General features: G+C 40.2%; 2 protein-coding genes across 3 annotated transcripts; one reads left to right on the top strand and one right to left on the bottom strand.

Annotated features, from left to right (window-relative positions):
• Nucleotides 1-975: 975 nt before the first annotated feature.
• Nucleotides 976-58784, bottom strand: GLT1D1 (glycosyltransferase 1 domain containing 1). 2 transcript variants are annotated; one of them, XM_037375316.1, is made up of 13 exons: nucleotides 58618-58784; nucleotides 51240-51388; nucleotides 47644-47749; nucleotides 42283-42334; nucleotides 37390-37426; nucleotides 36180-36236; nucleotides 30287-30343; nucleotides 26428-26523; nucleotides 25369-25418; nucleotides 18270-18313; nucleotides 16639-16759; nucleotides 9352-9450; nucleotides 976-2453 (listed from the first exon to the last, which is right to left on the bottom strand). In XM_037375316.1, the coding sequence occupies exons 1-13, from the start codon at nucleotides 58683-58685 to the stop codon at nucleotides 2307-2309; spliced, it is 1083 nt and encodes a 360-aa protein (XP_037231213.1). In that variant the 5' UTR covers nucleotides 58686-58784; the 3' UTR covers nucleotides 976-2306. The 2 variants fall into 2 exon arrangements, with proteins under 2 accessions (XP_037231213.1, XP_037231214.1); XM_037375317.1 differs by lacking the exon at nucleotides 30287-30343 and having other exon boundaries at nucleotides 58618-58782.
• A 5003-nt stretch (nucleotides 58785-63787) lies between these two features.
• Nucleotides 63788-94521, top strand: SLC15A4 (solute carrier family 15 member 4). Its single transcript, XM_037375318.1, has 8 exons — nucleotides 63788-64462; nucleotides 72538-72833; nucleotides 73706-73874; nucleotides 74938-75015; nucleotides 79915-80083; nucleotides 84393-84548; nucleotides 89619-89777; nucleotides 93124-94521. Exons 1-8 carry the CDS (start codon nucleotides 63893-63895, stop codon nucleotides 93270-93272), a joined length of 1746 nt encoding a protein of 581 aa, XP_037231215.1. The 5' UTR covers nucleotides 63788-63892; the 3' UTR covers nucleotides 93273-94521.
• Nucleotides 94522-121032: the final 26511 nt, after the last annotated feature.

Consider the following 121032-nt stretch of genomic DNA (forward strand, 5'->3'; position numbering starts at 1 on the left):
ATGAGGCTGATCTCACTACTATTTTGGTTGTTCTTTTTTTTTCTTTTTCTTCTTAATGCATATACTGCAGAAGTGTTGTTTGTGCTTCTGGTATGGTTATCACATGCAAATGAGCATGCTGTTTCCCAGATGCAGATTTCATATATATAGATTAAATACAGCCTGAAAAATCATATGTTAATGACATGCTGCGGGTGTAGCAGAATTTCTCACTTGAACATGTTTTGTTTTGCTGGAAATAGAGGAAATTCCAGATCAGTGTATCTAGTTGCTTGAAGCTTGGCAATAAATGTATCAAGCTTTAGAAAAAGCTTTCTAGTCATTACCCATTAGCTCAATGCTTAGACCTCTATCCCATGTTATGTATTTGCTTGTTTTTAATAATCTGTATTTCTCAGAAGACAAACAATACTATAGGAAGGGGGTGAGGGAATGGCTAAGGATCAAAGCCAAACAAGCAGAGATACAGTGGCAGAGAAGATGTGAGATTTGAGAGGAACAGAACTCCCTGAAGCCAGCTCAGTTAGCTATAAATGGTCTATAAGGTGTCCCATACCACATATGTCATGCTGAAAATCCACGTTGTAAGTGTTCCTCCTTTAGCAGATTGCTTGCTGTGGCCAAGAGAGAGTGCAATGCCATGAGAGGCCTCACTGGTAACAGAGTTGTCCAAAGAAATATAGTTCCTCCTGAGACAGCAGGGAAAGAAAACCCAACAGGCTGATCTGGTTGCAGATGTAGAAACTGTTCAGCGGTAGATGTTGGCTGGTAGATGTAGATCTTTAAGCTGAGAATTAGCACAGATGTCAAAGGGCACGCCAGAAATATTTAGGAAAAATTTGCTCAAAAGGGAGTGTGGCAGGTCTTGGATTTCAGATCAGGCCAGTTTACCCTTGAGGACTGTGTTATCGAAGGCAATGCTGAGCAGAAGCCCATTACAATAAAAGGGGGGAAAATTCTGGAGAAGTCAAGATATGACATTCAAATTACTTTCTTGTTTACTGTCTCAACAGTTGCAAATCATCAAGAATAAAGAGGAAAGCTTAAAATACACAGTAAACTGCATTATTACAAAGAGAAGTCTGACGCAACAGCCATTCAAATCAATCGAAAACATCCACTGGTTTTCACTGGGGGCGGGATCAAGCCTATACAAAACAGACTTTCCTAATAAATAGTTAAAAATACAACCTTCTTTTTCTTCTATATAAGTCCTTTGATGACCAATTATGGATTCCAAGATAAGTCCATAATGACTGGGCTGGCAGGAATGATTAGCATGGACTTCCAGCACAGGTAACTCTCACTTTACAACAGCCTGCTGCAGTGTATTACAATATATCCTGAAAGCCACAAATTGAGGATGAACAGTAGCAAAATACATAGTAAATGGAAAATATCTTTTCCCTCTGCTTCGTCCCTTTTTACAGCTCTCATAAATCCTTTAGTAAACAAGTAAATCACTGAGGTACCAAAGAAACTGGCAAACTAAGAGGTAGTTTATGTAACAAAGCATCTGTGCCTGCAAGTGCATCTCACTGCTGCGGGCAGCACTGCGCGGTTCTGGACTCCGAAGCCATGCGGCGCCGTTGGTGCTGTGCCAACCTTCCTGCTCTAGCCCCAGGACCTAAGAGAAAACGCAGGCACAGGACTGTGCAGCCAGTTCAGGTACTCAGAGGGCAGGACAGAACACACCCTGTGCTCCTCACTTTCCCCAAACACCAACAGTCTGCTTTTTGGCCCCCTGATCATTACACACTCAATAGATAATTGATCTTTCATCAACTGATCTTAAGAAAACGTTCATCTTAATAATTTTATACTCTATGTAACTAATCTTGGCTTTATGAAGACATATGTGCATGTCGCATGCCTGATCACATTCAGACTGGTACAACTGGAAAGAAAACTGCTACTGCAGTTTGGTTATGATGCAACATGAGCTGAACATGATGTAAGCTCTGTGTGATGGAGGGCTCCGCTGCGTCCAAGAAATCATCCTCCCTCTGAGGCCTTGGAACAACAAACACTGTGTGTCTGCTCAAGTAGTGTATTTCTCCTGTGTGATCTTACAAAACGATACCAGTCTGTGATTAATTGGTACGCTAGAGACAGCGTGCTAAATTAGATAAATTTGATAGTTTGAAGTAGCAGGCAACCCCTGTGATGTTCGTATATTTGAATAGAATAATAATGTGTCTTACTATCTCTTCTAAAAAGGAACCAAGAGAAATCCAAATCTAATTACACATCCATCAGTGAAGTGCTCTACATAGACTGCTGGGTATCAGCTGTAGTCTTGCAATTCACTGGAGTCTCAGGACAAGATCCTGATAGGCTTTTCTTTCACTTTCCCATGAATGATGTTTCTTCACGTAGTCTTTGGCCCTTGTTGCAATTTCTCTTCCCATAATGGGGTCATTCATCAAACTCTTGGACAGCAGAACAAACTCCTAAAAAAAGATTAAGAAAAATAATATTAAAAGTTCCTTGAAGTTCTGACGATACTGAAATAGCTTGTACCCATATCTTGATTTCAGTAGAGCACTTCAACTGTGAGCCAATATATGAAGCTGTTCATTTTTCAAGGTCAAGTACCATAGTTATAAGGAACGATCAATAAATAATTATTTTACATATTTTGCACAGCCCACCAACTAAGACAATATCAAAGACAATTCCAAGAGCATTAAGACAAATATGAACAACAAACTTAATGACACAAAAATTGTTGGCCTACCCAACTGTTAGAAAACCAGGCTGGTTATAAATTAAATAATTCACCTTATCTCCTGCATGGAGGACAACTGGCATCAGATGTTTGAACTCAGCTCAGCGATACTTAGATTTCTTTGCTACTGTGACATCTTTAGTTAATTTTACGGTAAGACTAAAAAACTCACTACATACACATAGTCACGGTGTAAAGATACGAGCAGGCATGCAGCAAAAAGCTCTTCGGAGTTAACTGCGCCAGGGTGCTTACAGACAAGAGCCGTGTCAGCTCAGCAAGCTCTGTAGAAAAGTCATATATGAATTTCCTTTAACTTCACTGGGCAAAATACTAGACATCACAGGTTACAAGTATTCCTTTGCCGGTTCTTCTGCCACTCTAGTTCTAGGGAAGAGACACTGTGAAATTCAAACATGTGAAAGGAGATTCGATGTCTAAACTAATCTGTTCTGAGCAGCTGGTCTAATTTTCTACCAAGAGACAACTTCCAGTACTTCAGCTTGATTACGAATGTGTTCAGAGCTCTGAAAATAAGTGTCTTCGTTCAGTTCAGAAAAACAGATAGCTATTGCGTCAACGGAAAACTAAGATAACGCATTACTACCCAATTGGTAGTGGAGATCGGTGCAGAGGGACGTGGAGGAAAAAAGGATGCGAGGAGGAGATGTATTATTTACACACTCACAAAAGAAAATAGCACAAATAAGATCAGGGTTCATATCAACCTAGGTTAACTAGCAAACTATACTTGAAAACCTCAGTACACAATGTATATAAATACATACAGAGATATAAAAATCTTGGTTACCACAGAATCAGTGTTGCTGCTGTAACGCAAGTGATGGCTGTGCATAATGCGTAACTGTAACGTGACCCCGGGGAAACACCGATATGTGAAAACATCCTGAACATGTTATAATCGCTGCTTTGACTCTTGTTGACAAGACAAACTACCAATATACGCATCACTGATGTGAAATTTAAATACTCAAGAGACGCACATCAATTCCGCTGGAAAGGTTTGTAACAAGGATGATTTTCATACATGCATATTAACAATAACATCCTATTTTACAGAAAATCAGTACTGCTTGTAATCTTTGCTCTGTCCACACAGCACTGAGAGTGACATCTGGAACAGCCAAGATGGCCACCTGCTTTACATCCAGCCTGCCTTCCATCCACAACTACCTTGCATTCAGGTAGGTGCTGACTAGTGTATTCAGTGCCTGACTTGCAGCCACGGGGTCCAGGAGGGTGTTTTTCCAGCTGCTCTGAGACTGTCCCAAAAGAAGACGGTGAGGCTGGTCTAGAGAGTAAGCTGAGGCTGTGCCTACCAGGCACTGCAGACACTCCAGCTACTCCAGCTTCAGAGACACGTCCTTTTCCTTCCTCTGTATCCGCCAAGAATACAGAACAGGGAAGGTGGCGAAATCTTACATGACTTATGCTGGCTTCATCCAGTTGCCTGTATAATCACAGTAATAAATACTGTTCACACTGAACTACATTCCAACTTTAATTTTATGCTCCTGTGGAGGATTTTATTTAAAGTAATGTTTAAAAATAATTCATGTAAACTACCTAAGAACAGAAGCAGCAATGTAACATTTCTTGACAGGTAGTCCTATTAGCATTCTTTTAAAATGTGGATATAGAGGACAAAAACTTGGAAACACATAAATGATAGAAGAAATGAGATCCTTATTCACAGTTACAGTACTTAATGCTGGGGATGGTTTCAGGAAAAATGCCAAACTGAGTCCAAAGCGTAAAAGTTGAGAAACTGCAGGAGAGAGAAAAAGCAAATGGAAAAATACCAGGAGATGGAGAATAAGAACTTCTCAGCTCTATCCCTACACCTTCTACTCATCAAATGTGACCGCCTACAAGTCACCTGCACTGTGACTGGAGGCCAGTGGGAACATTCACTGTGACTTATCTGGGTTTTGCCTCGTACCCTGCAAGCAGCTGACTTAGCTTGTTTTCAGTTTTGGATGCTCAGCTTTAGATAGCGCTGACTTCATTTTTCAGGTGTCTCCCTTATCTACTACTGACTTGCATCTCAGTTGTAGTTTTGTGGTGTGTCTGGGGCTTGGGCTTCCACTTGCAGAATGCAGACACTCAGAACCCAGAGCTCTTTCAGAAAATCAAATATTTTTCTCTTCTAGAAGCCTATGATATACAAACTACTTAACGGTGTGATAACATGTCTCTTTATCAGCTGTTATGCTGCAAGTATTTGTGCACACTCATATTTTGCTGTAGATGTGAAGTAAGCTTCGCTTTTAGTGAAAGAGGGGCAAAATTCACAAAATACTTTCTGATTATCAAACATAAGGGTATGCATTTCAGCAGCCAAAGTGAAGGAGGTAATATGCATGCTAACCTACTACTTGGGGGACATCCATATTTCTAATAAGCCTTTTATTCACGTACAGGGAGGGCTATAATTACTATACATGTGACAGAAAAACACAGTGTAAAAGTTGAAACCTCAGCAGTCAGCCACAACTCAGCAAAAACAGGGGAGATCATCTTATGTACATCCAGAACTGATATCACACGTGCCCTCTTTACAGGCAGTACTTCACTTCAAACACCGGCATTTTTCAACAGCAACATCCATATTTTTCTCCTGGTAAACCGACTGATGATCTTTAAAGAAAATCTCAGCTTCTCTATATAGTACCTAAAAGAAATTCTGTATAATATTTTGCAGAGACCCAGAAATACAGCTATCTGGGAGATAAAGCTAGAAAATGAGTGCACCGAGTAAAAAGAATGAATACTCCTTTAATTACCACGAGAACTACACTGGTGCCACAGCTCACACATGATGAAAATAAGATGCATGGTTAACATATTATTTATATAATGCAAGTAAGGCTGCAATTAAAGCATCTTATACCAGCTTCAGCAGATAAAAGAACATGATTCTTAAGCAACACAGAATCACCCCAGGGAAGGCAAACACCAGAGGTAAATTCAGAACAGCGACAGATCTGCCCGGTGGCAGGCAAAGCTCAGGAGTTAGCTGGCCCATCTGTGTGCTTCGTAGGGCAGTGGGCCACTATTTCTAGGTGAGCATGAACAGTGATTGCTGGCACTGCCAAAAACTGCAAATGAGTCTATTTGGTGTCAAGGTTCAAAGCTCTAAAATCTTGGGTTATATTCTGGCTTGAAGCCCTGGTCAAAATGGCATTGGCCCATGTCTGGCAGAGGAGACAAATGTACCTTCAATGTACTGCTGCCTGTTACTCAGCTGAGCTGCGTCTCCCTCTCACCGCTGCAGAAGTTGTCTCTGCCAACTGTGGTCTCTCTAGGTCCGTCTCTCTCAAATGTTTAATAAAATAAAAATAAAATAAAAAAAACAACCCTCTGTTTATGCTCAGCCCCTCTCTTACTGGCTTTGAAGTTTTATTTACCTCCTCCTGTTTATTTAGCTCGTTCTGTGAGCTTTTCTAGATGCTGAACATATGATTTTGAAACTTAGAATGCTGAACAACTTTGTGTCTTCCCTTTCAACTGGTTTTGCATTATTTATTGCTCTATTCTTGTCTCTTACTTATTTTTTATTTCAGGTCCCATTAACTCGGTGTCAAATATTCCATAAACGTGCAAATTCAAGTAGTGGCAGGATCAAACCACGATTTAAAAGTAATGTGCACAGATGATGTAGCATCAAGGACAAAACGTTTCATAGCTTTCACTTTTACATTAACTATTTCCATCTGAGAATTGTCTCCAGCGATTGGCAAGGCTTTCACTATTTCCAGTCATGAAACCTCAGCCTACATAGAAATGGTTAGTTATGCACAAAATTTCCTACTTTCCACAAAAGCTCACCTCCAGCAAGAATAAAAGAAGCAAGCCAACAGCATTCACAATTTAAAACTGATCTCATTGTGTAACAATCAATTTATATCCCTCTAGTTTAACTTTCAGAAGATAAAGACAGTCCACAAACCAGACACAATTGCTCACATCTAAGCAAACTGTATTGTACAGCTTTCCCTCCCCGGATCAGTAACAACTTGAAAATAAGTATTGCTTCCTACTCTGGAGCTATGATACCATCTGCATCATCACAACCAGATAGGATCCACTGAGCAATGAAAACTTCTTTGACGTTTTCTAATCCTGGGTGGTCCAGATTCTTCAAGACAGAGACAGACTTTGCCAAGCACCCACAGACAGTACTAATCTCTCTGTATGATTAAAGGCATTTTCCCTAACTAACCTGATGCAACTGTGGTTACAGCAGAAAACAGTTTACCAGATACCTAAAATAGAAGCAATCAGAGTAACAAACCCCAGAAAACTTCTTACCAGAACATATGTTTTCCAATCCCTATTGTCAGACTGAATCTTCTCAGGCAGTGTTCAAAGTGGGCTGACTGTTCCTTCTTCCAACGAGCAAAATATGACATGTACTTCAAAACTGTAAGTGTTCTAACTTAACTGCATTGCTCTGACCTATTATAACTCTCAACCTCTGACAGGCTGTGTACAGGGGTTTAAAACTGATATTTGATACAGTTTGGGGAGATAAGGAATAAGAGTAAATGGTTAGTGTATCTTTAAAACCACGAGTGATGGCGGTTGGCATCCTGAGCTCAGCTCTGCAAGGAGAAAGTTCTTCAACAGCTCTGCAGTGTGATTAGACTATTACCCTGTAAACAAGTATTTTCCTGACCCATTTGCAAACTTTGATAGTTTATACATTATTTAACACCAATAAAAGTATAAAAAGGGCTTTAGTTAAATGAGTTACAACTGCTGTTTTACTGAGAAAGCAGGGATATTGCTTTCCTTTCTAAGACAGGGTAACTGCACAAACATTAGTGATTCCAGTATAAATATGACCGAGGAGTATGACAGCTGATACAGTAATGCAAGTTACTGTCTTTGCTTAAAAGATATTTTGAAAACTTCTAGAGAGAAAAAGCAAAAAGGGGGTCAACCGACAGCAGTAGAATAGGGAGGTTTCTGATCTGTGGCACAGCACATTGCAGAGAAGGGAGCTCGGATGGAAGGGGTTTATATCAGCTAAGATTAGAGCATTCTAGACGTATGCACAGCCTGCAACTCTAGTTCTGATAGAAAAGAAAGTCCTCAGCCATTTGTACAGAGTCACCGGGACTACTTCTGTGCTTCACTTGTGCTGTGTATTTCCTCACTCGCAGGGAAGCGCATTTTCAATCAATCTTGCATTCCAAATAAACACTTGGAATGTTGGATGCTTGGAGATCACAGAAGAGGCTTCTTACAGCGATCTATGACGAAGTTAATTGGGTCTGGTATGAATAACATATTTGAATTCCAAGCCAAAGGTAACCAGCATGTTGAGGGAAACAACGGAATGTATAAGGAGAGCCATCGGTCCGTGTTCAGCATTATCATATATCCTCAAAGTTTTGAAGAAGCGTGTGGAGGTCAATGGGCTTTTTGCAGGGAATACATGTGCAAAACCAGCTTTACATCTCAGCCTCCACTAGCCTGGAAGTACCCCATTTCCAAAGGATACTGCAAGAAGACAAAACACTTCCGCAACAAAATCAATTCCAGAAGTTAACAATTTTTTTTGTAGAAACCACTGGAAACATTAAATATTCCAGGAAAAAAAAAACCAAGACAAAACAAAACACAAACCATGAGCTACATGAACTTTTATATTAAAAAACCCTCCAAAACTAACCAAGACAATTTACTTTGCTGAAACACAACCTAATAGGATGCTTTAATCACATGCTCCCCAAATTAAATAAATATGGTACATTTTCTACTTTGCAAAATTATAAAATGGACTAATTGTAAGGGGTTTTTAATCTTGAGTTGGATAAAAACACTGAGGGAATCTGTGTCTGAAAGTCACCTTCCACAACATAAATGAATATATAACAGCAAAGCCATAGTGCAGGAAAATATACTCAAATGAAAATTTTTGGCATTTAAATATGGGCAGATTTAAATTAAATTTAAAATGAAAATTTCTGGCATTTAAATATTGGAATTAAATAAATTCCCTCTCTCCCCACGCTTACTTATCTTCACAGAAACTCCATTCTAACAATTTACTTAATTTTAGTCATCAATTATTTCCTGACTGATTAGTATCTTGGACCTACTAATGCTTTATATTAACACTTACTGCTAGAAATTATAGATAATGTATTATCTGAGACATCAGGCTCATAGTTGTCTTCTGGTTAGCTAGTGCTTGTCTAATGTGAGTGCGTACTTCAGTTAGTAGCGGAAGGGAAACAGGCCACGGGCACAGCACTTCTTCCAGAGTTTGCTTATGGAATCTTAAAAAAACCCTAAAAGTCAAGCAGCTGGTGAGCGCCAAGCCCCCCCAGCCCCACGGCAGTGCTAGGGCAGCCCCGGCCAGGCAAACGCTTGGCACGGCTGACACCTGGGAGAGGTTTAGAGAACTGCAAAATTCATGTGAGAACAGTGAAGCTTCAAGAAACCCAGTCTAACCCAGGTTTTTAGGAGAATCTGAGAAAAGCTGCTGAGAGGATAAGCCAAGTTTTTCGACAGACACAAACAGGTAAGGGAAAATGCACCTAACCTTCAGAAGGGAGAGGGCTAGGGGTTTGTTGTTTTCTTACCTGGGGGGTTGAAAATAGCAATCCTGTTTCCTTATGTTTTATTATTGCTGCATTCCCAGGAATGTTCCTTGCCAGCACTGGAATATCTAAATCCATTGCCTAGAGGAATATAAAAAAAAGGTAACAACAGTTGATTAGGATTCAGGGATTTTGAGATGTTAATGACGACAATTTTAAAACGTAAAGCAGAAACAACAAACCAAACTTCTCTCCCATCTCTCCAATTGTTTAGTTGAAAAATACCATGTCTAAGGTGATCTCCTCCATGGGACTTCTCTGAAATAGTCTGTTTATATTTCTGTTAGTCTTGTAACTTTTAACATATTATCAGAAGCAATCAATCCAGAAAGTCAGTGGATAGCTGCTTCATCCTTTATTCTTTTCCACCTCCAAGTACACAATTAGTTTCCCATTGGAAGCTTCTGACCTATGGCAGCCTCGAGGAGGAAAACGTTTATGTTCAGATCAACGGTTGTCACTGTAACTCCTACCGTTAGTGTGCACAGATGAGAAGATTAGTTCATAGCACAAAAAGACAGTTCTCCCCAACAAAGTATCTGTTCTCTTGTTCCATTAAAACACCTTTTTCACAGATTTTCTATAACACGTGCAGAACTGGAGAGATGTGGGCAGTTCAACGACAAGGAAGGTGACCGTGGAAATCATTTGGCTCTTTCTCCTCAGCTCTGATTCCTACGGGTCACATAGGGCTCTGGAAGGAGCTTTTCTTTTGACAGCATCTGTTACTATAGCCTGTCTTGGACTTTGGGTGTTCAGGGACTGCAGGGAAGTATGCAGTGATGCAGCTTCTGACTGAACTATACCAAGGAGAGGAGAGAAAAGGTTATGCTTTCAGAACACATTACACTTTCAAAACATATTATCTCCAAAGCTATTGGTATGGGACACCTCAGAGATGAATGAATAAACCTGAAGTAGAATTTGATTCCACTTAAATGATGGGCTGGTTGCTTGATGTATTTATTCATTTATTTGTATGTATATGTATGTGTGCGTGTATGTATACACATAAAAAAAGGAAGGGAAGTGTGGGCTCTCACAATGGCAGTAATTCAGGTTGCCTGCAGAATCAGGAGCAGAGACACAGCACAGCATCTGTTCAAAGCTAGTAAACCATTTCCAAGAGACCTAACACCTGGTAACTTTAAAGAATACGGCTTAGATTTTGGAGTAACTAGCACGCAAACCCTGGCTACTCAGCTCTGTTACTCATGCATATCCTGATCTGAAACTTCAGTTCCTATTGATGAATTCAGAAGCCTTGAGATGCACTGCCTGTAAAGCCTGAAAAACTCATATTGTACAATTGTTACAATGTCAAATGAGAAAGAAACTCACCCCCCCCAAATCTTCAGTCTGTTTCATACTGATTCCCTGTCACTTGAGAGCAAATGTAAGAAAGCAAAACTTCAAGGACAAAACCATGCTTTTTTAAAGTTGGGACAAAACTGAAGACAAAAATACTCTGGCTGATAACATACAGCACCAGTTCTGTTTTGAACAGTGAGAGACTGCTGTGACCTAGCAACATGTCTTAACAGCTTAAAATATCCAAGAGAAACACTGTTTATATCACCCACTGCGGGTGAATTTACTCTGGACATAGAAATTCTATAGTCCTCCTGGCATGGACATCTGCTTTACAGCAGTTAGCTCTAAAAATAATAATAACCCTCAATGAAATAACCTGTTCTACACTTTGTATCACAAACTGCTGAATCAGCTGGAGGTAATTCAGACAAATAGATTAATGAAGTGAACACAAACCAGAATAAATAAATGAGAAATATAAAAACTACAGACCAGATTTCTGAATTTATCCAAGTGTCTAAAGCTGCTGAGATAACAGCTGTTTTTAAAATTAAAAGAAGTCATTTTGCTGAGAGGAAATACAGGTTTTGGTCATCCACAAATTATTTTGTTATTTGCTCTGAATTCAGTATTAAACAAAACAAATGTTTTCTAAAGGTAGATTTACAAAACCACGGCAGTATCTACTTACCAGTACAGCAAAGCTCATAGAACTGCAAAGTTGACCCAGGGAATGGGAGCTACAGGTGCCCCACTCTGCCTGATGGGCTTGACCCTGCAGGATAAGGAAGCTGCTTTGGGCTCTAATTACCCAGCTACGGACCTCACGTGGGGCCCCACGCAAGCAGCAACGTCTCCAACAGACAGAATTTCTGCTTCAGCTCTTTTTCAGCCCTTCCGACTGACAGGCTTAGGTGCCCGTGTGCAGTCTGCTGGCTGCTGACCTCATTCAAACCTGCTCCATGGACAGGGAATGAAGATACTTTACTTGAAATTCTGAACTGAAAATCAAGAGCTTGACAAGAGGCAATGAAGTGTGTCAGCATGCACCGCCACCTGCCTAAGGCCTTCTCCTCTCCTCTCTGTATTTCTCTTTTTAAAAAAAACACCTTGTAGGAGTATCTCAGGTCTGGCTACTTTCCAAACAAGAAATTGTCCATTCAAGGGAAAGATTGTCCATGCACCAACCATTCAAAAGAAACAAACAAAACAAAACAAGACAGAATGAATGAATAAAACACACAAAACACAGCACAACCACCCAAGGACTCATGGTTTGAAGTGTCACTGTCCCCACAAAAAATCCAGATGCCAGACGCAGTGAACATTGTGCCGCTGGGCTGCACATCGGTGGCGATCATCAGAGGTGTGGGTGGCCTGTGGCAGCTCTGTGTTGGACGGCACCTAATGGTGTGGTCGCATAGGCTGGCACGGTATTGCTGTGCTGCAGTTCATATTGGACTGTCATGCACATTTAAAAAAAAATAAACTGTCTCTAGATATATTCATTCACTTCTATCCCTGAATGCCACATAGTTGATGATGCATTGAAGTTGATCACGGAGTTTGTAATTTTCTGTAATTTCTGAATTCTAAAGGGAAGGACATTTGTTCTGTCTCATAGAGTTGGAGGGTTGTAACTGCTACAAGAAAACTTTTAGGTCCCCGAACACATAGGTACCAATGAATTATAGCTACTGAAAGACAGAACAGATGGACAAATACATAAGATGAGGGGCTGCCTTTATACGAGCTAGCCTTAAACAAAAGGATTGAGCTGTAAATAATTACTGCATGAAGTGGCTTAGGATTTAATTCAGATACTTAGTCTATTTTTAAGCAGTAAGAAGAATCATTTGCATCGTTGAAAATATGTATAATTTACTGACCTAGGTTCCACAAATAATAGCATAAAATAACATTTTAGTCAATTGGCCATCTGTTTTGTTCCATTATTCTGACTGAAAATGTGGTCTAATGCTATTTCAGAAGGATGCAGGGTGTAAATTTCAGCTGCAGAAGCATGTTACCCAGTAAGCATTTCTAATCAGCAGTGTAAGGCTTTTAGAGTAAATACAGGTTTTATTTACTGTTTTGTCTTCTGGCTTATCCCTCATTTTCTTCCTCCTAGCCTATGCATCTTTTTGTGGGTCCCTCTTCAGTTTTACTGCTCTACAACATCCCTTCATTTTGATGTCTTTAGTTTTATAGTTTGCTGTGGCTTATATTCTGAACTACCAGGCCTGCACTTCACATGTTGTCTAAGGCTGGATTTTGCCCTAGAGCAGAACAGAGTCTGGCCATCTGCCTTTTCTATGACATTTTTTAATGGGCTTTTTTTTATTTAAGCATAACAATCTAATGATTTTTACAACAGTTGGAATACTCTTGAAAGCACAGAAAAAGTACTCCAATGAAATGGTGCTGCAGTCAAAACCCTTTTCTTACCAACTATATAAAGAACACATACACTTCTCCAGTAGCAGTGCCTTTCTCAGCATCACATGCCCAGGAACATGAAGAACTCTTGAGCTTTTCGAGGAAGACATGTATTTTAAATGCTTGTTATAATGCTTGTTTTCTTTTCTTCAAATGCCAAAGAGAAAATAGATCAGTTATGGCAAAATCTCTGAGCTCTCACTAGTGGACGACAAAGTAATTAGTTATGGCTTCTAGTTCTTTCATACCTTAAGGCGGGTTGAAATAGATATGATTATATATTTATCTATCATATATTTATCTCATACTCAAATACTGTTTACAGATTTATGACCCTGTTAAGTGCTGAACCTTCCAGAGAAGGAAAGCTGCATTTTCAAATTCAAGCAAGTTGTCATCTCCAGCCCTGGACCAAAAGATTTTTATACCTGGTTTTCTGCCTCATTAATTTAACAAGATCTTAACAGATGGCCCTTCCTACTGCTGGCCATCTGAAGCAGGGATTTGACTTTATTAGATGGACAGTTCCTCTGAGACAGAGATCTTACAGTAGGATGTTTTTTAAGCTTGTCATCAAATCCCACTGTACAACTGTCTAGTAAACAGACACACAATGCCAAACCCCTTATAAATTTAGAAGAAGAATTCAAACAGGTCTGATTATGAAGAAGGGCAGGCTTCAGGTAGTTTCTCAAGAAATAACTACAGACCTAATTCTGCTTGTAGAAAATCCTGACTCAGCTGGAACCAGAGCTGTTGTGCCACACCACCTGTGCCATGTGCACCGGACTTCACCTCCTACAATGCAAGATTTCCGTTCACACCAGTAATCTGTAACCAATATGCACCTGAACTAGCACGCTCAGGCTTCTGAACGCATGCCAGCTCTTCTCATCCCTTTTACGTGACTTCCATGATAAACTCCAAGTTATGAGCTACCGGGTCAGAGATGAGGCTGTCTTTCCTCCACTAGCCAACAACAAGGCAGTACAGGACTGAGGCTGCTGGAAAGAAGTGGGTTACACCGGTGGTTACAGATTTTCCAGGAGGAAATATTCCATTTCGGAATATTTGAAATTGCATTTTATCTTCAACAACTGATTATGCATCAACACAAACCAAACCTGACTATTAGGTTTGACGTTATTCCAACAATGTAATAACAGAATCTTTTCTTTTTATGAAAAAGTTATCACGTGTAAAGAAATAGTTAACAGCCTACTATAGGTCAAGTCTTGCAATTAGAATTTAATTTTTCTGCTATGGTCAACTGCCACTTTATTTCAGCATGTTTAGTGGTTAAACTCAGATTAAGACTTAAAGGTAGATTAAATGTTGATTAACTTTGTTTTTAGTAAAAGTAGCATCTTCAGTAGAATTAAATGTATCAACCATAAGCCTAGCCTAGGACATGATGTGCACAGCTACATGTAAAAAGCAATACTAACTGACCTACCATAAATGTATTTATAAATATGTATGTATTTTTATAAGTCCAGCATGAAAAATGAAAAGTAATACTTCTTGATGATTCATCCTAAGAAATATTTTTTCTGATGTAAGAAAAACATCAAAATGGAGAAAATAACGTTGCAACTCTATAGAAAGAAATCTTGCATAGAATGCTCTTTTGCCAGAATAGTTTTGTAATTCTTAAAGAAAGAAGAAAATATAACAGGAAGCATCTACTATTTTGTGTTTGTAGTAATTTTCAGTGAGAACAGTTGTTGGAGGGAGGTGGCTTTTTTTTCTTTCCTTGTTTTTTTTTATTCCCCCTTTTTTTTCTTTTTGTTCCTTCTTTTTTGTTTGTTTGTTTGACAGGTCTGGGTATGAATTGGGAATAAATTACTCAACAAAACTGTGTCATAGAAACTCCCAGGAGCAGCTTTCCACTAGGGGTGGTGTTGGACTGTTTAACAGCCCTGACAGCATATAGCTGAATAGTTCAGCCACACAGAGAAGAGCTCAAGTAAAAACTTTCCTTGTTGATTCAATGTTATAGTTACCAGATTGAAAACTTGCCAGAACTGTAACTTCAGAGCAGGAGAGCAAAAACCACAATTCCTGAAGCAGCCTCAACACTACCTCTGAAGTAAACTGGCATTATCTTTTTGCTTTGAGCTACCACATACTTGTTAAGACACTGAATTTACAAGATTGCTCCCTCTCCTGATAAAAGCTAAGGAAAAGTGCCTTTTAACTATTCAAAGCTGACAGGAAAATTCTGGGGAAAACTATACCAATTGTCCTGTCAGCCATGAGTTTGCATGACAATTTGTATCAGGCCAAGCACACTCGCACTTCTGTTGCAGATGCTGCATCTCTTAAGTCTCTGATTTGCTTCCCCCAGCTTTTTTTCCTCCCTCCTTAACTCACTGACACTCTCAGGAAATAAATTAGATTGGTATTTGATCAGCTGTTATGTGAGTAGCCCTGAAGGGAACATGTAAGTGGTGAGGAGGAGGCGACAGTTACTTCTCTGAGTCAGTGACTTAGCTGTGGCTGTGCACTGTGTTGCTACACGCCCGATTCAACATCTGAACATACAAGATTGCCTAGCCTGCCACACTGATTTAAGTGTGGAAATGACACAGGCTGTAGTCGTCGTTTACAGAGTACTGCTGCTGTGAAACAGCATCTACTCCCACCTCTGAGCACGGGCGTATTAGAAAGGAAATACACACTCGCTATCTTACCATCATCTAAATTTCATAATTCTTACAATGTTCACTTAGCCCTTACTTATGAGGACTTCCAGATGTGTGGAAGAAAAGCATGCTGGAAATGCAATATGTGATTACTTGTTGGAAACAGAAATAGGAGATACATTAATACGAATCATATAATAGTTTCTGTGATCTTCTGAGATCATCATGAACCAACATTCGGTAGTCACCAAAAAAAAGGGAATAGTAAAAGGTGTCTGCCCTTTACACTTTACTAAAGTGTAAGTGAACTTACACTTTAAGTAAATTTATTTTTTTATTAGAAGGCATTTGATGCTAAGCAGCACTCTACTTTGACAGGTATGAAATAAACCTGGTTATTAATTTTCAATACTGATGGCAAAAAAATTAACTAAGCGTGTCATTTATTCATTGATCATTTCAGAATTAAATAACCAAATACAGCTCTTAGATTGGTTTTTGAAAGAATGTAAAAAAAAATAAAGGTCTATTCTAGCAACATTATAAGGAGGTGGGATATTGAACCAAGAGCAGTAACAACCCCAGTAAATCAGAATGATTCTTATATCTCACATTTGTATTGTTATTTTAACAGGATTGATAAAATTGCATTCTGTCCTTTAAAAAATAAATAGACAAAGCATACAAACCTATCAGTTCAAGGAAGAAAACCTTAATTACTAACACCCGCAAAAAGGAATATTTTAGTTTTGTCTTCACTAGCTTTGAAATGTGGACATAAAACATTGACACACATTTTCAGTGATAAAAGGCGATTTCAGATTCACTGTAACCTCACTGAAGAACTTTACCACTAAGATGCAATTACCTCCAGAATTGCTGCAGACATCCCCTCTGAAACGGAACTGTTCACCACAGCAAAGCACCTTTTCATAGCAGCATGAAGATCGTCCTGTGGCACCTCCTGTAATAAATGCACTCCAGGTGCCCTAGAAATAAAACACAAACAGGACACCTCCTCAGAACATGCTTTAACAACTCTTCATAAAACTTAGGGTAATGATGGAAAGGTGGTCAGAGCAATTCAGGCACGTTCTGATGTTAACAATTGCTTGCTCACGGGCAAGCCACCTTACCATGTTTTGGTTAACTTTCTGTTTATAAATGCAGTTATAAACTCCATACAGTATACACTGCTGTCTGCCACTTCATTGTCTGCTCTTCTGGAGTTGTACAGTCCATCACTTAACACCACGCTCTGTTAACCACAATCAGTCTCATAAATGAAGGAGCTGAGTTAATGGATAGGAGTGCCATTTTCCCCTCAAAAAAAATGTGTAATATAGGGAGGATGCATGCACAATTTAAAATAAACGTGGTTTAAATACTTAGGAAAACGGAGTGCGATCATCAGAATGGTCAGCTGCAGGAGATGCTGACTTTTCAGATGCTGGCTTTTGGGGATGGAATGTGGTTGTGCAAGATCTCCTCTGATTCCTCTTTTGCTGTAAGTGCTCTTCTGTTCTGAATGGTTACATTTCTACTGACCTCATCTTTCTCAGGTTAATCAAGGCCAATTGAATCAAGGATGAAGGGTGGAAAAATAGGGTAATTAGGTGTTCAGTATCAGATGAAGTGAATGAGATTTTTAAGACTGGTGATCATTATTGAAAAGCCAGCATCTCCTCTGCTTGCTGAGCCTGCTCCTGCCTCTTTAACCTCAACATCAGATCACCAAGCCAGACAGAAACACAAGTGCATTTGACAGTAAGACCAGCTCCCTGTCAACTAGACTTTGTTAAGCATTGCTTTTCTGATTGTGCAGTAACATCCAGCCTCCGTAGAGATAAACAACTATATCAACCGGAGTATAAATATATGATTACAGGTGCCATGTTTCCTATTAATAACCTGATAGAAAACAAAAAACTTTATATTTTGCTCCAAAAATGGAATTGCAAAACATATTTTATGCAAATTTTATTATCAGATATCAATCAGAGATAGCATGGTTGTTCTGTTCAAGACAGACAGTTCTAGATTCTGTAGACACACACATAGAAAAATCTAATTTCTCTAACATTTATATCCTTCAGTCAGGAAGCATATAAACTAGGGACAGAAAAAAGTTATACAGGGTTATCTTGTCCATCTACTCACTTACCCACCACCAACAAGCATACAAAAGCTTGCAGAAGCCAGGATGAAAAAATGAAAAGCCCCAAAAGAACAATAAATATAAATCACACTAAATCAGATATGATCCAACGCAAAACATGAAACAATCTACTGGTTATTCTAAAATTTAAGATGTGTAGAATACTTACTCTGAGAATGTTACATCCCAAGTAATCAGAACACATCTGTTAGTCATACAGAGGGTTGTGCATCTATGTTCATTAGTATATACAAAAGAGCAGTTACGCACACTAGTTAAAAAAACAGACAGCCAGGTGCTTCCATTTGGAGCAGACAGAAGGCTTACTGTTAACTTCTTACCTTTTAACTTTTTCCTTAACTTCACTTGTAAAAAGTGGATCAACCTAGAAAGGAATACACACACACGACACTACTTCAGTGCTATAGCATGTTCTGAAATACCCAGAAAAGAAAAATGAATCATGGCATATTTTTAACTGAAATATTTAAATACATGAATGTGCTGAGCTTTAAAATCATACCACAGATCTGTAGCTTGGTGGCCACATTTGACTCTTCAGCCAAATGCTCTTGTGAGTGATTGACACTTAGAATACCCTGCTCGGGGGGTGGGTGCACAGTATAGCAGAGCACGAATTGCCTACTCCACTCTAAACCTTTGAGTGACTCCTCCAACGCAGCGTAGCTTTGGGCTGCTGTCAGAAGGGGAGGTTCTGTTTCTTCTCCCCTGACATCCCTCTGGCTGCAGGTTCTAATTAGAGCTAGATCTGTTTAACATGAATGAATGTTTTCAGCTGATTCTGCTAAGTCTAACATGATTCAAATGACCGATTTGACAACTTACTGTCTAAGTGAGGAACAACACACTCGTGTGCCAAGCAATTGTCTGTCCTTCTACGTATGCAGTGAGTAATGTGAGGAAGGAAAGGAACTTTTCAGGCTTTAGTTAACAAGAGGGAGCAATCTGCCTGTAAACTGAGACAGTCAGATAGATGTTTTGCAGTGCCAGAAACATTTTTGAAAACTAATAAACACAAAATTCTAAAATAGAGTCTAACATGAAGGCATGCTCGCGTTATTAGAACATTGCCTAAGCTGGACAATTAACTTCAGCAGGTTTATTTACAAAGCTTAACTACATCTGCTATTGCCATTTAACATGATTAAGCCAAATAAACAGAACTTGGAAATCCTTAACTAAACATGAAGAAAAAACCTAGACTATTTTTATTACGGCTGACTATGTTAGATTAATTCATGATAGCTTGCACAGTGTGCAGCAGTTGTAAATATTGGGAACAACATGGCTTATTTTTTTTAAAATGCGTGTTAATATTTTCATTTTCTTTGGTTTTTTTTCTTTTTCACAAGAGACAGATAACACTCACAAAGCATTTGAGAAAGCTTTTGGAAAAAACCCTCAGAATGTATTTTATAACTATGATTGTTTACTTTGAACATATGATGTTCATATGTTCATGTTTCATAAAAACAGTTTCACAAGTTAAAAGAGTCAAATGAATCACTCTTGCACTAAGGAATGAATTCCCACTGAATGCAAGAAATAAAAGGCTTGCATAACTCCTTAAGAAAGTATTTTTGGTAACAGGAGGGGGAAAATCAAGTGCCCTTTCCTGAAGCACTACCTGATCCTGGTAACAAAGTATGATAGAGATCCACACACTAAACCAGTATGTCATGTCACAGGTTCCTTGGATATTTCATACTGAACTTCACAATTGCTATTTCTATATAAATATCTTTTCAGCTTTTTCCCCAAAGTACTACTTTGATGCTGAGTTCCTCTCATGAGGAACTATACTCTGTTTCCATTAAAATCAATGGAGTACTTGCAAGTGATTTAATGAGCAGTACGATACGGTCTTTTGCTCTTCTACCTTTAGAAGGATGAGAAAAACTACAGCTTGTGAAGTGATCCATAAAATTTGTAAGGTACTAATTTCTATCCCATCTACTTCAGTGGAAGACAAGAGACTGCCATCTGCCTCATGACCAGAATAACCCTTCAAGCTGCACTCTTCTATTGGTAAATATTGCAAGAAGCCTGGCCTCAGTATGGTGATTCAGTTACAATACTACTTTCAGGATGGGTGTAGCAATGACTTAGCTAAGTGATCCCCCCGAGCTACATTTAGGAACTCGAGGAGGCACAGTTATCTAACCACAGGTTCAATATAACAGAAATTAGATACAACATAACCTGTTTAGTAAGTTGGAAATGCACTTAAAAGATGTGAACGTTTCCAGAGCCAACTGACTATGGCAGGATGCCTAGGAACTTGGCACAGTCTCACAAAAAGCTACTGAAAAGAAGGTTAGTTTCACCCAAAATGTCTCCATGATCCAGTTCTACAGGTAGCTTGTTTGTCGCCACATTTTATTTTGTTACCTATCAACATAACAGGCAAGTATGATCATCAGTTATCATCTTTTGTTCAAAAAAATTATCCATCCAGAGGAAGAACCTTCAGAGAGATGCAAATTTCACCAATTTAGCAGAGATCAGAAGAAAGCACCTTACTTTGTACGAAGAGTTTCTATCAAACAGCTGTGATAATATGACATATGGAAAGTGGAGTAGGGACATAGCAAGGACCCGTGCCTAACAGGACCAGATAGGCTATTAAGGAGGTTCTACTCTGCTGACAGGCAAAGAAACATCTGAGACATGTTTGACAGGACAGAAAATCATAGAATAAATGCTGCATGAAGATGAAGGTGCCTCTTAAGCACAGAGCCTACCATGATCCACCATCAAAATCTAGGAAATCTTCAATAAACACATTATATTAAACTGCTGCCATATAAAAAGTAACTCAGAAGCAATGGTCCAGAAACATCTTCATGATAATGCTGGGACTACTGTGTCCCTCCAGACTTTGCAGGGAAAAACGGGTCTTAGTACATTTAAAGTACTAGCAGAATATCATGCAGAGTACTAACGCACGAAAAGCTGTAGCTGAGAGCATGTTCAATACAGCTAGGAGGAATCTGCTCGATTGCTTGGGTTTGTGAGGGTTTGACAGCATCACTGTGAAAGGAACCAGCTTTACTCGCAGCAGCAGGTGACCCCACATTACAACTTCCACCTGATGAATTGTTGAATAGGCTCAGCAAGACCAAGGCTCCCCTACAACTGAAAACACAACTGTTGTCTTCAAGGCAACACTATCTGCCTGCAGCAAATGCACCAGAAATTAAGACCCTTGTGCTCGGACATTCTGCATCATCTCTTCCATAGATTAAATGCTTAAGGAAATTCAGTGTTTTCTGGCTCAGCATGTAGCTCTACTACTGCAACTTGGGACAATCAACAACTTATAAAAAAAAATAGTTTTAATTCAGCTGAAACAATTTGGCAACTAGAATCTAAATTAACAAAACTTCAGGTCTAAAAGAAAAATATAGAACCTTGTGAAGAAATAGGCAGCAAGTTTTTATATGGGTGCAAATGTTACCATTTCTAACAAAAGTTTCATTTTCAGGGAATTCTTGAACAAGCAAACAAAGGGTTAGAAGAGTTGTCAGCTTAATAGCAACACTAGCTCTTATCTTTTAAAAAATGTCTTAGTGAGTAGGATATTTATTCAAGATATAGCTGGCAGATTTTCATATTCCTCAGCAGGCTAAAGAATTTGAAATTGCATCTTTGTCTTCTATGTGATTTTCCTAATTACTGTGCTCTAGGATATTCTGGAGCAGGTTATTAGACTTCTTCTAGTTGCTCACTTTAGTTGTGTCAACGGCTGTTCCATTTTAGACCCAGCCCTGAAAACACAGGGTAGGTAACAGCCGTCCCTTACCAAGAGATGGGCTGCACAACCTGATCGGTCTCTCCATCTGTGAAGGCAGTTACTCAACTGAAACCGTCTTGCTGGGCATGGAAAGACATTGGACAGAGGAAAAATAGCTGTCAGCGGAAGACAGGATCATTACAAACACAGCAATATTCTGTACTGTCTACAAGAATGGTTAAGAATTACGCAGAGAGTACAAAGTGGGCTTCAGGGTTACCCAACAGCTGAATGTGGCCTTAACTTGCCTAATATTTCATAAGCTTCTATTCTCGGAATATAGAGCTGCTGAAAATATAGAGCTATTGTTTCAAATTTCTTTACAAAAATGAACAAAAGGAGAACTGGAAGAGGTGATAAATGCTAAAAAAAAAATTTACATTATACAGGACCCAGTGCTGCAACATTACTTAGATTGCACCACTTGAGAAAATCATGCATATCAAATGCAGGGAAAAGGTTATAATCTTATGAAAGCAAAGCAGAAAATCGTGTGTGGGCCTTTGTTCTTTATATTTAATATAATCTTAATGTGTGTGGGTTTTTAATATTCACAATAAACATTACTTGCTTCACAGATAATGGCACTGATTTTCTTAAGGTTTTATGATTTGAGAAGTAACATGAATAAGAAAAGTACAGCTAAATACCAATAGAGCTGAGAGATATTTTCATCCTTCAGCAATATTTTAGTACTATGGGAGAAATACATTTTTAAATGGTTTAAGGAGGTTCAGTCCTTGATCCTGCCTATGCACTGCTGCAAGGTTATTTCTGGTAGCTTACTGTAAAGACGTTAGCTTATGAAAAAGCGAAGCAAATTTTAAAAGACCACTAACATGTTTAAAATCCTCTCTGGAGGCAGCAAGTACATCTTTTGATTCTAAAGCACACCTTCATTATACCCGCTATAGATTTGCTTTCCACACCAGTTCACTTCCAAATCATTTTGTGTATTAGTGTGGAAAAAAAATGCACATAAAATACAAAAGTAAAAACAGCTCTTAAAAACAAAATGCTAAGTCCCAAAATTTACAAAGAACTAAACTGAACGCGAAAATAGAAAAATAGTCCTTATTTGCCCATTCAGATTCTATTTATTTTCTCATGAATCAGACTGCCTACAAGTTTTCAGGCTCATGTGAAGATGAATCAGAGATAAGACTTACAGAAGGAAACAAACACATCACCCAGATGAAACAGTGGAGCTTTTAGTAACCTTTTAGTATCAGCAAGAGTTTGCTTCATATGACACAGCTGCCTACTCACACCTATCCACTGGTGTAGATTAAGGCTATAGGCTGCCTTTTCAAGACTTCTGCTGCTATGGAGATCCATGTAACACAACTGATTTCTTTCTCAAAAGTCCTGCAATTAGTTTTGTTAGTTTGATGTAAAGTACGTCTCCCTGAGGTAGGCACACACTAGAAGCAGAAGCAGCAGAACACTCCCTGCAGCCCCACCTGGTCCCTGTGCAGGGCTGTGGGAAGCTGTGGGAATGAACCTCACTTTGCACAGAGTTAGGCGCAGCGCTTTGGTGGCTCAGAGGCATCCTTCCCCCTCTCCCCATTTAACAGTGCAGTTGCTACTGTGAGGATCTGGCCCAGAGCAGACACTGTGCTAGCAAATATTTGGGTAGGGCACTGGTTAGACCGAGATGTGGGAAATATTCATCTTTCTCTCAGGGTTCTGAAAACAACCACCCATTTTGTAGTTTTGCATTTTCTCAGCACTGTACTTAACAGATATCATAAAAACATTTAGATGTTCATGGGTGGTTCGTTTCTAAAGGCCCCAGTTTCTGCAGGTGAAATCAGACAGATCTCTCAGTGGAAATAACTGGAAACACAGTAGATGCTCAAAGCTTTAAGAGACCATTAGAAAAGAAAGGACTGCCAGATAATTTATGCAACACTTTACTTCCTTTTAAGCACCCAGAACAGAGGACTTGGCTGCAGTGGGGAATGCTTCCCTCTTCAGAGAAGTTCAATCTTGTTATTTCCTCAAAAATCACGCTACTTGATTTAAAAATGATGGGGTGCAGTTGGGACTGTTCAATAGGTTTTTTTGCTTATATTCATGGTTCATGAGCCCACATTTTCAAAGCTTTCTCTACAACTAGAAGAATATTTCATAATAGCAATTGTGATAGTTTTGGTTTTAAACTCTGTCAGGAGCTGGTGCTTCATGAAAAGCAAACCATTGCTGAGAAACTCATGACAACATTTTGAGATGGCAGCCCAATGTTTTATCAAAAAGAGAGTCAGCAATCACAGAAGAGCTGCCATTTAACTGACTGACCCTGCTGTGAAAAGAAGAGAATCTGAAGTTGTAACTTCCAATTTGATATACAGGATCTTTATGACTTAGCAGGGACAAAGTGAAATCTCACAATATTGGCTAGCACTTTTACAGAAATACATGTAATTAGTTTGGAAGGAATGATAACTGTAAGCTTTATCTGAGATGTGAACATGTAAGAACAACTCAGTTTCTGATTTTATTTATTTCAGTCAACACCACCCTCCTTCTCAGATGTCTGTATCCCAGGCTTTAGCGCACTCAGATTCTAAAAGTGAAACAGGCTTCACCCATTTTATTTGTCAGCTCAAGCTCTGTCCTTGCTGCCTGGTGTCAGACAGAAACCTAACACCATTTTGCACCTACTGGCAACTGTTAATTGTGTATAAATTGAGACTACCAGAAATAGCATCAAAATCTAAATGGAATGGAACAAAGACTCAATCCTCCACGTGAACATAACACATAAAAACAGGGATAACGAGCATCTCATATCACCTTCACAGTATTAAAAATCCTCATTAGCAATACCTGCTACAAATTCTCCTAGATGGCAACTGTTGCCTTTCAAAATATTTGATAGGCTCATTTATAAATTATTCATATTGAAATAGGCATTTCTAATATTTGATTTGTAGGAGTTTTAGAACTTTCTGATTCTCTACAAAATTTTGTACTATCCCACAGGTATAAAACCAGAAGCCAATATTAGAATCCAAATATTCTGATACTTACTACCTTCAAAAGTTCTTTCAGTAGTCAAATGAAACACTAAATGCGTTGTTCTAAGAGACATAATAGATTAATAGCATTATCAAGACAGAAAATTATAGTAATACAGCTTCAGATGCCCTTTATAAAACCAGCCCAAGCCTTCTAAAGAAAAAAAAAAATCAGTATATGCAAAACCAATCTACAGTGGCAGTAAACTATTTTACTGCTATTGATAAGTCTGCATTAATAACAACCTAACTGGATAGAGATGGGCTACCTCAGTGCAGATCCTCTTAGAAAAACTCTTTGAGCTGCTTTCCCTTTGGCAAGGCAAAAGCAGAGCACATGCTGAGCGAGGCGGCCTTTTAGCTGATAGCAGGACCCTGAACGGTGGAAGCCTGAGCACTGGAATATCTTCCACTTCCACAGTTTAGACCTGTTGCAAACAGCCTTTACAATGGCCAGGTTTGTACCTTCTTATCGCTGCAACAGTTAGAAGTCCTCTGAGTTAGGTTCAGTAAGGGAAAGAATTATTGCGGTATCTCAGGTGCAAGTAAATGGAAGTATTTAGGAATAAACATACAAATAAAACTAAAACACTGACTTACTGCAGGTCCCATTATGCCCAGATGGACACTAGGATCCTTTCTGTGCCAATCTAAAACAAAAGAGGAACATATTTTTTATTAACAAAAAATATTAATTTTTAATTTATTTTTCTCTGAAATCAGTGTAAATAGCTGTATGAATAAAGATTAGGCAAATATTGTATTACTACTTAATAGACTGAATCTGTACCAGATTACACGCTCAGCCCTCGCATTACTCCTCAGAAGTTAAATGATTAGCATATCTGAAAGTTAGTATTTAGCATTTCTGCTTCACGCAGATTCAAGGGTTATTTAACTAAGCTCAGATGTTAATTTTGAATCATCTCAAAAGAACAATGCTCTATATCACCCAGTGACTCTGGCCACTAAAGACAAAATTATTTGAATTTTTTCGTATGTAAAGGAACATGTGGAAGTAACTGCAACCATTGCAGTTAATACTTTAGTTACATGAACAAGAGAAAACTGCTGATCTCTCAATACCAGAATAGAACAACACCAGTTACTTGACTTTAATAAACTACATTTGTTACTAAGTGTCACAAGAAATACCTGAAACTTTTACAGACACAAGCAGAACCTGCCAAAACATTCACATCTGGGAGGAGGAGAAAATTTCAGCCTTGTTTACAGTGTTGAGCCATAAGGGTGGGTGGCAAAATTTGCTGGTATCTTCAACGATATTAATTAGCACACATGCAAATCAGTGTAACAGCCTCAGGACAGTAAGATAAAAAAGCTATTTTGAAGTAGGTGAACTCTTCTTTTGTCTTCCATTAATATTGTATGTAATAGTAGAACAGGTTTTCCAGCAAGTAAAATAAATGCTGCTTTGATTTTAATGCTCTGTTATTCCCAGCAGACCGGAAAAGATGCAGTACCGAAGTAATGCATTGAACAGATCAGTGGTTACATAAGCATCTCCTTTTTTAAATGTAGATATATTATGAAGTTTTCTGCAGTGAATGAAACAGCTTATGCCAAACTTACAAGCATCAAAAGAAAGGCATCTGAATCCAGTGACAAAACAAGGGTATTCAAACAGCTGGTACTCACCTGAAAACACATCTACTAAATACAGAGGGTCTTTGACTCTTCGAAGCCCGCATACCAAAAGAAACACATGTAAACTGCCTGTGTCTGTAGGAATGCCTGTAACACATAATTTTAAAAGTCTGAATGCAGATAAAAAAGCTGAACATGCCAAACTGTGTCATGAAAGAGCACATACAGTGGTAAAAGCAGCAATAGGGTGGATTCTGAAAAATTCTCATTATTGTCCCCTCTGTTTCTTGCTCTCGCATCAATCCTCAAACCAACACAGTGGAGAACATAACCGTGCACATCATTTAACGGGGCACAGGAGGTTACTTCCCGAGGCAGTGGCTGTACAGGATTTGGAGAAAAATCTGGTGGCCTGCATTCTTGAGCACCAGAAGTCAGCTTTGACTACTAGGCAACTACGCAAATCAGGGTGTTTCTCAGTATTTCCACCCATTAGAATAAATTTGCACCCACGCAATAACTCAACACCTATTTCAAGAATATCGTGAAGTTTAGTTAATCGATGGCTGTATGGATTAGAGCTCTTGATCTGACACTTTCTGTTATACAAGATCAGGTAAACATCCCATGGTTATCTATCCCTAATATGTCAGCAATGCTACAGAAGAGTTAACTAGAAGCTCAATTATTGCAAAGCATTTATTTTAACCTTATTGCTAAGCAACACAAATGAAAATTAAAAAAAAATTGGGAAAAAATCTCAACATGGGAGTTTTTAACATTGAAAATCTCTCTTGCAAATACACAGCAACAACCCATAAAACTAATTTTGTAGGCTACCTTAGAAAAAGAAGATCTGATGTATGACACTGCAGTTGCCATTGGCTTCTATGACAGCGCAGTTAATTCAGAATGTCGTTCTGGAGAAGGGTCACTATGTGACGTACTTTGGTAAAATGTGTTTATGATAAACCAACATAATTCACAAATTGCTGAATGAACACACATAACAACATAATTTAATAAACACTAGAGGAGTTGAAATGCTCTTACTTGATTTACTGTACTGAAAAATCTGTTTGCTGTCCTTCACCTATTTGTTGAGCTCATGGCAAGGGTGGATGACATGTATTAGCTGACGCTAGGCAGTTCAACAAGGAACAGCAGGCTCTTCAGCAGCAGCTGTCTGTGGGACATTAACGCACGGGTCCTGCACTGAGACTATGTCCCACAGCTACCAGGAGGGCCATGCCACACAGTCAGAATGACTCGGTGGGATTTATGACTGACAGAGGAAGGCAGGACAGTTGTGGTGGCACAGTGACCTGCTGCTGCTGAGCTCCCTTCTCTGAAGCTGCCTCCTCCTCCTTTTCCCTTCCACTCTCCAACACTTGCAGAAACAACTCAGCTGCTTATACAGCATCACTGAATTGCTGCAATTCGTAATTTCAGATCACTCAAACTAGGGACCAGCTTACGTTCACTCATGGCGTTGTATAACTTCAATATAACCCTTATAACAGGGTCTGCTCCAAGCCCTGGAAGAAATATGCCAGGAATAACTCCCCTCATGTCAAGGAACTGGATTAACATGAGCTCTGTATCCAACCTCTCTTTTGTGGGAGGGCGAGAATCAAAAAGAGTGGTCATTCACTACATACTCAAGCACTATTGCTTTTAAAATAAAATCCACTTCAGGGACTTTTAAATGCTCCCTGTCACAGGGTTCATTATTGTTAGTTTCACTTAACCTAAACAGCTCAAGTTGTCAAGAGTAGCTGCAGCAGACACGATAAGTAACATTTTACTGGTTACTGAATGAAGAAATAATTTATAATTTGTAATACACAAACATTTGGACTGAAAAAGCCATTATTCTGGTGCAATGGGCCATTAATACTGTTTGTTTTTAAGACATGCAGCAGTTGTTTCAATTCATGACAAACTCACACAAAACAAATTACTAGAAGACATCAGCAAAATTCAGATTGCGCATTTTAACTATTCATGTAGCACAAATGTTCATTTTAAATTATGAACTCCCACCTATCGATGTTCAGCTCTGGGCACTTTGGAACACACCTGAAGCTACCGCTGATCAGTCAGACAGCAGTGAGAAACCAGGTCTGCTGTCACTGAGGTAGAATTATTGCACTCTTGATGTGACAGTACCCTAACCAACATTAACTGTGCTTGAAATAACTGCTTTGTTTTACTTCTTAACATCTTTTTGTTTCTGTCTTACAGCTTTCTGTCTTTTCGTTTGATTTGATAAGGGTTTAGGGCGCTCCAAGGAACAGCCCCGTTCTGTGCGGTCCCGACTGCCGTTCTGCTCCCTGTCCAAAGGCCTTAACTCGAAAGAGAAATAAGCAACTGGCCACAGAGACAGTAATTCTGCTTTGTAATTTGCCATTCAGTTCCTGTGGCGTTTGAGTTTCTCTGGTCTTGAGTCTGAGACTCAACTGGTCTTGAGTTTCTCTCAAGAAACTTATCGATAATCATCTAATTATTTCACTACTGAGATTATGTAAAAAAATATCAATAGCCCACTTATTTGACCTTTATTATATGGAAAAGACATTCACAACCTTGATTTCTCACTGCAGACTATCCCCTCCATGCAATATTACAAAGCCCTACTTGTCTACCATGAAATTTTATGCACTTTTCTCTGAAACAGCAGATAATGGGGCACACTGGTCTACAGACTGGATCCTACATGGCATTTCGAAAAACTCATAGAAGGGCTAACCGAAAAAGGATTTGCCTCTGCCATTTGATTTAGTGAAGTGAGAATCAACTGCAGTTTTATTTTATTTTATGCTGTTGATCTTAGCCTCACCTAATCCATTTTTACAGGCAGACTTCTCCCACGGAATCCAATTAGAAGCATATAAAGACATTCCTGAGAAGACTGCATTACTGGCACATCACTGCCACTCTTTAGTGCTAGGGGCTTACTCATTGGCTGTCTACTTCAGATCAAATTTCAGCAACACTTGTGTATCTTTTTAGCTTTCTGATCATTCACTGAAAAAGGTTAAATCCACACATCAAGATAATGCCTGCATCAGTGTTTTCGCACTTGTTGCTTTCTCAAGCCTTGCCAGCACTCCTGCTGTGGAAAAAAACCCCACAGAACAGTAGCCATTTGTACAAGAAAGCAATCATTTTAGTATGCTTTATACTCACAAGAACACTGAAAAGGGGGAACATATCAAAAAGATAACTGCAATAGCTGTCTTTACTGGCTACTACCATCAGCTGGGTGAAACCTGGTATTTGAAAGAAGACTTTTTTTTTTTCCTTGAGCTTAAACAAGACTTGCATTATGTGAACGTTTGCTATCATTCTGTCTTTCCCAGATAGGCTACTTAATCTGTAATAAGATGCTCCCACCTCATGTGATTCAGTTCTGAAATGGAAATACACCAGTATGGCACAATCAACTGATTTGCTCTTTTGATACATTCATTGTGTCACTATCTTGTTTGAATGACATGCAAACACCCAGATAACAAAAAAATACTTGTGCTTGTTTCCCCCCATTCTTGTTAGTGTTACAAAAGCAAAGATTTGAAACAGCACACTGTGCTTCATTATCTCTTAGCTCATGCATCCTCCTGTTTGCTTCACAAAGAAAAGAGAGAATGGAAAGATTTGTACCTAATCACTGGCAATAAAAAAAACCCAAAACAACCAACACCACAACAAACCAGTCTGCACGGTATATGTTTTCCAGCCATTCTTCAGAACCACTATAACCTAAATGCAAGTCAAGTCTTCCCACTGTAACCGATGTCGCCTTCAGTGTCAAAAACTATTGCTCAATGTCAGTAAGATGCTCCTTTAAGCATGCTTTGTCAGTATTTGTCTGCAGCTGCAGTCTGATCTGTTACATCGGCTTTACCTATAACACCAGCCGCGCACCGGCCACAGCCGCTCCTGAGCCTGCTTAGCAGGTCACCTGTGGAGCAAGATGTGAGAGGTCAGAACAAGAACAGTGGTTGATAGGATTAGGAAAACTCATTCCCCTCATCAGCTAGATGGCATGCTGTCCTGGTACGCCACACAGGACCATGGGGACCACAGATGAACTGCAGGTGAACAGAAATGAGACAGACACAGTGAAGATTAAGCTTGCCATGGAACTCCCCCAGTCATGCAACTCCTTTTTGATGAGGGAGCAGAGGCAGTATTATGCTGCTCAAAATTTAAACGCAGCAAAGCACTAGCACTTAAAATGTCAGAGTGGAATGGCATGATCAAAAGGGTATCCAACTGCTGTGCCAGTGTGTTTGTTGATAGCACTGGAACCTAGCACATAACGTACTGGCTAATAGATGAAATGTGATTAATACTGAGGATTCATGTTCTGCAGCTGGCTATGATTCCAAGTCATAGCATGGCCTAGAGGAAGTGAGACAAATTACACTTCCATCTAGACTTACCCATCCATCTGCAAGCAGGTTTAATAATTGCTTGATATGAAGCAATAGCACTGGGTTTAACTCCTGGTAAACTGTTTGGAGATCTTCAGTTGCAAGACAGAATGAAAGAATGGAGTGGAAAATATTTTCATAATGCAGCACTGGAAATAAGCAGGTTATTATTTAAGATTTCATTGGCTCCTAGTTTGTTCTATACCTGAAACTGTATAACTGTCACATCAACTCTTTTACTATTATGACACACTACAATAGTTCACACTTCGGCCTTTATAAAAATCTGTACTTAGATGCGAGGATAGCAAAACATGAAGAGAGGCAGCTAACACAAAATCCTACATCATTCCTGAAACATTAGTAAAGACATTGTTTTTCTAAGAAAGGCAAGAATAAGTAGAAGTGTTATCTAAACAGATTTGGAAAGAGCAGATTTATTTAGCTCCATCCCTCTAGGTACTAGCAGGAAAAAAATGTAATGATCATTGATGTACAGTAAAGATAAATACATTACTGCAAATCTTTAATCTTACTGAAAAGTTGCTGGCCTCTAAGTGAATGAGTAATATCAAGCATTAGCTTGCTGAGAGGTAAAGAAGCCATTTGAGAACATCTGAAGTAAGCAATTTTCTCACCACTTGTTCAAAAAAAGAAAATAAAAATACTATTCTTATTTAGAATTCTTTACTGTGCTTTTATAAGGTGTTTTCGAAATCTCTGGAGAGGAGAAAAATATAAAAAGGGAAAATGTGATTTTTTTTATTCAAAGTTATCATTTTGGCCCTGAACCAACAATCTCACAAAGCCTAAGTTCTTAAAATGTGTTCACTCCTTTACGACTTAAAATCCAATTTGTACTAGAAATTAAATATATTTTATCAAGTATATAAATATTGGACTTCGAGTTTATAATGTAGGATACAAAGATTGCCCAGTAATATAAAAAAAACAGTCCACAGTCGAAACATTTCTTATTATTATTAGGTCAAGGATGATAAAATATTTTAAGATTAATTTTCCAACCCCTGAACAGACCTTTAGAGAACAATACTAAGTCCGTATTATTTGGGCTTAGTCATCCATTTTTGGTGTTGTTCAGAAACAAAATCTAAGCCATGACAAGATGGTGAGGGTGGGTAACCTTTCCGATCTTCCTTCCAGTCCACTTTGAACCACAGCAGGTCTTTCACTCCTCTTGAAAATTATTCATCTATCCATCTCCTATGCTCCTGAAAACATGAACTGATCTCTTACAAAAGGAAATCCATAGGACTGCAAAGAGATTTCAGTCTTTAAAATGGTTATTTTATTTTCTTGAGTTTGAAACGTTAGACAAATATTTCCAACTCTGGCATTTAGTTTTGATACACTAAATCCTGCAATTTGTAGTTACTCAGTACATTCCCCTCCCTACACACAGCAGAAATACCATACATTAGCTCTTTTAGTCTCTTAGCACCAAGAGTTTGATTTTGTGTCTTTCACAAGTCAACTATTAAACACAAACTGCTCAGACCAGCCAAGTTTTCCTGTTTGTGTGACATGGTGGTGTCCTACTGCAGCACAGCTTCAACATGCCATCCTTCTTTATCCTGACTCTGCAGTTCCTTTCACTGAAGTCATTGGTGACACCAAAATTTGGCAATTATTAGCCCAACTAGGTCTTATTTCAGCAACATACTTAACAACCTGCAGATGTCAAATATTTATTACTGGTTAATGAAGTTGAGCTTTTATTTTACAAAGCGATTTGTTTCTTCGAAATTAAGGGGAACTGGAGTTAAGAACTGTATTCAAAGTGTTTATACTGCTATTCACATTCAATAGTGAATAATTGCTGGAGTTGCTGATATGCTTGTGAAGACAACACAAGTTAAACGAACTTGTAACTTCCAAGGACAGGCTACTAATCCAGAAAAATTGGGATGCTAAATTCTCCAGCAATGCTCTTTTCCCCTGTTTCTCATTATTCCTAACAGATCAGACAACAAAAATGCTCTATGCTTTCAGATCTGTTGGGGAACACAGAACTGCTGCTATTGTATCGTTATTTCTACAGTCACCTGCACAAACTTTTACTATTTAATTTTTCTTATGTGGGTCTTTTTTTCCAGCATAGCTTCAGCAAAATAGAATGCCTCTGTAAACCCTGTCTGTGTCATGACAGGTTATGTAAACTTTTCAAGCTCTGAAAATAGCCATGCTATGAAGCAGAAATTATCTGAGAGTAAAAAAAAATCAAAATACAAAAGTACATTGCATATATTTTTTGATAGTGCAAGAAGAATCTGATCCTATGATTTGATGTCACCTTCCAGGAAAGCAGTTTTTAGTCTTATCTGTTGGGTAAATGAGCTTTCTCAGGTCGTTAGTATAGACTCAGTTATCTACATCTTCTAATCACATGATGTCTATGTGTTTATTAGGATCTACATCTTCAAAGCTTCAGCCACTTTCCACTGAAATCAAAAGGAGCCTTTCATCATGGTATGATGACATCAAGTTTGTCTGTGATCTTAAGTAGCTATGCTCCACCCTTGAGCTAAATCGTTAGAGATCAGTCTCAGTTTTTGCATTTACTTAGACTGTCTTGTGATTTCCTGTCAAGCAATTTACAGCAAAAGCTTGAACTTCCAGGGTCTCTCCCAAGTCTATAGATAGGCATCTAATATTGATAAAAACCCTGATTATGTTGTATATAGATTCCTGTACTATAAGGTCAGGGAATGACATTTTGATCATCTGGTCTGACCTCCAGACTGACACTGGCTGTAATACTCTCCTAAACAGTCTGAGTTACTAAATATACCGAAAGCATTGTCTTCTTGAAGTCTGTGTGGAAATCTCCACTTGGTTCAGGTTTCTTGTTTAACTACTGTTACTTACAGTCTGTCATCCTACATAAGACAAACTGTGAAGCTGACTGTTCACCAGAATGCAAATTAACTTTAAAAAGTTCTTTTTTTGGTAGATTTAGCCAATAAATGTTTTAACAGCCAGCCACTGAAAATACTGCAGCTAGGACCTAGCACACTAACACTACACAAATATCACCTCTGCAACTCTCAATTTTGCTGCTAAGACTATGAAAAAAATTCTAATTCCATGATTTTTGTACTGAGATTGTATTGCACCCATAATAACAACAACAAAAGACCTTTTACAGCACTTCTTCAGTTTGTATTAGGCAACTGCTGCTTATGGACAGATGGCTGGATGGATGCCCCATCCCTGGAAGGGTTCAAGGCCAGATCCTGGTCTAGTGGAAGGTGTCCCTTGGCAGGGGGGTTGGAACTTTCAGGTCCCTTCCAACTCAAACCGTTCTGTGAGTCTATGTTAGCAACCCAAACTATCAAATGAAATGCACAAACGAAAGGTACAAAAAGGTGGGATTCTTCAGCTTTTGGTTTAGTACCATTCACATTTCGGGGCTGGGGTGGGTGGAAGTCTCCCACAGTAAAATGTATTCCATGAATTCTGCCACTCACTTAAATCTACAATTAAATTATTTTTGCAGCTATTATACTACTTGAAGAGAATGTACTGGTGTTATATTAAACAAAAGTCAAATGTTAAGGCTTTTCTATAACTGACAAAAAATCAGTTCAAAGAATATTCATAAGAAGTCTGTTCCATGAAAAAAAGTCTTGAAATATTCTGAAGAGCCTATTTCATTTTAAAGAATAACTTGACAACGTATGGCCTGATCACCAAGGATGTTTAACACTGATGCCTCAAATGTATTATAATCTGCATTGCAGGGCACGTGCTGTTTCTTTACATTCAGTCCTGGGAATCCTGAATTTGACAAACGTTCAAGGATACTGAAACAGATGCAAGCAAGAGTTATCCGGAGAAATACTTGCCACAAAGATATGCTTTTAGATATAACATAGAACTTCATGAAAAAAGTCCTTGAATTAAAAAGAAAGATCATAAATGCTATGAGGTGAACAAGATTGGACAGCTTTATCTGCATAAAAGCTAGAGATCCTTTAAAGTGCACTTCATTGTGCAAGCCTATACTATCAAAATCATATTCTTCTGAGCAAAACTGCCTTCTGTTTTTGATAGTTTTCTACTAATTGCTCCACGTTTAGTAGAATTTTAAATGCTGTGAAACTGCAAATCCCCAGAAAAGCGATTCAGTGGGAACTCCTAATTAGTCTGTGGTAAGTGCAAAGGTATGGCCAAAAAACCCGCCTCCATGTGCAGTATTAAAAAAGTGGAAATTGTAGGCTGCCACCAGAGATGGACACAGAGACAAAACTGATAAGATAAATGAGATGAAACAGTCATAAAAACCAATACTGAATAATCTGATGCCAGCTTTCAAGTTATTATTTAAAAGGCACAGATGTTAGAGTCACATTTTAGTTTGCTGTTCATGTACATACTGAATTATTTTGCACTTTTGCATTAGTACACATTAGGCAAAAAACTGTCTCTAATATATTAGATGAAATGCACTTTAGGGGGAGCTTTCCCCCCTTCAATCTGTTGACTGCTCTTTTAATCATAAAACGCTTGGGCATGAGATCCAATCAACACTAAGGCTGCGCTAGCAAGTGACAAATCATCTCACTTCAGAAAATTATTAATCTTAGTGGCGCTGTGCTTGTGTGCTGTGATTTACTGAGAACAAAATAACCTCACAATGCTCAATTTAAAATTGGATACCAGTTTTGAATAATGGCACACATTTACTGATGTGATAAAGCAATTGACTAGTGAGGATTCATTTGTTACAGGGGAAAAGCTGTACTATCAGAGATCAGATTGATGAATATAATATTGAAATATTTTTAGCACAGTAAAATGCCTACAAATTCTTCTTTTGGGGAAAGGCAGCTGGAGCAATTAAATCCTTGCCAAGATCAGGTGACTTTAAATTAGGTCATCTGCCTTACATGCCATTACTTTACCAAAAACAGTGACAGGCTCTATATCAAGGCCAAATAATAAAACATCAACACATTATTTCCCTTCTTCACCTCACCTGCTTTCCTGCAAAAGATGTCCATGGTTTCTATTGCACAGCTGTAAAGCACAGCATGCTCGGGTATTGCTGCTTCAGCCTAACCTACCCTCTAAGGGACACCGACCCACATGTCACAACCATTTTATCTTTTGGTGAAATTCAGCCCTGGACAGACCAGAAGTCTGGAGGCAGCCTGCGTAGTTACTAACCAGACTAATCTGATCTATATTCTGCCTGAATCTAATATTACAGTTTTCCATTTTTCATATAATTAATTGTATTACATAATAAGTTATAATCTTTACATTATAAATTTCTCTCATCATTGACATCTACTAAGAATAAGCGTAGTGAATACAGAAAAAAGTGAGTTTTACCTGCATTCTGTAGAAATCTATACCAGTCAAATGTTTCACTGGGTGTAGTCTTAATTCCTGTGTTGAAAAGAAAGAGAAACATAACACATTTGATTCATCCCATATTTGATTGCCCTAAGAAAAGAGTATTTTTGTCAAGCACACTGAATTCATATACAGCTGTTCCCATCTCAAGCTCTTCTCGTCCCAACCATATCAGGTTGTCTGCACAATCCTTCCACACCCATCAGATTGAAATTCAATTGAAAGTTCTGCACAATCACACGGTGTGTGAACTTCGTTAGCAACCCTGGGAATTCAGATCAGTTACACCATGCTGAAATTGGCCTTTTAAAATCTACACACGAGGTAATATTATCTGAGCAAGCACATTTTTCCAAAACAGATACAAGTCAGCTAAGACTCAATCCTTAATGTAAAAGAAAGTAAATGCAATTTATATCAAAATTAAACATTAATCTAAACTGAATATAAATTTATTTGTTTTCCCTTATGTTAAAGACTAATTATTTTACTAATGGAACTATTTTATTAATGTATTTAATCTCTTAGTTAACTATTACCTCACAAAGGGCTTAAATATACACTAAATATGGGCTAAATAAACCTCACAATGAATTACTTCAACATAGCAGTTTTGAAAATAATTTTACTTCCTTTGAAAGTGAAATACATGCAACAGAATGAGGTTTGGAGTCTGCAGAGAGTTATTTTTAGATAAATAAAATCAGGAGCTGTAGCTTAAGTAATCACATCTAAAATGCTGAGGTTGGCATTCCCTAGACTACTCACTTAAGTAATACACTTTGGATTAGATACTTGTTGGATGTCATTAATCTGGGAAGTCAAAGCATTTAAAGGAATTTGGAGTGTCAGAGAATAATCAGTCAGCATCAAAATTTCCATTTTGCATTGAAAGCTCAGTGTTTCCATAGGTGTTACCTTACCTTTCAGGTTCCTACTGTAACATCTGCAAAAACTTTTTTTAAAAGCACAAAATGAGTTGAAAATTTAGGCTAAGAGACTGAAGTACTGCCTCAATTAATGTCAACAGCAAAAAACTCAGTTTCTGTGGAGCCAAGACTTCAAACCCCATAGCCATTTAAGCAAAGTATTACTGGGTCAAAGAAGGTAGATACATAAACACACAAGTACTAAACACATGATTCAAATAAACTGAATGCCTTAATGGATATTTCAAAACTCTCACCTTGAGTTTGGACATATATTTTCTTTCTTGCATCTGGCTTTAAAGAAAAGGAGAAGAAAAGTAACTTTCGTGGTTCACCATAAAAGACCTGTTCAATCATAAAAAAACCCCAGACAATATAATAAAATGCACATTGGCATGATTTTGACTATTAAAAAATCAAAATGGACTATTAGAAAGATGCATTTAAGTAACATCAAAACCCGACAGCATGGTAAATTACATTCACTATGAGCACGTACTGCATCAATGAATTTTGCATTGTCAGTTTTGCAATTAACACTATTACCAAGTTAGTACAAATGTATTTTTTAGTTTATGTATGTATTCTTTGTTACAATCATTAACTTGTTTATTGCATAGAGAAAATATTTTCCTCGAATAGAAAGATTTTCCCCTACAGAACAGCCCTTGTGCCCAAAAAATTTTAGTCCTGAAAGAAAAATCATAGCTGGTTTCGAAACCACATTCTAAATTTATGTATAATAGAATTGTTACACACATCAGGCATGAAACAAACACCATTTACCTCTAACCTTTTAAAAAACTGCTGTCAAATACATCTAGACTTGTCCATACAGGAAAACTGGCCAGTAGTAGTAATTGCAGAATATTCTCAAATAAAAATTGCACAAGAAATTATTTTAAAATAGCTATAGTATAAAAGATAATTACTACACTACCAAAGTTATTCCTGAAGTGCTACTATGCTAATTATTTAATTTAGGCTAGTAAATAAGCAAGTTGCTATTTAAATATCTTTCTATAACTCCAACAATGAATTTGTGAAACACATTTTTTTCACAAAAACATCAAAATATTCGTGGAATCTTTCCACACTGAACAAAACCCAAACCCAACACTCCTGCAAACAGAGTTTCTTGAGCTCAAAGTATTTGCAAAGCTTTGTGTTCAGCCAGTCCCTACCTGTTCTAAAAGCACTGGTTGCAATGCCTGTAGAGTCAGGTAAGGAAGGTGTTACTCAACTGGTGTAATCTCCAAGAGATTTGCTCAATATAACCATAAATGTTTCAGTTTGAAATTACATTCTTTCAAGAACTTCAGCTAATGCTATTGCTTAATTTAACATCATAGCATCAGGAAACTAACAACCTTCTTTAGAGCACCAGCCTTTGCTATCTTGAGCATAAATCCTGCCTCCTTTTGGGTGCCAATTTCATTGTGTAGGCACAGGCATAGCAGGCTGCAGCTCTCCCAATCACTGACTATTTGCCTGCCATGGCTCTTTCTAAAGTGCAGATGGAAAAAGGACTATGAGGTTGCCCCTCCAACCATTCCACTTTCAAATGGTGGAATATACTGGTGATACACCACTGAACTCATCAAGCTAAACACTGGTATACACGTTTGCCTCTTAATGTGGAAAGTTGCTGGAATAACATAGCCAGAGTTAACCAAGGCAGAGCATCGCGCATGGCAGTGCATCATGTCAAGCTGCACTTTAGTCCTCCCTTCTCCTCTCCCACCCCACGCCATCCTTAACAGATTCACCTGCAGGGCAATGACTTGAAGGCACGAAGAGAACTTGTATTAGAAGACCAAGAATTAATGTAGAAACAAACTATTAAGCAATCAATTCCTGAACCAGTCAGCTCAGGAAATAAGAAGCCAAGGAACCAATTTTTTTTTTTTTTTAACTTGCAAACATTTTGGTTTTCCCCTATCGCTCCTATGTGATTGCCCTTCCAGTCCACTGCCCAGTCATAAGTATTTTAGTTATTAAAAATGAACTGGTAAAATAAATGGACAGAAAAGAGGTCATAAGAAAAGTGAATAGTCATCAACAACATCCCTGCTGTTCACAGATGGGAAGGAGGCGGTTTCTGAGAATCAAGCGTGAATTAACTAAGTCACAAAAACTATGTGAACAAGCAGTAAATCCACACATAAACTCAGAGACAACTAAGAATATTCTATGGACTTTATCTTCCAAAAGCTATATGAACCTTTGTGTTCAAAGCATTTAAAAATAAGAAAAAAATGGTTGAATAGGTTATTTTATTACTTACCTTTTCTTGATCCTTCTCTTACCTATGAATAAGTAGCATTTTAAATTATATTGGATCTTCCAATCCTTAAAAAAGCCTTGCAAACAATGGAGACAGCATTGCAAGCTGGAGGCCAACCTTAGAATTTAAATTTTCAGTACAAGTAGGATAGCTGAAATTCATTGCTAGGACTTGGACGCAGCAAAACATAAGGTGGAAAAAAGCAGATGGGGCAGAAAGCAGCTTAAGCCAGCCTTGCCTCCCCCGCTGAGATGCTGCACAGCTCTGCCTCAGACTCTGGTGGGTGAAGATAGGCTTTTAGTTCCCTAAACCCCCTAAGTTTCAAAAATAAGCTCAAGTTAGGTATCTGGTTTCATGCTCTGCTGCATCTCTAATGGCTTATGGTGAGTAAAGATAATCCTGCCAGGGCTTGGATCATCAAGGAGAAAGTAGCAGAAATACAATGTAACAGAGCATACAGATGTATTCACATTTTATAGATCAATTTTCCTGTTATGTTCTTTATTTTAAAGAGAGAGTCTTCAGGAGAATGGAAGAATAAAATTGAATGTTAATAAAACGATCTTAGGTAATTCTTATGCACCAGTTTTACACTACTGAAGTAAAACACTGACTGTACGCACAAGATCTTTTACAGCACTTCAAACTCACTTGGAATACAGATGATTACAAATGCTGTATTATGTATTTCATAATTAAAGATAATTTATCCAATGTAATAGAAAATACTTTTGCCGGAACACACAGCCCTTGAGCACAGTGCAATTGCTTACATGGTCATAATTTAAATTCTTAATTGACTGTAACTAATAAAGCACACAGAGGAATAATGACTTTCACATTACTGTGAGTTAATATGTACAAAGCGTTAATATTCTGTGACCTAGGTATGGAAAGATGTATCTATATTCTTCACTGTTTGAACATGAATGTGTGGCATTTGCTCTCACCCTTTACATGAAGATACATCTAGAAAAAGAACTCAAACCCCCAGCATCTAAGATACAGGTCAGCAGGTGGTATTTCAGTTTAGGACTTGACAGACTTGCCTCCAACTCCCTGTCTGCCCTAGACCTTCTCCAAAACACCAAGTGAGTCTCATAGGCCTGAAGCACAATGGTGTTTATGCAAAATCAATCAAAGTTCAGTACTAAAAAACATTTGAAGTGCTGATTTCAAAAGGATTTCAAAGTTCAAGTTTGTTTCTCCTCCTTATACTCTATTACTTTTGCATTTTTCTTGCATAAGATCTATTACAGGAGCTGTGCCCTCTCATGTTTACTACAATGAACTTCATTATGGGTAGCTATTAAAAACAAGTTATATTTGTAATGTAAAATCCAGATCCTATGTCTGCTCATGTATCCTTTTAATGCAAATAGATTAAAAAAAAAAAATCAATTCATGCTGAAACAAAGTATTGAATATTAAATTGTTCTGTTGTGCAAGCTCCATTCTGATTTTTTTTTTCTTAGGTGAGGGTGTATTAATGATTATATTATAATGCAAATCAAAACTGGAAAGATACAAAGCAGTTTCTACTTTTTGCATTTACTGTTCAGCTTCAGCTGATGTTTTACAAGATGAGGTGAGTGAAGCTAACAGCTCGCTGCAGCTGGAAGAGGGTGGTCCTGCCTTGCTCCTTCTGTCCCAGTGTGTTGCTCCTTACTGTCAGCCAAATTGTTCCTGCTTCCCCTTCACTGGATCTGGTGCTCACTGCAGTTCTCTATGATCCAGTACAAGTCCTTTTCCAGCTAACTTGTTAAGTAGCTAACCTTGCACAGAAAATCAGCTGTACTAACGAACTAGATTGGCGAGCCCTGCTACCTGGTGTGGAGTGTTTCACAGATCACCAGTGCCGCCTGACACCATCCAAAAGCATTCCTTGTAGTCAAATGACTTGGCAGCTCTTCATGGTCTTCGGAAACCAGGATTGAGCATTGTTTACTTCAAGGATTTGTCTCAATTTTCTCCACTGGGAGTCTGCCATCAACTCAACCATGTAAGGGTGAAAACATTGACCCAGTCTATTTTCAAACAGGAGCATCAGATACTAAAAATAATTGCACTGAAGGTCTGAACTAGACTTGCAATACAGCAGATGCAAGGTACCTACTAAATGAAGAGAAAGAGAGCGAACCGTTATTGCTCTCATTTCTTTGCTGGCTAAATGGTCTCCTTCAAATACATTGCCAAATGTATTTAAACACCATACCGTTGGAGGAAAATAATTTTATTCGGTATTTTTCCATATATCATTCAGCACAGTGTGTTTTGTTTTGTTTTGAGAAGGAGATATGAGCTTAAAGTAAAGTAAGTGCTACTTGTGTGCTACATATCCCTCAAGGCCTGGTCAACATGGCTGTGTATCATATATTGCTGGGCTTAGCATAACTTCAATTTTACCTCTGCAGTTCACCTTAAGAAGTTCATTCTATTTCCAGTGTTGACAAAACAAGTATTTTCAAATTATTCTTCCAAATACTTTACTGTAAGCAAAGATGTTTAGTGGAATTTTGGCAACATGAAGTTTTTTAAACGATGCAAAAGAAACAATACATGCATATGGCATCAGAAGAGACTTGATAACAGCAGCAATGATTAATTTTAAATGTTACAGAGAAGCACTTCCTAAATGGCTGTATACTCTTTTCAAATATTAAACAGCTTCTAAATGTTACATCTATTTGACCTGTTCAAGTACATAAATATGAAATTATTTCTCTGAAAGTAAAACAAGGAATAGAGAATACGAAGATTATTGCAATTCTCTAGCGTTATTTATAGCGTTACTTAGAAAACATTTCAGGAGAATGCATAGTTGCTGATACTTTTAAGTGTCACCGTATTAATACAAACATACCCACTCCGCTGCTGCCAGTTCCTTCATTTTCACCGTGAAAGCCACTGCAAACCTAGTTAAACAGACAAAAATAGTTGGGATCATCTGCTAAAAGTGTTTAAACATAAACCTGGAAAAGTACTTCAGAAAAAACATTTCTAAAAACAAAGAGCAGAGGCTTATAAAAATGATTATGGATGGAAAGACAGAAAGCAGGTTTTCTATTTGTTTTGCCAGAAAATACTGGTTAAACAAACGGTATCTCTTCGGGCTTTACAGCTGGAGGCTCTTGGGGAGTTAAAGCGAGGACTTCTTACCAATTAATGGGAACATCTCCCAGTTTATCTCGATTAATATGTACTGCTGCAGTAGTGAGTGAGCATTGCTGTTTCTAGATCACTGCAAGCTGCAACAGCCCTCCTCACAACCAGAAAGGTGGGTAAGAAAGGGCCTCAAGCCCAGTTAGTTTCATACCATTGTTGTTTGACAATACACAGTCCCACTGTTTGCAACTCATTGCAACAGAGTTTAATTCAGACAAGCAGATGGATTTTTCTAAACCTTTCCCCAATGTTCTGTGTTTATTTCTAAGTAGCAAAAGCTTTCAATGAGTAACAAACATCTGAGAGACCAAAACATTATTCTTCAGGAAAAATATCAGAATTAAGTACACTAAAAAAAAGAAGAAAGATGACCCAGTGACTAGGCTTTGACTCTGGAATGTCACAGACCTGGGACGCTCAGCTCCATAGCTCTGAATGTTAGGCACATGCAGTGGAGATGAAATCAGCAATGCTGAGTTGAGACACCTGATATTCCTTTATAATAAATGGTGAAGGTGCCCAGAAATGAGATTTACCACAGCCATCGTTTCAGGCAGAGACTGTTACACTAGCCAGACTTAATACTGACAGAAGCGCATTTTGATTGTTGTCTGGTTCAGACTTTTCTTTGTTAGCAGAAGGGAGTTTAAATGAAAGAACTGTAGAATAGCATACGAACACCATCTACTCCTCCTCTGTGAAGTATATAAATCATAATGCCAAAGTAAGCAAACAAAAGTGTATTTGAATAATGTAATGGTTAGGATTTTCATCTGGGAGGTAGAAGACAACTAACTCTATTCCCAAGTCTCTTCCCGCTTTTTCCCTTAAGGCTGTTTATAATGGCTCATCAGGACTTGTACTTCCACATAACAGGAAAGTTACGTCAGAGACCATTTAAAAGCAGCATTGATACAAACAGTTCTCATTTTTGGGTGTCCCATCACAAGAGGGACTTCAGCCACAGAAGTCTGATTTCTAAACATACTAGATAAACAAGTTATTCTTACTGGGCACTTGGTGTAATACCAAGAAGTCACATGAGATATTTTTATGGGGTCAGAGTTAATAAAGAATCCCTTTTCAGAAGAGGTCTTAAAAACATGCTGGGCTTTAATGTAGCATTTAAGTTGTGATGAAATATAAGCACATGCTTTTGACTTTCTTAAATGGAACGTTCGTGTTAACTGGAACCACAAACGGGATCATTTCTTAAGTCCATCAGTCCTTTGGCATAGAAATGTTTGAACATCTCCCTCATATGGGACATAATGTGTCTGCTCAGCAAAATTCCCTTTTTTTAATTGCTTTTAGAGATACTGAATGTAAAACAGAGGTTATCACATTACACATATGATTTGGTGGGGGTTTTATAATAGAATTAATGTAATCTTTCTGCCCTGAGCCAACCCTATGACATCTCAATGGTTAGAGATGAAGCACATTGCTAAGTCACAACCAGAACAGTGGTTTTCCACTAGAGACGTTATGTTATAATTTGAGGAGATGAAATCACAATCATTCATTAGAAGTCACATAAATGCTGAATTACAACTCCTACTTGAAACCTTATTCCCACACATTTGTTTTGTAGTATCTGCTTTATGGTACTACAATGAATTTCACATACACAACTTGACAGGTTTAAGGTTATTAAAGCCTTTGCAAATGCTTGTTTTGTCAAGTTGCACATGCTCCCTTTCCAGTTTTTGCAATTATACTTCCAATACATCACATTAACAAGCAGAAAAAACAGTTGCTCCTAAGTCTACAAAATACTGTTTAATAGAAAAAAATACCCTAGAGGAGTACAACCACCATTTAGAGGTATTTGATTAAAAATGAAACACTCATTATAAAGACAGACAGTGTTCAATACTTTGTTTTATGGAATGTGGTGGTATATTGTACTGGACTAGTAATCTACAATTCATGATACTTTCTGCCTAGAACCCTGAAATCAATAAAGGAAAAAAAATAATCAATGTTTCTTTTAATAACTATGCAATGAATAATACTAGTGATAATACTGGAGAAAAAATCCATTCAGAATAACTTCTAGAAAACTGAATTGCTTTTTCTGTAGCAGAGAAAATACTATGAACTGCAAAAGGGTGCAGCAATATATTTTGAAATATCATAGGAAATCCAAGCTACTAAACTATATTTCAAGTTACTAACTTAATTATCATCAAAAAAACATTCAATAAAGCTGGTTTTGCATAACCAATACTAGCTATATTTGTGACAGATCATATTTTAAATATAAAACTGGATCAAATGGGCAGTCAGATTCTGGGTTTTATATACTTTGCATTTTGCACAGTGCTGAAATTTAGCTAACATATTGGATACCTTTCCTCCCTTTCTTCAGAGCTGTTTAAAAAGTAACTTCTGATTATTTGATAACAAAAGTAAACAAGTATATAAATTTTGTTTTGAATGGGTCCTGAAGTTGCTTTTCAACTACAAATCACACTAAGATGTAAGAACATGCCCTAATGATTTTTCAATGAGTGTGATTAAGTGCTGTCTTTAAAATCTGTTTACCTACCACATTTTATAGGGCACTATAGACAGAACAGCCTATCTATGCCAGTGTTGTTAGCTAATGATAGCTAGAACATGCAGTGGTATTAGCAAAGATAAAACTACAAGATACAAGCCTGCTGCAGATTCTGTATGCGTTTCCTCATTGCTAACATCAGCCAAACTCCATACCGCCGTATCTGGACCACTGCAGTTATCTGCCTTAGCTAGAACGCTGTGATGGATGAGCAGAGATAGTATCCTCAGCAAGCTCTGTTCAGCAAGGTATTTAAGCTCTCCTAGAGTAAGTATGCAAACAGTAGCACTGGATTTGATAAGATGTTCCAGATGCTTAATCTTTATTTATGGAGAGCTCGGTTCTGGAGTGATGACTCTTCAGAGTACTCAAATCACCAGCTCAGGCACAGTATAGCTCCATGAGGCTGAGTGACCTGCTGTAGCAACTTACTGCCACCAAAAAACCCTCTTTCTCCTATCCTTCCACAAGCTGACTTTTCTTACTGAAGGCGTAGAAAATTAACTTGGGGAAGGGAAAAAAAAAAAAAAAACAGGCTAATTTTACACCATTTAGTGAGTTAAACCTGCTCAGCAAGCAGTCCAATGGTGGCACTGGATGGATGGATCACAGCCACAAACAAGAGAAAGGAGAGGGAGGGGAAGAGAGGTAGCAGTGGAGCCATCCCTGCTGTCAGTGAGCTATTACGCTATCTTGGTAAGCTTTAAACTATTGATTAAAATTAATTTCACCCATCGGAAGCTTTACACACATAAAATGCTTTCATTTCCAATAAGAAAAGGGCTTACTGGCCCACCATGGATGTGATCAAATGCTGCTGAAGACAACAGACCTTTGGATCAAGCAGAAAGAAACTTCTCTTCTGGGGATGTTAAAACAATGAGAAAAGCTGCAAAAACCTTTTTGATTTTCAGTCATTTTCTCCAATTTCTGATCAGTTCTTGAACTACATTTGATGGTTACATTGACATGTCACTAGAGCTTTTCCAGACTTTAAAACACCCTGAAAATACTCTCTTGTTAATTCACTTCAAACGCTGAGCAAATTCACTGAAAGATTTTTTTCTCTGCTTTTCAGCAGCCTCTGCTTCTTTGTTCATGTATCTAGAGAAAGGATCACATTAGCAGGAAACAAAGAACAAAAGCTCTTTATACTTGAGTCTTCTGGTTTTCAGTCAAGCACTCTGTCCACAAGCTAAATGTGAGGCCTCTGACAACAGGTTTGATTCTTTGATGCAACCGGACAAGGTTTGATTCTTTGATGCAACTGGACAAATGACAGTTACTTTTATTTGTTGTCTCACTTAAGTCCAACTGCTGGGCACCTTGGTCTGTATGTGCAGATAGCACTTAATGCATAAAGTGTGTCAGTTCCAATACAGAATATTTTATGTGTTTGAATGTATGTTACATAAACTAGAATTCACTAAGAAACAGATGTTTAAAAAAACCAACAAAACAAACCACAACAACTTGGAGCAAAATCTAGCACTTCCAGCACACAGCCTTGGCAAATGGGGTCCAACCTTGTTTACGCTAATAATATTACCACAGTAAGATTTAATGAGAATATTCAAACCTTCACCACTAACAAAGATTTGCTATTTAAATAATCATATCTCCACCACTAACTCACCATTAACCACCTCTACTACTAAAGAGTCCCTATTTAAATACCAAATACCAGTTATTTCAGGGACAGGATAGTTCTGTACAAATGAGAACTGTATCGATATTGTTGGAGATACTTAGATGTGCGTTTCTTTACCTAAACCTCTGCAGACATAAACAGTCTAAAATAATTTTGATAAGAAATTAAAACTCGATTGCATAAAACTGTATCCATTACAAACACATCAGCTAAACCACAGTCAAGTTGCTACAGTCCACAGTTTTACCAGCCATCAAAGGCTGTCTTTAGAATGTCTACCTGTAAAGTAGATCATTCTACAAAGCAACATCCTGCCAAATCCCAGGTTAAGTATTCTTGCTATTATTCTTCTCATTACTTTTACCTGCCTTAGAATTTTATATCCTCATCACATGCATAGTTCTATTACTCAAGAAAAGAGTTATGATTCAGTAGACAAAGGACAGGATCAGTTAGCAAAAGCACAGATTTCATTAGCTTTTCCTGGGGTTTGAGTCTTTCTGAAACTTCACAGCCCAAGAGACCAAGTTTCAGCACAACCTCTGCCAACTATTCCACGGACAAGTACGATGAAATGATTGTAACAAAGGAAATATAAAATTAATAGACTGCACACAGACTATATTTTATGAAGAAACTGTCCTACTTCCATCACTGAATCATAAAACAACATGTAAAGATCATAGGGATTTCAAGTAGCCTATCCTTTGTCTACTGGCCTACACATTTCCCAGTTATTCCAAGCACTTATGAACAGTTTGTAAAAGATCTGCCATTACAAAAAATGAAATGATAAAATATAACATATAAATGAAAAATAGATCTTTCACACATGCTTTTACCTGGCTTCTCCTAGCACTGCTCCCATTACCCGATGTTTCTCTTCACATTTGATATCTTCATTTACATCTGTCCCACCAAAGATGATCCCAAAAGGAATTCTGCTACCTGCAAAGCAATGACTACAATGAGAAGCTGACCAACATGTAAAGGTAATGACTAGAAGGCGACATTAAGAGTGAAAAAGTATATCAATAACGCTGTACCACGATGTAAGCAAAAGCCTTTGAAACAGAAACCTGGAGAAACTTTAATTTTTACGGTTTTGGCACTGAAAAAACTCATGCAATAACTATGCACTTTAACAGCATGTCAGTGCTGTGTAGCTATGAGCTTTTCTTTGCCTTTTCATGCTTAGTAAAAAAAAAAAAAGATCAATTATTTTCTACATTTGGCAGCCAACCAAACAGCATATATATTTTAAATGTTACTCAAATTTTAATCAGATTGCAAAATTTGGTCCCAGGTATCTAGCCTCAGTCACTCATTCACTGCCCCCTCAAACATTCCAATACAGTGGTTTGGGTAACCATCCTGCAGAGCTGGTTATTGAAATTATTTACTTATTTTAAATACTGACTTCTGAAGCCGATTTTACTGCTACAAAAAAATGTAGATGGAGCCACACCACTGAAAATGGTCACTGCATTATATAAGGCAGTATATGTGAGCCTGCAACCAAAAGATGGATCCGTGTTTATAACTGGCTGTTCCAAGACCTTCTGTGATCACCCAAGTTATGCAAGTTGTTTTAGGATGCCTTACAGTGCTCAGCACAGTAAGAGTACAGGAAGGCACACTGGATGTCTGACCTTATCAACATTCAAATTTTAGAGTACCAACAAAATCATATATATCCTAGTCATGCCTGCACTCTGGTAAAAGCCTAGTTTTGATACCTCAGAATAAACTCCTACTTGCTTAAGGGTAAAGGTACCAAAACAAGGTAGCGTAGCATTTCTATGCTAACAGTAGCTAGTCTGACACGGACAGGGCCAAAGACTACTTAGATAAAAATACAGAAACCAATATCAGTATAGCAGTGCAAGTTTCCTTTCTTATAGTATTTATTTTATTTGAGTCAGGTTATTTTAAGTAACTAACAAGTTACCAGTAATGTTTTCCCCTTAAACTAATCGAGAGAGCAGACAATAATGTTTACTGTTGATTGTTTCAGCACTAAAACCAATTAAGTGGTCAGTTTTACTCCACATTAAGCCAAGAAATAACAGCCTCATGGTGACTTAATTACTACGTGCAGAATACAGTTTTAACTTCCAAATGGGACTGCAGTTTTGAAAAGAAACAAGTCTCCAGTAAGACAGTCTACAAAGCCTGTTACTAAGGTGACCAATTTTGGGGATTTTGCAGATTTCTGTTAGCTGTAACAGACGAAACCGAAGTTTCCTTCTGACTGTGAACAAGAATAAGCAGTTAGACTGTGTTGCCACTACATGCTATGTACCAAGAAAGGCAGAAAATACGCTTTGTTTTTTCCCTTTTGCTACGGATGGAAGGGGTGAGGGACCAAGGACTCACCTCAGCACTGGACCAACGAGCAGGGCACTAGAGGTTTCTGTGTTGATGGAGGCTCTTGCTTTTGAGAGATAATATAACTGACCTTGAATGTTCATGGCAGTGAAAACCACTGATGACATTTTCTATAGCTACCCACTGTGTCTCAGGGAGTGGAGGGAAAATGCTAGGCTAAATTCAGTGTACTCTCATAATTAAAATTCATTATTAAAAACAAGCACATAAGTAAATCTCAAAGCAAATGGGAAACAAAATAAATACGTTGATAAAGATACAAAATGTACTATATGTTTCACATTTATACTTTAAAATTAAATGAGCTGTAAGATGAGGCTTTATTAACGTTGCTAATTTCCTTAGTACTAAATGAAAGAACAATAAAAAGAATGAAAGACTAATTGCAATTCTGGTTGTTTAAAGACCTTCATTGGCATGTTTAGATATTATATACTAGTAATTGTAGGTGAAGTGAATTAATGTGCACTATCAAAGTACCACAGCACTAATTTTCAAGAGACTTTCTGTAATACCATATAAAATATATATTGCCTTTCTAATAAATAAAAAAGTAAATAATAATTTATATCATCTATAGCATGTGTTGCTCATACATCCCCAATCATGTATACAAAGTTTCCAGGACGAGGCCCAAAAGACTGGTAGTATGGTACTAATGGTCATATGACTGCAATCACTTTTAGGTAATTTCTTTTAGGTATTTCTTAATATAGGGTATGGAAAGATGAAATGTTACAAGAACCAGGAATGTCCTTTGAATCACTTTTTTTCCTCCAAGAAGTCTACAATAACTTTTACACTTTGACTAGGAACACCTCAGCAATACTACCTACTGTCTTGCTTTTCACAGATTTCTGTTTTATTTTTCTTTCAGTTATTGCAGACGCTTTTTGGAACAGTGTGACTCTGATTTATTTAAATTACTGAGCTTTTGTAAATCATTCAAGTATCAGGCTTTGCAGGTCACTTGGGATTTTGAAAAGCTAATAGCAACAGCATTCAGACAATGCTATGTTAGTCAAAACTGCAATAACGTTTTAACCAGATATTTAAAATCCAATCTTATATTTTGTTCCTTAGCAAAAAAAATAAAAGAGAGTTCTCAGGCCTTCCATAACCCTTTTTGAAAACAATTCTAGGTCCTGTCACAAAAACTTTCGCCCCTATATTCCAACAAGAGAAGCCTTAATACATATGTTAGCAGAGATCATCTTACAAAATTATTTGTACTCTGAAATCAGAGCTCCATTATAACAAAAGATGCACAAGCATGCCAGACATGAACAATTCAGGCTTTCTGAAAACCCACCAGCACAAACGGCACGGGGACTTCTGAAGTCTGACAACTAGCACAACAGAACTTACACTGAGAACCGATGACAGTATCAAATTATGTGCCTTTGTTCAAATGAGTAATTCGTACGATACAAAGGTGATCTCAAAAATGGATACCTGCTTGCAATTTCAGTAGGTGACAGTGGTTGTAATTCTGAAAGCTCGTACTTCCAGTGTATCATTAATGGCAGGCTAAAATTTTGTTCTACACGGCTAGATACAATAGAAAATTGTATTATTTGTTTGGTAACACTCTGTCCCCTGCATTTTAGCTGGCATGAACATCATCTCAGTTATATCATGTCCAAAAAACTCTGACTCATTTTTGAGCATAAAAAAATCAAATTAGCCTCTCTGCTTTCTTCTATTTGACCTCATCTGTACTTAGCCAAGCCATTGTCCTCTGAAAGAACACATTTGCTGAAAGTACCTTAATGTTAATATAATGCTCTTATCTTAATTTAAAGTACTAAATTATGAAATGCGCTATGTGCTTTAAAAGTACATTTATTTAGTTGTCTCCTCTCTGGATCAGATCTCCCACAGAGAAAGATTTTCACCATTTCAGAACATTTGTTGAAGTGGATAAACAGAACAAGTACATTACAGGTGGGTTTATACATTTATAGTAATTTATAACTGTTTGTATTTATTCTCTTTTGGTATCTTTTTAAGAGCTATTTTTATTGCAAAATAGAAAGAGGATTACCTTGCAGAAGTCTGCCTCCTTTATAAAGATGAATGGCCAAGGCTGCATCAAACTTCTCTGTGGAGGTCAGATTTGCTATTTCAGTTGGACTTTCATACATGAAGGCGTCTTTAAGAACACAGATGTGACCTGCAGCATGTAGATGACTCCTTCATTATTGGAACAAACAGAGAAAGAATAAAAAAAGATATTATTAATGTTGTAGGCGTGCCAGAACATTAAATGACCTTAATCAAAATGTTTTTCCTTAATAATTATTGCTCTGACATTTGCCTTTATACTAACTTTTTTTTCAAGGAACCATGGAGCTATTTACAAGGGGTTTTTTTCCTGGAAAATATTTGTTACCTTCACCGTTGTGAAGCCAATACACTTCCAAGCAACATAATCTGCATCCATTTTAAGGCCCAAGCCTACAAAGTATCAACATCACAGCTGGAAATCAGCAGAAGTGCAGCATGATCAGGATCCTTCCTGATCGGGCTTCAGTTAACAGGCTGAAAAGACTCCTTTTGAACAGAGTGTTAGACCTTGGTCTTAGAGGTTATCAGATTCTTGTTCTCAGGCCACCACATGAAGAAAGCACCAATATGTGCAGCTAGTCAGTGCTATTAAAAATACAGAACGTGCAAAAAAATGAATACATAAGTAAAACTGGAGAGTTGCAATTGTATTCCCTTTCTGTTTGATTGTGGGTTTGATTGCTAATCTTACATTACCCATTTGTAAAACAGGCACAGGATGATTAATTATAAGAAAAAAACTACACAAAAGTAATTACACAAATACTTTTACAGTCTTCTTTAAAAACTCAATCGCTAAAAAGAAAACAACAACCATCCCTATTCTAGTGTCACCTTACCCCTTCATCTTTAGAGGTTCCTCATACTTAAGCACAGATGCAAAGATTGCTGAAGTCAAGAAATGATTGATTACAGGGAGCTTTACTTTAGGCATTTCAGTGAGCTTTTAGTCTTTTCTTCTATACTCTAGGCTCGTAACTCCCACCACTAAAACCAGAATCAGTTATCAATGTTTCCAATGACATCAGCCAAAAAACATACAGGAGAAAATCTGAATTTTGACAGAAACTAGCACACTGTGTCTGCTGACATGTAGTGTTTACATTTTCAGTATTATGAAAAGACCACATGAATGTTTTCTGCTTATTACATACTGTTCCCGTTGATCTATTTCTCACAGTGTATTAATTGTTCTGGCATTAAAATCCTGCTAACTTAATAGCTTCTTGGATAATGTTGGTTCTTTCATTTCATGATCATTTCATATCCTCCCAAGGAATGTAATTTTCTGTCCTGCAGAAGTTAGTCATTACTGCAAAAATTGGTGCTAAAATGTTATAAAATGTCTTGAGGCCTTGGAAGGAACATATTAGTACTATCAGAAAGCTCCATTGGCGCTACATATGGTGCTGTATTTCTTCCTTATTCTAAAAAGAAACTCATTTCACTTTTAACTTCCCTGTTTGAAACAAGACCAATAAATTATAGTAAGTACTAATAAATAATATAATACAGCCAGATTGTAAGCTCCTTGTTTACACTGCTGAGCAATTATTTACATCAGTTGTCCCATGAACTTGTTCTGAGTACCTGCTCGCCTTCAGAAAGAGGCTCTCAATTTCTATCTAAATAATGATGCCCAAATCTCACAGCTGTGGAAAGAAAAATCTCTCGGGCAAATAGCTGCGATGCTCATGTGTGCATTCCATAATTTCACAGGTGCTCATTAAATAGTCTAGAAGAATTTTTCCCCATCAGTATTCCAATTACCATAAATCACTATCATGTACAAGCAGTATGTTTGCATATTACAATTAATTTGAAAAATAACTCTCTCAGGACATCAGGAATCAAAGAAACTCAGCTAGGATCTAACACATCTTTTTTAGAAAAAATAGTAGGAACAAGTATTTTTAATTTCCTCCACAGTTTTGACAGCTCCCAGTCTCACAGCTGAATGACAGATGATTCTGCAGTAAATAAAAAGGGACTCATTCAAGTATTCCAAGGGTCAGAAACTGTGGATTACCTCTATTACTTCAATATTTTTTTCAACATATGACGACTCAGGAGCATGTAAATTTAATATGTTACTAATATTTAATAATTAAAAATCGTATAATTTGCATTTAGCTTAAGAAGGAAAAATTATCAAATTATTCCCAGAATAATTCTAATTGCCAGACATAGAGGCGCCTTAATCCGATAAACGTACAATTGAATTCAATATGATTAGTCACAGGCTTCAGATTATTTGTATATATGGAAATATATGTGCATAAAAGCAATTGGGTAGTATTTAAGTACTGAAATTTACAATGATATTTTCATATTTTCCAAATGACTTTTGGTCTTTACAATGAAAAAAAAAGCAGACCAAGATTTCCACACATATGCTGTTATCAAGGAATATGATAATAGGGTGCTACAAAGCTATTGCAGGAGATTTTTCTTGAAGTCACAGATGTCCCTGAATCAAGGCAAGACAGAAGAGATACATTAACCAGATCTTTTCTCCTGGCAACTGGGTATTCACATTATTTTACCATTTCATAAACAAATACTTTCTGAATGAAAAATAAAAATGAACACATATCCTGGTCTCTGTGAATGTGAGAAAACACTGAAAATGCTAAATCTCAGGGCTACATTTTCTCTTTATCGCAGTTTTGCATGTAGCAGATAAATTTCCAAGTGTCTTAACAACCAGTGATTATTGCTTGGATCCAGGATTTGCCTTGCCCTGCCACATCTTTCCCTTCTGCTGAAACTCTGGAAATGGAAAGCCAAGGCCATTACTTGGGGGAACAATATTTCTAAAATGGAGTTTGGCTGTCAGATTCCAGATTGTGGGTGTTTTCCTAGTAACCAAACAGGGATAACTTCAGTCATTCAGAAGGTTTGAAAGATCATTTTTTAGAGTACATTATATTAGTCACTGCTTACACCAAGTTATTTATACATATCTGACTACTGGACAAAATATTTCCCAACCCCACTGTTTTTTTGTTGTATTTTTTTACACTCTTCGAAAATCATGAGGTGTGTAAGTGAAACTTGTCAATCTATACTGTATGCAGAGAGATATTGCTAAAAGGTACAACCCTTTTCTAATCTTTATTAAAGATTTCTGTAAGAAAACATTTTTTCTCTAACACAACTGTGAAATACCAGGTGATGTTTTACAATGTTTCATTTTTTTATTTCCTACATTATTGATCACTACTTCTCACTCATCCTGGCTAGCAGTCTTCCTTCCTTCAACCTGAATCCACAGTTCACGGGTCTTCACATACACAAACAGTTCCATAGTTCCAAACGCAGCATGGCTAAAGCTAAGACACAAGAGAGTTAAAGGTATTCTTAGCTCTAAAGTATGACAGTTTTGAAATTATCTTTATCTTATGTGATGTCTTCCTCTCAAAAACATTTATGTTCTAATTTTCAACGGATACCACAATGGAATTAATTGCAGACAAAGAATGTTTGATTTCCAAAATGTTCCTGGTAGGTAGATACACTGGCACTTAAACAGCACAAAAAAAGGCTGCATCCAAAAATACTCTCCCTTTCCCTAGACTGTCTAGTCTGTAAAGCAGCTATGCATCAACTACTGTTAAATCTATACAGCACAATTCTAAACTTACTGAGTGAGCAGTCACTTCCACTGCCTTTTCTGAAGCTTGGCCAGAGCTGAATACTTGTAATTCCCACTGAAGCTGAATTACAAGAGCTGAAACCCTGCTTGATCTTCTCTGTTTTTTCATAAATTATCTTAATTTTCTTCATACTTATTAAAGTACTCTTGATTTTATTTCTCTAACTTATCCTTTAAACACCACAGACAAATTGTGTGGGCATGAATGAATAAAATCCACTGTGAATAAGAACAGAAATTAGCAACGAGTGAAAATGGGGAGAGAATCCTTCTGTCTCTATGTTCTGAAGTCACTAAGTATCCTTTGGAAGGACAAAATAACTGTGCAAAGTTTAACCCTGCCTTCTAAATAGGTCTAGCCGTGCAAAACACTTTGAGATGCAGCATACGCCAAGTGCAGGCCATGTAAATGACGGCATCCCGGCTCCAAAGGTAGATGATGAACACGTGCCTGGCAGCTGCCCTGCTCTGGGAACGGCCAGGCAAAGAGCAGCAGAACTTATCAGCACCTGTGCAAACTGATGTAGGCAGGTAAAAGATCTCTTATGATCTATCACGAAGAGAAGAGGATCCCCTGCTGTATGAGTGCTCTTCTGTGTGATTTTAACGGAGGCAGATAGGGTAAGACTAAACCAAAGAAAAGCTGGGGCTCAGAATTACTCCAATAAATGACTAAGCTGAAATATAATTGTAAAGAGGAATGATAACCATTACTGAATTCGTGGGTTTAATTCTCTTGCAGTTGATTACCTGGAGATTTACAGAGTGGCTATCTATCTCAACTGTCCCATTTCAAATGAGAACGAAATAATCTCTCCCCCTCCAAAAAAATTTACATACTGACATAATACTTCATCTAAATCTTTCTAATTAACCAATTAATTCAAGATTTCTATTCCTCCTTACCACCAAGCAATAAAAGATGAGCAGAACATTTCAAGGGGCAGAGAAGGTTCATATATTTTCTTTCCTAACACCCTCTTTGATCTCATTTCTAAGGCTGAAGAATGGCAGCCTAGCCAAAGGCTTTTGCTTAGTGTTTTATTCTCTACTCATTCCTCATATTTTTTAAGGTGATTAAAGATTATGCACACCAATATGAATAAAGCCCACAGCACATTCATTATATTGCTTGTTTTAGCAAGCTGATTTCTAGCCAAATTAGATTCTGGTATCTTTGTCACCAGTAACTTTAAACCCAGGAAATGAACATGTTATTTACGAAAAGATGAAGCAGTTATAGGAACAGCTGTAATACCATAAACATAGTATATCCAGTGATATTAAGCCATAAAACTAATCTGTGCTGGCAAGTGTCCAACCTGGAGACAACTTCATTCTTTCATTTATACCTAACCAAAAGTGCCATAGTTCGATATATTTAAAAAAAAAATACCGAAAAAATAAATTCATAAGCATGTATGCACATACAACTGAGGCAAAATATTAGCTGGAATATACATTTTCTGTGTATTAACACATACGCTACAGAGGTTACCATATGCAGTTAACCTCAGGTATGGCAGATTAGTGTGAGAAGTGACACGTCCAAGCCTTTGGCTATAGACACTGATTTTTATTGGTTTTTAATGGCATAAAGTCTTAAGAAAACCCGTATTAGATGGAAGTATCTGTTTAGGATGGTTTTAGTGATAGCTGTCACCTGACTAGCCTTTTAGTCAGGAAGACAGATTTAATTGCTAGCTAATACTTTTTATCCTGATCAGACTTCTTTTTTTTTCCTGAACGGGCTCGTTTATATTACTACTATAAATAACATTTGTAGTAGGTGATAAGATAGCAACTAAACATTACATAAGTCACTACTTGCAAACACTATTTCTGTTAGAATCCTTTATCATAAACGTGAATTAAACTGACCTTTCACTCTTTATTTTCTTTCTGTTTGAAGGTCTATGTGCATGAGAAAGCAGCATCCACTTTGTACAAGGTACGCCTATAAATCAACAGGATGCTACAGCAAGTCAGCGTACTCTACACAGATCACTGCAGCTATGTTCACAGAGCTGCAAATGATCGCGTTGGCAGATGGTTTATCGTATTACCATGTTAACCATGCTGTTGCATCTCACCAAGCCTATGCCCTCTTTCATACTAAAACACATTATCTTAGGCCACCTTGCAAGAGTCACAGCTGGGGAAGGCTAACCACAACTGCTGGTTACTGTGACTCCCGTAAAAACACTTTGCTAAACCAGTGTCTCTTGATGCAGTATGCTCCCATGACCACAATCAGCCTCGGTGTAGTTAAAAGACAATTTGAAATAATATCTATACTTTTGTTTGTCTGGTTTATTCAGGCTTAGCTTAACTAGAAATAATGTAAAACCTGCTTTCCACTAGATTACCTCTGAATGATTCCACAGTCTAAATGTTTGTCCAGCTTTACTCAAAGCTGAAGATGAAGGTAAGTGAATATTTAATTTGCAAAGGTAGAAGAAATAATCTGATGGAGGAAGAATAAGCATTGATGTCCCCAAGAATAACAAGTTTTGTATTATCCAGTGAGAGCAAAAGTAAGAGATGAAAGGAAACGCTGGATGCCACACAAACCACCACACGTAAACTCTGTGCTGACACATACAGGCATAAAAACATGTATTATAATGTATTTGGGTTATGTCAACATTTTATTAATAATTATTGTTTTAAAACACAGAAAACTTTCTCTGGTCCAGCTTTCTCTGGTCTTCATGCTCCATTTGTTTGTATCTTCGCTGCCTGTATGAGTGACACAAGGCGGCAGGTATGTTCTGCCTTCCCGTACAGCAGTCTTGCACAAAACTAAGACTGAACTTGGCGCGACACGAGTGTGAAAAGCTAAACAATGTCAGGGCACTATTTCTATCTATGCATAACCTTAACAGTGTGCGAATGCGCAGATCAAGGTTGGGCAAAAACTTGCAATGATTAGGCTACCCTGCGACATTTCTAAGAAAAACAGCTGCACTGTGGATGAAGGTAAGCAGCAACCCAGTCCTTACTTCGGGCCCCAAGAGGACAAAACCATTTGGAAATTGTTTCATTTTTGTGGTGATGATTTGTATTTTTTTTAACAAAGCGCACACCCACACAGCAAAGCCCTCAGACGCGCTGTCAGCCATATCCTTTTTCCACATCACAGAAGTTAATTAACGGGGACATTGGGAATATTTATGCAGTTCCGCCCGTCCGACACCCTGCAAAGCACCGACTCCCGCCCGTGCTCCCACGAGGCGCCCGCTGACCGCCCGCACCGCTGCGGCAGCCCCTGCACAACCGCTGCCCGCGGAGGCGCCGCCGCAGCCCCCCACCCCCGCCCCGGGCACCGGCCCCCCCTCCCCCGCGGCGCTCCTGCCTCCGAGCCCGGGCCGCCCCGCAGGCGCCACCTGCGCCCCTGCCAGCCGCCCGCCCCCGGCACAAAGGTCTGCGCTTTGGGGACGGGGATGTTTTGGGGGGGGGGGATTCCCCTCGGCTCCCCCCTGCCTTACTCCCCGGTCGGACGGGCCGAGGGGGGCGCGCTGCCCAGCCGCAGCGGGGTTCGCCCCCGCGCCCAGGGGCTCGGCCCCACCGCTCGCAGGCCCGGCTCCCCGGCAAGCGGCCCGCGCCGCCCCGGCCCCGGCCAGCGCAGGCAGGAGGGGGGGCGGGGGCGGGCGGCGGGTTCCCCCCTCCGCTCGCGCCGCCGGGCGGCACTTACCGGATCCTGGCCGCGGTGGTCGCGTTGCCGGTCTGCGCCCGGAGGCACGCCAGCAAGAGCAGCCTCATGGCGGCCCCGCCAGCCCGCCCGCCGCCTCACCGAGGGGCAGCGCGGCCGCCGCCTCCTCACCTGCCGGCGGAGCGGCGCGGGGGCCACCTGGCCCGGGCCCGGGCCCGGGAGCGGAGCCCTGCGCGGGTGGCGCCGCCCGCGGGGCTGAGCGCCAGGGCCCGGCCGTGAGGGGCCGGCCGCGGCCTGGCCAGGTGTGGCTGCTGGGAGGGCACCCGGCAGCGGTAGCCCTGGGTCCCGGCGGCGGGGGTGAGCTCCCACTCGTGCGCCGGGAGCCTTGGGGCCCCCCAGCAGTGTTGTGTGTTTGCACTCAACAGCGCAGAGGTGACTGCTCAGATCATGGCCTCGCAGAGGCCTGCGAGAGCTTCTGAGAACATCAGCGGAGGGCTGGTATCGGCCGCCCTACGTGTCTGCTGGTTCATATTCAGTGCAGGAAAGGAGAAAAAGCTAATTGTGGATAAGATGCCAGCAACCACAGAAGCCAGAGGAATGTGCTAGAACAAAGCAATGGGAGGGTCAAAGACCCGCACTAAATGTCAGGGAAGGCTGTATGACGAAGCAGAGTCAAAGGTGTGTAAGGCCAGGGGAAAGCTCTGGTGAGGAATTGGCACAGGAGGAATTTTATCAGTGTGCTTTCTAAAACTCCAAACCGAGTATTGGAGAGTTTTGTCTCTAATCAGACATGGTAATAGATAATGGTATCAGAACCACCGCCTCCACGGCAGCAGGCAGAATCCAAAGATACGACAAAGCAGGGAAGAGAAACAAGAATAACTTGAACTCATGATGAAGAAAGCTGTATCCCAAACCATGAAGGCAGTCCTCAGGATAAACCCCAATTATAGCCAGAAATGCAGTGAGCAGCCCAGATCAGACGGGCAGCGGGCAGTAAGACAGAGGCCAGTTTAGGGCGTCAGTTGGGAGATTGATAGGGCCAGGTGACTGACTATAGATATCCATGGCCTTGAACTTGATTCAACATTTTGTAAAAACATTGAGAACGCATGCAGGATGTTTGTGGTCATGAGACAGATAAGGAGGGCTTGATCTAACAGAAAACTCACTTTTTTTGCTTTTATCGTAGTCTGGTGCCCTGGTGTAATTCACTACAGGGCCACATGGATGCTTATGTTTCCCCAAGGCTGCAGAAAACAGGGAGAGGTGATCTGCAAACTGTAGTGCCTGTCTGCCGTGGCTTGAATTACATTTCAAGTCTCAGTGTCAGGTAAAGGGAGAAAAATAGGCCACATACAGAGAAAGGCTCTTAAATTTAGTAATTTTTAAAACAGTACTTCTTCAAATAACTTGTGTGGAACACTGAGGATGATCGGTATTCAGGAAGTGAGGGTTCAGAAGTGATAAATACTGGAGTGTATTCTGGCAAATTGTAAACATTTTGGTACACCGGCTCACATTTTGCTAATGGGTCTTTGTGCTGTAGAGCTATGCTCACCTGTCTGCATCTCACTGAGTTATCACTTAGAAAAAATTCAGTACAGCATTTTTCAGGCCAGGTTAAACTCCACCAAAACTAAAAAAAGAGGGCTACAACTTAGAAAAGCAACAAATCTTGCTTAAATGCTAAAAATAGCATAAATGCTAACTTAAGGGTAGGCAAGACCAAGCTATTTGCATCACCATTTTAGACAGCATTTCTGGCACTTCCTGACCCCACCAAAATTTAGAGGGCTTTTGTCAGTCTGACTAGGGTGCTAGCCTTGACCTACGTGGCTTATATGACGTGTATTTGGCCTTTTGAGGGCATGTACCACCCTCAAATCTAGCACCAGCCATCTCTGTTAATCATGGCTGTCCAACTGTCAGTCTAACAGACCTGTAATGTATGACACAACTGCACGAAGCTCATGCAGCTGCCTTTCAATCTCCTGATACATTGCTGCTCTAAATGCTTCCCCAACAGACCCTCCTCCTGGTTCCAAGATCTTCCACGCACACCATAGCTCACCCAGTTGCCATCCCACTGCATCATGCTGAGAAAAGCTGTCTGTGTGCGTGCCAGCCAAGAAACACCTTGCCAGGTTGCTGCAACCCTGTACCTAGAGCAGCCTAGGTAATCCAAAGTGGGATCATTCCCAATTTGCACAGCCTAAAGCAAGATATCTGATGATGCAATGCACAAAGTCATGTTGTGGGTTAAAAGGAAGCTGTGGTTTTGATATCTGCATGAGATACCAAATTAAAAATAGCTCGGCCATTGTAACTTTTCACCACTGCTAGCTCTAAAACCAGACAGCAGCTATCCAGCACATTTAGTGTGTAACACAAAAAAGACAAAAATGCAAACATCAAAGTAAGACAAAGCCTGCTCCATGAGACAAATGAGGAAACTTAAACAGTCATCTGGGAAATAAAGAGAAAATAAAGGAAACATTCAAAGAAGTCTTAACATTTTATTACTATTTATGGTAACTCTGGTTTTTAATGCTGTATAGGCCTTAACTGCAAAAATTGAAAATCTTCAAGTCTATGCGGCATTAATATTGTTATCTTTGAAAACATGTACATTCACTTATGTATCACTGCATATACATAGCTGCATTCATTTTACTCAAAGAGAGGGTCATGGATGTATCTTAATAAAGAAGTTTTAAATGTGCTGTAGCTAACTGCTCTTGTTTGGAGGAAAATTATAAACCACCTTCCTGAAGCTGCTATACTTCCAGAGAGAATGTTTGGGTTGTAACAGTAGCGTTTGAATTTTAGTGAGACTACCTACTTCTCAATACTTGAAGATTTAAGTAACATTTTATAATGTACATTTCAAAGACTGTTCAGCATTGTTAGGTGTTTGTAACAGTTGTTGAGTAGGCCAGTACAAAAATCTAACCCCCCCTCAGAAAGGGAAACTATGAAGGCCCTGGAATGTGCTATCTGTATATATTAAAACACGAAATAACACAAAGTGTGCGTACTTTGTAGCCTGCAGCCAATACTACTCCTTAGAAAATGTAATCACAATTGATATGATATACTGTATTGAGCTGGGCAAAGCTGAAATGTAATTTTTTAAATTACAGAATCAGTCATGTGACAATAGTGCACAAAAATCTCTGTATAGCTAGTTGCATTTTCCTCACTTCCTCTGTCACGAAATTTAACTAGTTAGGAAAGCAAATATATTTAATGAGTCATTTTATGGCATGTTATTTACAAAAGCCTATCATTAAATGAATATATTTACTTTTACAAGCATCACCTGCTCAATTACCAACACTGTTCCAAAAATTTTAAGTCCTACCTAGATGTTGGGTGTAACTATATGATGTCAGTCTGTTTACCGAAAAAACACACAACCAGAATTATCTTTCCCACTTTGTTCTGGCCAAAAATATGATTTTAAGATCTGCTGTTGAAGGCGATTACGTACTTTCATGACCTTTAGCTCAACATACGTGATGTGGAACAAAAGAACATCTTGGGGCCTCGATTTTGCAGCCGCTAATTTGTTTTCTCATTTTAATCATGCACTTTGTTCCATTCACATCAAAGTCTTCATTCCCCACATGTACTTATGACATATTATTACTGCAGGTACATCCAGATAAACGTAACTTCAAACACTGGGCACATGACCCACATCCCGCTGCCGTTCGCCCATGGTGGGGCGAGCACCGCCGGGCAGCTCCAGCTGTTTTGCTGATTGACTGGATACAAGCAAAAATTAATTCCAAATCAAATGTAAGAATAAATGCAGTTTATTATATTACAATAACAGGAAATAGCATGCAATATAATAAAAGGAAACAGTACTAGTTATTATGCATAATATGATAGAAGAGCAATAGGAGTGAAGCATCAGATCATTACTGCAAAGCGTTACAGACAATAAGGAAAGGATACATCACTAGTTACCACCTTAACATTGCCCAGGTCCACCCCTTCGGCTGGGAGCCCTGTTGCAGCTGGCACCAGGAGTCTCTTGGGAACTGAGAAAATTCCATCACAGTGCATCCACCCGTAGGTGAGGCTTCTGGCCCAGTCCCAGAGCTCAGCCACCTTTATAATCAGTGAAAAACAGAAATAGTTTACGCACACAGTGTGTGTAAACTCTGAAGTTTAGGCAAAGTGCACGGCTGTGAGGTTCACGCAGGCCAGGGCCGTGGCCCAACGCCCGAGCGCGGCACAGGTACTGCGGTGACGCAGCTGCACACAGCACTGGGTGTTGGGATGGGCCTGCTCACATCTTGCTTGTCCAGGGGCTCAGGACAAACACCACCGGCTCATTAAGCTGTCCTTGAGCTCCCTGTCCCAAGTTAAGCAATCCCTAATTAAAGATGAAGCCTTTTTCATAAGCAGTAATCAATTTAATGAATTTTTACCATACCAGCACAGGTGGCCAGGCAGCTTCACGTGCCAGCACCATGGTAACACCAACAACAGCACAATTTACAAGGCACATTTGCATTTTTCTGCAGGATGGCCATTTTACGGGGACAACCCTTGCTCTCACTTTTCCGGCTGAGACGCGAGGTCGGGAAACCAACTGCATTTTACTATTGCTGCCGTTGCTGCTACTGCTGGGTAAGGCCAAGGAGAACATAAGGGCTCTGACAGAAGCCAAGTGCTGCATCTGTGGCATCAGTAAAGTCGCTCAGCTCCAGCTAAGGCCTAAAACGTAACTCCCGGCCTGAGCTAACGCACAAAATAACCATAAAATAAGTTTTCGCTGCTGCTGCTCCTGCAGCCCCTCCCCCCCGGCCTCTTTACCCCGCCTGGAGTCCTAACGACAGCGACGAGGGAAAACCTGCGGGGAGAAAGCTGCTGCCTCCCGTCCGCAGCGGGGCTCCGCACAGCCGGGGGCGCAAGCGAGACCCGGCTCGGCTCGGCTCGGCTCGGCTCGGCTCGGCTCGGCTCGGCTCGGCTCCGCTCCGCTCCGCTCGGCTCCGCTCGGCTCCGCTCGGCCCGCTACCCCGCGCCCCCTCGCGGCCCGGGCTCCCTCGCGGCGGCGCCCCCGGCGGGCCCGCCCCGCAGCTTCCGGCCCGCACGTCCCGCCCCCCGCTCGCCGCTCGCTGGGGCCCGGCCGCCCACGTGACGGTGCCACCGGCGGAGCGACGGCGCCCTCAGCTAATGGCGCCGCGCCGCTCCCCGCCGGGGCGGGTCGGGCCGCGCCGCCGCGGCCGCGTCTCCTCGGGGTGGGCCGGGAAGCGCGGAGCGGCCGCGGCCGGGCCGGGGAGGAGGAGGCCGCGTCATGGAGGAGGCCGAGCCGAGCGAGCGCAGCCCCTTGCTGAGCAGCGGGGAGCGCGGGCGGGCGGCGAGCGGCGCTTTCCACGGGCGGCGGCTGGCCTGCGCCGCCGTGCTGCTGGCCGAGCTGCTGGAGCGCGTGGCCTTCTACGGCATCACCTCCAATTTGGTGCTCTTCCTCAACGGGCCTCCCTACGGCTGGGAGGGTGCCCAGGCCAGCCAGGCCCTGCTGCTTTTCATGGGCATCACCTACCTGGTGTCGCCCTTCGGAGGCTGGCTGGCTGATGCCCTCCTGGGCAAGTTCGGCACCATCCTGCTCAGCATGGCGCTCTACCTGCTGGGCATGCTGGCCTTCCCTGTCATCGCGGCACCGCACACCCGCCAGGGCCTCTGTGGGGACATCCCCTTGTTCCCCATAGAGAACTGCTCCTCTCCGGCGGCCAACGCCACCGTGGCGCCTTGCTCCCAGGTGGGAGCCACCCGCTACTGTGCCAGCGCCACCTTCGTCGGACTGGTCCTCGTGGGGCTGGGCGTCGGGTCGGTCAAGGCCAACATCACCCCATTCGGGGCGGACCAGGTCAAGTATTTTTTGGCAGCTGCTGCCAAATCCTTTGTGGGTGCTGATCCGAACCAGGGGATGGCTGTCAGTCGTGCAGGGGGGCTTGCCTTGGTGGGGTGGGCAGTGCACCCGCAGCCTCCAGGTTCTGTACGTGTTAAGTCTCAGGGGGAATCGGGTCACCCAGCCTTGTGCCCTCTGCAGTGCTGGCTGGTAACTTGGACCTTGTTTCATAGAGTTTTGGTAGCTGTGTGGTGTCTGGTCTCTTATGACCCTTGGTTTCCTGGTAGCTCTGCCTTACGTGTGGTACCTGATTTGGCTAAACCATCACCACCTTGAGGAGTTGGGTTGAACAGCCATTAAGTACCCAGTTAATTTGACCTCAGAGCTCATCGGATGAAATACCTTATACACATTTTATCTTTGACAAGGATGACACGGGCCTTCAGCGGCAGCATTCAGAGGCCTTTATCATCCTGTGATAAACGAAGGCTAGAGAACAAACAAGTCTTTTATGCTTTAGGTATTCTCTGTGCTGCACTGCCCTTGAGTGGTATTTTTGTTCGAACTAATGTTACATGACAGGTGGGAAGGTGCTCTCAGTGTGATAACATATTACCTGGGCTGTTCTCATAAGGACATAGCCTGTCAAACAACCTTACTCAGATGCACTTCAGTGGTATCATTCGTTGGATCATCACTGCAGAACCAAGTGGCTTTACAGAAAATATTTCAGAGGCAGCTCATTGTTCAGTACCGACTGGAATGTGCTGTTGCACCTACTTTTTTTACAATCTTACGCTAAGGTAGTAGGCTGACTGGATGTTGGAAGTATAATTTCTGCTTTACAGATTGAGAATTTCAGGTACTTAGGTACTGAGCAGCTTTTCTAACCAAACTGTTTGATTGATGACAAAGCAAGGAAAATACCCCCGATCTGGTTGCATGTCTGTTTACTGGCCCATTGGGTTCTGGTTAGAGCAGGTATCAGAAATGCCATGAAATTCTTTGTGCGAGGTAGCATCTACCACAATAACATACCTCAGTCTCTATTGTGCAGTTTACATTTGTCATTCTTTGGAATGACACTGTGTCCCCCCAGCGTATTGGTTCTGTTTAAGATAGCATGAGCCCATCAAGTGAAGTGGCTTTAATATGACTTTATCTTGTAAGGTGTTTTTCAAAACTGACTGCTTATCCCCAGAACACTTTATGAACGTTAAATATAAGAGATAAATAATGGCAGGAACAGGGCAGAAGAAGAGCCATTGCCAATGGAAGTGTAGCTGTAACTAGCTGGATTTTCTAAAGGCTTTCCCCTGAGGATTTCACAGAAAGCAAGTTTTGGCTAGATTTGCAGATAATTCACGGTGATTTATGTATGGTGAAGCAAAAGAAGTACACCTTTCTGGTTCATAATAATCAGTAGAGCTCTGCCGAGGACTGAATTTTTTCCCTTCTCTCTTTTTCTGGATTATCATTACAGCATACCACTTACCTTGTTGTGCGGTTTAGGGTCCTCTGGGGTGCATTCTACCTGTATAGGAATGTAGCAAACTGCTGGGTAGGTGGATATATATTGCTGAGAATAAAGTCTGTCTCTGAGAGTCACATTCTTGGGACACCAGAACACAATGCAAACATGTTTTGGCTGGATGTGTGCTGATAAGATTTGTCCTCTTTCCCTTAAATACCAAACAAAGGAAAATATGACTTGTGTATCATGTACTTCAGCTGATATGAACCACCTTGTAAGTATTGTTAATTACACTTCATTGTAATGAATTCAACAATTAACATTCATAAAAATTACCATGTAATCTTTTCAGTTTTAGCGTATGATCTGTAACTTGGCTGGAGAGCCTAAATGTAATGAGGATTTATTTATTTGGAAGAAAAGAATTGCTTTGTGGAAAACAGGAAATTAAATTCCAATACTTCTTTTTCTCCAAAATTAAAAAAGATGTACTTTCTTAATTTCTGTTAAATGGGTGCTTTTAGAACTGGTGTTACAAGTGACTAAGTAGACATAGTATAGAGTAACTTTTGCCAGTCAGCCTAGGAAAGAAAACTACTGCAAACTAAGTATAGACCAACTTTACTTAACTGTGTTCTAAATGAGAGCTGTTTTTCTAGAAGTTGCAGGTTGGTCCATCATACAGGTCTAAATCTGGTTCTCAGAATAGTGTTTATAATCATGTGATATGTATAACCTGGCATTTTCAGTTCTGCTTTTAAGCGCCAGTGTTCTGCAGTCACTTCCTGTTCAGTGTGGCAGTTTGTGACCTTGTTTCGTTAGGAAACAATATGACTGTCCCTCATTATTGTGAAAGCTGATTTAGCTTCAACGTTGAAGCCAATATTAATAGTAGACTTCTGATCTGCTATCAGCTACAATCATTGCTCTACTTGTAATCTATTGTGGGGTTAGGGTGGTTAGAGGTGCTAGGTTTAACCCTATGTCTTCTTTCTGAATTGCCATCATAGTCTTTAAATCATCAGCAGTCCATAACCTGCCAAAAATCTTCTAGCTTTGTTAAAACCATTGCTAATGGTAGCATCACCAGAGGCAGGATGCTGTTGGAAATTGCTGCTGTCGAGATGGCTTTTTAGTGTGATTTTCAACCTTTATTTCTTTGTAGAACTTTGATTTTCCAGCCTCTGGGGAAGGATGGGGGACCATGTATAAAGACTTGATGGTCACTAACTGCAAGTTACTGTGTTGTTGAACTTCTTAGGAGACTGCGGACATCTAAGACTGCAGGTGTTTGAAAACTGAAGTTGTGGCATTCACATCGGCAGTACTAACTTGTTTTTTTGACAGAAACAATGGATGTACTAGCGAGGGGAAGCAGACTTTGAGGACTGCTCAGATTTTAGTATAAAAATCTGAAATTATGTAGCAGCTCAGTAGTACTGTATTACTGAGCTCTCTCCAGATGCTTTCAAAGAATAACTGATGCCTGTAGTGATGGATTAGAAGGTCAGAATTCTGTAGGAGTAAACCTGACAGGAAAACGTCATTGTGCTTTTCTTTTGTAGGCTAAGGACAAGGGCAAGCTTCTACTTTTCATCCTTGCTCTGTTGCGTGGCTGCTCACATAGTTGGCTGGGATAGATTTGGGGGGTTTTGTCACATTTGCCACTTGTGACTGTCAGTTGATTGCAGGAACAAATTAAAACTGCTGATGTCAGTAACTTTTAAATAATCGTTTTCCTTTTATGAGAGTCAAATAGGAGGTCATAGCTTTGGATCTGTCACAAAGTGGAAAGGGAGAGAGGCAATATGATGACACACTGGAACTCTGAAATGTTGGGGTTTAGGAAATACTTGAGATCCTTAGCAGATGATGTCAGAAATCAGATGTCACTGCGGAATGCTAGACTCCAGATAGGTAGTAGCTGCTGCAAAAATAATTCCTGCGGGTAATAATTTCTTTGAAACAGACCTAGCTGTAGAGAGCTGGGTAATTACTTTGTGACAAGGCAGAGCATCTAAACATAGAAACTACGGGGAAGCAATGATGCTTTTATAGATTCCTGGCTCTTTACATAAAAATCAGGAACATCTAATAGAATCTTAATACTTGAGCTGTGTAATATTTTTGGTTTTGAGCTGTACAAACTGCTTGGATTAGTACTTGGATCATCACCTAAGAATGATGCTGGTGTTGAAAAATCCAGGGGAGGGATAATTCAGCAAGGGATCATCTTTCTTCCAAGTCAGAATGAGGTCTAAGTGTTAACTGCAGGGATGGCTGTGCTGTGGAAGTTGCTGTCGGTCAGATATTTGTAATGACTTTTCATCAGATGTTGTAACTACAACTACTTCTTTACTGTAGTTGCATTTAAAATTTTGTTTTGATTGTAAGATGTTAAAACTCCTATCCTACATGAGTTTAGAGTATTGCACTGCAGTCACACAGCTGATGTGTCCTCTGCTGAAAGTGGCTGTAAATAACTAAATGATTACATAATTACCATAACATAGTGTTCCAGGCACTCAGGATTCTTTATCGTGAAGACTGTAGTTGTAATTATATCTCACCTGACCATAATTAGTCTGATATGTGTTTTGTTTTAGAAATTTTTAATTTTGAGAACTATTCCTTTACTATTTTGAAATCCAGTGCTGTGTAAGTCCCAGTTAGAAAACACAGAATGACACTGTGCTTTTCTTTCTGCATTTGAATTAACTATATGTAAATGGTAGTTATCAGATATAACAAGAAAAAGGACTTTTGGACTGTACAAAAATCAATTGTTAGGTTAGATTTTCTTTTGCGGAAGTTATGTTAGATGTCTTGAAAGTAGCACAATCATTTTATTTCCTCTTTAGAGGCCACCTGAATGCAGGCAGCATTGACATGTGGCCAGTTACCGACAAAGCAGCTGTGGCCAGAAGGCTTAAGAGTTGCTCATTTCCTTCATTTCTTTGTAGGTGGATTTTTTTGGTGTGGGGTTTTGTTTTTTTTTTTTTAGTTTTGGGTGAGGGCTATGGGGGAGTGGGAGGCTTTTGGGGTTTAGTTTGGTTGGGTGTGGTTTTTTTTTTTTAATTAAAATGGTTTAATTAAGCTTATGGTTTAAAAATGTAATTTTTTAAAAAATTTAAATGGTTTTATTAAACTTATGGTTTAAAAGTGGAAAATCTGGGGCAATTGGGATGCTCCTTGTATGGTACAGTAGGTCATTCTGTATTTTTGTTGAAGTAGAAGCACTACTGGAGTGTTCCTTAGTGTTCTTGGAGAATGATGTGGTATCCCATTTAGTAGGGAAAAAAGCTGTGTAAGATTGAGGAATGCAGACTAGTGAACTGGAGACTCAAGGTAGGATATTTTGCAGTGAGAGTTGATCTAAATAAGTGACAGCTGTCCAACTCTGCTAAATTTTGTGGAAAACGTCTCAATCTGGGCTGATATGCAAAACAATGTGTTATCTTGAGCATATAAATTGTGTGTATTAGATACTTGCTAATATTCATTCAAGTTAGGGCACCTTTGAAACAGTGTTACTACAGTATTTGCATTTGCTGATAGGAAGCCTTGCACGCTAGCCATGGCATTTTGCTGCTACTGTTTGCATTTTCCTGTTGTAGGGAGTTTGACTAAAACGTGATAAATGTAAGAAGGTTACCTTTTTCATACCTTTTAGATTTTGTTATGATGGGGGCAGAATCTTGTAAACATACCTATTTTGACCTTTACTGCAGGGATGTGGAACCCTTAGCCCACAGGACAGGTTCGAGCCAGGACCCACACCATACTTGTACCATTTATGTGCAGAGTTTTCCTGCTGCAGTTGCTGGTAGGACATTAAGAATATAATGAAGCTGGTGGTGCTGGTACCACAAGGAGAGTGTGTGCTTGAGCACTGATGAAATTGAGCTGAGGGAGTGATAGATTTTCCTTTCTGCTTGGATGATTGAAAATAATGTAAGCATAAGGGGGGAAAGGAGACATCGTGCAGTTTTGAGAAAAATACTTGTCCCTGATAAAAGTAAAATAATAAAATTCCAACATGGTTTTCTTCTTGGTTCCTTATTAAAATGTAGTGTGTACTTATGAAGAGGATAAACCAATCTATTTTGTGCAGTCACACAACTCAAGTAATAGTTAGAAAGGGGAAACCTTGAGTCGTCTGCTGTAAATGTAATATAGCTTATATTTTGGGCAGCTGACGTAGTGCTTGAAAGGAACTACAAGGATTGCCTTTTAACACTTGTTTTCTGGCTTTGGTAAGAAATCTTCATGGCTGTTCCGCTTTGACAAGATATTCCACCAGCTAGTTCAGTGCAATTTTTATTAAGTTATTAATGTTTGTAAATGAAATGCTATAGTGGCATTTCAGACGTGGCTGTGATGTGATTTTTAGGCTATATATACCTTGACAAAGAAGCAGAAAATGGATTATTTTCATTGTAAGCCTCTGGTGGGTCTGTCCTTTGAACATTGCATTCCTTTTTGGTCACTGTTTCAAAAAGGATACTGGAGATGGAAGTTTCAGGGAAGGGCCATGGACATGTCAGTAGTTCCCATGCAAGGAATCAGGAAACAGTCTGCAACTCTCTCTCTCAGAAAAGGCAGCTGGAAGGAAGATATGACGGTTTGTGGAAGTAGTGGCTGGGGGAGAGAGGCAGAACTGGACCAGGGGTGGGATGAAGCTGTTGTCTTCTGTTGTTTCCTGGAACGTGGTAAAACGAGTGGGACTGGTACAGGGCAGGTTCAAAACAGACAGATGGAGGTGGTTCTCCCCACTGTATAATTAGCTGGGGAACTCTTTGCCACAGGATGTTACGGATTTAAAAGCTGACCTGGGTTCAGAGGCAGTCTAGACAAGTTCATGGAGGGGAGACCTGCAGCATTTGTTAAGTAGACAGAAGACATCCTTCGTTCATGAAGTTTCTCAGGAGCTAATGGTTGGAGGCTCGGATAATACTCGATAGAAGCACTGTGCTGTGCTTGCCCTGTTCTTGCCCTGTTCTTACCTGTATCGAAGTTCAGTTTTGTCTGCCAGCTTTTCTTTGCATAGACGTGAGCAAGGTCATTTGTAGGAAGAGTGGGAAGCATCCTCCTTGCAGAAATCATAAGAAAACTGAGATTTTATGATGAAGAAATGGAAACTCTCTAAAATAGATTGCTAACTCTTCATATAAGTGGAGCATTGTGTTTATGATATAATGATTTGTTGCCACTTAGGGTTGAGAAGGAATTCCTAGCTTGATATGTTACTGCAGGTGATGACTGTTAAAATTACAAAATGGGTACCAAGTTGAAACTGGAAAGGGAGAATTTCTTGGATTTAGGCTTCAAGATTGTATTTGATATGCTAACAGCCCCACCTGAATGCCTAACAATGCTATTAACCATGCACTGGAATAGATGCCTTGATATTTTTTTTTGTTAGGCTTGGTTAAATGATACTGATGGGTTTTTGCACCACTGAGAAACTTGAAGCTGTAAATCAGAACTGACAATGCTAAAAACTTACTTCAAGACATAGCTTGCTTTTTTTATTGGCAGACTAGACACAGATTTTTTTGAAGATCTGACAGATGAGGAAGGGAAACTTGCAATTAGAAATCAAGAGCAACTGACTCAGCAAGACTGGTGCATGGCACTGACTTGCTAGTCGTTGTTAATGGCCTTTCAGTTATAAAACAGTGACAAGTACGGTATTATGAATTCTTCTACAGACTAGTTGATCTTTTTAATGTATTTCAAATTTTAGCTTGCATAATTTCTCCTACATCACACCTTATGAGTGATGCTGGGTTCCTGTGACTTAATTGCAAAACATGGGGTGACTTATGGTAGGCAATACAGAATAAAGAGTGATGCTGAAAACTGTACAGGGTAATTCTGTAAACCAGGGATGTCTTTACTTTCACTGAAAGCTTCTGAAAGACACTGAAAGCTTCAAGCAGAAAAAGAGCACTATGAACTAGTGCTGACCTAACATAGGAGTAAATGTTTACTGGGATCTTGTGACACCTCAAGCAACCCAAATGTAATTATTTCATTTTTTTAAAGGTCAGAATGGCAAGTGTTCAGTTTATGTTCTGATGAGAGGCATTAGGACTGTATTAAAATTTAAATGTCTGCTTAAATTACCAAGTAGTCATTTGAGGCTTAGAAAACGGAATATGATTAACTATTTTGCATACACAGTTGGAAGAAGAAATTGTTGCAATACTATTAATACATTAATTTTTGGGTAGCTTAACTTTTTTTTACTAAAAAAAAAAGTCCACTTCTGTGGACTACGGGACATTAATCTGAGTGATCTTTGTCTAGAGAAATGATCAAATGAGAGACAGTGCAGTAGAAATAATAATGAACTCTATGGGAAAACGATGTAGTTTAGTATTGTATGACTTTTCTATCCCTGTGCTGAACTTCTAGAAGGTCACTGATGTAATGGGGTAGCTCAGTAAGGTGTCATTTCATCAAATACCATGCTAAGCCCAAAACACTTCAATCATTTCAGTATGACACTAAATTAAACCTATACCCTTCAGTGCATTGAACTTGATTGAAGAAAATTAAGCCTGTTTATCAGAATTCAGAAATTAAATGACTTGTTTTTAATCTTTTCCAGGTCAAAGATCGGGGTCCAGAAGCCACAAGAAGATTTTTTAATTGGTTTTATTGGAGCATTAATTTGGGAGCTATTCTCTCTCTGGGAGGCATTGCATACATTCAACAGAATGTGAGCTTTGTTATTGGATATAGTATCCCAACAGTTTGCATTGGGATTTCATTCATGGTTTTCTTATGTGGTCAGAGTTTCTTCATCACAAAACCGCCTGATGGTAGTGCCTTCACAGACATGTTTAAAATTCTCGCATATTCTTGTTGCTCAAGAAAAAGACATGTGGAACATTCAACTAATAGGTTTGTAATGAGCTCTTTTGTATAGTCTGAATTCAGTGAATCGGCCTAAGAGTTGGAACGGGTTAGTTCGAACTAGCTGGCAGTAAGTCACCCTAGAGAATACACTAGAATATGCAGTTTTGCTTTGAGAACTGAAACTGGAAAATTGGCATAATGGAGGTGCTTTCTGGGAGTTCTGGGATAAAAGAGGGGCACGTTTTGAGATCACTGATCTCCATGCTGCAAGATCATCAGCTGTTGTCAACTGAGTGCTGTGACTTGACAGTTCAGTTTCTGGAAGTGTAATGTAACCTAAGTGTGCTGGTTTTAAGCGTTAGTTAACTTTCTACTTTCTTCTCTACTTAGATATGTTTAACTTCTACTTTGAAAAACATGTCATCTGTATTTAGTGTCGTAACTGGCTTGATGGCAGCCAAAACATATATTGGCTTTTTGCTTTCTAGATGGTTTTTCCCCTCTTAAGAGATACCCATGGAATACTGGTGGCTGATTTTAGTCAGTGATGATAAGAGATGTCAAGTGCCTCCTCTGCAAGGGCTTTCGTGTATTCACATTGCAAATCAGTTTAATGAATCAGAATAACCTGTATTTTGTGATACTGTTTCTTAAGTTCTGCATATTGCAGAATATATAAATTATATTTGTGTGTGGTGGTGGGAGAATGGGAAATAAGGAAACCTTTATAATGGAAGTTTTCAGCTTGTGCTTTAATCTGCTGATGACTCATTCTGGCCTAGTTTTGCTGTATTTTACAGGAATAGCTAACTCATTTTTGAAAGGCATGAGTTTCTTTATAACGAAGTGTCACGAGTTTGCCAGTTGTGTCAGTTTTTGTTGTTGTTTGACTAAACGTTTCAAATTCTTTTCAAAAGTGAAGGCCAGGGAATACTTCAGCAACCTCGCAAGCAAAGCCTGTTTGAGATGGCCAAGTTGTCTCGTGGGGGCCCATTCAGAGAAGATAAAGTAGAAGATGTGAAAGCTCTTGTCAAGATTATCCCTGTCTTTTTGGCTTTAATACCTTACTGGACAGTGTATTTTCAAGTGAGTAGTTCCAAACGGTTACATTTTTATTTTACGCATCTAAAAAACATCACTTTTAATTTAAGGCCATAATTTCCTCTTCTCCCAGTTGCAGTTGAAAGGTCTTAGGACACTAGCATTCAGTTGCAGTTCTGAGTCTGTGTTACAAATCTAACTCCTGTCTGAAAACCACCCCCCAGATCAGCTGCCAGGAGGAAACATAGAAAAGCTTCAAGGGGAAACTGTTCCATGAGGTCTATCACAGTTAGTGTTCAGTAGCTGTGATTCTAAAGAAGATTAATATTGAAAAGGATTTTTCAGAACTCTAGTATTGACAGTTTGACTTGTTTAATACCCGTGTGTTCAATACTGTCAACTACTTGTCTTTCACACACCTGGGTTGCATCTCAGGAGTCATTTAAGTAATATTATGTTAACAAAACCAATACTATGTGATGGTAGCTGCTTCTGAATTTTTTTTATTTCCTAGATAAAATTGTTGTGGAAAGCTGTATTAGCTTACCAGTATGCCAAAGTGTCTAATTTCACCTTTTTCTGGGGGCTTTCATAAATATGAAACTCTACCCCGAAGCTGAGACATGAATAATGGCTACTAAGAATACTTCCAAATAATATTTTGACTTAATAATAAAAAAGAAAACAAAAGCATTAAAATGATAGTTAAAACTAACAGTTGTACAAATTAACGTTATCTTAAATGCTGCGCTCTGTTTCATCTTGCATTTGATTCAGATAGATCAGGGTAAGTGGTCTAGATTTCATTTTAATTACTTCCTTTCTGTTTTTTCTGTCTTAATGAGATGAAACAGGATGGCAGGTAGGTTTTTGAGGGAAGATAAGCAGAAATTGTTTTGAAAGTCACATGAGTGATGCTTTGTGTTTTTAATAAAAATAAATGTAAAGGTTAAAAAATCTTGACATGTTCTAACAACAATTCTTTTTGTTTTGCTATATTAACACTTTACCTCTGGTATAATCTTTGTTAATTATTAAAAATGTAAAAATACCTTGCTCTTAGTACTATCTTGTTCAAGTAATCACAACTTATCTTTCCTAATGCTAGATGCAGACAACATATGTGTTGCAAAGTCTCCATCTGAAAATTCCTGAAATATCAAACGACACCAACTCAATTCATACGGTAAGCAGGGCAAAGCAAGTGAAAAGTATTTTTTCTTTAGTTGAAATGCAAAATGGGTAAGTATGGTACAAAAATTCCAGAAAGTTAAGGGGAATCGATAGCCACAGACGTGGGGCATTTAGAAGCATGACACATAGTACAGAGATTTTGGCACAGCTACCTGTGTATGGAGTTCACACCATTCTGTTTTGAATGTATTTAGGTAACTTTCACTGCTTTAATTAAGAATGTCTTTATCCTTCAGTAGACAAAGTACGATCTTTGAAGAAAGCTTATAAATCTCTATGCCCTAAGTTTTCAAAGTCATAAGTAGTACACAAGCATTCCTAAAAACTCAGGAGGAATACCCATACTGAACTGAAACATTAGTATTTGCAAATTTGGAATCTGAGATACATTTGTAACTTTATACTGCTTAATCAGTATTCATTTTACCTTGATTCAGTTTAGCATATTGAAGGAAGTTGTTAGATCAATATTTTTCAAGAAAGGCTGGCATCATGTAATTGCAGAAATGGTACTGAGGAATAAAAACGAAAAGTATGAATGTAAGTTGTTAACAGGCTTACTAAAACGTTCTTTTAAAATCAAGTTTCTTCTGTTTTATTTCAGATTCATATCAGTAAGACAGAATGGCTTCAGTCTTTTTTATACAGATCAAAAATACAAAATGCTGGTGTTTTATTTTTCTTTGAACTTGTCTGAAAACTGAGCTGCTTCTGAATCACAGCCAAAGGCTTAATGGAAGTTTTTAAAATATATATATATATATATATAAATATATAAAATATAGATATAGATATAGTCATACTGGCTAAGTAAGACTTCTAAACCAACCAAATGATAGTTACTTAGTTTTATACAGTTAAAAAAACTATAAAGAAAGAGTAGTTTGACTTTTTCAGTTAAATGCGTGCTGTCAACAAAAGAATCTAAAGCAAATTTCCTCAACTGAGTTCTCTGTGGATTTTTTTTTTTTTTTTTGCATAGCTTTTGGGGACAGAAAGCCATTGCCACTTTAACTTCAGGGTTCCGTTTTGTGGTGTTTGAGTTCCATGTTCATTTAAAAATAAGATATTTTCTTATTTCAAAATCCTAATTAGTCTGAGGCTTCTGTTTTAGTTGCATCAGTTTTAATTGTGGACCATATTCAGGGTAATTGTGTTAGATATACCTTATATATATATATATACACACCTAATAAATATATACACCTAGTTTTACTTTAATACAGGTTAGTACATTTACATTTGCTCTTTTCTTTGAGCTTTTTACTTTTCTTTATTGCTTGAGTATGAGAGGGGACTCTTAATATTTTTCTGTTATTATGAACTATGTGACTCTTGTTAGAACATTGTCGTCGTTGGACTAGAGAAGTGGATTTTCTTTTTTCTAACAAAGTGCACACAAGACTTCAGTGTCCCATTGTCAGTCTGAAAATTAAAAATATTGTCAGTCTGAATATTTATTGTATAGAAATTAACATGGAGCTTTGTTTATCAAACTGAGCTTTCCTCACCACCTTTTTTGGGCATTAGAGTTGTTTTCAAGTTGTAAGTAGAGCATTATGTTTAGATTAGTTAAAAAAACAAACAAACAAAAAGTTTTCATTGGTGTTGCTGAAAAGACTTTAAAATACCACTCATGCCATGTAGCCACTTTGTCTAATTTAAAAGTGTGCCTTTAAAAGTTAGTTACCTGGTTTTAGTGTTTAGTTAAAATATGCAGAATTTAAGGCAGGGACAATGGAACAATGATCCTAGTCTCTCTTGATACTTCTAAATCATTTTTTTCTGTCTTGCTTAACTGACTGGCTCCTTTCTCTGCAGCACATCTGTTGTGTTGTTCTTGTCTTGTTTTGAAATACTCTGCTGTGATCTATCAGCATTAACAGTGTAAGTCAAATTAATTAGATTTTTGCTGTCTTCATTGGTATGTGGTTTACCTGAAGGATGCTGACCTGTAATCTGCATTATGTGGGTAGTATCTTTGAAAGTGATTCTGACTTGTTTGATTGCTCCAAATGAAAATTATTTGTGGTAATTAAGAAAAGGTGTGGTACTACAATGTTTTACATGAAAAACATTGTACCTTACCAGGTCTAGGTTTTCCTTAAGTTCTTTTAGCACCTCTGCCCAATAATAATAAAGTCTTACTACCTCTTGATTTGAAAAGAGTGAAATATGTGTATGCCCTTTTAATTTGCAGGCTCCTGATAGAGTAGAAAATGGAAAACCATACATTTTAAACAACCCCCCCCCCCAAGTGAGTGCTTGTATGAAATACAGCAGTGCCAGAGGCGTTTGGTATTATTCTTCTGTCTTACCAGATTCAGCAATGATAAAACATTCCTACATCCTTGACTCTTAATTACACAAATCAGTCTTTGTACAAACTGTTACATAGGTTAATGCTGATGTGATATTTGAAGCAAATGAAAAGGTGAGTGGGAGAGGGAGGGATATTGAAAGTTTTAAATTGCTAAATATTTCAAAATAAGCAAGAGTTTGACTCGGCAGAAGTCATGGTGCATTTTTCGAAGTATGTGAAGATTGCTAAGCAATGTACATAACCTTATGTATCAAACTGCCGAGTATTTTTATATAGCTAAACCAGCTTATTCCATTTTCAAGTCTATGATCTTGAAATGCCCGGGAAACATTAAGTAGAGGTTGGGGTGAATTGAGTTTTACCATCATCATCATCATAACTTCTTGGGGTCAGCAAACTATGAACCAGAAAGCATTTGCCAGGGTTCCTTGGAGAACTGCAATGGCAACTGTCATGCACAGCAAGAAAGCCGTAGTACTTCTAATTACTGTTGTCACAACGTATCTGCGTGCAGCGTGCTAAAAATGTGCCACGTACATATGCTCATGCTAGCTGGGGATTTTGACAAAGCCGTGTGTGGACACAGCTTGATGTCAGTCAAAGACTTGGTGCACTGGCTCAAACTCCTGTGAAAGTGCCAACTCCGGCTTCGCTTATGCAGAACTAAAGGTTCACATTTTGCTAACTCCTTGTTTTTGCAGTGTGTCATCGTCACAGCCATACTGGAGTTCTTGCAACCGGCCAGTGAAACGGGGTTCTCATCTAGAATGAGGGATGCATGCCCCCCCCCCCCCCCCCATGTTAGAGGCTCAGGGCTTGGGTTATTGAGATTCTTGCAGTGGTTGAGATTTGCAGCCTCAAGGGAACGTGGCTGTCTTCCTCTTACTGTGGGTGTAACTTCACATTGTCACAGGCCCCTTGGTCATCCTGCGTAACCTCTAGAAGAATATTCATCTATTCTAACCTTGAGTTTACACACACAGGGAAACAGTTTAGTATCAAAAACTAAATCTGCATCAGAAACGCATAGTTCAAGCCGTGCTTGTATTTTGGGTCAAAGAGTCAGTGCAATGCACAGTACAGTATCACGTTGTTCTAAATGCAATTTTAAAAAATATTCCCAAACCAGAACATTTTTGTAAGTCTTCCTGTGCTGTCTTGGTTTGTTAGCTCAGAACACAGTACAGTATCACGTTGTTCTAAATGCAATTTAAAAAAATATTCCCAAACCAGAACATTTTTATAAATTTTCCTGTGCTGTCTTGGTTTGTTAGCTCAGAACACAGGCTAAATATTAGTAAGCTTGGTAGAAATTGTCTCATTCATACAGACGGGAATCTTACTGCCAATTACTGAGTCTTGCAAATGAGAAAGGATGCAAGTGTTACACCATTCTCTTTGTTCATTTGACAAGTGTAGTTTAATTTTAATTGAATTTTGTATTATGTGACTAAACTCTGTTTCTACTGTTCTGTGCCATAATTCTGAAAGTTCTAAGCCTAATAATAGAAGATCTATAGAACCTGGCTATTAAATGTTTTTCGTGACTGAAGCAGAAAAAACGTTTTAATTCTGTCAGACTAGTGTATATCACTGAAAGCAAAATAATAGGGACTATTTAACTGCATTAAATCATGATTTGCATGCCATTAATACTGACTTTGAATGCTTTTAAAAATGTATCTTGGGGTATATTCACTTAAATAGTCTGCACAATTTTGTTTACTAGGTTTGAGTGGCTTAATCAATCATTCCTCAGACAGGTGTTCTATGACTAAAAACATCTCAACCGTAGAAAAGCTCCCAAAGGATAGTGATTTTTTCCCATTAAATGCATTTCAGGATGCATGCAGAAAACCTCACGTTGTGATAATGCTAATGGCTTCCTCATCTTTCAAAAGGAATTTGTACAGTTTTAGTTAGATAGTTAACTTTTATTTTAAAAATAAAAATAAAAATTGAGTAAGGTCCTAAAAAAAATTTGCAAAACATCTTTGCTGAGTTCTACATTTTGTTTTCTCAGAGTACTCTCTTCATTGGCCCAGTAATTTTTTTATTCCTGGTTTTCTTTGGAACAATGTGCAGTATTTGCTTTTTTGAAAAGAACCTTTTTTCTCTGGGCACTTGACATTGTTCAGTCCCACTGGAAAGCTCCTACACCCATCCATCCCCCCCAAAAAACCCAAAACCAAAACCAACAAAGCAAAACAGAAAAACCCACCCAACACCCACCTCAGCCCAGCTGGAGGTGCATCTATAGTGTTATATATTATTATAGATTATATAGAGCATAGTATATATTCGTCACTATAGTTATACAGTGGGGAAGCATTTGTGCTTCTGAGCTAAGAGAATTATGAACTGCCAAATTAAAGGAAAACCTGAATAACTGATGGTTTTCCTCAGCTTTTACATACTCTTATTTTTCTTTTCACAGTAGCTATCAGTACACTGTGGTTTATTTTGGATCTCAGTCTTCCATCAAAAATATTTTTTCCTTTGTAAAATAATAGGAAAAATCAACCCTTAAGTAGGAAATTACTAACTTAAGTCATCTTATCTTTTCAGTTTCCAGCAGCCTGGTTGACTATGTTTGATGCAGTACTTATTCTGATCCTAATACCCTTAAAAGATAAATTGGTGGACCCCATTTTAAAGAGGAATGGCTTGCTCCCATCCTCACTGAAGAGGATTGCAGTTGGAATGTTCTTTGTAATGTGTTCTGCATTTGCTGCAGGTAAGAAAACAACTCTGAGATCTACTTCCATAGTTATTTATTCAGCTACTTGCAATAGCATTTAAAAAAAACACCTTTGTGAATCTTTAATTTGAGATTATTGAGAAGTCTTTTCCATGGGATAGTTAGAATGCAACTGCATGACTGTATTTCCCACAATGAAAGATACTTGATCCAAAAACTTACTGTTTTGAATGTTTGAAATAAAATTGGACCATTTTGCCTGCCTGCAATAGACTTTGAGTATACCTTTTAAAACCAATTGTCAATTAAGGTTTTCATATACAGTGTTACTTTCTAGTATGCTTGGTAGAGGAGAACTATTTGTCTTCTGACTGTATTTTCTCAACAAATGCCTTAGCTTCATGATCAGTGTTTAGGTTGTCTGAACAAAGTGTCCAGTGTTTGGGTATAAGGCTGTTAATCCTCTTAAAATAATCTTTATGGTATTGTTGAGGTCCATGTTGTTTGATTTATTAACAATTTATCTTGAAGCTGAAAATTTATTTACCTTGAAAAACAAATTAGTTCAGAAATAAGTATGTTCCTTCATATATTTGACTTCCAAGTATTAAAGCAGGGAAAGAATTTTAGGTAAAATTTCACTTTATCTGAAACAATAAAGTTAGGTTATAGCTGAACAAGAATTTCCTCACACTTTGGGTTTTTTTCTCCCCATCTTAATGTTCCCTAATGTTTGGGAATTACCGTAGTGTAAAATAGCTTAGCTGTAGCATGAAAGGAAAAAGATGACAACTCTGTTCAAACCATAAATCAGCTGCTTTTGAGATGATTTAAAGTTGTTAAGCACTGCTGATGTGGAACTGAACATCTCTGAGCAATGCTTCATAGAACCTATAGCCTTCACCTAGTATCACTGTAATGAACATATTGATAAAGCATTATAGCATTAAATAAATTAATTTCAGCAGTTGTAATCTCCTATATTTTAGAGAGGGACACTTTATATGGCTATTAAGATTTCTTTCAATGAGAGAGATAATTACCTTATTAGGCCAAGGTCACTTTGCGTGTGGGCAAGTAAAGCTCTTAAAGCAAAGTCATTTAAACTTAAAATAGGAATTTTTCTCTTATTCCATGTTAACTTAGGACACTGCTACCAGCAAAAGAAGATGATGTAGAACAGTTAAATGTCAGGTCTTTAAATAGAACCTGCTGGCTCACATGTAAGTGAGTTCAAACCCAGCAATATCTGTCTTCATTAGTACTGGGGGAAAAAAGCTTATTGAGCTACAATAGCTGAGTTGGGGAATGGGTTCGCATAGCAGAACTCTTAAAAATTTCAACTACTTGTTTTCTATTCACCTACAAATGTAACACACAATTTTGTTGTTTGAGCCTCTCCTAACTCTTCCACAGTAGAAACTGAGAAGGTAAATTCTTCGGGTGGTTATCTGCAATCTGGTTGGAAAGTTTAACCTTTAGACTAACTTAACATCCCTTCATCATAGCATGAATTTAAGAGCTTCAGTTGCAACAAATTTGGGGCATAGGAAACTCTGTTTATTTTAGCAGGGTGGAAAGCTTCTGTTGGTTCGTGTTTCATAAAATTTTTATTTTCTCATTAAATGTTAGTTATAGAAGCCATATTTTAATATTCTTAAAATACAACATTAATTCCCACCATTTCTGCCTAGAGGTAGACATTGATTAACATCTTAAAAGTATGAAGCTGTTAATGTCTTAACTTGCAGTCTTGGAAGTATCTTAATAATTTTTTGTGTGCCATATTTCCATTTTAACTTACTTATCTAACTGGCATTAGTTGTGGATGCTACTTTAGGCTACCTATTAGATTTTTTTGGCTTATTTTAAATACCTTACAAACTGTATGAGAATACAACTGATTAGATTTAATGAACATCTGCAGTGCTTCATGCATTTTATCATAAATTCTGAGCAGCAGTATATAAGGTTATTCAACTGGAAAATCTACTTCATTTATAGAGTTTAAACAATTGTAGCAAGCAGTTAAGATTCTTTTAACTACTAAAACTGTAAGATTAAACTTGAAGCTTGTCTATCAAAGTCTAAGAAAGAATTCATAGATTCTAGATTCTGAAGTACTTGGCCTTGAAGATAAATTTATGACAACGCTTGGTATGTTGTAGTTATGCTCCTGTGTGGTTAAACACCTCCTAAATCTACTTACGTTAAGAAGAGTATCAGAGGCATTAAGGATCACTAGATGTTAATGTTAGTTAGCATTAGAGGTGCAATAATTTTGTGTTGAATGCATATGAATGAAATTATGTCTGAGTTCTTAGCTGATTGTACTGCCTTGTTTACATTTTAGTTAAGTTCCACTCTAAAATGTTTGTCAGCTGTATTAAAACTAAAACACCAAGAAATCCAGGTTTATTTTAATGACATCAGCTTTTCACAGTTCAGAGGGCACTGAGGTGGCTGAAAAGCTAAAGAAAAGTACTTAAAAATAAGATGGGTAAGTGGTCACCTGAAAAGAAATGAAGGTAGAGAAAATGTGGTGGCTTGACACTAAAAGGTACTAAGTTCAGAACAGTCTTTACCTCAAAAACAGATGTTACTAAGGAAAACATACTTTTTAAGAAACATTTTGGGGCCTCAAGGTAGTATTTAAGCAAACTTGAGTAATTCTGTTTTCTGTGTGTCATGAGATTAGGCTGTAGAGCTGTTGCAAGATTTTGTACTTGAAGAGATTCTGGACTGCTATGAATGAGTAAAGACCCATTATATAAATGCAGCTTTCCATCCTTTTCAAAGTACTTTCCAAAGTCACTTGTTCGTGTGTGCTCCCTCAAGTCTGGTTTTTGGAGTTCCAACTCCCTACAATAACGAAATGCAACGTTATCCTTAAGCATGTGATTTCTAGAACGTGTTCAGTTATGGCCTCACCTACAGAATGCATATAGGGACTACAGGGGGGTTTGGGTCCCAGCTTGGGTCCCTCACCATGGTCAGGACTGATAAGAAGCTGCATGTTGTGGTGTGGAGGTGTTTTGGCAAACACCACTCGTTTCCCTTGGAACACTAACTTAGGAGAGACATGGGGATCTGCTTGGCCCCCTCAAGGTTTGTATGTCATAGATCTCAGAAGAAACAGGAGAACAGATGTTACATTGGGCATTAAAAATGGCTTGTGCTTTTTTATATGAAAAGTGCTGTCAATAGGTTCTGTCAGCATCGTATTAAATGTCCATGTCATCCTTTGGCTGCCTCTAGGAAAGAAAAAGCTAGAAGTGAGGAAACAGATGTAATCACTTGTACATAGTATGATATCCATGAAGCATCATGTCTGTCTTCTAAATCTTGTACAATTTTGTTTTGTATGTAAGAGGAGTGATATTTTGTGCCCCAAGATTAGGTGGAATCTTGGCTCAGTAAGCAGAAAGAGACCAAAACGGACAGGCACAAAATGGGAGGCCGTGTGTGTATAACGTGTATTACAAGTAGCAGTGCCATTGACTTACTGTTGCTCCTCTGAACTGGTGATTAATAAATTCCCCTCATTTCCAAGGATATTGAGAATTCTTTTATAGAGGTCCTTTTTGGGTGAGGCGGGGAATTTTATTAACTATTAGCTATTCTGTGCATTTTATGTAACAGTGCGGCAAATCCTTTAATCTGGGCAACTTCAACAAAAACCCTACAGCATTATTTGATACTCACTTTCTACTCTAAACTGTTGTGTTGAGCAAGCTAAAAATGGTTATATTTTACATTATCATGTCTATTTTTCATTCTACATGAAGTACTTTCTCTGCAATGTATTGCTTGTAAATCAAGCTCTAATGAGCTTTTGGATCTCTTGGGATGATAAGTGTCATATAAATGTCATGATCATACTCACAGAGGATTTTCATAGTTCTACAGGACTAGTGTAGCCATTTCAATAAGGAAAATGGGTTCTCGTTTATTAATACTGTGGTGGCAGGTGCAGTGGTTTAACACTGCAAAGTAGTAGTTTGAGAAAATGAGATTCTTTAAAAAAACCGAACAACATAGTTTGTATGAGAAGGCTCTCAGCTAATCCATCTGGAAAAGGCTTAAGTACTTATAATTATTGCTACTGAATAAGAATATAATCACTAATTCTATGGCAGAACTGTATGTCTTGAAGTAACAGTAGCAAAAATAATCTGAAATGCTTTATGTTAGGAAATAAGGAGATATATATTCCTGTTTTATAGTTTGTAATTGCACTGCAGGACTGAATTGTAATGTAATTCTTAATATGTAATTTAATTCTTAATATGAAGAAACAATGTTTGCATCTTAGGTCAATCTTTTTTACCCCCCCTTAATGCAGGAATTCTGGAAAGCAACAGACTGAAAATTGTAAAGGTTAAAACAATTAATCAGACAATTGGAAATGTTACATACCATGCTGCAGATTTGCCGATATGGTGGCAGATTCCTCAATATGTGCTGATTGGATTCAGTGAAATATTTGCAAGTATAGCAGGTAAGAGTCTTTGTGTGTTTTAAATCTGCTTTCTCATCTGTCCTAAATGATGGATTCTTAAAAAAGAAATACTTACTTCTCAAATCATTATAAATAAGCTCTAATGTTTCCAAATATAATACTATACCATATAACTTAATATAAGTGGCAAAGCACACAATTGTCTTTCACATTTGAAAATTTTTTATATGAAAGTATGTTTTCAAGACTGAATTTCAAGTAGAGCAACACTTAAAATATTTGCATGTCATCCAGTTAGAATTGGATATTTGCAAGCCCTAATGGAAAACAATATACACTTTCAATATTGTATTTTAAAGAATAGTTTTGATGCAGTGTTGTTTCCTCTGAATCTTTCCCTGTGTTGCAAATAAAATTTCTGCTTTGTAATTTTTTTGGCGTAAAAACTGAGCTCACAATTTAGAAAGTGAATTAGTAAGTGTCAACACTTTTCTGAGGGGAAAAAGAACCATCTTTAGAAAGATTTGTCACTAATTTAAATTCATATTACTTGACTTTTTACATCTCCTGAAATAACAAAATTTGTAACGCTCAATTTAAACTACTTTTTTTGTGAATATTAGTAATGAAGTAGCTATTTTTTATACAGTATCATCTGCTTTATTTACAGATCAATTTTTCTATAGTTGTTTTAATACTTCAGTGTGATAGTAGGGAAATGGAAACACTGTTCAGAATCTTGCCTTTCAACAAATGCAGATCTTAAATTTCTTAATGCTGTTCTGTGTGGTGTCGTGGACAGCTGTGTGATTATACTGATTTTTAAGCTGAAAGTGAAGTGGGAGGAGAGGGTGAATAGAACTACAAAATCTTATTTTCTGGTCTGTTTCATATACACGCAGGGCTCATTAGCAGGAGGAAAGCACAGGCAACTTACCTGTTGTCACTGTGCTACGCCTAGCACAGGTGTCCTGGATTAAACAGTGGAAGGGTATTGTGAGTCTCTTAGCACAGTGCTTGCATGCCTAGTGCTTGGGAGCAATGCGTAGTTACCAGTAAGAAACCCGTCATGATCGTAGAAGTAGCTATTCTGATCCTACTTAAATAGAATGCAGAGTTCCCTGAGTGGAACTCCTCCAGTGGCTTGACTTAAAAATCATTTAGTATTTGCTTAATTATAGTTACTTATTAATGTGTCGAAGTACTGTTTCAGAATATTGAACTTTGAAGATCATCCATTCAAACTGGGATTACATATAGGTCTTTTTTCTTCGATTTCTTGTAACAGAATTTCTTGGTTTCGTTTCCCGTGCAGGAGGTTACTGTCATTCCTCACTCTGGGCAAGCCCAGTGCATTCAAATAAGATTCTCTAACGTCCTGTTGGCGGTAGCCCAAGCTGTCTGGTGGCCCATTTGTTCCCCTCTTAGTGGAACAGAGAACTTCTCCATCAGGTTTCTGGTTACATGTCATCACAGTTGTTAGGAAATAAAACAAAGGTGGTTGGATTGCTTGGCAAGTAGAAGAAAAGGTGGTGTGTGGCTTTTTGTTTTGTTTTTCTATCTCCTCATTTGCTGTAAGCTTTTCTTCTAGCTGTCTGGCCTGGGATTTCATGTGACTGGAAGAATTAGACGTATCGATCACATATTGAACTACTTTAGTTATTCAGTATGTTAGAGGAATTCTTTTTAGATATGGCTTTGATTTGTGTGTATTTGTAGTTTTGTGGCTTGCATTCAAATGCCCCACTAATGTACTCTTTCCTTCCTGGTGGAGGGTAGGTTGATGTCTCATGCCAGGTTGCTGGGAGTGTCCCATTTGCAATGGGAATGCAGCGTCCTCCAACAGTTAATTCTGTGCATGCACAGGGCATGTACCTGGAAACCAGCACCTAGCACAAACTCTTCTGACAGTAAATGCAACATTTGGAAATAAGGTCCTACTGTATTGCACCAGTTGAAAGCCTAGTTCTTCAGGTTTTGTAGTGCAGCAGTTGGTATTGGAGATGAACCCCTTAAGTGGCGAATGGCTGAAGGTCTGAGGTCACTGAAACCTGATAGGAGTCCCAAGACACTGAAGACTTTAGATTCTTAAATGGAAAGTACGCTTTGGCAGTGCAGTTGGTACATATCCTTTGCTAGAGGATGTATCTGCATAGTCACTGCTGTCCGATAGTACAATACATTTCATTATGTGTGAACAGTAGCCATCACAAATCCTAACATACAAAAATCTCAAGATGGAAGTCTTGTTAATTGAATTACTTACTAAAACTAAGGCTGTATTTAGCATTTTTATCAAAAGAGTAAAATGAGTTACATTTATGTGACAATTAAATCTGGACTGAGATGAACAGATTACTTGTCAGAAACGCAAGTCTTCATGCAAAAGTAAATTTCTTCCCTCTTACACATTCTTGTTTCTTTGTCAGGCACTGTTACTAGTTTATAGGTATTCCCAAGGGCAAAATAACAAACCTGTCTGCAGGTCGTGAAAGGTCAAGGACTTGATGCATCCTCTGTTGAACTCCAGCTGAGGGTTGGTTTTTTCAGCTCTTTAGTGGATGACTTTGTAAGAAGTCTTTAAGGCTTACACTATTCTTATGTGAATACTCTTCTGTTCTGCACTTGCAGGGTCTGTACCAACAGCTTTATAACTTCAAAACCTGTTGGTCAGTTTTTTTAGGAGAAATGCAAATGCTTCTTTCTTTGACCAGAAATTCTATGCAGATCTTAATTGCTTTGTGTGTTACACTTACATTTTATTTGTTTTACAAAGCTTTTTTCCCTGCCTTCTAATTGTTATCTAAACTGAATTCTTAGTAAGAAGGCCTTTCAAGATTTCATAGAGTATACTTTAACAATTTGATATTAAAAGTTGATAAAGGCATCTATTGTGCTATGAAATTCAGCTTTAAAATAAGCAGTGTTAATGGTTACAAAACAATAGTGATTTGGAAATGTTTATGATGAACAAAAGGGGACTAAATGTCCTAAGAGCAGAGACATATGCTTGCTTTTTTGTTTACTGTAAAACTAAGCATACTTTTATTAAGCCACATTAGTTACACTTGAGGTACCTTTAAAAAGATGACACACATTGCGTTAATCTTTTGTATTATTCTGTCAATCCTCTTAAAGCACCCTTATTTAACTGGGAATCGTAATCTCACGCGACACCACCAACTAGAGAATTTCATTTCAGAACAGCTTGTTTGAGGTAGCGTGAAATCGTTATCAATGGCTGCCAGCAGGCAAAAATATCTCTGAAGGCAAAGAAAAGATTTTATATTCTTTATGCCAGATTAAATATTCGGGCTGTTGGAAACATTATTCAAGTTTAGAAACATGCCTTATTTTTTTGCAAAAAGTGCAGTGTTCCACCCATTTTGGGTTTTGTATGAGCCTTAAGATCTGTTTCCAGCAGTAACACTCGCATCCAGTATATCTGTAAAATAAACAAGAGAAGCAATGGGCCAGATCCTTTCATGTAACATGCTTGAGCTTAACTTGTACAGAATGTACAAAAGCCTGGTAATGGCTGGTACTCTGGAGACTTGCAGCAGCTATGGTAACTTAACAAGAGGTTACAAAACAAGCTACTGTATCCTGAGAATAGTCTACTGCTGCTTTTTTTTTTTTTTCTTTTTTTAAGTGAGATTGGCCAGATAAATACTCCTTCAAAAATCCAAATTGTTTTATTAATGGCAAAACCTAGGAAACAAATTTGAGTTCTAAATTCTCAAATATAATTTTGCCCCCCCTTCCCCATTTGCAGATCTCTCTCCATGTCTGTAGCGATTCTCTTCTAAGGGTTGGTGTTTACAGGAACCCACACGGCTGAGTTGCACAGAGAATGTTTCAGTTCCTGTGTGGAAGTACAGACAGGTTGCTGTTGGCCCGTTCTGATGTTTTGCGAAGGAAAAAGAGCCTCGCAACAGGCACATCGACCTGTCTGGCTTGAAGTATTAAGCCTTTTCGTGAAAAGAAATGCCAGTATGTTTGTATTAGACTCTGTTTGGAGCAGCAGAAGTCAAACACCAGTAATGGTGTAAATAAAGCATACCTTTATTACGCAAGTCATAAGATTTGTGCCATTTTCAAGTCTCTTACCGCTCTCTTTACTGAGAAGAATGTTAGATGAGGTAGCATTAATTTTCAGTGTGAAGCAGACTGTTTTGAAACAAGCATTTCACCTGTCAGAGAAAAAGCGCTGCACAGAATGTATTTGACTGTCTCTTGTGAATAATCCCATTTGATTTTTGACAGGAGTATTATTCTAAAAGGGAGAGTTAATCATAGGCATTAGTCTTTGCCAGGCAGAGCCTAACCCAGTGTGTTCTGTTGGTACTCAAATTCAGTAACACAGATTTTCAGATTTTTGTCACTGGTATGTTTTTCTTTGTTTTACTGGTTGAAATTTGAGTAAGTATAGTTTTAGAGTTGAAGTCCCATTTCTACAAGTCTTAAGAAGAGTGTGTTAGCAAGCAATTCTCAAAGCTCACAGAATTAGAGATCAAAATTCTATTAAAACTAATTACTGCCTTTCCAGTTACAATTAATTTCTCTTGTCTGCACATTCAGAGATACAGACACTGAGTCTGGGAGAGATAAATGTTCGTGGTCGGTGCAGGAGGGACATTCAGTTCCAGGGGACTTTGTTCTCAGCAGGGAATGCCGTGTGCTTTGTGAGCGCTGCACAACAGCCAGGCAATACAGGAACAAGTGCCAGGGGGGACATAGAACTTGCCAGGTTGAAGTTAGTTTAATAAATTTCTTTGAGTATAGTTTTAGACAGAAAAATGAATATGCTGCCTCAGAAGATTTCTTGATTTTACCCATGTAATATTAATAAGATCAAAGTGCGCATCTCAAATGTTGTCCGTTTAATGGGTTGGTATATTGATGACTTTTAACAGGGTTCATAAAGTAAATAGAGGGAACTGGGAACTGATAGAGATTCACTACCTCAAGTCCCTGTCTCCTGAAATCCAAGGCTAGTATTAATATACCAGAAATAGTATACACCTGTAACTTGTATAGCACTAAACTAGAATGAACAACTATTATTTCTTAGATCTTCCAATAGCATTTTTTTATCTTTTAATACAGGTTTAGAATTTGCATATTCAGCTGCTCCCAAATCTATGCAGAGTGCTATTATGGGGCTGTTCTTTTTCTTTTCGGGGATTGGATCATTCGTTGGCTCTGGATTGTTGGCACTGGTGTCTATTAAAGAAATTGGCTGGATGAGTAATCACACAGATTTTGGTAAGTTATTTTCAGTCTATTCATAGTCTATGAAGTAGAAGGCTTTGTCAGAAGCGGTTAAGCATCAAGCATGTGGAACTGTTGGGTCTTAGCACAGTTATTATTTTAAAAATATAAATTTGTCTACTGTTTTGTTAAAGACAGTTTCATTGTGCATGTAAGGATGAAGTAACGTGACTGTGCAAAATGATACATTGCCCTCATGAAAGAATGGAAAATAGGCATGTAGTATTTTGCCTCTGTAAGGCCTGTCAAATACCTGCTCAGCTGCTAACTGCATTTCATCACTAGATAATACTTAGAAATTTTTTTATTTTAATACAAAATATTTAAATTATGTGTGGAAGAAGAATATATTTCATGTAAAGTACTGAAATTACTTTCTGCAGTTGTGGGGAGTAAAATGTACCCATCTCTCTCTTAGTTTCAGCTTCCTAGTTTCAAGAGACTTCACTGAAATTGCCATGAGTTAATTTTGCATTTCTGTCTGCTAGCTATTTATACTCTTTTTAAAAAGTCCAACATATTGTCTGCTTTTTATTGCCAGTTGAAGTTAAAAATAATTATTGGCACCAGTAGGTGGCACCTTGGGAATTTCAGAAGATCGTACCATCATCAATGGGCTAATGAATTCCAACAGAAGGAGCATGAAAAGTTAAAATGTATGCCAGACCTACTGTGTATACGTGGCTTAAAAGTACAGCCTAAGCTTACTTTAAATTTGGTATGAAAGAATTTGCCATTTAAACTTGATTTGCATGCTAACTAAAAAGCAGTGTTGTCTGCAACAGCACATTTAACTCAAAGATGACAACTTGTGGCATTAAGTTGTTCTTTAAAAAAACTGCAAAAGGTGACAAGTAGCCTTGTGTGCTCACCAAGTGAAATTTAATCACATTGAGACTTTTTTTCCCCAGTCAATTTCAAAATTAGAAGAGCATCTTTTTCTGCAATTCTGTAATTTTCCAATTAATATATGTGATATTTGATGGTACTTTTTTTAGGTTCTTGCCTTTGGATATTTGATGGTGCTTTTTTTAGGCTCTTGCCTTTGTTTTCTGAAGCAGCTGCAGCCTAGGCGAAGACAGTGCCTAATATTCCCTCTGTAAAATACTTAAGTTGTGATAAATATATCCAGAGTTGGCTAGAACTGGAAGATGTTACCTTTCATGACTCACTGGTCATCTCTTTTGAATAAGCTGGTCAGCTCAGTGGATTGTCCTTCGGACAGCTGTCAGAACTGGGATTTCTACCTTTCTTAGTTCAAAGACACCACACAGAATTGAGCCTTCTCAGCAGCTGTATGTCAGGCTGAAGGCTGCAGCACTCCGTGGGTGGTCTTGATCTGTAGTATCCATAGTAGCTACTGTTTTAACTATTTATATCAGTAACTGTTTCTAACTCGATTTTCATTTGGTATAATGTTATGGAAAGTTAGCAAATTCGCATCTAAAATTGACTTAGGTCTTCCAGGGCAGGACTTGTAAAGAGGAGTCTTTATGAACAAATGACTGCTGAATTTTTCAGTAGATGCTGTATAACTATAAGCACGTGCACCAAGCTTCTGGTATTTGTGCTAACTCATGGTGCCATTTGAGGAAACTGACTGTCCCCAATATCTACTGAGAAAGTTCACTCTGCTGGCAGTTCAGTGTTGGTTGCTGCCATTGAAATGACTGTTACTTCTCTACAAAAACTGAGATTTCATGGGTTTAATATCCCATCTCATAAAGGATAATCACTACTCTTTAAACACGTCTGCTCTTGAAATGGAGATTCACATGTATATTGTATTTTAAATGTCAAGGAAAGACTCTTTAATTTTATTGCAAGTTCATTTAATTGGATCTTAAGTTTCAGTAATTAAAGTAATTTAATCTGAACATTTATAGCCTGTTGGGATCAATGTATACTTCACTGTTTTTACTGTCTTCTAAACCTTTTTGATAATCATAATGGTCCAATTGGCTGTGGCTCATGTGACATGTTGGAAATGAGCCACAATATATTGTTCTTGGAAGTACAGCAATAGTTAGCGCACATTTTTTAATACAGGAATAATGTTTTAGCAATGAGTTTTCTTAATTTAACATTATTTAATGTGGTAGAAATCACTAAGTTATAACAACTTTGAGGGGATGTTAAAGGTGAATTGAACCAAAAAGAAACCACGTATGTTTTCATGAATTCTAAACTTTGTTCCAAAGGAAGTCTGAGAGAGAAAGTCTCAGTAATTCCTTTATTTATATCTACAGAGTTGCCAAATTTTTCCTTTAATATCATTCATTTTTAAATTATTTTTATTTTGTCTTTGACTTAGTAGAGAAGGGAGGTACAGGCTTCCAGATACAGAAAGACCATGTAGCGTTCAGCAGGGCTAAAAAGGCTGCAGGAGGGGACTCTTCAGTATATGTAGTACAAAAAAAGAAAAAAACACAGAAGAAATCACATTTACCAGTTTCAATTAAGCTGTAAAACAAGAGACTTTCTTTTTTTCCGTTGACTAAAGCCTTATCACTACATTGTATGCTCCAGGCTCCTTAAAAATGTATCTAGTGAAAATGGTAAAGGCTTTAAGTTATTCGCCTCTATGAGTGTAGCTTTGCTTCCACCCTGACTGCTGCATTTCACTGGGAGCTGTTTCTGAACAGTTTACTATCCAGGGCTTTATTTGCAGAAATTTCTTTTTCAAGTCCATTTTGTGGCCACAGCACAGGGACGTTTTCTTCTTTTGCTTTTGAAAAGAGTTGTCTCATTCAAAAACTGATAAGTGATCTCTATTCCTTACATTGTGAAGAAAGTAAATTATATATGGAAATACATATTGAGGTTTTTAGCTGTTTTATCTTGAGTCAGCAAAGCATTGTAATTTTGCAGCATAAGAAAACAGACTTAAAAAAAAGAGGCAGAGGGGAAATAAAGAAAGATTATCAGCCAGTTAGCCTTTCAAAATTCGTTTGGCTCTCATGAAGCATGCCCAGTGCTATTATGTATATAGACTTTGTTTGCACAAAGGTCTTACAGTGGTAGAAGTAACTTCCAGCAATTTATTTTAAGTAAGAAATCGTATAGTAACAGCGTATCAGCTCCTTTAGGGACCTGACTTGTTTTAAGGCATTGAAGCACAAAAGAAAGCAATCCTTGTGCTGTGTGCATCTTCCTCAGAAGTTCCATCTTCTGCTCTGGATAATTAAAAATGAAACTATGCTGTTGGATGGAAATGGGATTTGGTTAAGTTTTGTCCATATTTTGCATAAAAGTCTTCACTGCTTAAGCTTGAAAGGATTGACATTTTTTCTTGTATAATCTTTATTAACTTTTTTTTCTTCCCCCCAATTCTTTCTAGGTAATATTAATGGCTGCCAATTAAACTACTATTTTTTTTTGCTGGCTGCTATCCAAGGAGCAACCCTCTTGCTTTTCCTTATTGTTTCTGTGAAATATGATCATCAAAAAGCGAAGATCAATGAAGTGGCTGCCAACGGAAGGATCTGATAACTGTTACAGAGCAGACTTTGTTACGGCAGCACACAATAAAGTGGCAGTGCGCCCTGACTCTGCGAGATCTTATGTTTTCTCCAGTGAGACTCTTCCTAGACTTGCATGTCACGAGAGTTCTCTCCCCTGCCCCTTCTCGTGTAACATAGGTAAGTGCCTTATGTTGGCGGGGCTCGTTTCTTGCACTACGTCCTAGAGGAGGACAAACACAAATCTTGGAAGTGTATGAACTCTTAGGCATTCAAGTTGCTCTTTGTGAACCTTGAGGTGTTTACTTAACTCTTGAACGTTGGGACGCTTGCGCTTGGAAAATTAATATAACGAGTCACATGTGACATGGATCGTTCCAGACTGAAGAACTCTGCTTGGTGAAGAACAGCAGATCTAGAGAAACACTCAACAGTCTCAAGCCTACATTGAGGACACAGGAAAGAAAACATTTGAGGGAAACTTCAAGTAGTGGTTACAAGAAAAAAATCTGGACTCCTGAGAGTCATTTTGGGGGGGAGAAACAGGGACAGATTAAATTGCAGATTATCTCAGATTAAAAAGAAATGTAGTTTTGTATTTGACCTTTCACTGATAGTGTCTCAAGGATTTAAGTCCAGACTTGCAGTCAAGAGTATCCAATACTGAAGACTGAGTTATATGTCACAGTAGCTTTTCATGTCGCTGCTGTAAATTTTGGTGCAGAATGAACGCTGGGTGGGACTGAAAAGTTTTTACTTCAGAAATGTTTTTGGGTTTGAATCTGCATTAGATGTATTAGGACAATATGGAAACATACATCTTTTGACAAACCACTGTTCAGTCTAACGATGTTACTTCCCTAAAGAATATTCTAAATATTTGCAGAAAAAAAACTGAGATTGAATTCTCAGAAGATGAATGCGCAATAACAATTTAGAAGCCTTTCAGCCAATTCCTTCAGTCTTGTGTCTTACTTCTAGCTAACATGCTACAGGGTTTGTATCTTTCAGCAACACATTCCTATAGCAGAGCAAATAGTTTTATGTTCAGCCTCTTGGATTTTCATGTTTCTAACAATTGTACTTAAGACTGTGTGCAGGCTGGTGTGGAAGACGCAAGGAATTATGCAGAAAGAAAATAAAAACTCAACTTTTTATTAATGTGTTGAATTTTTATAATTTCCTTTGTCTGCATTTATGTTGTTAAAATGTCCTCCTTTTGTACATGGACATCTTTTTAATGAGTTTACAAAATAAAATTAATTTCCATGCTGTGACTTTTGACTCTTTGTTTCTAGGTGAATAAAATGATACTAAAAATATTTTGTTCTTTAGCCTTTATTTCCTAAATATACAGTGGAATGCTATTAGATTTCTAAATGTATGCTGGCATCCTATTAGTTTTGTCAGATAATATTGCAGTATACAAGCTGTTCTGTCTTTGCCCAGATAAATCAGTGTAGATGCTTCAGCTATGGCATTACTTAGTATGATTTAAAATTGGAATAACTAAAGAAAAGCGTAAGCAACATCTCATATGAGGAAAAGCTAGTTTCCTTTTCTAACTTTGTTTTAAAAGCTCTGTATGCTATGTTTCTGGAATATCCCATTTATAAAGAGCTAAAAAAGACTAATATTAAGATGGTATAAGCTGCACAAGGAACAGATGGGATATATGGGGACCAAATAATTTCTTTCCTGAATGTATGCTGTTTCAGCGTGCACTTCTGATATCGGGATGAATCTGTACTAGTTTCATGTTTATTTCATTAATTTCCAAAGCATAAATAATCACAAGAGAGCGCTGGGTTGTGTCCACTAAACAGTATGCTACTAGATTTATGAAGATTTTGCTTTTAGAAGTGTTCCTTCTTCTGAAGGGCTGGTACTGTTCTCAGAACCTCCAAGAGGAGTGTTGCTTCTGGTGTTAGATGTCATCAGCTTTGGTGTCTTGTGTACTTTTCTGGTAAGTGAACTTAATTAATTGCACTATTTTTTTTCCCCAAGATCTAAAATTGTTCAACAACATTCATAGATCTCCTATCTGCTGTTGGTCTGCTGATTATAGTTAAAACTGAGTTTAATGAAGAATGGAGAGTAATCTGCAGATTACCAAAGAAGCTAGGTGTCTAACAGGAACTGTGACATCTGTGTGGGCAAGCTTTAGTGAAGCTATTATTTAAGGGAAAAGATAATCAATAAATACTAGGTTAGCCTGCTTAATATTTAGACAGATGTCTTTTACCCTGTTACAAGGTACAGTAAATGTCTGTATGTTTCTGTACGGCTGTGGTGGCTCTAACACTCTAGAGATGAGACTGAACATGCAATCAGTTGTATAATTTAATTTTTATTTGGAATGACTTGGCTGAGCTCCAGGCAGAAGTAATTATGGCCATTTATGAAGATTAATCTGACACTTCTCATCAAAGGGATAAGGACTTTTTGTGACTCAAAGGCTTAGCTGATTCTTCCTCCCTGCCTTACCTTTTAGTGTTGCCACTCCAGTCACAGAAAGATGACTAATCAATTAACTTTGTGACTGAGCACTGCACCTCATTAATGAAATACCTTGAAGTGTATGGTTTTAATGTAGTTACATTCACTTCTTAGATTGTTCCAGTACAACAGGAGTCACCCCAGTGGACATTTCTAAGCCTCTGATTTTCCAGGTGTCTTAAATTCAAAGCACAACATTGAAAAGTAAGTACTTGTTCAACATGACAGCAGGTATCTGATTAAAGGTCATTACTTAGACTTATGAAGAATTATTAAAAGAATGAGGGTGTACCTTATAATGCCTATGCAAGCTATAATCTCATCATGTATGAAAAATGGGTGCCTGGGACGCTGTGTTTCTTTTGAGCTTGAGGTGGGTGCAGTACTCATGTAACTGGATCTTTCAAGGGTACAGTAGGACCTGTTTTCTCATGCCTCTGTGTCTGTGGTCTGTACTGAATATCAGAAAAGGGGAGTCTTTTTTTCATTTCTTCTGCTGATGTAAACTTCCAGAGTGAGTTTAATTACAGTAGCTGAGGCATCCACCAATATTTCCCTTAAAAGCCTGTAGTCAACTCTGAGTTGCTTTTTGTTTTGTTTGGGTGGTTTTGTTTTTTTAAGAAAAGTTGCTCAGGGCTGACACTTGTCAGACAAAGTGTCAGCTTAACAATAAACCTGTATTAAAAGATGCATGGAGTTCTTACTATTTTTTTTTGCGTTTGAAATTGCTTTTTGAAAAATGTTATCGTAGTGATTTTGTTTATATGCAGGTGAAGCTACGTTCCTGCAGCCAGGCCCTCTGGGGAAGCAGATTGCAATGCTTTCCATCTGAACAGTCAGTAGCTTGAGATGCAAATTCATTTCTGAGGAAGCAGAGAATTTGTAGACCAACACTCAGCGCTGCTGGTAGAATGATGCACGTACCTGAGAGCGTTGTACCTGCTGGCCACAGAGCAAGGGTGTAACTGCAGTGAAAGGCAAGAAAAGAGAACTAAGGTCAGAAGCTATTAAATGGTAAGTATGCAAATAGACACTTTGCTCCAGGTAGCACTAAGTTCAGAACAGCAATGAACAGCACTTTCAGTCAAGATTGTGACAGTTAATATAATCGGGCCGTTGGGTGTTTTTTCCTGTCATGTACACAATATGGTTTAATAGTCCTTTCCATCTTGGAATCAATTTTTCCATCACAGTATTCACAGCATAGATTTTGTTCTGTAAGTCACTGGAAAGAATAGTTGTCAAAGCCTAGTTACTCAGTAATTGGATCCACTTACAGTGGTTTTCAAATGAGCCTTACTATGTGACTAGTAATCTCTAACCTACAGTCTGTTGGACTTAAAAGATCATAAAGAAGGATGAAAAACATTACACTTTTACAAGCACGCAATTGGGAATTAATTACAATCCATCCCACTGACTACAGTCTGCCAGTGGCTGTAGTAATGCTTGAAAAGGAGATAGACCAACCTAGTGTATTGAGGAACGATCAGAACAGAAGGAACTAGCAAGTTTAAGTGGCTCCTTTATATCCTGAAGGATGCTTGCTCTTCTTTCCATTCTTTGATTAATTCTATACTCCCTTATCTGTATCTTTTATTATCTTTCTTAAACACGCTTCCTTTATCAGAACATTCTCCTACAGTGAGTAAGTTCAAAATACGTAAGTAATGTTAATGGATGCCCTTTAGTGGAAGGAGTATCTGTGCTCAGCTGAGCTGTGACTGCATTTTCTGTAGACAGTCCTGAGCTAGCTAGGAATCGGAAGAGCTGCAGCACAACTCGGTGTGGATGATCCTTGGCTGGCTCCGCTGCTTCACAGCAGATGACAGTACATATTGTTAGCATCCAACCAGCAGTCTGAGACCCGTTCTACAAAAACTGCAGTGTAGACATGGAGACTGCGGTGTAGACATACTCCACCACTGTATTCCTCTGCTGCATTGCTACCATACAGTATTTTACTGATAAGACTTCTCATCCCCCTTACTAGGGAGTATTAGTCAGTAATGAGATTGAGTGATATAACAGAGTCCATAAATCACTTTTGACAGGGAACAGAACACTTTAATGAACAAAGGAATACAAGGTAAATATTGCTTAGGCTTTTGAAGATGGAACTTCAAACGGATGACATGCCTTCTGCAAGCTGTGAGCCATACTTGACTGTCTCTGCGTGTGCAATGCTGTGCAGCGCGGTCGCTGCCCGTCTAACCCATCACCTTTCCGAGAGTAGTTTTCTCTTGGCTCTGAACTGTGAGGACACCCCCAGGTCTTGAATTGTTCTGCCTGCTGTAGTGATGGAAAATCCCTTAATACCATGTATCAACACAAAATGACTATAGCATATTTAAGTAGTAGTAACTATTAACTTGATCATCGTGACAAACGGCTTTACTGTCAGGCAAGATGCTATGAACCACTAGGCTGCAAACTAAACAGCTGTGAAGAGCAGCGTTCTGCTTAGGGTCAGGGTAAAGGGGCCTGAGGGACGAGATGCTGAAGAGTGGTGTATAGCTCCCAAGTTTGAGGCAGATTGCTGTGTAGATGCTGCAATAATTAAAATGTGGGGAAGGGTTTCCATTCATTAATTTCACATTAATTTCAGAACTTTGACAAAGTGATCCAGAGTTAAAGCACAAGTTCTTAAAGTTATCTGGCAAATTAATGTCTTGCAGGGGAAAATCTGGATTAAGTTCCGAGGGTGAAATAATTAAGATGGCATGTTGGCAGACTTTGAAGTGAGTTTTCACCCTACTTGTAGCTAGGCAGATGATAGTGCAATTGCAATAGTTCTAGAGCCAAGAACAAGAGTGAGATCCTAGTGATGCCTGTGAAGTGCAACTTTACATTTAAATTCTTGTTCTTTCCTTTGAAAGGTGTCCCAAGCTTTTGATAAGCTCTGTCCCTTCCATTCCCAACATGCTGCCACCTCTGGGAGAAGGGTCACAGAAAATGGAGAGCGGTCAGTCAAAGGATGGCATAGAGAGAGACACAGATGCACAGCTCTGTGTGGCATTGCAAGAGACGTGGTACTTCACTTCCGAGCTTTGCCCGGATGTTTGGGGAAGGTGCTTTTTTTTCTGTCACATTAGAAAATTGTCTGAAGACTATGGATGACTGCAGGGCACTGCCTTGGCTATCTTATTTGGAGGTTTAAAAAGTAAAGCTGTACTAATAAAAAGATTTCTAACAGTGAATTTATCTTTCTTTTAAAAAAAAATTCTAATGTAACATTGTCAGTGAAGTACTACTTGACAGCTTGATGACTCAGTATGATTTCCCAATAACAATTATACTCCAGCATTAAGCTCTTGGCTTGATAAATGTGTGTGCCCTCATTGACTTCAGCAAATTCCAGTATTGCTCTTGTGTTAAACATCAGGAATTTTTCTGCTTGTTTCTTAAGACATTACTGATTGATAACCTCCATGCCATCTGAATATCTCTCCACTCATCACAAATTAAAAAAAATGTGGGTTTTGGTAGGTGTCCCAAAATTTCCTAGGTTTTCAATGCAGAATTTAGTGTTGTCTTAGATGTCACTGATGGAAGGAATTCAGTTAACTGTTACTGTACAAAAATCAGTGGTGGTGGCGATTTCTGTCGTTCCTGCCTGCTGCCTCTCTGCTAGCTGGCACAGAAAACCTTAGAAGCACTGCAGTGTCACGGCAGACGGTTGATGTCTAGAGATGATGGTCTGGGTTTGAGACTAGAGTTCCTGGGGTAAAAGAACGAATGTGCCCTTCCCCTCCTCTTCCAAGTAATTAAAGAAATGGCCAAGTGATCCTCTGTGGGGGCTCTGTTTGTGGGTTTAGGTGGAGTGAGACGTGAGGGATGGGACCATGTCATCTGGGCTCGCTGCAGACAAATGCTTCTAACTTGTATGGCATCTTGTGCAAGTGTCTTGAAGCATAAAAGCCTGAAGGATGTTTCAAAAGGTTGAATTTCTGAAGGTCTGAAACCCTGCAGACTAGCTAGTTGTGTATTTTGTCTGTTCTGCATGGAAAAGAAGTTTCTAAATGCTGCAGCTTGCAGTTTAAGAGTTGATACATTTAATATTGATTCTTCTATAAATGAATTCAAACCAACCCAAACGGTTCTATTTAAAAACCTGAAGGACTAAAGGGAGGTAGATGATTAGTCTCAAAGAGCCGGCATTTCACCTCAAAGGCATAACTCTGAAACACGAACCAGCTGTTCCTCTGATTGTAAACACAGCACAAGGACTAGAAGAGGTAAATTACTTATAATGGCAGAAGAAAAGTTGAATAAAAGCAGCAGAAGTAATCTCTGCTGTTACCCAAGCTTTTCCAATCTCACTTATAATTAAATGGTGAGTAACTTTAAAATTAATTAGTTATTATTGCATTTTGTAAGTTCTTTGCTGTTTGGCGGTACATGAAAATCCTGTGGTTACTTCCACAGGGCTGCACTGCAGAAGATGCACAAATCACTGGCCATGCTTTGGTTTAGTTTATCATTGATGCTAACAGATAATACAGGTAATGTTTGGGCTTTTTTTTTTTTTTTTCCTACAGTTACAATGAGGTGCAACTCTGTAGTGGCCAAGTTACATGATTAGTCATACCTGCCTTCGCTTACCGCTGTGGATTACACAACCCCTTGTTATGGTAATTATTAGCATACAGTCTGCGCTACACAGATTATAAAAATAACTGTTATTCAAATATAAAACCTTAGATTTGTAAGTTAAGTAGTGATGGGAATCATGGGCCATTGGATTACACCTCTGCTCTGTCTCATCCTTCAAAGGTGAAACTATTAATGAAAAAAAAGACATAAGAGGTTGTTTGGATATGATGGTGCAGAAGTTCTCTGCAATGGTTCAGTGGTGGATTTGAGCATGGTGCTCAAATCTTAACACCTGTGCTTGAAGAATTACTCCAAATCAGACTAGAAGAAAGAAGTACAGGGAGTAATCATAGAGTAACGGACTAAATAGGGGCTTGTGTTGGGGATTGTCTACAATGGCAGATATCTAGGAGCATATCGATTAGCCTGTCAATAGCTGCTCTAACTGCTCGTATTGATACTTATTCTGTGCTAGTTTTAAACTGCATTAATTTAAATGAGAAAAGCATACCTAGTATGAAGGAGAGCTTAGAGACATGTTTGAGTCACCTCTGCCAACCCAGTGGTCATCAGCTGAACCCCTGCTAATTGCGTGTCATTTTAATCTCCCAGTTGTGATGGAGACGTAGCTGAACACAAACCGTGCCCTTGCGCTGTGAGTACCTTTTCTGCTGCATCAGATTGCCCGGGGGCAGGCTGAGCACCCTCCTGCCACTGCTGGCAAGAGCTCTGCTGACATGTAATAACTTGCTCAAGTGCTGCGGTTCAATCTTTTCTCCGTAGCGAGTCAGCATAGGCAAGTGAAGATGCCATAAAATAAGCAAACCTGAAATTTTAAACCATCTTGGCAGTGTAGAGAAGCCAAACAGATACTAAAAGTCTAGAGAAACACTTAAGTCCTGTTTAAACAGACTAGAATCTTGGTAGTTTAACTTCTATAATTTTTCCCCTCTCTACTGCCTTGTGGTAGCCCATGCTTCGGTTGTGTAGTGGTCTAATATCACTTAAAGCTACTAACTTAGCCCAGGAACAGTGGAGGATGGATGGTGGGTAAAGCCTGTCTGTGATGCTATTGTAGGATTTCAAAAGTCTAAGAATTCAAAAAATTACATTGTGCATGTCTGCAACCCTCATAATTTCTAAGTTTCAACTCATTAAATGCGATGATCTCTTATGTTATCAAATTGGTCTACGTGACACAAAACTGTCTGAATTCAAGTACTTATAAAAGCATAAAGTGCTGCAATAATTTAAAATAGCTCTGTGCTTTGCAGTGCACTGTTATATTGCTGGGACACTTCAAATATTTTTAGAAGGATGTCAAACTGGAATGTGGTCAAATAGCCTTTTGAAGTAAAAGCGGAAGACATCAAAACACGCCACAGGCTGAGAAAAGCACTTGGAGTGTCTTGAAAAATAGTAATTTCAGCTCATCTCCAGCCTGCAGCTTTCCAAAGCAGAAGTCTGGATGTTGATGCAGTTAAAGCGAGAGATTTGTTCCTTATGGATGTAAGGCCAGGAGTTCAGGTCCTGATACTGCAAACAAGCATTCACTTCATTTTTTATTGTAGACCTACCTCTGACCCCAAAGCCCAGCATGTTTTGTGGCTTCCTAGAGGCTGCCACCTCCATCAGTTCTTTCAACAAGCCACGGAAAGTTGATGTTTGTGGGAGTTCATGCTCAGTCAGCATTATCCAACCAACATGGTGAACCCAACTGAGCAGGGAAGAAGAAATGTTCTCAAGCACGGAGCAACGCAGTCTGGTATCTCCTTCAGCTGTAGTGAAAGAAAATATAATCTGCAGATTCTACATTGTCCTAATTCTTACAGATTTCCATATGCAGGGCAGCAGCTGGATGGCGATGGAGGTTTACCTGCTCCCAGCTATCACCAAAATCTGCAGTCTCAGCTACGTCTGGCCATCCATGTAGCGTGCCTGCCTGTCTGCGCGCCAGAACAGTTCTAAGAAACTTCACATGATTTTGCAGCAGTTTAATGTATGCTGAATCCAGCAGCCTGGTTTCCTTGTTTCTTGGAGAAGATGGGTAATTTGGGGTTCAAATTAATACTGTTCAGTTTTGCACATGTGCGTAAGACTTGACAGGAGCTGCCTCTAATTAAAGTTGTGCTACTGCAGACTATGTAGTAGGAAAATATGCCACGATAACATCCTCCTTCAATTTCCTCTTTAATTTTTAGTACAATGGATGTATTTTCTTCTGCTTTCTGAAGAAGAGGCTAATGCATCCCTGAAGCTAATAAAATGATACGAGGTCATTTTTATTGAAAGCAAGCTAAATGTCTGCTATGCTGCTATGTCTCTTGCAGAATATTAAAAAATATTTTATTATTCTCACTTCCTTGACCCGATTTGTGTCCCTGGCAGGCAGAGAGCCCTATTGTCTGCTTTTTATATACATGTAGCGATTTAAAACGTGTCTGTGAAATAAAATCTAGAGCTAGAGACCAGCTGCAGATACAGGCAGTCAAGGGCAGGTGCTGTTAATGGTCCCTGGCTGTCCTGTGTACACCGCCCAGCTCGCGAGCCCTCCCTACTCCTGGTCAGCGAAAGGGCATGTAGAAATTGGGAAATTGCTTCGGGGACATCGTGCCTTGCAAAGGAAGAGTCCTTACAGCGGGCTGCGGTGTTGGAGAAGGGGCCGCAACCCTCAGCTGCTGCAAACTGCGTTGGTGCTTTGACCAGACCCCAAGTTTGCATCCTCCGCATCCAGCAGCAGCGCCATGGACAGCGGGCATATGTTGTAAGTTTGCTCAGAGTTTAATCTGCTCCGCTGGCACAGAGCAGCTAAGGGCTCACCAGGAAAGGAACTTGGCAAGTCTAGCAAGGGATGCAGCTGGCCACAGACTGTCACCTGGGCAGCAGCATGCGGTGAGGCAGGGCACCGCGACGGGACGTGCCTGCACCTCTGCCAGAATGACATGGGCGCCCAAGAGGTCTGCCTGCCTCGGGTATTTAAAGCAAACCTAATTAAACAGAGCAGCAGACCTGCTCGGAGTCTTTTCCATCTCTAGCAGGGGCAGGATGCTACGAGCTAGGATGCACGTGGTATTGTTTTGAGATTTCTTTTATGCAATTCATGTTTCTGCAGTAGGTGACGCGCTTTGTTTAAAAGGGTTCTAAAGGTTTTTTGCAGATGGGAAATGAAGACTGCTCCTACCTGAAATGCAAAAGGTCTGCCCACAGGAAAAAAAAAAAAAAAGGTGAAACTCACCCAGCTGTGAAATGGCAGGCCCGAAGGAGCAGGGGCACCGCCGCAGCCCGTGGTGGGAGCTCGGCCTGCCGCCCTGCCTTCTCCACTGCAGCCAGCCCCCGAAGTACAGGGAGGGGCAAGGAAAGAGGTTTGGTGTGAGGAAGCTGCTTTGGGGTAGGATTTGGGGTTCTTCTGAATGTGGGAAATAGGGTAGCACTGCAGAAAGACAATGGTTGCTCTCCCTTAAGCTTTGTTGAAATTGCAGCAGTTTTGGTAATGCTTTGCATCTGCCGTGGGGAAGCAGGTGAGGAAAAGGCAGGCAGATGAACAGTTTCAGTCATTTTTCATGCAGTTCTGATGGAGGCTGGGAGCTCAGGGACAGGCTTGAAAGAAGAATGCCTCGCTTCGTATTAACGGTTCCTTACGCCCACTTAAAAGCCCTGTATGTGCCAGCCAAAAAATCCTCACAAACAGAACAGTGGGATGAGAGCACAAAAGCGCCGTGAGCGGATGGAGCTGTGCTCAAGTGCAGTTTATGGGGGGGGGAAAGGAGTGGCTGGGGCATCTGCCCAGCACTGGATACTTTATAGAGATGTTTGCCCCTAGTTGCCAGGATTTAAAAGAGATTTGTTTATAGTGAGCAAAGTGACTATCTACTGAGAAGCTGACAGTTACAATTAAGCCGTCATTGTTGGCATAAGATAAAAATTAAAATAGGTGGCAGGTTCAAATTAGAAAATGCCCGTTTGTTCCACTGCTGCTTTTTCTTAAATAAAAGCAACTGAATTAAAGTAACACCTGTTCAGACCAACGCGGTGCCATTGGGCAAACCCAACACTGAACTCCGATGCTGGCATCAGCAGTGGTGTTACTACAAGCGCAGCCTCCCAGCCAAGGAGGAAAATGGGTCTGAGGTGCTGCCGTGGGCTCTGCATGCCCCTGGCACCCTGCCGGCCTCACCAGGGTGCAAGAGAGGTTTAACCTAGTGCCACCAATTCCCACCTGTGGAATTTGACCCTGATGTTGTGACCCAGCAGGCTGCTGCTTCAGAGCTCTTATTGCTACGTAGGAAAAGCAGCCCCGGCTGCTCGCAGCGAACCCCGGCCGTTGCTTCCAGCCCAGCCTGTGTGGCACCGAGGGATAAAGCCTTTCGGGACACAAGAGAACACCACTGCCCTTTCCCCCATCCATCCCCTCTCATTCAGGTCTGTCATGATTGCTCACAGTTAAAAGATAACTTATATTTATATCTTTCTCAGAAATCAGCCTCTCTGCTAATTCACCTTTTATTGCTGTGATGCCTATAAAAACAAAACGGGCAAACAGTGCAGCTGTCTCCCGTGTTAATGTCACCGCATCCCTCTTCCCCAGCTCGCTCTCATCTTGCTGTAAGCCAAGTGTGTGTCTAGAGAGAAATAAAAGACAATTCAGTTCAGGATTTCTGCTTGTTCAGTGCTTAGCACATTTCCAACTTGTCTGTTAGGGATCTCCTCAAAGCAGTAATGTTGCTGATGGAGGAGTCTCCAGCCTGAGACTGCATCTGAGGCTGCCCAAACCTACTGCTTTATTTGCATTTTGTCTTGGTTTTGGTGTAGCAAAATCCTACATATTTGAGTGACAGCAAGAGGCCTCATCTCCCTGTACCAATGTGGTACCATTGCATAAAAGCTTGTGCTCAGCATAAACTGAATATTCCCTTTCCTCCCCCAGTTCCCACTGCAGAAAGGCTTCAATCTACTCATACATGTCTTGCAACTTCTCCATGATGGGACACTGGGGCAATTCACCAGTCACCTCAACTGTAATTCAGAAAGTAACTATTCTCACTGCCCCTTCTCAGTGTCCTTGAAAGGTTACACAGCAGCCACGGCCCAAGATGCAGCTGTACGGCGAGTTTCAGCAACATCATCTACTCAGTATCACAAGCTCTTTGCTCAGCCCAACTTGTTGCTCCCTTCTACCGTTACTGCTGGAAATAGTGCTGTAACTATGGAAATGAGTGATTTTGTGTTACGAGCATGGCTTGTGGAAGTCACTCCACGACCCGTCCAGAGGTTTATCTGTCAAGGCATGAAAGCACAAGCTGTGCAGAGCCGGGGAGAGGGGCCCCCGCCACGCCGGGCAGCAGCGGGAGGGATGGGGAAGACCTCAGTTTGTACCTGACATCACTTTGTCAAGGTCAAATAACAAGCTCATGGCAATTATCTGTGCCTCAGATCCCCCCCAGCTGTATGATGAGCATAATGATTCTGATAGATCTGACAGGGGCACTTTGAGGCTTTCTTCAACCCATTAATGTGTTAATGCACCTTGAGAGTCTTTGTTTTAAGGGATTAAAGTAAGTATTAGAATAGAATCAACATCTTGTCAGATTCAAGATTTCTTCATGTAAACTGTAATCACAGGCTTAGGTAATCATTGTGTTTCTTTTCCAAGTGTGGCAAAATAAGAGACAAATAAATAATTAGCATAGCCATGTGTGAAATTCTTCTAGCAATTAAAGCTTTTTCATACCCCTCTTGGGAACCAAAGCCTAACCATGTACCACAGCACCTCGCTAGCCACCAAAACTTCTTCTACACTCTTTTCTCACCCAACACTAGAGTACAGAAGCCTCTGCACTCTCCAGTCCACAGCTTACAACGGTGTGTTACACAACGTTACATACACTCAGCACCATCAGCTGTGCATCACATGCATCTCAGCCATGAGAATTCCAACCTTCAGCTGCAGAGAGGCAAGACTGAGTATCTAGTACTGGAGTATTGTACAGTTCATAGATTAGAAATAGGGGTAAGTCCACGGTGTGGCAACACACATGGCTTTTTAGGATTTCTACACCAGACAGCCAAGTCCAGAGCCCACATGTTCTGAATGACTTTGTTTGTGCCAGGGAATCTAGTCTGACACCTTCCACCTAGCCCATGTGTCCTTGGCCAGATTTGGCAGAGGGAAAAGCTTTCCCTCTGTGAATGAACAACTCAGTCTGGCCTGGTGCTACCTGCTCCAGACACTCGGTATGTGTACTTTCCCGCTTGCAAACTGCAAGATGTTACCTTTCTGGTGCCGTGTCTACTCCCTGTGCGATGATCTGCATTTGTGCCATGCTTCCCATCAGACACCCAGCCTGGTACCAGTGACGTGCCCTGTGGAGCAGCCAGCAGGCAGAGCCTGGCTGCCGCCCCACTCACTCATCATGCTCCCCCCGGCACGCCGCCTGCCTTTGAGCCCCTGGGGACCCTGAGCTCCAGGCACGGCCGGGCTGGCTGAGCCCACCCTCTCCTGGTGGCAGCAGTGCTGGCATCTGCATTGAACTCTGGGTTTGGGTGCTTCAGGCTCTCTAGAAAAGCCAGCTGCAGGACATTGTCTGGGTTTGGTTGTCCATGACAGGGCTCTGAACTTCCAAGCCTGCACACTATGAACCCCTTTCGTTTAAACACTGTGGGGAGCAGCACCCCGCTTTGGGTGGCCAGAATGGATCCACTGCCTAAAGTGCAGCTTCTTCAGGGACTCCTGAACTGCTCCCGAGCAGTCTAGTCCTCCTTTCCTTGCCTTCCTTCAGTGAACGTGGCGGGATCCAGCTTTCCCTTAACGGTCACACATAACTTACAGACTTGCACCAGTTTCGCTATCCTACCTTTTCTGTTTGCTGTTCCATTCCCAGGGCCAAACCACTGCTTTCCGCACAGCTGCGCCATTCCACGAGCAAAGGCAGCTTCTGCTCCCAAGAGGAGTCTTTCCAGACTTCATGAGATTCAGGAAAAAACTGAGTAAGAGTCGCTGCTATCAGCCCAGTATCTGTATATTAGGAACCATTTGAAGGAAATACATTCTCCCCCCTACCCCTTGTTTCCACCTAAATCCTTCACGAACATCAGAGTGAAATTTTCCAGCTGGGAAATCAAGCTTCGTTTTCCCCCAGGGCAGCTCAGGTGATAACTGCTTAGCCACTAGCAAATTTTATTATATTGAGAGGTATTCCACTTTTGTTTTCCATCAAACTGATCTTCCAGCTCCACTTTATAGTTGATGCATTTGTTTATTTCTTGCTTGTCAGCTATGCTATGCTGTGCTTCACGTGAAGGTGTGAGGACCGTGGAGCAAGGCTGAGTGCTGCTGTCACCTGAAGGGACACAGGCAAGGCAAAAACTTGGGGAACTTAAACATGAAAATGCATGTGTTAAAATACTAAAAATCTTTTGGGCTTTGGGCGTGCTTTCAGAGTTTATGGTCATATAGAGGCAATGATGCATTAAATTAGAAAGCTATTTTATTGAATAACATTGGGAAAATTAATTGTGAACAAATAGAGGTTGGGGGACTACTGAGCTCCACCAGTGGCACAGGCACACTTCAGCTAATTCATTATCTCCCAGTATCCTGGAACTTTTAACTGAATCAATGCATTTAAGTAAAGAGATAGATAAATGTTATCCCCCAGTTAAAACAAAGCCTAGGCTTCACCCCAGCATACTCCATGTGCATCATGACCTGCAACCACAGATTGTATCACAAGTCAAACAAAGAAAAGCAGCCTGATCAGGGATGCTTGTGTAAATCTGTGGGTCACAGGATCTCATTTTGCTCCCTCCAGGAAACCTGGAGCAAGCACATTCCGGTCTCTGCCAATCACCCCCAGGGAACAGGGACAGACCTGAAGTGGAGGCCTAAACTGCCCTTTTGGGAAGGAATTAATTTAAACAGGTCAGAAGGATCAGCCTGGCTCCTGCTAAGGTGAGATTGGATCTTCTCTGCATCTCATCCTACCTATCACTGCTGTTCTCTGCACTAGAGGGGTAGGCTTGAGAGGTGAGGATGTAAGCACGGCAAAGCCTAAGCTGGCAAGGAAAACCACACGTTAGCAGAGGACCACCACGTCTAAGCAGGTAACGGGGCTTGGTGGGGCAGTTTAGCAAGACTCAGATTCCACCCCCATCCCCATCTTCCAGCCTAAGACCAGGAATAAAGGGTCCCGTTGTGCCTGACTTTGTACAAGAACACAACCCAACCAGCCACCTCCCGTCCAGGCAGGCATGTCAGACGGCAAATGCTGTATCTACAGCCCACGTGCAGAACCCAAGGGGTAAATCATTTGCCCAAATCACCTAGAAAGCTTGGGGGAAGATGGACAATTCAAGCCAGCTCTCCCAGACCCCTACTTAGTGCTCCCTGCCCTCCCTCCTCCCCCTGCACATCCCAGCCCATGCCCGGGGGACCCCTTAACTCCAAATACACCTCTGGGGGCTCAGCCTCACGCACACTGCGGGAAGGGCAGGTTACTCAGAGGACTGCTGGCTGCTCTGCCATCTATTTGCTTTTTTACTATCTCTGAGAAGCCAAAAGCCTCCCAGAGCTGGGATTTTTCAGGACACTTCATTTCATAGTGACTGTCTTCACAAAGGTAAAAGCCTGATGAGGGAGCAATCCCCGTGCACAGCGGATGAGCAGCGGGCTTGCTCTGCCTGCGCATCACTCAGGCTGCTGGCTTTTTCCTGGTGCTGCCCAAATACCGGCTGCGCTCGAGTGCCACTAAAATAACAGTCAGTGCTTGTGCAATCACTTCAGGCTGTGGAAGCTCGATGAGAGAATAAATATTTTGCTGGAGTGCTGTGCTGCTTAGAAAAAGAAAAACCACAAAAAAACCCAAAAAACAAACCCACAACACTTTGAGAAGAGTGTTTCTGTCCCACTGTTTTAGAGCAGGACCTGAAGACGTGAAGCATGGGCTGGCCTGCACATAACCCTGGGTGGGATGAAGGAGGGAAGGGAAGGAGGCGAGGAGCCCCACAGCAATACAGCCTGGCATCGTGGAGGGGCTGGGTGGCCTGCACGGGGGCAGGGTACACTGGAGAGAGCTCGATGTGAGCAACTGGATCCCTGTAAGGAGCAGCAGGACGGGCCAGGACAGCAGAGGCCCCCAGAAGGGCAGAGCATCGTACAGACCGTGCTCATGCATGGTTCTGGAAAGAGTCTGGGTTAGGGGGAACAGGAAGGGAGAGGAGAAGAGGGAGTTCCAAAGCCAGATGCTCTCTGGAGGCTGCAGCCCCCTGCCCACTCCAGCAGCTCGTGAACGTTCTCCCAGCAGGGAGAATTTCAGAGGCCAGAGCAAACCCACAGGGCTGCAGATTCCCAGAAACAAGTAACTTCCAGCACCACGAGCAGGGCTAGTGCCACAAAGACCATCCATAGAGCTATTATCCTGATACCAGAGCAAATCTGATGCAGAACATTCCAGGCTGCTGCACCTTTCAGAATATTTTTGTTCAGTAAAAGACGAGTTTTGAAGAAAACTTTAAAGCAAAGCATGAAATTCTGCTGCTCCTGAGGCTCTCTAAGGCTGGAGTCCTTCCCGCTGATGTAATGAGCAGTAGGAGAGGTGAAATGGCACGGATAATGAAGAACAGAAAGATAAATAATAAGGAACAGGAAAGTGAATGAGGGAAATAACTCTTCCATCGTTAGAACAGTGCTAGTGGCAGCTTTATAGCAACTTATAATTTCTATTTAAAGTCTGGTTTGGGGGCTGTAATCTCTCAGCTGTTTTCTGTACCATCTGGCTGAAATTTAGCATAACATTTGTTATCTCAGAGGTAAATGTATTTTTTCTCTTTATCAAATTGCAGTATTTGGGCAAGGAAATTAAGATATAGAGACTCACAATCAGGAGCGTTTTGATCAGCTGAGGGCAATCTTCCCTTTAAAAATATTCTTCAGATATTGGAACAACATCCAATTCTTCCACAATATTATTCAGCATTGTCTGTACATGCTTTCAAAGTGGCATGTTTGAAGCCTCAAAGCTGGATGTGCTGAACAGCCCACGAGAAGCTGCCCCAAGGTGCCGTACCCGAAGGGTCCCCTCCTGCCTCCCCGGCCACTCGCCAGCGCTCAGAAGCAGAAGCCCCGTGGTCCAAGCCCAGGTCTGGCCACCATGGGAAAACAGCACAGCCAGGGCTCGGGGAGCTTCTGGGAAGAAGCTTGCCATGGGCTCCTCAGGGCAAATCCAGCAACTCAGGGCTACTGGAGCCACACACAGCCCGGCACTGCATGCGCTGCCTGGTCCTATCTTCCAGCTCTGCCTTTGCCCCAAGTTTACTGTGTCCCTCGTCCTGTCACTTCACCCCTCTTGCTCCACTGCCCTCATTGCGTTGACTTCAGTAAGCACTTGGAGACGCCCAGGAGGAAAAGCTCTGCTCCACTCTTGCTGTACCCATCAAGTATGGACAACGTACTCACACCTTGCTCCGTCTCTGTGACCACACTTGGGAGACCGCGCGTGCCCTGCAGGGAGCACGGGCTGGCTACAAGTAGCCCTGGGACGTGACTCTTAGGAGTCAGTGGCTGCTCACACGCTCCTTCCCCTTCTGTTAACCTGGACAAGGGCTTCTCCCAGTCCCAGCCAACTCACAGGGATGGGAGTTGCCATCTACCCACTTTCCCCACCAAGTGCATTAGCTCCCGTTTCACAAGCTGGGGATGCTATAGCTCCGCTTCCATGTTTCACAGCTGAATGTTTCCTTTTCCACTAAACCCTAGCACAGGGGTCCTCAAACTATGGCCCACAGGCCAGATACGGCCCCCCAGGGTCCTCAATCTGACACCCGGTATTTACAGAACCCCCACCCCCGCAGGGGGTTGGGGGGGAAACCAAGCAGCCGCAGATGACTGCCTGCCACTTCATCTGTGCGCCGGCCCCTGGTTAAAAAGTTTGAGGACTCCTGCCCTAGACAGTTGACTTTCTAATATCATTTACATTAACCTGATTATTTTCCTGCCCTCCACTGCTTTGCCCCACTATCATCTTCAGCCATCCCTTTCAGCTAAAGGTTTATCTGCTGGAAGAAGTCTCTGTTTTCCAGTCTGGACTTCGATTATGCAGCAAATAATACAGCTCAGTGGAGGAGGGCTGTTTGGAATAATTGTATCTTTATACAAACTGATAATAAAAATTTAGCTCCTTGATGTATTTTCTCCCTTAAACCGTAGTTATGTTTCTTGAATAGATAAATGCAAGATAAATTCAATTTACAGCATAATTTGTCCCCAGGATGAATAACCTTTAAATCAGCTCTGATCTCAAACACCATTATGAGATAACATTATGTCCATTACATTGTTGCAATTGGGGCTATGGCAGTGCCTAGGACTGTCAGTGTGAATATCAAATATTTATGTTCCTCTTTGCATCCTTGAATACCCAATAAGCTCCGGCACACTGACAGCAAGCAGCCCTGTTTAAACACTGATTTTCAGCGGGAGGCAAGAGGTGCTTGCTGACAGCTCTCCCAGCTGCAGCGCACTGTTAATCACAGAGATGTGCAGCCGCACTGTGAGCTCCCACTCTGCTGTCACCTTGCCGAGAGTTTCCCCTCCTCTCGGGGAATGGTTCAGAAATGAAAGCTCAGGGAAACCTTCCACTTGGCTGACTGTGCTGCTGCCGCTGGGATGCAAGGGGAGCCCCGCAGCATCCTGAGCGGGTACTTGGGGTTTGAGCTGTTAATCAGGAGCAGTTCCGAAGCGCGTGCCTCTCCCCACCGCCGCAGCCACAAGATTTAGGAGTTCTCTTTACCTCCTCTTCCATTTTACAAGCCTGAATATTCAACACAGCTAGGGTCTGCTTTGGGGGGATGCTTTTGTCAAAACAGCATGCAGGACGAAAGCAGCACGCCTTAACGCAACCCCTCTGCAGGTCAGCAGCCTGGCACACCGGTGGCTGGGTGCCCAAGGAGAGCCACAGTGGCTCCATGCACCGTCCAAACACGCGGTGCTCTGTGCCCTGAAGCTTCCTCCCTGCAGGTCCAGTTAACCCCACATGAAATGTGACAGAGCTCCAGATGGTCCAGCTTGCTGGGAGCAAATGATCCAACGTGATTTGAAGTGCAAACTTGGGAGAAAGAGGGGATTTTTTTTTTTTTTTCTTTTTAAACTAAAGGGTAAGCCTGCTTTCACTTTGGAAACAAACGGAGAAGGGTCTTGCTCAAGCTAGAAATCTGCCAGGTCACATTCTGCAAAGCAACTTCTGTACAGGTGCTTTGAGACTCCCCTTCTGAAAAGCCACCATCCAACAGATACAGTTCAAAAAAATTTTAAAGTCATTTGAACAAGAATCTGGGCGATAAAAATCTGTTTCAGAACAATAGCGTGCTTATGAGTGTTCTTAAACAAGAAGAAGTTTAATAGTTCATTTCACACCAGAAAAGCCAAACCAAACCATGAACCTGTAGTGGACTTGTCTTAGTGGGATGGATGAAGTAGTTTTGGATGGACCGCAGATAAAATCCCCTTGGCCAACCACCTAACTGTCCAGTTTGGGCAGCGAGTGAAAACTACAACTGAATTACTAACAAAGCCCTACCAGCAAGCTGTAGGGTACACTGGAGCTTTAGAAAGCAGCCTTTTAGCTCTCTGGCAGTAGTTTTCTAATTTTTAAGGGCATCAGCATGTCAAGCAGAAAATTCACTCAGCTGCAGAGAGCTGTAATTACCAAGATTGTTTACAAGGAGCTTTGATGGCAACAAGCCTCTTGTGCAGGAACAAGTTTACCAATGAAACAATCTGAGTGTCAAAGTCACCAACTCAAGTGGCCAGGTGGCTTGTTACCACCTAAAAAAATGATGGGGCAGAGCAGGAGGTGCTGTTAGAGCTGCTCGAGGCAAATAAGCATGAAAGAGAAGAAGCCTGGAGCAAGGAGCATGGATCACCGGCTTCTGCAAACCTCACGGGAGCCTGGAGCGCTGGCAGCAAGCTGAGCGCCCAGGTCCGTGCTTCCCCATGCCGGTCGCAAGAGCCCCCGCAAGACCAACAGATGCCAGAAGATGCTCTGAGCTGGTCAGCAGCCGCCTCAGCGAGGGGTGTTGTATCCTGTGCCAGGCACGGACAGGAAAAAAAATACTGGCTGGGCAAAGTGTCGGTGGATACGAGAAGAACTGAGAGGGAATGGGGGAGGGTGGGACTCTGCTGGGAGGAAATAGTGGTTTGTTTAATGCCCAGACAACGGGCAAGAGGATTGTCTGACAGCAGTGCCTGGAAGCTCCTATTCCTGGTTTTGTTGTAATCTGCGTTTTCTTTTGTTAAATACTTTACGACAAAGGTAACCTCCTGGGAATTCAGTACAGCTCTGGGTTTAGCCAGTCTATTTATATGAATAAGGTCATCTCTTATATTTGGTTGTCCTGGATACCCACCAAGTAATATTTTTTTAGAGACACAACCTGGACATGAATTAAAATGCAAGCACGCCAGCCAGCTGAGAACACCATGAAGCTGCCATCTCCCCACAGACCTGGAGAGCAGCAGCTCCTCTCTCTTCGTCCTCCCAAGGAGACCAGACAAGCACCACGCAGGCTCTGCTTCGCTCAGCACCCAGCAGCCTTCTGCAAGCCCCGTGCAATGTGTTTTCCATCTCCTACAGGACACAGCTACCTCCAGAATCAAAGCCTTGGTATTTAATTCAGCACACGCAGCCAATGCCGCTCGCAGGGGGAACACAGGTGGCTCTCGGACGGGAACAAGCTGCTTTCTCCAGAGCAGGAGCTGGACTTGCCAGTACAAAAAGCTCCTGTCAGTCACAAGGCAGCAAAGGGCCCAGCTTTCTCTTGGTGTGAATTTTATTAACACCCGCGCGTTGCTGGTGGTGATGCGTGGGGCAGATGCAGACGGTGCTGTGAAGCTGGGAAACGAGGGTGGTCCTCTGGGGCTGGGGGGGGTGGGGCTGTGGCAGAAAAACACCCCTGTGCCACAGGAGGTGTCATTTTTAGGGCACAGCGAAGCCTCTGTGGCAGCAGAATTACGTGGCAGTAACCTGCCTGAAGGGACCCTCAGGTGGGGGGAGAAGGGAGAGCTCGTCAGGAGTCATTCAGCCCCTGAAGCTGGGAGCATTTCGCACTGAAAGCACACGGGATAGGTACCGCCTGTGTGTTCTGTAAAGTCATTTTGCTCCGGGTCAGCCACAGGACGCCAACCACATCTCCGCAGCGAGAGGCAGCACAGGTCAAGGCGCACCCAGAAGGCACAAGGCTCAGGGTATGTGCCTGGTCCCGGAGCAGCTCTGGACCATCTGATGCTGAGAGCAGTCATTTTGCACCTTAGCTTCAGTTTCCCTTCATTTTCAAGGGAGCAGTGACAGCTTTTTATGCGACTTAATGAACTTTTTCAGCATCTTAAAGCACCTAACACAGGTGTGTCTGTCTAGCAGAAATTGTAGCTGAGACCAGGCTGACCCCAACACAAGGCTACAACCCTGTAGATAAAAAATTCCATAGTAAAAGCAAAGCCTGGCCCCAGATAGCACATCTGCCGTCCCTCTGCTGCGGCAGAGCGCACCCACCCGCCAGGCTGAGCTGCGCATGAGCGGGGATGGGGACAGTGGGTGGGAAACAGCAGTGGGCCACATCAGCCCAGTGACAGCGCTCCTGGCTCCAGTGGCATCGCAGCAGCGTGACCCCACACCGCGCTGCCCGGTTTGCCAGGCACAGACTGCGTTCAGAGGGCAGCAGGCAGGCACGGACCCGGACTTGTATCAGCATCCAGCCCCCTCCCCCACCACCCCTGCAGCTCAGACGCATGGATTTGGCTGCTCCATCCCCAGCCTGGGCGCGCAGCTCACACCGGCGACACGGCAAGCGCTTCACAGAGGACGTGTTCTGCCCACCTGATGGTAAAGCTTTCGCACCTTTGGCTGACCGGCCGTTATATGCACACTCTTTGGTACTTTAGTATGGGACCAAACTGAAGTGGGGTGAGAGCTGGCAGAGCCATAGCCCTGCCTGCCCTCCACGGTACCCGTTTTCCACTGAAAAGGTCAGTCCTGTGATCAAGACTTTGCAGGGAGGTCCAGATTCTTCCCAAAGCCACGGGAAAGTGACTTCCACTAACATCTGCCAGCTTCTTAGAGATCTTTAAATCTTGCAGAGGAGGAAAACATGATCAAACCCCCTTTCTACTCCTCTGTGCTTTGTTTTATTATTAGAAGCAGCAGGGGAGCTGCCTGCCTCCTCTCAAGCTTCCTTAATTCTGCAACAACCTTTCTGGGAAAAGCTTTCCCGCGCCGTGTACCCCTAACCACCCAGCAGCATCCTTTCCAGGGAGGTAGCTCCTGGGCACAGCACTCACACTGAACTAGAACAGCTAAAGCCAGAGCTGCCTGAGGACTTTGCAAGTGCATCCACTGCCTGAACCATCAAAGAGCCCTAAAGATGAAACAAAATAACAGAAAATCCCCAAACCCCTCCAAACAAACAAAAAAACCCACAACCACACAGCAATAAAACTGGAATCAACCCTAAAGCATTCACCTGCTGCATGGACTCACTCCAGAAACTTACTCTGATTCTAGCCACTTGCTACACACTAAAGAGTTGAAAACCAGTTTTACAATAAACCGAACTTTCCCAAACAGCTTTTGTTTTATTCAGAGTTTTGGTTTGAGGCTGGTGTTTTTCATTCATGAAGATTTCAAACGCAAGCCAAGCCCGACTCAAGAAGGCACTTACTGAAGAAGCTTCATCAGGGAGAATTATATCTTTAGACAAACCGTCACTTTACCTCTATTACCTAATGCACCACAAGTGATTTAAGAAAGACAGTATGGAACTTCCAGTACAGAAATTAATCTACTTTATGATAGCAGATTGCTCTACAATTCTTTTCAGAAAGCACTTGCACAGTAATTAAGCTAATACTGACATGATCAACAACACACCGTCTATTTGATCCATAAAGTTGTTTCTCCTTTAACTGCCAATACTTACCATTTTTACTTTGCAACTCTATAACATCAAATGACACAAACCTCAGTGTAATGTTTGTGTACACACACACAGTTGTGGCAACAAACTGTAGAACAAAGCTTTCAGCAGCAGAGGTACCTGGGGGGTTTGAGGGACTAAGTATCTGGCTCTTCCCTTTCCATCTTGATTACTAAAGGCAGCAGAACCCTGCCCCAAAAGCAGCCGTCCCTCTGCCCCTGTGGCATTCTGCTACCAGGCTTCGGCAGCTTTGCTGCTTTTTTGAGCAAGGAAAGAGGGAACCTCACCGTGCTGCCGCGTGTTCACCAGGGAAGACAAGAGTAAAGTTTGGTATTTATTGTACATGATGATAAAAAGCATTGTCCAATTAAATAAGTGATAGTACACATACATAGAAGTCACATGCATGACTTAGGGAAAACTGTCCAGGGTTATCGAAACGCCACATGAACAGCACAAGGCAGTTCTGTAGATGTAATCCTCAAGGAGCTAAGAAAGATTTCTTGTATTTTCCTGTCAAGTCTGGAAGCGATGGGTGACTTAGGACTCTTATTTCTGCTTGCAAGAGTCATTGAAACCATATTCTAATAATACTTCATATACAACAATAAGGACAGAGCAAGTTTTACGAATCATTCCTGGGAAAATATGGAATTTTAAAATATTTCTAAAAAGCATTGTTTTTTTTTGCTACGTGGTCTTCTGATACTTTATAAATTACCTCATCTCTTACATGACACATGGCTTTCTCCTGGAATTAACAGCCCTTGCACGTGCCCTGCAGATGCACTCAGCCGCCCTTTGAGCTCAGCGGGGTTAAGCGTGGGTGGAACAGGGCACTCACAGGAGACAGATTTTATTTACGCTGCTGCAAGCTGCCCGAACACAGCAGAGATGTGGAGTTACAACCCTTTGTGAGAGCAATTATAGGCAGTGTCCAGGGCAGCGGCACAGTGCCAAGGGCCATGAAGGACCCGGCGAGAGCAGGAGAAGGGCGCAGGCAGACGCATCGTGCCCAGGTCCCAGCCCCGCACCCCGTTACCTACAGGCACCGGCCGAGCAACCTGCCCACGACGCACCCTCCGAAACGCCTCAAGATGCTGCGGACAAGATCAAAGTAAGAGCCCAGTATGGTGACAGAGCTTCAAACGGTGACCAAACGTCACAAGTGCTGTCACCGAGGCTGGGACTCAAAGGCAGGGTTCATGAGGCGTGTGTCAGAGAGGCTCCAGGCGACACTGGTGGGACTTCTTTCTAAATGGCATTCAGGATCTAAATTTTTCAGTCAACATCTGTATTCAAAAATCAAATCCCTGTTTTTACAAGAAGAAAGAGAATAAAAATGTAAAATTATTCAGAGCAGAGTCAGAGAAAAGGAGAAGAGACACCCTGGCAGCTGGGGCAGAGATCAGACGATGGATATAGGTGAAGTTCTGAAGAGGAAACACAATCAAGGAGTATTAGAAGTGGCAATCAAACTTCAGAAAACTGCTCACAATTCAGTCTTCCTGAAAAGGTCATGGTATTTCTTTTACATTTGTGGGTTTGGTTCCACACACCCCCTGCCCTTAGCTCTAATTTGTCTCTTTTTTGGATCTTCCCTTCCCTTTCTCTGTAACACAGCATCTCACTTTGCTTTTTCCAAGGTTTGTTTTGTAGTGACCACGAAGGCTTGAAAACTGCTAGAGTACCCAAAAGAAAAAGCCCAGCCAGGTACTTGGATCATTTGTAGAAAAAAAATCACTGCGCATGCTTCAGAATACACAGGCATATATGCTCTAAGAAAAAAAGTTAATCAAAAGTAAACCGGTCCATTAGACCAAATGGATATTTAAGAAGGACTAAGTAGCTGTGAACCTGGATGGAAGTCATGGAGCCATGGGTCATCAGAGACACAGTTAGAGCTTCAGCATAACGACAGCGGAGCTCTCCGCCTTCTGTCACTTCTGCCCTTCTACCAAGCAGAAATATGGTAGAAGCTCAGGCTCTTCTCTAGCCTAAAGCGGACAAATCCTTGATAACCCAGGGGGGAGTTTTTACCATTACTTCGGTTTGTCAGTTGTATTTCGGTCTGCTCCAAACTGATCAGAAAGGGCTGGCTGGGGAAGGAACCATCTCTGCCTCATTCCAATGCACGAGCATCCAGATTTAACTGACATCGGCATTAGTTTCATGGAGCCTGAGGACACCTCCTCCTCCTCAAGGACTACAGAAGAGCTCCCTACACCCAAACCCTCACCAGAGGCAGCAGAGCCATCCCAGAGCCACCCAAAAACACAGGAGGAGAAGCCAACACAAGTGACCCCAGTAAGGTGGCACATTGCAGCTTGATGACTGTGCAACCCATTAAGAGCTTAATAAGTTGTGGGAAGTGCGTGAGCATAAAGGGGGCCCAGAGGTGTACGATCACAGGCAGGCTCCCTGACGAATTAAGGGAAAATGAGATCTATGTTTCGGCTGTCACTCCGATGCAGTGGCTTGGAGAGCAGCCAAGGATTTGCGGGGACACGGGGACACATGAGTGAGCCCAGGGAGGCAGCACAGTCTGCCGGGGCTCCTCAGTCCTACCTCAGCGTTCCTGGGCGGGCAGAGCGCGGATTTGTGTTGGGGCATGTGTTTGTATGTATGTGTTTAGGCTGTTTACAGGGAAACAGAAGAATTACACGCCTTAAGAAGAAAACTGTAGCAGCACTTGAAGTGACCCCTGGTCCAAGGCTGTTCACCACCCCCTAGAACACAAGCACATCTTATCCTTGGCATAATCCAAGGCAGACTCTGGCAGCATTTAGCTAAACCAAGCACTGATAAATAATAAAAAATTGAAGTTCACAGACCCACATTAACTTCAATAGGCTGAACTAGTTGCTCAGATGAATTACCCATCTTGGGATTGCTCAGCAGGTGTGCTTGGATCTGGAGATGATTCTTCCAGAATCGTAACTGGGAACTTGCTGCCTTTCCTGGCTTAAGCCAACCTCCTTCATCCTTCACAGGTCTCAGCCTCACTGGCTACTCATTTAAATGAGCCACTTGACCTGTCTTTACTCCGTAATCAAGAGCAGTGCATGGGAATCAGGATGAACCGAGGCTGTTCACTAGCCTTCTGTAATTTCATTTAGCTCAGTAGTGTGATAAAAGGAAATCCATGGAATCAGTATTAGCAATACCAAGCCTGAAGCCACTGGTAGTCGTTTTATTTTCTTAAATTCAGCCTCAGAAGAATGGTTTCCAGATAGGAAAACTAAAGCATGCCAACATTATAGCAATGGGATTATTTCCCCAAGTGCTGATGGAAGGAGAGAAGAAAATGAAAAAACGAAAAATAAGAGAATCGTTAATATTTGGGCTTAAGCACAATGGAGGCATCTGCTGGTAAATGATGAGGGAGAGTAGTGTGGATCTGGCAAATTTTGGGTTCAAAATACTGCACAGCTGTGCTCACCCAAGTGCCCAAAGATGAGCTCTGGACAGTCTTCACAGTTCCTTTATTGCCCTGATATTAGAATTAACTTATTATCCTTAACTACAATTCTGCTTGACGCTGAAGGGAAAAAATGAAAGATTTTATTGTATTTGCAAAGCAAAAGTCATTCTCTTCCACTGCTCACAAACTTTATGTGCTTTTAGCTTAAGGGAAGTCTGCACGGATTGTCCATAATGCAGGAAAGAAAAGGGTAACAACCAGGGATGAGGCGGTGTTTGCTGAGGAGGGAAGAGTCGTCTGTGTTAGAACTTTTTATCACTTACTCTGCAAGGTAGCAGCTGGAAGGATCAGTTACTCCTGGAGCATTCCCCAGGAAAACATGTGGTATGGAAGCTGGTACTGCATCTCCCAGATTGCTCACAGCCACCGATGGGGAAGGGGAACCGATGCTTCGCTGCTAAGTGGGGTGTCTGTCCTCCGTTTCCTGATCTCTACCATCATGGAAAACCACCCACCGAATCCACGCCCCGGCCACCGCTTCAGGCTCTGCTCCATTGCACGTGTAAAACACAGCAATTAAAAAAAACCACATTGCACGTGTAAAACACAGGGGCGAGAAGGATGCACTTCTGGGAAGGGACGTGGGCAGCCCAACGGGAGAATGAAGAGAGAAGGGGGGGGCGGCACATCCTCAGCCCTGGTTTCCTTTGCTGTTCATCTGTGGATGTAAATATGATTGAAAAGACCCAATTTACAATGAGGTATCATGCAGAACATCCTATGCCACATTGTAAGTGTTAGGAGAAGCAGCAGCACAGTAACCCTGGACCCACAAGCCCCTTGGTACATCACCGAGCCCCCCCACTGTCAGGTCCCAGCCCCTTTCCCTGTTCACAGCTCATGTTCTCAGCCAGGTACGGACGTGCAGGGAGCCCGGAGCCTGAAAACTGCTGTTTTCATACAACTACCTGTGCTCTGCAGAGATCATTAGCAACTAACAGGAGCTTTTGTGACATCCTTTGCATCACACAGTGATACAGAAAGCAGAGAGAGCAGTTCTACATGTTTCTCCCTCCCTGCCCCCTCCTTAAAAGTAAATTTTCTGCTGACAAGACACATTATGAAGTTGGTCACATTTTGTCACTACTAAGAGCTGCAGTTCCACCTTAGGTATGTCGCATCTCTGTCATAATCACGGTTTTCATCTTCATTTTTAAAGACTTATTCACCCAAAAAGCACTTTGTTTCTGTCCCCCCGACCCGCCCTGACTCCCAGAGGCCCCAAAGCTAGCACGCCTGCCGTACTCAA

This window comes from Falco rusticolus, chromosome 1 (assembly GCF_015220075.1).
Source record: "Falco rusticolus isolate bFalRus1 chromosome 1, bFalRus1.pri, whole genome shotgun sequence".
Taxonomy (NCBI): Eukaryota; Metazoa; Chordata; class Aves; order Falconiformes; family Falconidae; genus Falco; species Falco rusticolus.

Excerpts from the sequence above, each read along its gene's own strand:
- GLT1D1 (XM_037375316.1), bottom strand. The coding sequence starts at position 58,685 with ATGAGGCTGCTCTTGCTGGCGTGCCTCCGGGCGCAGACCGGCAACGCG. Across the intron at positions 42,335-47,643 it reads GCAGTGCTAGGAGAAGCCAG|GTTTGCAGTGGCTTTCACGG; the intron begins GTAAAAGCATGT and ends CTGTTTAACTAG. Across the intron at positions 2,454-9,351 it reads TGCTATTTTCAACCCCCCAG|GAGTTTGTTCTGCTGTCCAA; the intron begins GTAAGAAAACAA and ends ATCTTTTTTTAG.
- SLC15A4 (XM_037375318.1), top strand. The coding sequence starts at position 63,893 with ATGGAGGAGGCCGAGCCGAGCGAGCGCAGCCCCTTGCTGAGCAGCGGG. Across the intron at positions 64,463-72,537 it reads CCCCATTCGGGGCGGACCAG|GTCAAAGATCGGGGTCCAGA; the intron begins GTCAAGTATTTT and ends AATCTTTTCCAG. Across the intron at positions 72,834-73,705 it reads GTGGAACATTCAACTAATAG|TGAAGGCCAGGGAATACTTC; the intron begins GTTTGTAATGAG and ends TCTTTTCAAAAG.